General features: G+C 36.3%; 8 protein-coding genes across 12 annotated transcripts; 4 read left to right on the top strand and 4 right to left on the bottom strand.

The window, feature by feature from the left end:
• Positions 1 to 12,918: 12,918 nt before the first annotated feature.
• Positions 12,919 to 18,883, top strand: LOC104212332 (sm-like protein LSM1B). Of its 5 annotated transcripts, none has more exons than XM_009761553.2 (6): positions 12,925 to 13,078; positions 13,720 to 13,788; positions 13,909 to 14,024; positions 14,524 to 14,586; positions 15,043 to 15,116; positions 18,488 to 18,881. In XM_009761553.2, coding segments are annotated over exons 1-6 (387 nt in total). In that variant the 5' UTR covers positions 12,925 to 13,014; the 3' UTR covers positions 18,489 to 18,881. The 5 variants fall into 5 exon arrangements, with proteins under 5 accessions (XP_009759853.1, XP_009759855.1, XP_009759854.1 ...); XM_009761552.2 differs by lacking the exon at positions 18,488 to 18,881 and adding an exon at positions 15,219 to 15,482; XM_009761551.2 differs by lacking the exon at positions 18,488 to 18,881 and having other exon boundaries at positions 12,919 to 13,078; positions 15,043 to 15,482.
• Positions 18,884 to 22,737: 3,854 nt separating this feature from the next.
• LOC104212331 (uncharacterized) lies at positions 22,738 to 33,797 on the bottom strand. The gene is made up of 3 exons (XM_009761550.2): positions 33,429 to 33,797; positions 31,544 to 31,665; positions 22,738 to 23,255 (listed from the first exon to the last, which is right to left on the bottom strand). The coding sequence occupies exons 1-3, from the start codon at positions 33,568 to 33,570 to the stop codon at positions 22,932 to 22,934; spliced, it is 588 nt and encodes a 195-aa protein (XP_009759852.1). The 5' UTR covers positions 33,571 to 33,797; the 3' UTR covers positions 22,738 to 22,931.
• Positions 33,798 to 35,867: 2,070 nt separating this feature from the next.
• On the bottom strand, positions 35,868 to 38,396 carry LOC104212329 (pollen receptor-like kinase 3). The gene is made up of 2 exons (XM_009761549.2): positions 36,981 to 38,396; positions 35,868 to 36,524 (listed from the first exon to the last, which is right to left on the bottom strand). Exons 1-2 carry the CDS (start codon positions 38,311 to 38,313, stop codon positions 35,953 to 35,955), a joined length of 1,905 nt encoding a protein of 634 aa, XP_009759851.1. The 5' UTR covers positions 38,314 to 38,396; the 3' UTR covers positions 35,868 to 35,952.
• Positions 38,397 to 39,305: 909 nt separating this feature from the next.
• Positions 39,306 to 41,943, bottom strand: LOC104212328 (photosystem I chlorophyll a/b-binding protein 6, chloroplastic). The gene is made up of 5 exons (XM_009761548.2): positions 41,807 to 41,943; positions 41,130 to 41,294; positions 41,004 to 41,041; positions 39,775 to 40,289; positions 39,306 to 39,474 (listed from the first exon to the last, which is right to left on the bottom strand). The coding sequence occupies exons 1-5, from the start codon at positions 41,851 to 41,853 to the stop codon at positions 39,457 to 39,459; spliced, it is 783 nt and encodes a 260-aa protein (XP_009759850.1). The 5' UTR covers positions 41,854 to 41,943; the 3' UTR covers positions 39,306 to 39,456.
• Positions 41,944 to 47,109: 5,166 nt separating this feature from the next.
• On the top strand, positions 47,110 to 54,989 carry LOC104212327 (probable polygalacturonase). The gene is made up of 5 exons (XM_009761547.2): positions 47,110 to 47,767; positions 51,560 to 51,680; positions 52,367 to 52,615; positions 53,136 to 53,289; positions 53,861 to 54,989. The coding sequence occupies exons 1-5, from the start codon at positions 47,339 to 47,341 to the stop codon at positions 54,384 to 54,386; spliced, it is 1,479 nt and encodes a 492-aa protein (XP_009759849.1). The 5' UTR covers positions 47,110 to 47,338; the 3' UTR covers positions 54,387 to 54,989.
• A 16,758-nt stretch (positions 54,990 to 71,747) lies between these two features.
• LOC104212326 (protein TIFY 10A) lies at positions 71,748 to 73,873 on the top strand. The gene is made up of 2 exons (XM_009761546.2): positions 71,748 to 72,005; positions 72,993 to 73,873. The coding sequence occupies exons 1-2, from the start codon at positions 71,852 to 71,854 to the stop codon at positions 73,556 to 73,558; spliced, it is 720 nt and encodes a 239-aa protein (XP_009759848.1). The 5' UTR covers positions 71,748 to 71,851; the 3' UTR covers positions 73,559 to 73,873.
• A 6,672-nt stretch (positions 73,874 to 80,545) lies between these two features.
• LOC104212325 (oligouridylate-binding protein 1) lies at positions 80,546 to 89,645 on the bottom strand. The gene is made up of 12 exons (XM_009761545.2): positions 89,356 to 89,645; positions 86,452 to 86,513; positions 85,307 to 85,409; positions 83,810 to 83,886; positions 83,674 to 83,735; positions 83,496 to 83,583; positions 83,317 to 83,392; positions 83,142 to 83,172; positions 82,443 to 82,559; positions 82,014 to 82,102; positions 81,622 to 81,795; positions 80,546 to 81,013 (listed from the first exon to the last, which is right to left on the bottom strand). The coding sequence occupies exons 1-12, from the start codon at positions 89,443 to 89,445 to the stop codon at positions 80,762 to 80,764; spliced, it is 1,221 nt and encodes a 406-aa protein (XP_009759847.1). The 5' UTR covers positions 89,446 to 89,645; the 3' UTR covers positions 80,546 to 80,761.
• A 23,269-nt stretch (positions 89,646 to 112,914) lies between these two features.
• LOC138870283 (uncharacterized) lies at positions 112,915 to 113,319 on the top strand. The gene has a single exon (XM_070148078.1). The coding sequence runs from the start codon at positions 112,915 to 112,917 to the stop codon at positions 113,317 to 113,319; it is 405 nt and encodes a 134-aa protein (XP_070004179.1).
• The last annotated feature ends 30,860 nt before the right edge of the window (positions 113,320 to 144,179 follow it).

Genomic DNA, 144,179 nt, shown 5'->3' on the forward strand with positions numbered 1-144,179 from the left:
TATTTAAAATCTGCCTCAAATACAAAAGAAAGCTAGAGATGAAATATGGCAACTAATCCCTTAACTTATTTGTTCATTCTACAAATTACATATTTAACTACATGGAATCAGTAATTGACAACGACAAACTATAGTTTGAAAACCAACAGTTCCAGTTAAATACAAGATTACCCCATGCATTCCAGTTGAGTTATAAAATTAAACTATATAAATACTTATCACATATCTTATTAAACTATAGATACAACACTAATTCATCAAAACACCCTAGCATTTCATTTCACTTTCACATCTCACAGCCACATCAGTATTGATTCGAAAGTGTACCTGGAAATGGCAATACAAGAAGATGAAAGAGCAGTCAGCGACAGTAATAACACGGCAAGACAACAGCAACCCAACAGCAGCAATTCAAACCAGATTCGAGGCCCGGGAAAATTTGAAGAAAACCAAACAAGTTCAATAGAACAACCCCAAAAGTTTGTAAAAGACTAAACAACAACCAACATCACCACAAACAGACTCAACCACGCGTGTATTAAACCCAAAAATAAACTCGTAGACTACTTTGTTTTGGTTTTCTCTTTTTAAACTCTTCAGCACTCTCTTAATGTTCAGAAAATCTTTTTTTTGTCCAGCCTCCCTTTATTTATAGCCAAACTTCAAACACTTAAATTAAATCTCACCATCTTCTACCCATCCCCCTTTAACTTCCCACTACTTAATGTTTTGTCCCCCACTATATTAAACAAATATATTAGTTTCCACTAACACATATCTTTTCTTTATTTAATTCCCTTATTCCCCACTACCGCATGTTTTGTCCCCCACTATATTAAACAATGTATTAATTCCCACCATTATGTCTTTTCCCCCACTACGTATTATTTTATGTATTATTTTAATATATTAGCGCTTAGTGGACAGAACACTCAAATTAATCAATTACTAAAACTTAAAATCCCGAAAATGCCCCTGAAAATACTGCAATTTACCATTCTACCCCTATCCCTTTCAATCTGTACCAAAACCATATCAGCTATAACTAATTCACCTAATCAATCAATCAAATTACAGCAGCTATAACCAAATCAAGCCTGACAATTGACAACTAATAATCAAACTCTGCATAATAAACTCGCCAAACAAACTCCTAATCGACAACGTTCATGAATTAACAACAAAGTCAGATTCATATCCGAACAAACTCATCAGAATAAACAAATAGATTTAAATCACTAAACTCGATCATCAGTTGACCTCAAACTAAATCAAACAACATCATAACCAAGATGAATGATTCAAACTAAATCAAAAACTAAGGACCAGCACATAAACACTTGACATTAAATCACTTGATGAAAAACTAACGAACTTCAAACAAAGATGAACACGAATTATCTCTAATACAAACAAAAACCTGGGTTCGAATTCAAACCAACCCATCGGAACACAAACACAATCATAGAAAGAAGAAAGGGAGCGGAAGATGAATTCACTGAACGAAAACTAAAAGAAAAGAGAATAGAAACCTACTAGTTTGAAGTCCGGGTTCGAATGGCAACCTCGATTTACTGCCACCATACTGATAGATGCTGTAATAGTGTATCCAATGGTAACTCCGACGAGGTTAGCATATTGTGCAAGTCCACATAGTGTTACCTTCATACCTTCTAAGTGAACAACGTCCATGTAAGTGTAGTTTCTCTTGCCGTAGATGGGGCCGGGAGAACGGTAACAGTCGGCAAGAAGTGTAGAAGTGAAGTATGTAATGAAAGAAAAAGCAAAAAGAACAGCAGGACCAGCCACCCATCCTAACTGAGCTATAGCCCATGCTAAAGAAAGCACTCCTGAACCAATTACAACAGTGATAATATGTGCACTTGCCGTTAGTAACGTCCCAGTTCTTTTCTCACGCCCATCATCATCAAAGTTTTTTTTTCTTTTTTTTTTTGAACATCTCCGCTTTTGAGTTCTATTGATACGTACATGGTGTTCTTCTGAAATTCGGGTGTCATTTTTAGCGCGCGTGTGTGTGTGTGTTTGTGTTATGGAGTTACTGGTCGTGAGGGTGTTGAAGACGAAGCTCAGTTTTGGAGAGGGACATGGTCATGGTGGAGCTGGAAATGAGCTGACTAGTTGAAGACGAAGACGAAGAAACAACAACCATGGTTGTTGGTCGTTCATGGTAGAGCTGGGATGGTCGTGGTAGACGCAAATGGTGGTGAGGGGGCAGCCATGGGACGTGAGGGGGAGGGCAGAAGCAGCGAGGGAAGCCATGGATGGCGAGGTCGTTTGGAGCTGGAGTTGGAGAAGTAGAAGAAGATGAAGGAGCAATTAACACAATTAAATAGCAATTACGATAAAATCACACAATTTGAACATTAAATGCTAAAAATACAACGTACATTATTTTTATGATTTTTTTATTCTTGTAAAACAAACTTAATTGCTCCTAATTGTAAAATGCAAATGCGACATATTTTTGTATTTTTTTATTAATTTAACAAATAAACATGCACGGACAAATACAAATAATTATCAAAAAAAAATGCCACGAAAATTCTCTAAATTGCACACAAAAGGAAAATTGTTTTATTTTGAATTTTTGGGAGTAATTCTCATATAGGGAAAAAATCACGTGCTTACAGATATAATGACCAAGAAAAAAATGATGGCAAATGCTATGAGTGTGGAAGATTTGGGCATGTTCAAGCTGAATGTCCTGATCTAAAAAGAAAAGATTCCAGATACTTCAACAAGAACAAATCATTTGGAAGCTGGAGTGATGAAGACAGTTTAGAACATGACGAGATAGTGAATCTTTGCTTCATGACAATTTTGGAAAACGACATTAACAAACTCTCAGGGTGTTGGACAGATGAGGACACTTCAGACGATGAATGCAAAGATGAAAATGAGAACTGTTTCATGGCACGAGGTGAAACAAGCGAGGTAAGATCTTATAACTGTGAAAGGTGTAATGAATTGCAGGATATTCTTGACCTTACATTGAAAGAGTTTCAAAAAATGATGAATGAACTAAAGAGACTCAACAAAAAAGTAAAAGACTGGAAACTCAAGCATGAAGTATGTGAAATTGAAAATGAAGTACTTCAAGAAGAGTTTGAGGAATTGTAAATGCAACTCAATGGCATGCGCAAATCCACCAATCATCGTTCTGTCAGGTCAAACCAAGTGACTTACAAGTCAACTAGAGAAGGACCAGCCAGAACAGAGTCCACTAGTACTAACACTAATGAAAGATCCAAAAAATGGATAAGGAATTACATGTCACTACTGTAATAAAAGTGGACATAAATATTCCTTTTGTCGATTTTGTAAATCAAATATTTCAGGATGGATTTGGAATCTCAAAAACAATCTTGAGCCGAGTAATACTAACCAACCAGGACCCAAACAAGCTTGGGTACCTAAAAGAAAGTAATAACTATGTTTTGTAGGAACACCACAAGAGTAGTCGCAAAGGAAAATAGTACTTAGATAGTGTGTGTTCAGTCACATGACCGGTGACAAAAACCTATTTAAGGAAGTTACAAAAATAGACGGAGGAAGTGTCAAGTTCGGTGATGACTCAAAAGGAAAAATAGTCGGTACCGGAACAGTTTCTTTCAATATTAATTGTGATATCACTGAGGTTTATCTTATTGATGGACTTAACTACAATCTGCTGAGTATAAGTCAGCTATGTGTCTCAAGTATGAAGTAAAGTTCAAGAAAGCAGGTTGTGCTATTGAAGATGAGACAAGTAAAATAATCTTCCAAGGTAAAAGGTATGGAAATGTCTATATTCTTGATAGATTTGAAAATATATATGCCCATATTTGTTTAACATCCATATCTAATGATCCATAGTTATGGCATAAGAAACTTGGTCATGCAAGCATGCATTTGGTAGAAAAACTTTTCAAGCATGATTTAGTTATTGGTTTGCCTAAACTCAATTTCTCTAGAAATCATATATGTGATGCTTGTCAAATTGGAAAAAAAAAACTAGAAACTCTTTCAAAAACAAGGATATTGGATCTACTTCTAAGCCTTTGCAATTGCTCCATATGGACTTATTTGAACCTACTAGAACTGCTAGCATAGGAGAGAAATGATATGCTTTTGTTATTGTTGATGATTACTCACACTTTACTTGGGTAATTTTCTTATCTCATAAAGATGAAGATTTGAAAAAATTTAAGATATTCTGTAAGAAGGTTGAAAGAGAAAAGGGGTATCTTATAACAATAATCCAAAGTGATCATGGAGGAGAATTTGAAAGCAGAGCATTTGAAGATTTCTGTAATGATCAAGGATACACCCACAGCTTCTCTACCCCAAGATCACCCCAACAGAATGGAGACGTTGAGCGAAAAAATAGGACCTTGCAAGATATGGCAAGAACTATGATACTAGAATATTCGTTACCAAATCACTTCTGGGCAGAAGGAGTAAGTACTGCATGTCACATTCTCAACCGATGTCTCATAAGGCCCATTTTGAAGAAGACTCCTTATGAATTGTGGAAAGGTAAATGACTCAATATTAGTTACTTTCATCCGTTTGGAAGCAAGTGTTTCATTCACAATAACGGTAAAGACAATCTTGGAAAATTCGATATAAGAATTGACAGAGGTATTTTTCTGGGTTATTCATTAAATAGTAGATCCTTTAGAGTCTATAATAAAAACAAATTGTGTGGAAGAATCAATTTATGTTATATTGGATGAGAATAACACTTCGGCCAAGAAAGGAATTATTGCAAAAGTGATGAAGATCAAGCTCAAGAAATTCAGGAGGCAAGTAAATCTCATGAGTCGACTAATAAATCTGATGGTGTGATAGAGTCAACTAATGAGATCAGCAACAGTCAACCAGAATCTCCGAATGAGTCAACTACTCATACAGTTTGTCCAAATGAATGTGAACTTGAATATCCTCAAAAATTCATCATAGGAGATCCAAGCGAAGGAATGAAAACCAGGGGAGCTCTCAAGAAGAAAGCAAACATAGCACTGATTTCTCAGATTGAGCCAAAGAAAATAGAGGAAGCTCTGAAAGACTCAAGCTGGTTGCAAGCAATGCAGGAAGATCTAGACCAATTCGACAAAAATCAAGTATGGAAACTAATGCCCAAGCCTGAAAATGCTCCCGTAATTGGAACAAAATGGGTTTTCAGAAATAAGCTGAATGAGGATAGAAAAGTTGTGAGAAACAAATCCATATTAGTTGCTCAAGGATACTCACAACAAGAAGGAGTCGACTTTGACGAAACCTTTTCTCTAGTAGCTCGACTGGAATCTATATGAATTCTTCTTGCATATGCATCATTTAAAAGATTCAGGCTATTTCAGATGGATGTTAAAAGTGCCTTTTTGAATGGTTTTATTGAAGATGAAGTATACGTGAAACAACCTCCTGGATTTGTAGATTCAAAGTTTCCCTACCATGTGTATAAACTGACCAAAGCGTTGTATGGACTGAAACAAGCTCCACGGGCATTGTATGAAAGACTTAGCTTATTTCTTATTGATCGCGATTTACAAGAGGTAAAGTAGACACTGTCCTGTTTATTAAAAGATCATCAGAAGGTAATCTCATTATTCAAATTTACGTTGAAGATATTATTTTTGGTAGTGCTAGTTCTCTTCTGTGCAAAGAATTTTCAAATCTTATGCAAAGTGAGTTCGAAATGAGTATGATGGGAGAGCTAACGTTCTTTCTTGGACTCCAAATTCAACAATCTGAAGAAGGAACATTCATATGTCAGACAAAATATACAAAGGAGTTGATTCAAAAGTTCGGTATGAGCAATGCTAAAGCTATTGGCACACCAATGAGTCCTTCAACAAGTCTCAAAAAAGATGAATAGGGAAATCTTGTTGATGAAACTAAGTATCATGGAATGATTGGCTCACTTCTTTATCTAACGACTAGTCGACCGGATATTATGTTTAGTGTCTGTAAATGTATCAGGTTTCAGTCAGCTCCTAAGGAATCACATATGACTACAGTAAAGAGAATTATTCGATATCTTATTGGAACTGTCTCTCACGGATTATGGTATCCATGATCTAACAATTTTAAACTAGAAGGTTTTTCAGATGCTAATGTTGCAGGTGATAAGGAAGATAAAAGAAGTACCAGTGGGACATGCCAATTACCTTGAAAGGCACTGATATCTTGGAACAGTAAAAAGAAAGAATCAGTCCCATTATCCACAATTGAGGCTGAGTATATCGCCATTGGACAATGTTGTGCACAATTACTATGGATGTCTCATCAATTGGGTGACTATGAATTATTCTGTAAACTCATTCCAATTTTTTGTGATAACTCTAGTGCTATATGTCTCTCTAAAAATCTTGTGCATCATTCTAGGGCAAAGCATATAGACATCAAGCATCATTTTATTACAGATCATGTTCTTAAGGGAAATATAGAACTATCTTTTGTTCGAACTACTGATCAATTAGCGGATATCTTTACTAAGCCATTACTAGAGGAAAGATTTTGCTTTTTAAGAGAATTACTTGGTATTATTTGAATTAATCATTAATATTAGGACCTATGTGTTACTATTACATTTTTGTATGCCTAATGTTCAAAGTTTGCTGTTTTTTTCTAATCATTAATTGCGCCTCCAAATTCCCTCTCTTTTCCTCTCCTTTTACATCAGTTACAGAGTTCAAAGAAGGAAAACCAATCATCACGTCTGTTCAACTGACATTCTTTTTTGTACTAACCGTCAGAAACCCTTCTTTTAATACCTGAAAACCCTTTTCAGTCCCCCATCGCCTAGAAACACTCTCCAAAAAATTTTCTCTCACCTAAAGCTCTTCCATGGCCAAACACTCAAAAAATTCTTCTGCTTCTACCAGAAAGAGTACTCGCTCTAGAACAAAACCCCCATCTCAACCTCCAGAACAAGTAGACCTATGGTCCGACCATTCGAATGGTTTTGCCTCCCTTCAGACGGGCCTCTCAGATCATTCTCATACTTTAGGAGAAAAAGCCATGGGAAAAAGTCCTATGGAAGAACCCCCTGAAACCTTTACTCCAAAGAAGTCGAAAATAGATTTCTCTAATTCTTTAGAATCTGGCCTAAATTTCTGGGATTCTCCAAACAGGGATTTTTTCATTGCTTTGAAAGACAAGCCAATTTCTCATGGGAGGGTAGTCGACCTTGATGACATGGAAGCCCTAAATTGTAAGGTAAAAGATCTGTTTGTTCATCAGGGCCGGTCCTAATTCTTTTCTGTTCCCCCTCCTAAAGTCGATGAACCCCTAGTGAAAATGTTTATGCAAATCTTCGCTCTAGTAAGTCTGATAAGCTGGAATCCTCAGTGTTGGGGAAGCGCATTGTTCTTGATTGTGCCATGTTTGATTCAATTTTCCAGTGTAAGTGTTCTAATTTTCCCATGCTTTTCAAAAATTCTTGGCCTGATGATTTTGAAATCACTTTTGATCAAGCAAAACGATGTATTGTTGAGTGTCCATCTGAATCTCTCCCAAACTAGTTAGGTCCAAGTGATGTTAGCTTTGAAACTCGTGTTCTAGCCCACATTGTTGCAACTACTCTGCTTCCTCGTACTGGCTCTTTCTCCACCTTCTCTCAAAGAGATACCTTTCTTTTATATTGCCTGGTGACAAAACTCAAGATCAAACTGTCCTCCTAGGTCATCAACTTTATGATTGAAAGTGCTAATGGTCCCACCAGTCTGCCTTATGGCATGGCCATCACTCACATTCTGGAAGCTCATTTATTTCCATCTCTGAATATCCCTTCATCTCTGTTTCAAAATCTTACAATTCCAGAGCGTTTGCAAGTATGGGTATATGTGTGTGAAGGGCTCATGGGTTAAGAAACAAGAAGGTGAGGTTAAACATGCTCAACCTGATCCAAAATCCAAACCCTATGTTTCCCATCATAGTTGCAATGTCCCTAACCTTGTTGAGACACTAGTTGCCATTGACAATCAACTGTCTACCATCAAAGATCTTCTTACGGCTACTCAATACACTGTTGGAGATATTCATGCAATCTCCAAAGAAACAGGGTCTGATATTTCAAAGATAAGAGTTGCAGTTCTTAGAGTTTGGGAAAATGCAGTCAAGGCATTCAAGGAGGTACACAACAGGCTTGATGGAATGACTGTCTCAGTCAATGCCAGTTTTTATCAACTGAAGGAGGCGATTTTCAACACTCTTACTTATTTCTTGCATCGTTAATGTGGAAGTTTTAGACAATATTTTTTGATGTGCTGTTTTGGACTGGATAACCAGTCGTTGGATGATTTTTTTTTTTGTTTTGTTTGTGCTGTTTAGACAATATGTTTTGTTCTGCCATAAATCTGCAAGCATATCATGCTATAAATCATGTTTTAGTATTTGTGTGTTGTTATATTATCCCCTCTTTGATGATGCCCAAAAGAGGGAGAAAGGATATATGTATATTCGTGCAGGTACATCTATTGCAAGGGAAGTTGACTATAGATACTACAGGAGAAGCTGACTAAAAGAAGTTCCAACTACACCTCTTGAGGGGGAGTCAGAGATCCTGTAGAAGCAGTCGACTAAAGGAAGTAGTCTCGACAGCACCTATTGAGAGGGAGTCAACTGCACTCATTGAGGGGGAGTAAAATATAGTGAAGTCAACTAATATTTATATATATTTTTTGTCATCACCAAAAAGGGGGAGATCGTTGGGTTTTAGTTTTAATGATGAAAAATAATATATTTGCTTTTGGTATAGGAACTCAAGAAAAGCATCCAAGATCGACAAAATCAAAAGGAAGGAATCAATCAAACAACTAAAGATCCGACAAGGAAGTCAATCAGAGATTGATTGAAGCGGAAAAGAAGCATTGAAGATCTTCCAAGATGATCAATCAAGATGCTATTACTGGAAGGACCAAAAATCAAGGAGAAAATCTGGCGCTATCAAGACCTGTGGAAGGAAAGCTATTAAAGTCATCTCATCAAGCAAGAGCAATGGCAAATAACCTTTTTCTTGGAAAGAATCAATCTCTTTCCAAGGATCAAATCTCTAGGGTTGACAAATCTCTTCAGCAACGCCTCCTACAAAGTATTTATACACATCCTTAAGCCTTAGACAAATATTGATCGAACCAAATACCCTCTCTTTGTTCTACTGCAAACAAACATTGTAGCTCTATTAGATTTGCTGCGTAACAAGTTAGAGAAGAAAGAGAGAAAAATACTGGTGAGGCGTTGTATCAAAAAGAAAAGAGTGATATAGAAACTGAGCCATTGGTGTAAACCACACCATTCACGTTGTACTCGAGAAACTTATTCACTGAAAGAGAACTCCCTTGCAACCCAAGGGGACTGGACTAGGATTCACATTGAATCCGAACCAATATAAAAATTCTGGTATCTTAAATTCCTGAACTTTATTTCTTCATCTTAAATTTTGCTCTTATTATTATCTCGTTATTACATCTAGTCGACTAATTAGAAAACTAGTCAACTTGTAGTGATTAAAATATAAAAATAAACAATTCACTCCCCCCCTCTTGTACTTTCACGAGGTATCGCCTCGTAGTCCCAAAAGTAAAATAGCTCACAGTCTTTCCTTATATCACTGCGGGAGCCTTTATTTTTTTGTTTTGAAAATTATTTTTCCGAAATAGCATCCCGCGTTTTACCCCACCTTATCACACCGTATGAATTCTAGTAGTTCACCTACTAGCCACGCGTTTCAAGCCCATCTTATCTCACCGTATACGTTTCAACACCAGAGCTTTTACCACCGCATGCGTATCAATAATCACAACGACACGGCGGAAACCTCGTGCAAATAATAACAACCGCACGGCAGAAACCTCGTGCAACAATAACAACCGCACGGATGAAACCTCGTGCAACAATAACCACAACACGACATAAACCTCGTGCAACAACCAATTAATCACCTCAACAATAATCACGAAAACCAAAACATAACAATTGAAACAATGATATTTCAAGGAGAGGAATTTCAAGAAAAGAATCCCATAGTTAAATAATGAATACGAAATCAAGGAAGTAGGTAATTCAACTAAGCATGTTGTACAAGTTGCAAATAAGAGATAAGACACGTAGACATGTGAAATTAAGCTAAACATGATGACTACACATGCTAAAGTAACTCAATTAAGGCAGTAAAAGGAAACTACTTAGCAAAAATTGAATTTTCAACATTTAACATGTGTATGCACTCGTCACCTCGCGTACACGGCCTTCACATATTGCCAATTACTATAACAGTACCAAATCCTAAGGGAAATTTCCCTCACACAAGGTTAGACAAGTCACTTACCTCAAACCAAGCTCAATCAATCAATAAATAGGTTTTTCCCTCGATTTTTTGACTCCGAACTGCTCAAATCTAGCCAAAAACAATTACATATTATAAATATAACTATAATAAACTAATCTAAATAATGAAATTATGATTTTAGCAAAGAATTGGAAAATCGTCCCAAAAAATTAACCCAGGCCCGCATCTCGAAACCCGACCAAAATAACAAAAATCGAACCCCCATTCGATATCGAGTCCAACCATACAAGAATTATCCAAATCCGACATTATTTCGTCTTTCAAAACTCAAGAATTTGGTCTAAGAACTTTACACCCTTTCCCCCCAACTTTTCAACCCAAATCCTTAATTAGATGAAGAAATCGAAGATAGATTAGTGAAAATTAATAAATAAAAAAATGAGTTAGGAAATCTTACCCCAACAATCCCTCTAAAAATCTCCCAAAATATCGCCTAAATCCGAACTCTCAAGTCCAAATGGTAAAAAATGACATAAACCCTCGATTTTGAAATTTTAATCTGTTGTCTGGTTAATTACACTACACGATCGCGGAAATTCCCATGCGATCGCGTAGAACAAAATAAGCTGCCCAACAAAATGACCTTCATCAACGTGGTATACCCGCCGTGAACGCGGAAAGGACTTTTCCCAAAGCCACGCGACGCGACCGCATAGAGTAAAGCATCCAGTCATCCACTGCCCAGGTCCTCCCCTCTTTACTGCGAACGTGGCAACTGCCACGCGTTCGCGATTCAATGACCCATGCAAGCTTCATGATCGTGTATGACTTCACGTGATCGCATAGAACAAAATCACGACTGTCAAATCTCAGTGCTTCACGATCACATCCCCTCTTCCGCGATCGCATAAGAGGAAACTAGAACTGGGAGAACCAGAATTTCGGCAACTCCAAAATGATCCCAAATGCATCGAACAAGGTCCGAATCACCCCTGAGGCCCCTGGGACCTCAACAATTTATACCAACAAGTCCTAAATCATCATAAGAACTTAGTTGAGCCTTCAAATCACATCAGACAACGATAAAACCACGAATTGCGCATCAACTCAAGCCTAATGAACTTTTGAACTTCTAACTTCTACATTCGATGCTGAACCCTATCAAATCATATCCGATTGATCTCAAATTTTGCACACAAGTCACATTTGACATTACGGACCTGCTCCAACTTCTGGAATCGGAATTCGACCCCGATATCAAAAGTCCACTCTCGATCAAACTTTCCAAAAATCTTCCCAACTTTCGACAATTAATGCCGAAATGACCTACAAACCTCCAAATCAACATCTAGACATGCTCCTAAGACCAAAATCACCATACGGAGCTATTGGAACCAACGAAACTCCATTCCGGAGTCGTCTTGACACAAGTCAAACTACAGTCAACTCCTACGACTTTAATTTTAATTTAGGGACCATGTGTCCCATTCCACTCCGAAACTCTCCCGAACCCGACACCAAGCACCCCGGCAAGTCAAGTAACCACAAAATGAGACAGAGGGAGCAATAAATATGGATCGGGGCTAATACTCTCAAAACGACCGCTGAGTCGTTACAATATTTTATGTGGAAATGACACCAGGTAGCCACTTTTTAGCATGTTGTTTGGAATATATCTACAGTTTATAATGTATTTAAAGATTAGTCAATCCACTCAAACTTCAGGACACGACATCCAAAAGTCTCAAGGTTCCAAACTTCAGGACATCGTGCCCTAAAGTTCAAAATTGTGCCCAAAAATTCGCATCTTATGTCCTGAATTTTAAATTAACTATCAGAAATATAAGATAGTTAGTCTTGAATTTCAAATTAGCAGCTCAAAAACTTAGGACACTAAGTCCCGAATTCCAAATTAGCAGCTTAAATATGACGATAGAAAAATTCAGGATAGTCCCAACGTTTGGACAAATAGACTAATCTTTAAATGCAATGTAAATTATAAAATATATTTTAAATAGCAGTCTTGAAAGTGGCTACTGGTGCGCTTCTCCCATATTTTATTCGTTCTTTCTTATTCTCTCCATTTGCACTATGTGAAAGTGTCTTGAATTTTCAATATAATATACACTGCTCACAAACTAAACTAAACTGACTAAAATCTGTGTCTGGATTTTACTTTGTCTATAAGTAAAGTGTCATGTTTTGTGCGGTGATAGTGTATACTTTTTTTATATATCAATTATAATTAACTTATAATAATAAATAACTCCTCATACCAACCGTAATATGATCAACCTATAAAATATAGGATTAAACGTATTATATATATATATATATATATATATAAAAACTAATTAAATTCATAAGTAAAACACTAGTGCTCTATGTAATGTAGCATCCTACAAGGATTTAGTGTTAGGAAAATGTCAAGGAGAGAATCATTGGAAAATTGGGAATGAGGAGAAAAAGATGGTATCCCTTTTTCTGCAAAGCCACCGTCCAAAAAGGTTCACCAAACACTTACACCACTTGAAAAAAACCCAACTAAATCTTATCTTAAAGTAAATGACTTTTTTCTCTAATAAATATATAGTATATATATAGTTTATAATAATGTCATTTCCAGGTACTCCACACTCCCCATCTTACTTTCTACACTTAGTTTGAATGGTTTTAAGGTTGAAGTGAAGATTGCTTCAGATAATAGAAACTGAGTTTCCATGTCTTGGTCAGACTCATCAGATCACAACTTATTCTCTTCTAGCCTTGCAAGCTATCTTGATAGTATGAAACCTTTTCTTTCTCCCTCTCATCCTTTTCTCCTTTCTGTAATTTATCATGTGTCTGTTAATACTGTTGGATTGTTGAAGAATTAATTTCAACATGAAATAATGCAGCATAATTCATCCTGGTTTGCCATGCACAGTGGCGGATTTATTGGCGGAGCCAAGAATTTTTAACAAGGGAATTCAAAGAAAGACAAAAGTACTCCATCTAGAAGTTTTCTTTATGTTGAAGACTTAAAAGGATTACAGTCAAACCACTTTATAACAGCCTGTCTGTTCCGATATTTTTTGGCTGCTATAGTGAAGTATGTTATAGAGAACATATTTCCTAACATAACATGAAGAATGGTTGGCATTTATAGTGAAATGTTGTTATAGAGGATGACTGTTATACAGAGATCTGACTGTATATATATCTAAAAAAGTTATTTTTACCCTTATATTACTGGATTGATATGTCGTTCAACTGAATTCATTGCTTTCGGAATATGTATATGTATGCAAAATAAAAAAAATTGTATACATATATACAATATAGCATTCTTGTGAACCGACTGACTCTAGATTTTAAATTCGTCTCTGGACATGCATACTGATTTTCCATGGTCTTTATACGAGTGAATGACGTGTTTTTGATAGGAAAGATTCTAATATTACTGCGAGATGGCAGAAAACTCTTGGGAACGTTACGTTCTTTCGATCAATATGGTAATTCTATGTTATTAAGCTTCAGTATTCTAGCTATTTATTTCTATTGTAATTTTTTTTTCTTAGTCACGCTTTATTTTGATATTTAATTAATTTGTCCTCTTTAATGTTTTTGAATAGCAAATATAGTATTGGAAGGTACCTCTGAAAGAGTAATGGTTGGAAATCTCTATTGCGACATACCTTTGGGTCTCTATGTCATTCGTGGGGAGAATGTTGTGCTGATCGGAGAACGGGTAATAATAGTTAATACACTAGAGTTTATCTTCTAATTTTTACACGACTCATCACTAAAAAATCTACTATCATATACTAACAAATATTATTCGCTAATTTTTAAATTACGTATTGTCTCTTACACTGTCAATATATATAATTAGTCTACTTGTGTCTTGAGGTGGAATACTCTCTTCATGCAGTCTCTTATGTGTGTATATTGAGTCAGGGTCAGAGGCAGAAGCCGAGCTACGGGTTCGGCTGAATTAGTAGCTTTTGTTCATACAGTATATTTGCGTTAAGAAATTCATTAAATATGTATAAATATTAAATTTAGAATCCAATTTTTAGCACTTGAAGTCAGTCATTCTAAAATCTAAAATCCATAAGGTAGAAATCCTGACTCCGCCTCTGCCTCTGTATCGAGTACCATAACAAAGGCAGATTAACACAAATCACACCTTTTGTCTCATAGTATATGTTTTTAAATCTTGTTAATGGTTAGTAGTGATGGTGTAGGAGTCTGCCGAGGAGGAGCTTTCGCCACACATGACTTGTGTGTCCGCAGCAGAAATCAAAAGGGTATGACATATTAACACATACTCCGCATTGTGGCCATAAAGTAATATGTCATTAAGGGTAAACCAAAAAGTTTAAGTTAAATTATTTTTACATATAGAGGAATTATTTTTTCTAAAATAGATTGTCTCCATGTGACCTATAGATTATAGATTCGAGCCGTGGAAGCAATTATTAAGGCTTGCATTAGGATAGGTTGTCTACATCACATCCCTTGAGGCGTGTCCCTTCCACCCAACCTGCATGAATGTAGGATATGTCGTGCACTAGACTCTCCCTTTTATTCTTTCTGAAATAGATTCAAAACTAAAAAGAGTGCCAAATAAAATAGGGTATAAAGACGGAGTATTTCCTTATACAGCTAGTTGTGTAGCAGCCGGCTCCTCTTATGAACTTGGTTTCATAGCATTTTGTAGTCTTTACCTTCTATTAAAATTTTATTTTTTTTGTCACATGCAGGCTGAAAAGGCAGACAATGCAGCAGAACTTAAGGGTTCCATGAGAAAGAGAATGGAATTTCTTGACTTTGACTAGTATGTATTATTATATTAATGGTTGTTTCCCTCTCTTCTAGGCCTTTGATGAAGTTGAGCTGATATAGTGGCGTTCTCTTCCAATCGCGTATTCTATCTCAGGACAAACTATCTCTAGATGGGCAAAGTGAAAAGTAGGATTGGCACATCACTCTATTCCAATAAAAAAAAACGCTGTCATCCATGAGATCGGGTATCACTCTATATATTTTGCATGGGGTGGATCAGATGTAGTTAAGGATATGAATCCAATAATTTTGGCTCAGATTCTACATATGTATTTAAAAAATTCACTAAAAAATACAGTAAATCAAATGAATTGTAGTGAAATTTTGAAATAAAATTCATTATATTTAAATCTTGAAACAGCCTCTTGATTTTGCAAGGGCAGAAACTTTTGGTCCTCTAAAGTTTAATGGTGGAACGATGAGGATGCAATGTACGTTGGAGAGGAGAAAAGGCGTGCGTAAAGACTAAAGAGGACAGAAAAAAGAGGCAGATAGATCTAGTGGAGCAAAAATAGGTAGAGTGGGACTAGGGGCGGATTTAGAGTAGTAGCGTCAGGTTTATCTGAACTTATAACTTTCGACGTGAAGCATAAATTTATGTATAAAAATTCATTAAAATTTCAACAAAGGGTAGATCTGAACTTATAAGTTTAAAAATATAATGTGTTCAATGCTAAAATGATTAAAAATTGAAACCTTAAAGTTTATATCATGGATCCGCCTTGAGACTTATTGGTTGGTCGAGAACATAGGGGAGGATTCAAAATTTTAAATTAATGTATATTGTATCACTGCACCAACTATTCTTTTTATGAGGGTAAATTTTGTATAAATATTATACAATTTTTTAAAAATATATCAACATATACAATTTGGTTGCTTAATAAAAAGTTTAACCTATATCTAAATTCTAAGGTAACCTCCATAAAAAGTGAGATCATTATCAATGTATATAAGTTAAATTTTTTTGTAAAAAAAAAAAATATACCTGCTACATCGTATGACACCCCTTGCATAAGGCTGTTTCCGATTTTCCGTCACCAATTAACCCTAAACTAGCAGAAATAAAATGACATAGCTAATATAGTAGCTTAAGAGTACGTCCATCTTAAAAATGTCGCTTAACTAAAATAACTAATTGGTAAGATGTATGTCGAATTAATTCTAGTATTATTTCATCTTTGATTCTCTTCGTTGTAATAAATAAATAAATAAAAAAAAATAAAAAAAAAATAAAAAGAATCTCTAGTGGTTGACTAAAGGCAAAAGGTTGAATTTCCACTCTCTGATCTTAGGTACTAGTCAATAACAACTTGGTTAAGGAGATTAACCTAGAAATTATTAGCTTAATATAGTTGTACCTAAGGCTATTTAATTTGTACTGTTCTAGAAGGTGTACATAAGTTGTTAGTAAATAGTTGAGAGTAATAGGTCGGTTAGTTTATTCTATAGAGTGTACTGTACATTTCATTTTAATCAATTAAGAAATGATCGAGCTGAACTTTCTCTCTCTATCTCTTCTCCTCTTCTTCTCTCTTCATCTCTGATCTCGATCTTCATGTGAAGCTCAAACATGGAAGACCTAGGGCTTGATTTTAACATGGTATCAGAGTCCGGCTCCATGCAATTCTGACAGTCGAGCTCTAGTATCCTATTAATTTTTTCAATCTCTAATTTTCCCTAATTTTTTTCGTTTTTTTTCTGAAATTGTTCACTACTTGTGAAATCTTCAAAATTCATCATTTTTTTGCTGAAATGGCCATCGATACTCCTGATACGAATGTTGGATCATCACATGCAAACACCCAAACACTCGATTGCAATCATCCGTTATATGTACATCCTTCGGACACGCCAGGTATCTCATTTGTGCCAGAGTTACTAATTGAAATAGAAAATTATTCGAAATGGAGTAAGTCTATAATAATGTTACTATTAATGAAGAATAAACTAGATTTTATAGATGGAACATGTACTAAAGAACAGTATGCGAAATATATTTTTAGATTAAGGTAATGGGAACGGTGTAATGCCATAGTCCAATCATGGATAAGAAGTTCAGTACTACCAGAACTTAGAAGAGGAATTGTGTACTCTTCAGATGCGCAAAAGGTGTGGAAATCCATGAAGGATAGATTTGATAAGGTGAATGCCACAAAAAATTATCATATGAACAAGGAATAAGTTCCTTGACACAAGGAATCTCTAGTGTATCTGTGTACTTTTCTAGGTTGAATGATCTATGGGATGAATTTGAGTAGATTATCCCTTTTCCTGGTTATGATTGTAAGAAGTCCAGATAATTTGTTGTGTTCTTACACCAGTAGAAACTTATGAAGTTTCTAATGGGACTAAATGAGACTTATGCACCACAAAGAAGTCAGATATGATGATGCACTCAACACCAACACTTAATCAAGCATATTTCATGATCATTTAAGAGGAAAGTCAGAGAATGAGTAGTGGATCTTCTACACATAATGGGATTCTAGGTGGTGCACTGTAGCCAGTGATGAAGCCAGAAAATTCAATAAGGATGTTCAAAATTTGGACACCCTTTGCTAGTGGGCTAAACAAGGGTGTTCAAAGTCTATTTTCAATCAATAACAAGTAATATTTTACCTTATACGTAGTATAATTTTTCGGCGAAGGGTGGTTAGTTGACCACTCTTGGGCCAAAATAGCTTCTCCTCTGCCTGTAGGTATAGACAGCAATGCACTTGTAACTGTCAATGCTTCCAACATGAGACTTAGGAGGAACAATATATTGTTATGTGATTACTGCAAGATGAAAGAACATACGAAGGATGCTTGCTATAAACTGAATGGACATCCACTAAGTTTTAAGTTCAATAACAATAAGAGGAGAGGAATATAAGACAATAGTGGACCTATGGCTCATAATGTGAATGTCGGGGATGAGTTTCAAAATGTAGGAAATACATATGTTGTGCAAAATGTTCCAACTGTTCCAACTGTGTAGGCTTTCACTCCAGAACAGTATCAGCAGATTCTCAAGCTCTTAAGTAAAGAACTTCAGCCAGCAGAAGTTGCTAACATGGTAGGTAAATTACTAACTGAACATAGCTATTGGATTATTGATTCTGGTGCTTCAAATCACATGGTATCATCCTTGAATCTCTTGTCAAGTATCACCCAAATACCTGAGCCTAAATCTTCCTCAGTGCATCTGCCTAATGGTAATAGTACCAAAATTACTCACATTGGTTCTTGTAATCTATTTAACTCATAAACCATTCATGGTGTACTCTATATACCTGAATTCAAATATAATCTGTTGTCTATATACACTAAAGAGTTAAATAGTTCTATCAACTTTTATCCTGATTTTTTATCTTTCAGGACCTCTCTAGTGGCATGGTGAAGGGGATTGGTAGACTCAGAGGAGGGCTCTACATCTTCAATCCTTCAGCATCTGCTACTACCTCTTCTTCCTCCAACTGTATGACAGTCTCACATCAACAAAGTTCAAGCTTCCAGTGGCATCAAAGACTGGGCAGTGCCCTTATGACAGTCTTACAAACTATACCTGAAATAAATAAGTACTTGTTTAAGCCATCTACTTGTAATTGCCCTGTTTGTCCTCTTGCTAGGCAAGTTAGATTGCAATTTTCCATTAGTACTTCTAAGTTTGTTTGCTCTTTTGAACTAGTCCATATGGATGTTTGGGGACCCTATAGAGTATATACTTACAATGGCTTCAAATACTTCCTAACTCTTGTTGATGACTATACTAGAATGACATGGACTTTTCTCTTGAGACTAAAGAGTGATGTGTATGTTGTTTTAAAAGATTTCCTTCAACTTGTAGAAAACCAATTTGGTACTATTGTCAAATGTGTCATGTCAGAAAATAACAACAACAATGACGATCCAATAAAATTTCACTAGTGGGATCTGGGGAGGGTAGTGTGTATGCAGACCTTACCCCTATCCTGAAGGAGTAGAGAGGTTGTTTCTGAAAGACCCTTGACTCAAGAAGACAAAAAGAGACAATATCAGTACCGCCAACAGAAACCATAAGAAAAATAACATCATGAAAATGAAAAATTAGATTCAAGTGTCAGATCAGACAATGGACATGAATTTTTTAACACTCTTTCTTTCAATTTCTTCAAGTCGGAAGGAATAATTCATCAAAGAAGTTGTGTGCACATTCCACAATAGAATGGAGTTGTGGAGAGAAAACACATACACCTTCTTGAAATAGGAAGAGTCTTAAGATTTCAAGCCAACACACCTTTAAAATTCTGGGGTGATTACATTCTAACAGCAGCATACATCATTAATAGACTTCCTAGTTCTGTTCTACAAGGAAAATCTCCATATAAGATGTTCCATGGAAAAACCCCTTCTTTTTACCACATTAGAACAATGGGGTGACTTTGCTATGCCACAAAGACTAAGTTCCATGATAAATTCAATCCTAAATCTATTCTTGGAGTCTTCATGGGGTATGGACCAACACAAAAGGGATATAAAGTATATGATATTGCTTCTAACAAATTCATGATTAGTAGGGATGTTGTCTTCAAAGAAGGAATCTTTCCTTTCCGACATCTTAAACACGGTTTCTTAGTTATTCCTTATCCAAATCCTAGTTATCTTGTCTCAGATATCTTTCCTCCTTCCAATATAGCACCAGACACTTCTACCCATATTGAACCGGAAGTCACTGCACTTGACCCTTCAAATGAATCAGCAGACTCGCCTGCTACTTTCTCTAATTCCCCTGTTAGCTCTCCTATTTTTCCTACTCGTTCTTCCCTTTCTGCTCCTTCTTTGTCTACTGATTCATGTCTGCTGATTCATCATCTGACGCTCATGTTGTATCCCCAAACACAGGTGTTGTCCTAGTTACCAATCTCACAAAAGTCAGGAAGTCAGGTAGGGTCTCTAAACCTCCTATATGGCTGACCGACTATGTGCATCCTCCCCTGCCTTCTACTTCTGCCTCGACTTCATCTCTTTATCCTATACATCAGTTCATTTCCTATTCTCATCTTTCTCCTACCTAGCTTCTTTTTCTTATGACACTGAACCAACCTCCTTTTCCCAAGCTGTTAAAGATGACAGGGGGATCAAGGCTATGAAACTTGAGATTGAAGCATTAGAACAAAACAACACTTGGGAAGTAGTGAATTTGCCTCCTGACAAAGTCCATATATGGTGTAAATGGGTGTACAAAATTAAGTACAATGTTGATGGCAAAGTGAAAAGATTTAAGTCCAGACCGGTAGCAAAGGGCTATACCAGCAGGAAGGGATTGACTTTCATGACACTTTCTCACCTGTGCTCAAAATGACCACAATAAGGACTGTTATAACGGTTGTTGCACTCAGAAAGTGGCCAATCTACCAAATAGATGTACATAATGCATTTTTAAATGGTGACTTACATGAAGAGGTTTACATGACTATATCTCAGAGATTTGGTAGACAGGGGGAGCATAGGGTATGTAGACTACTCAAATACCTCTATGGCTTGAAGCAAGCTTCTAGGCAGTGGAATTTGAAGCTAACACAAGCACTTCTCATGTTTGGTTTTCATCAAAGCAGACATGATTACTCTTTGTTTACTAAAACAACTAATGGAAAGTTTGTTCTCATATTTGTCTATGTAGATGACTTACTTATTACAAGTAATGATCAAGAAGATATTAATACATCAAAAGCAGCTTTGCATCAGAACTTCAAACTGAAAGATCTTGGAGAGTTGAGATACTTTCTAGGAATCGAAATTGCTATATCAGCAAAAGGCATTTTTATGTCTCAAAGGAAGTATGCTTTGGAGATAATCTTAGAGGCGGGACTCTCAGGATCAAAACCCAAGAAGACTCCAATGGAACAAAACTTAAAACTTATAAGCACAGAATTTGATAAGATTGTGAATGAGAACACTGATGACAGTGTCTTGGAGGACAGAAGTCTTTTTCAAATACTGGTTGGTAAGCTTCTGTATTTTACAATCACAAGACCTGATATTGCATATGTAGTACAAAGTCTAAGCCAATTTATACATGCTCCAAAAAAGTCTCATTATAATGTTGCATTATATGTTGTGAGGTACATCAAGGATCAGCCTGGACTTGGACTTCTCATGTCAAGCAATAGCGCAGAGAGAGTTCAGGGATTCTGTAATTCAGGTTGGGGATCATGTCCCATGTCTAGGAAGTCAATTACAAGGTTTTGTATCAAGTTGGGGAGTTCTCTCATATCATGGAAGGCAAAAAGCAGGCTACTATCTCGAGGAGCTTAGCTGAAGCTGAGTACAGAAGTATGGCACATACAGTGGCAAAGTTGACATGGTTGAATGGTTTACTGAAGGAACTAACAGTAGATATTAAAGAGCCTATGGAGTTATATTGTGATAACAAAGCTGCCTTACGAATTGCTGCAAATCTCATCTACCATGAAAGAACAAAACACACAAAAATTGATTGTCATTTCATAAGGGAGAAGATTCAAGATGGGTTAATCAAGATCGCGCACATAGGAAGTAATGAGCAACCAGCTGACATTTTGACAAAGGCTTTGGGACACCAACAGCACGCGGTTCTGGTATCCAAGTTGGGAATGAAAAACATTTTCCATTCTCAACTTGAGGGGAATATAGAACTTATTAGCTTAATATAGTTGTACATAAGGCTATTTAATTAGTATTGTTCTAGAAGGTATACATAAGTTGTTAGTAGATACTTGAGAGTAATAGGTTGGTTAGTTTGTTATATAGGGTGTACAACACATTTTATTTTAATCAGTAAAGAAATGAGCTGAACGTTCTCTCTCTATCTCTTCTCCTCTTCTTCTCTTTTCATCTCTGATCTCGATCTTCATGAGAAGCTCAAACATAAAAGACCTAGGGCTTGATTTTAACATTAACAAAGTATTTCGGGTCTTAAATAGGAAACTCTATAGATTCTATAATTTAATGTTCCTCAAAATAGTGATAATCTTCAACAACATGCGTGGAACTAATAGAAAACTATGTTTAGTGCAACGTCCAAATTTTACTCGATATCATTAAAATAAAATTAAAAAGTATTATCTTTTCTTTACATCTAAAGTATTTTATTGATCTTGAGTTATGGAAAACATCAAGGATAAAAACTGAAGAAAATAGTTATGAAAAAGGGTAAAAATGGGTGTCAGTTGATTTTGATTTTTATGATGACATCAATTAAAATAGGGAAAAGGTCCAAAGTTTGTTCCCGAACCATGCGAAATGGTTCAGATATGCGAAATGGATAATTAGCATCTCAACACTTTGATTAGCACCTGGGACTGCCACGTGTTCCCACGTAGTCAACTATTATTAGAGGGCAATATCTAAACCCTTTCTTAAAATTTAGCGGCAAATTTAGACCTTTTCCCTTTTATTTTTCCTTACTCTCACTATCATTTATTTATCGCTGATTGTCAAAATATGCCTTGTTTCTTCCTACTTCTATTGTGGATTTTGGGGTACGTACCCTGCATTTCTGCAAAAAGTTGTTTCCACAGTTCAAATCCGTGACCTCTTGGTCACATAGTAGCAACTTTACCAATTATGCCAAGGCTTCCCTTACCCGTTAACAATGCTTAAAAAGGAAATTATTCAACTAAATAGCACACTGATCATCTTTTATTGACACTCAGATCAAACTACACACCAATAGCTTGAATACTAAGATGAGACAGGAAATGAGCAACTGTTTCCAAGGCCCAGGTTGCCCAAATATGATGGAGACAATATAAGTACAGATCTTTTAAAGAAACTAGCGAAAGAAACAAAAGACTAAGCCTGTTCACTCGGGGAAGGTGAGCAAAGAGACGAGGGATTCATGAGCAGGAAAACGCGAAACGAGCTCAGAACGTTTCGCCAGTTCAAAATCATCAAACTGGAATGCTGGAGCACAGGTGCATCCAACTAAAGAGAAGTGCTTCTCACCATCCCTGGCAGGCGCTTTTGTTACTTTCATGTCAGCAGAAATGCTGAAGTCCCTCGTGGGAAATGCGCCAAACCATACGTTTGGAGGTACTGTATATTGCACCAGTTGATCATCTGCAAGCGGATCAGGTCCGATGCAAGTTAACTTCACCTTGCCATCAGTCTCATTTAGTTCCATCACCTGAAAACACAGACAGTGTCATCACTGTGTGCTAGCTTGTAAAACTATATTATTTCTAGGAAAATATTAGTGAACAAGCAATGCATACTCTTAACAGGGAATAAAAAATGTTTCTATTATCCGGTTATGAATATCAAAAATAAGAAACAAGAGTTCCAGACCAGATATGATAACTAGATGCTGAGGCGGATCCAACCTTTAAACTTGATGGGTTCAACCTTTAAAAATCCTGGCAGTAAACTCATTGTATTTTTTAAATTATGGATTCAAATTTTTACTGAATATTTTGTACTTTTTCACACACACACATACATATATATATCCTCTGGGGGCAGGCAGTGGATTCTCCTCCTATTGGAAGTGTTGATCTTGAAGTCTTACAGAGCATGTTTAACTGTCACAGCTGATAGATCAAACTTCCATCCGACTGTGATCAATAGGGCCCTAGACATCCTTAAACGTGATCCTACTTTGAGAAGAATTTCAACTCAAAATAAATGGAACAAGAAAACAATCTCCTGTTCAATGATATTTATTCTCTCTTGGCTTGGTATAGTATTCACACAGTTTTAACAAAGTGTTTTTCTCATAGTAAATGCAACATACATAAAACAATATTCTAGGCAATCAAGGAATAAATTTCAAAAACATACGGTGGCGAAACGACAATCCTCATCTAGAGGCCAACACTGCTAGCCTTAAAGCCAAAAAGGACAAAATATTTAGTGATACTAACCCCGGTATAAAATATGGATTTGTATGTATCCCGTATATCGTTATGGATAATAGCTAATGGTTTAACAAATTTTATACCAAAATAGTGGGATGAACTATCTCATAGAAGATGGGATAGCTAATCTCATGTGATATCCCTATTTATCCACATGGTAATCAAACGATATTACTAACATTGTGGTTTAATTTTATGGGTAGTAATAAATTATAAAAGTTACTGAAGTTGCCCAAATGTCGTAAATTATTCTATAGTTTCCAAATGAAAATTAGAAAAAGTGATTTTCACAATTTTCACGAAAAATCAAAATTTTACTAAGTGAAATTTTAACTATCCACTCCAAACTACTTTTTTTCAGATTTCACTTTTTTATGTAAAACAACCACTAAGTAACCATAAAAGTGCAGTCAAATAATTATAGTTGCACCAAGTTGGGTACAGTGATTTCCATCTTCTGTTTTCTTTTCACCTTTCTTGGCTTCTACAAAGGGAGATCAACATTAATCACTCAATAAATAGAAAAAATGACTTTTCGGATGAAAGCTTCGACATCCCCAAAATTAAAAGAGATTAATGAACCAGTCGTTTGGAAATTCTTGTATACATTTCCCATGAAAACATTTTACTCTTTCCAGAATAAACCAAATATTTTTCTCGAAAAATTATTAAAATGAGAGGAAAAAATTAAGTAATTTATTTATCTAACCGATTAAGGAGAGTACAATCTTTACTTCTATACATTGACGTGGTCATTTAGAAGTGACCACCTAAATAAATCATAAATAGTGGAACTAAATACCTGAAAAATAACAGCTTAAATTACTACACATGTAACCACAATATTAATTTACGAACTGTTGTGGTTATTTATTACTAATGTAATTTACGATCTACAGCATGTTGAATTCAATAAACAATAACTTATGTTCAAGTTTTGAGATAACTAAAGTGTTACGATTGTGTCGAATAATGGTAACTACAACATTAGTTTATGATGTACTAGCAGCCTTCAGTAACATATTATTCAAATGGCAAATACTGCAGCAAATTTTATAGTGGAGTAACAAAATATCCCCACACGACAAACTTTTACTCTTCCCAGAATGAAAGCAAAGGGGTTGATTTGACACATTTTCCCATGGTAAAATATCTTTTTAGTCCATCGTAAATTGTAATGTCCCATTAAGGCGTTGACGATCTCGACATGCAATTACGAATGCTTTGATTGATGTAATAATTACTCTCTCTTAACATTACTTAGAACCACAAATTGAGGTAACGCCACCAAAATTTTGAAACTCAGCCATTAGGGTTTACAAAGGCGGTAAAAAAAAGGTATGGAACAGCATATTACACTCTTTCCTTTAGATGAAACATCGTTTATTTCATTCAATCCAAGATACTAGTAATATCTTATGATTACATACCCTGTATCTTTTAGAAATTGTCCTTATACTCTTCTTGAATGGCTATAATTGTTTGCAGTTGGCACAAACTTCTTCTTGGACATAAAATCGTAAGGATAACAAATTATGTAGTAGCAATTCTCTCTAGTATGACCTTTTTATGTGATGACGATCACATTGCAGTATAAGTCCTCTTTTTAGGTTTCAAATTGCTTCCTTCGGCAGTGTATATTGCCATTGGCAACTCTTAAACTTTGATGTCCTCCTTGCGAGTAAGATCTATCTTAAACTTTCGAGGGCATGGTTGTATGAGTTATTAAGTCCCATAAGGAACTGAAATGGCCTCTGAGACTGAAAATGCTTAAGAAACCGTGTAGATTTTACCGTTTTTCAAAAAAAAAAGTGTCATGTAAGTCCAGAAAGATGCTATGGACAAGCCTGTTCGGAAAATGGGGGTATATGTTTAAGTTTGTATTATCAGTTAAACAAGCGTTGATTTAAAGGTATTATGACATTTTTAAAGTAATTGATCCCTAACCTCTCTGATTTTCTTGGCATCATCCGTTAAACAAACGTTGATTTAAAGGCATCAAGACGTGTTTCAAGTAGTCGATCCCCAAACTTTCTGGTTTTGCAGATACCATGGCCTCATCATCAAACAAACCAGGGACACATCAAACTAGAGAAAACATTCCCCTTCCGGCCAGGCAAGTACCTTCAGAGTGGGAAATGAATATCGAAGAGTTAAAGCACTGAGATAAAGTCGAGGCTGCCTATCGCTCAACTATCAACAACTTAACTGCCAAACGTGATGATGCAAAGACTACACTGATAGAGAGCATAATGAAAGGAAACTGTGTTATCTACTTTAAAATTCAGGTCTGTCTGTAGCTCGACGAGGCTTTAAAGTGTCGAATGTTAGTTTTAGATTTAGCCTACCGCCAAGGACAGCGTTTGGTGGATAGGGACTGAATTATTCAAGTCATGTACAATCCAAATGTCAGGAACTGCAAAATATGTCGTGCGGCCCCGCATGGATTGTCATAACCAAAATGGTACCACCTATTGACTTTTACTAAGTCTAAGCAAAAAAGGGCGGTACACTACACAAACACCTAAACTGATCCAAACATCACTGCTAGATAAGTTTGTCATTTTCCGATCCATGACCCTCGTTAGAGGACTCCGACTGAGTTCCCCGTTGTGACTCTGGAGGTGTGTCACCTCTGAGAATGCATCGCATTTGATACATGTCAATAGCAATCGTTTCCAGAATTTGCTCAATAGAAAGAGTGTGACAATCCATGTGGGGCCGCACGACATATTTTGCAGTTTTATGATTGTACTTGACTTAGTGCGGTCCCTATCCACCAAACGATGTCCTCGGCGGTAGGCTAAATCTACAGCTAGCATTTGACACTTCAAAGCCTCATTGAGCTGCAGATGGACCTGAATTTCAGAATAGATACCACAGTTTCCTTTCATCATGCTCTCTACAAACTGGTTTGTTTGATGATGAAGCCATAGTATCTGCAAAGCCAGAAAGTTTAGGGATCGACTACTTTAAACACGTTTAGATGCCTTTAAATCAACATTTGTTTAAAAGATCATACTAGAAAAATCAGAAAGGTTAGGGATCAACTACTTTAAACACGTCCTGATATCTTTAAATCAACGTTTGTTTAACAAATAATACAAACCAAAATCTAAACATATGCCCCCGCCCCCCCCCCCCCCCAATTTTCCAAAACGGACGGGGCTTGTCCATAGCATCTTTCTAGACTAACATGATACCCTTAACACACTTTTTTTTTTTGGAAAACAGTGAAATCTACATTGTTCCTGAAACATTTTCAGTCTCAGAGGCAATTTCAATTCCTCATAGGACTAAATGACTCATACAGCCATGCCCCTAGAAGACAACCTAGAGCCTGTTTGGCCAAGCTTCTGGGAGGCCAAAATTACTTTTTGTCAAAAAAGTACTTTTTGAAAAATTTAAAGTGTTTGGCCAAAATAAAAAAGTACTTTTGATTAGTAACATAGGCAGTTTTTTGTTTTTGGGAAGAAACTACAAATTCTAGTTCCAAGAAGCAGAAGCAGAAAATTAATTTGTTCAAGACAAAAATAACCTTACAACAAAGTTATATTTTCCAAATTATCCCTCATTAATTTAACATTTTTCTTTTCCTTTTCTATTTTCTTTTTATTTCTACTATACCTTTCTTTTCTTTATTATTTTAATCAAACTTCTATTCTTTTTCTCCTATTCCTAAGAGTAGATCTTAAATTTATATTGAATTATGTATTTAGACATAATTAAACTATCATATAAACAATAAGTAATCCGAACACTCAATGTTATTGCTTGGAATAACTATATCTTATATTGATTGGAATTTTTAATTTATAATTTTATTTTACATTTTATATTTTAATTGAATTATTTTATGATGAATATTTAAATTTATTTTTCTTTTCTAAATAATAGTAATTGCAAATTGAACATTTACTGTCCTCTTTCGTAATTTGATACTTAAAAGTACTTTTTTAAAAGATTGGTCAAACACAATGAGCTTCAAAAAGCATTACTCAACCAAATTGGCCAAACACAAACTGCTATTTTGCAAAAGTACTTTTTCAAAATAAGCAGCTTTTGGCAGCTTGGGCAAACGGACTCTTACTAGCGGTGACGACATCAAAGTCTAAGAGTTGCCAATGATAATATACACAGTTAAAGGAAGCAATTGAAAACCTAAAAAGAGGACATATGCTGCAATGTGATCACCATCATATAAAAAAAGTCATACAAGGGAGAATTGCTACTAAATAATTTGTTATACTTCAGATTTTAAGTCCAAGAAGAAGTTTGTGTCAACTGCAAACAATGTGGTCATCAAAAAGAGTACTGGGACAATCAATCTCAAAGAGATACAGGGCAAGCAATCATAAGACATTACTAATGTTCATGAATTGAATGAAATAAATGATGTTTTACATGAAGGAAAGAGTGTAATATGTTGTTCAATACCTTTTTTACCGCTTTTGTAAAACGGTTGAAATTCAAATTTTGGGTAGTGTTACCTAAATTTGTTCTGATTAACATTAAGAGAGTAATTACTACAACAATCAAAGCGTTTGTAATTGGAGGTCTTGTAAGAAACTCCAAAAATTTAGTTACCTACTTACCTCGTAGCTTTACATGCCAAACTGCCAAGATCGTGAGCGTCTTAAAGAGACACCACAATTTACAGTGGACTAAAAAGATATTTACCATGGGAAAATATGTCAAATTAACCCATCTACTTTCATTCTGGGAAGAGTAAAAGTTTGTCATGGGAAAATGTAAAATTTGTTACTCCACTATAAAATTTTGTTATGCAAAGAGTAAAAGTTTTTCATGTAGGTATATTTTGTTACTCCACTATAAAATTTTCAGCATTATTTGCCATTTTAATAATGCGTTATTGAAGGCTGCTAATATATCGTAAATTAATGTTGTAGTTACCATCATTTGACACAAAAACGTTATATTTTAATTAGCTCAAAATATGAATATAAGTTATTGTTTATTGAATTCAGCAGGCCGTAGATCGTAAATTACTATTGTAGTTACCTGTAGTAATAAGTAACCATAGCAATTCGTAAATTAATGTTATGATTAGATGTATAGTAATTTAAGCTGTTATTTTTCAGGTAATTAGTTCCATTGTTTATGATTTATTTAGGTTACCATATTTAAAGGACCACATCACTGCATAAAAGCAGAAGTAAAACTCATACTCGTACTCTCCTTTAATTGGCTAGATAAATAAATTACTTAACACCTTAATTTTTTTTCTAATTTTAATAGTTTTTCGAGAAAAATATCTGATTCATTCTGGGAAGAGTAAAACTTTGTCATGTGGAAATGTAAAAAGAATTTTCAAACGACTGGTTCATTAATCTCTTTTAATTTGGAATATCGAAATTGTCATCCGAAAAAGTAACTCCTATTTATTGAGTGATTGATATTGATTTCGCTTTGCAGAAGCCAAGAAAAGTGAAAAGAAATACACAAAAGTGAAATCATTGTACCCAACTTGGTGCAATTATAATTATTTGACTGCAATTTTATGGTTATTTTGTGGGTATTTTACATAAATAATAAAAAAAAAGTAAAATTTGAAAAAAAAACATAGTTTGGAGTGGAACGTGAAAGTTTCACTTAGTACAAATTTTGAATTTCTGTGAGTGGAAAGTGAAAATTCGGAGTGAAAATTGTGAAAACTGGTGAAAACCATTTTTTCTAATTTTCATATGGAAACTACAGCAGTAATTTACCACATTTTGCCAACTTCAGTAACTTTTGTATATTATTTCCCATATAACTAAGCATTATAAGTGTTAGTAATATTGTTTGGTTACCAAGTAGGATAAACAAGGATATCCCATGGGATTAGCCATACCATATGAGATAGCTCATCCTACTATTTTGGTATAAAATTTATCCCACCATTAGCCATTACCCATAATCAAATATGGAATAAATACAAACCCATATTTTATGCTAGAATTAGGATCACTAAATATTTCATTTTGGTATTTTTGGGTTTAAGGCGAGGAATGTTGGCCTTCAGATAAGGATTGTCGTTTTGCCACAGTATCTTTTTGGAATTCACACCTTTATTGCCTAGAATTTAGTTATTATGTATCTTGCATCCTAGAAAAATTGTTGTGGGATTAAATCTTCGAAAAATGCTTCATTCAACTGATCGTTCGATCTTCCAAAACAAAAGTCTGCATCTTTGGACCATGGTTATTAGACCTATCCAGAGAGGGTGTGGGTGTTTAGGAAGGAAGTTGTTGTTTAGAGCCTCTATTGGGTGTGTATAAACGGATTGTTATGATATCCAGAATTAAATCTTGAAATTAATAATTTCATCGGGAGATTCTAATGAAATCATAGTCCTTGCATAATGGATTGTTAACGGAATATCTGTCTTCAATCCGGTTTAGCTTTTTTCCTTGTTGTTCATATATACTCGAGGGACAATTTCCATTGATGGGTAAATCAGGCACTAACTTTCATTGTTCTTATCTAATTGAGAAAATCACAAATACTGGAATGGCAAACAACCAAAAAAGAGAAGAACATACTTATCTTCAAATAATTTTACTAATTATCTAACTGAAACCCTGCAAGAAATAATTCCATAGCAAGTATTATGAGAAAAACACTTTGCTGAAAGTGTGTGAGTATTACACCAAGCCAAGAGAGAGAAAATATCATTGACAAGGAAATTGTTTCCATTTATTTCAAGTTGAAATTCTTCTCAAAAAAAATTTGCACAATATTCTTAATCCAATATGTTTTGAGTCTACCATCCTCTAGATTTACTAGAAATTAATTAACTCATCAGAAGTAAGACGATTTTTTGCTCAAACCTCAGTTTTAGTTAAGCTGATAATTATATCATTCAATCACATTTGCTCAATTAAAAGTAGGATAAACCAATCCCTAAAGGTAGGGTCATGTTTAAGGATGTCTAGGGCCCTACTAACCACTGTCAGATGCAAGTTTGATCTGCCAGCGGTGACCTTTAACACGCTCTGTAAGACTTCAAGATCAAGACTTCCAACAGGAGGAGAATTCACTGCCTTCCCCCAGAGAGAGAGAGAGAGAGTGTATATATATATATATATATATATATAATCCGTGTTAGGAATATGGGTTCATATGAACCCATAGCCGAAAGGCTACATCAAATCCACCATTTTTGAGATGTGGCCAAGTGGTGTTCAATCAAGGTGAGATGATGAGGCATGGAAAGAAAAAGCTATGTTTGAATTGCAATGAACTGCAGTTGGAATTTGTTTTATGTCATACGGTCCCTTGCTGGCCAGTCATAAGTCTAGTATGTCATTTACTATTCAGAGCAGCCAAATGGCAGAAACTGCCTGAAAATGAAATATGATGACCCTTAGTCCCTTACAGTTCTTTAAAGTTTGCTTAACACTTGTGTTTGAGTCATGCCAGCCAAATCATTTCCAGTTTACACATTAACACAAAGCCAGATACTAAATATACAGAACGATGCAGAAAACAGGTCTAACACAAAGATGATATGGACCACAAGAAAGATCATTCACTATAGTGTATGAGTAGTTACCGTAAGTGGCTCTCCCATGTAAAAATGCCATGTTTCTGAACATGGTATCCGATGAAGGTGAGACGAACTTCCAGAAGGCACCAAGAAGTAAATGCATGTACTGATAGGTCGATCAACCTTAACTGCAAAGGCGTAATCAGAAAGATCAGGAAGAAACAAACCAATTTGAGAAATTTCAACCAGTATTCTTTGTTATGAGGTAAATGATACTCATATTACACTTGAGAAACTAGTCAGAACTTAAGAACAGAAAACAGAATTCCATCATCTTGACGAAATATTTTAAGTGCTCAAGACAATGGAATGCTCCAATTAGAGGCAGAACACCACGAGCATTGAAGTTGAAGGAGTCACCAAAATTTACTCCAGTTCTTAACACGTTTTTGCAAGTTAACTTTTTCGATAAAAGGTCAGTGTACCTTCTTTTTTGCGAGTTAACCAACTGATTTTTTTTTTTTTAGAAAAGGTCAGTGCACCAGTGAAGTGGACATGCTTTGTTATTGTCTCGTGGATACAGAACACTTTAATCAAATCTTCATTGAGGAGAAAAATCTGTCTAGTGCTCCCAATAATTTATCAAAAGAAACAGCTGCCATTTATTAAACTTCTGAATGGAGTTGAATTCAATAATACATCCAGTATGCAGAATGGCTCAAATCATTCGCAAAACTATCTTTCTTGTCCAAGTTTATACACTTAAAAGATCAAGTTGCTATTCTTGTTCTCCAAACCAAAATTTCTCCACTACTTTTGCTTAGTGTAGAAATTCAAGAGGCTTGTCATATCGATGAAAGCTATTTGCATTCAATTCCATAGCAGTCTCACAAATGAGAGGGAAAGTGTGTATAAGGTGTTTCAAGCCTTAATCTTTTGTGTCCTACATTCATATTTTTTCCAGTAGGTTCGACAATGTATAGATCGTCAAGGCGATCCGAAAGTGCATCGAGTAATTCATACAGAGCCATCGAACCGGCCCAACCAGCAACCAGAGTTGTATGCATTATATGAACAGAAAGCAACCGACCGGGGATCATTCAATATAACCCTATCTGTAAAGGCGTTCGACTCAATATTCTTGAAGGAATTCTTTAGCTACATGTGACCTCCACACATGATTTTACCTTCCTCCCTCTTTTTCCTTTGTGCATTGAGTTCCATGGAATCGTTATCCGTTGGTGGAGAAAATGGAGAAAGATTTAGATCTAGAGATTTATAGGTCTTTCGAGACAACTTACTTCCATATGGTTTTAGTTTACGTCGTCCCCTTTTAATACCTTCACTCACCATGGCTTCACACCTACGGATCTCAAGCGACCTTCTCTCATTTTAACCTCAATCGTATGCTACTAAAACCATCTTCGACACTTGCAATTAAACTGCATAGTAAAACCCCATAACATCGGAAACAAGCTCTCTACATTTACAAGGTAGGGGTAAGGTCTGTCTATACACTACCCTCCCCGAACCCACTTGTGGGACCACACTATTTATGTTGTTGTTGTTGTTGTGGTAGAACCCTGTAACATTGGAAACAACATTTCAACCTTCACAAGGTAGTAGTAAGATATGCGTACACAATATCGTACCCAGACCCAATTTGTGGGACCGCACTGGTTATGTTGGTGGTGGTGTTGTAGTAAAACCCCATAACCTATATATCCCAAAAAGCCACACGTGGAAGAGAAACAGACAAAGATCCAAAAATCCCATGAGCAGCTTAATTGGAAGGATCAAGATAGATGATAGTTACAAAGATTCAAGACCCACAAATAAAAAACTAAAGAACTTTATACAGAAAGACCCAAAAAAATCAAAAAGTAAAGAACTTTATACAGAACGAACCACAAATCAAAAAAGTAAAGAACTTTATAAATAAAAGACTTACAAGTAGGTGGAAGGTGAGATGTGGAGAGAATAACAGAGAAGTCTCTGAATGTTTCAGAGTAAAATCCGCCTTCTGGGTGTGGCTTCAAGTTTAGCTTTGCTACAATTTTGGAAGCTGTTGGCTCAGTTGAATCTGAAGCCATCTTTTTTCTCAGGGTTTACTGTGGAGCTGGTCTGTGTAACATGTCTACTTCCTCTTGCTGGTTGTTGGAAATTATCAATGCCCTTTTAATTAAATATAACAAATTCTATTGACTAACATGATAAAGAGATAATTGAAACTTTTTCCAAGAAAATGACAAAAATGATCCTTTATCTAGAGGTCTAATCTACAATAATCCCGTAATTATAAGTTATAACCCTAAATTTGCTAAAAGTGAATACGTTTGATCTCTATCAACTATTTAACACATTCGTTCGATTAAGCAAAACTACATACATAGTCAAATAGGATCAGTTAAATGTGTCGCTTTGGACCAAGCCCACACGATTTTCCCCCAAAGGCCACGCACCATTAATAAATCCATACACCGTATATATGTAAGTTTTTAATTTTTTCAGTCACCAATGTGGAACTTTGTTCGCACACGCAACAATCTTACCCTCGAACAGCAAACCAGTTCCACGTGGCCCATTACCACGGGTTAATTTTTGAGATTCATTGTGTGTCACCTTCATCGTTAGAGTATTTTTGGCACCAAAACATGTAACTATATTCTTTTCGTGTGCGCGTCTCCAAACTCGTAAGAGTAAGCCAATCGAGCCTCGCACTATCATTTTGCCATCACATGTACGCCACTCATAGCACATAGTCATCACTAATAACTCGGGCAACTAGTGTCTCAACCAAGTTTAGGTAAGATACTTATCTCACGCAAGCTAAATTAATACTCTAGAAATCCTTTCCCGAGCGAATCGACCTCCGAAAGGCTCAAATCTAGACAAAAACAATAAAGCTCCGATCTTTATCAAAAGTCAACCAAAAAGTCAACCCGGCCCACACCCCAGAACCCGACCAAAAGTCACAAATCCAAACACCCATTTGAATACGAGTCCAATCATACAAGTTTCATCCAATTTTGACTCGTCCCGCTGAACCTGGACTCTGATACCATTTATTAGGCTAAACCAACTCAAAGATACTCTTAACGTGGTGTGATATTGTTAGCTTTGGACCAAACCCGCACAGTTTTCCCCAAAAGGCCTCACATCATTAAGAGATTTCTATATCTTATATGTAGACTCTTAATCTTTTCGGCTACCAATATGAGGCTTTGTTCGTACGTCCAACAAAATGAAATGGAAGGAGTACATTTAGACTTCTTATGTTGTTTAGGAGTTAAGAAGAACTAGACTAACTTATAAATTTAAATTAATAAATAGAAAGAGATGCATTACATATCGTGCCTTTCATGTATATATGCTACTGAATGCTTCACTTCAGTTTTAGAGTTCAAAGCTAGAGATCATCTTGTGACTAACACCTAACGCTCTCCTGATTGGAGCATGTAAGATAGTATGTAATGTTCGCAGTGGCGTATGCAGCATTTTGCGTAAATAGCATCGGCCTATAATCACAATTCTGCTTGTAAGTAGGTTCGATGTAGTGATTTTTAAAATTTACTTTCTGTACCAAATTGCGATATATTATGTATTATTTTCAAGCAGTGTCCCCCTTCTGCATATGTAACTATTAATCTTTTAGAAAATTATCATTTACTCATGCATATATAAGGAAAACTATTTGCGAAGCCGTGTCAGAAGACACCTCTTACTAAAGGATGTCTCTGTCACTAATTAAATATATGGGAAGTCGAAAGGTTATATTCAAAATCTATGTCGAAATTGATCAGTGCAGAGATAATCACACCGTTGCTGCAAGTTTGGATAAGATATTCTTATCTAAGCCTGAGATCTAAGTCTCATTTTTAACTAAAAGAAAACCATAATATACAATAAACCAGAAGATGTACTATTAGAAGAACTTATTACTTAAATGAATAGCTATTTGCTTAATCGATGAACATGCAAAATCAAGGCAACTTCATGCATAAATATCATGTTTTTGGCTATTTAGATGTCTCATTTTTGGTTCTTGTAGAAAGTAAAGTCCTCTTGTTTGGCCACATAGCTTTGCATTCACCAAAGGGAATGTCAAATGAACCTCACTCCACTTTATCTGTCTTCATTTTTCCTCTAAGTTGAAAGAGTAATGCAACATTTGTTTGAAATAAGCCCTTCTCAATCCTCCACTACTTAGTCATTTAGCACTTTTTGACTAATCTTTGAGTGCTCTTCCATTTTTGTACATTCTTTATATACATATTGTATGTATGTATGACCCTACTACCAAGTAGGTGGCGAAGAATAAATCGATAGATGTGTAGAGTTTGACTGAGATAAAACAGAATCAAAGGGCTAGGAGCTCTGGCCGACAACGAAACTAAGTGTAACCTTCACAATGGTCTTACTTCTTTTTTTGGCCTCCTGATCTAACCTATCACCTTTTGGAAATTTCATGTCCATCAAATTAAACTTATCTCTTCTATCCTCCTTGATGCTTCTTTCATGTCAATCCTTTTTTCCGGATCGCTTACAGTACAAGCAGCTCCTACATGTAGTAGCTTCACCATTTGTTCAATGGAATCTGTTGCATTTGCTATCTCTTGGTCAATCAATTCTGATTCTCTATTGTCAGCTATTGCTGATTGCACCCATTGAACAACGTCGGTTCCACCTTTTTGATTGTTGAGATATTGGGAAGGGAATTTGCCTGTAAGGATCTCGAGTATTATGATTCCAAGACAATAGACATCACTTTTTGGAGAGATTTGTTGATTTTGTATGGCTTCTGGGGATTTATATGCGAAAAGGCATTGAACGGTTTGTGTGTTGTTGATTAGCGGATAAAAGGCGTAATCTGAGAGAAGTGGTTCATATTTTTCAGTTAGTAGAATGTTGCTTGACTTAAGGTTCCCATGAGGCACCACATATGATGCAAATTCAGAATGAAGAAAATTCATTCCACTAGCAACTCCGTGGATGATTCTTAGGCGCGTCGGCCAATTTAGCTCAGCGTGTGATATCCCTCGATCACCTGAAAAGTACGTGTGAAATTTCAAAATTAGGATAGTTAACATAAAGAACAAAGTGTATACCAGGGGAAGATGCAGGTATAGATTCCTAAGCTCATCTGAACCCTGTACTTTCGACTCAAAACATAAATTTATGTGTAAAATTCACTAAGCTTCCGCTATGTGCAGGGTCCGAGGAAGGGCTGGACCGCAAAGGTCTATTGTACGCAACCTTACCCTTCATTTCTGCAAGAAACTATTTCCACGGCTCGAACCCGTGACCTCCTGGTCACATGGCAGTAACTCTACCAGCTACGCGAAGGCTCTCCTTCAAATCCACTAAAATTTCAATAAATAGTATATATGAACTCGTAACGTCAAAATATTTATAGTCATGCAAATGTCAAAAAATAAGTTGCAAACCTTAAAGATTGAAATAGATGAATTGAAATGGGAGCTGAAAAAAAATATTGTCATACCATGTAATAGATACAATAGGCTGCCTTTGGGAACATACTCAGATACCAACAACTTCTCCTCTTTTCTATAATGATATGCCAATAACTGCAATATATTCCTGTGCCTTAACTTGCTAATTTTCCTGATCTCTGTATCAAAGACATCTCTATTCATTTTATTCATCTCTCTCAACCTCTTCACCACAACAGACAGTCCATTGACCATTTTTGCCTTATAAGCTGATCCTAACACGCCGTTTCCAAGGACTTCAGCAGCTGCCTTCATCAAATCAGGCAATCCGAACGTACCTTTTTCCTCGTTTACCAACACGAGATCGCCCGTGGCCTTACCCCTCTGTGATCCAGCTCCCCTTCGCAATGATTCATGCACCGAATCACCCCCCTTGCTATGAATGCTCGTGCTCTTCCTATTCGAGCTTGAAACATGCAACCCCTCATCAAGATTCTCTTTTCCAAGCTTGTCGAAGTGATCTTCCTTGCGCTTGGCCTTAAAAAGAATCGTTATCAACAGAAGACTAACTACTAAACCAAGAATTATCCATTTCATTTTGGACATTGGTGCTCTTTGAAAAGTATTATTCTCTTTTTCCTTGTTGCAGTCCTTCCCTAATTGTTTCCCACATAATTCATTATTCCCTTTAAAGGGATCTGAACCAAATTTTGACATGCTTTGAGGAATTTCACCTTGTAATTTATTGTTTGATAGATCAATAGATGTTAAACTTGCCTGTGAAAATGATGGAATAGGACCTGAAAATTCATTACTTTCAAGATGAAGTTCCATCAAATATTTCAAGTTAGCCAAAGATTCAGGAATTGGTCCTGAAAATTTGTTTCTTGAAAACCAAATTTTTTTAAGAGACCCCATTTTAGAGAAGAAATCTTTAGGAATCTCTCCTGAAAATTGGTTTCCATCTATATAAATAGATTTAAGAGCACCAAGGAAGAAAAATTCAGGAATCGTTCCGGAAAATGAATTATTTGCAAGTTCAAGAACTCTCAGGCCTGGAAGTGCAATCAATGGATCAACATCAATTTCCCCTGAAAGGCCAGCTTCACCTAAAAGAAGGCCTTCGACCGTGTTCCCTTCGCATTGAACACGAGTCCATTTCTTGTTCTTGTCACAAGGATTTGATCCCTTATGCCAAGTTGAATCTAAAGCTGTTGTATTTTTTAATGATTCTTTGAACTTTATCAATGCCTCATCCTCTGAAATGGAGAAAGAAAATGGTGTATTAGATAGAAAAATGAGGAAGAAAATGGAGATGTAAAAAAGAAGGTGTTTTTTGGGAGAGATTGCTAGAGGAGGAAGGAAGAGGGGAACAGCGGCCATGTTTGTTACTAGACATGACACCTTCCCCTAAAGAAACAATCAGCCGCTGTCCAGAGAGTTTGGATTTCTTTGTTTCTTTTCTTGGAAGGTGTATGCTGATTTTCTTGATTGGTTTGTTTGTTTTTGGACAATGGAATGATGATGTGTCATGGTGTGTGATTTGGGGGGTGGGTGGGTGGGTGGTTGACGTGGATGTTGTAATTATGACAAAAGATTAGTGTTAAAGGGGGAGGTTAGAGGACAAACAATATTGTTTTAGAGAACAGATTTCGGAATTGGTGAATCTTGAATTGACATTGTCTATGGTAGTAGAGGCTTTTGCGCTTGACTTATTAGGCAGATTAAACTTTTCACCCCATATTCTTGGAATGATTTTTTTCTTTTTTGATAATGTTGGCCAGAGGCAAACCTATGTACAGGGAAGAGGGGTCACCCGACGCCGTTAAACTTGCAAAAATTCTAGATATATATGTGTGTATATGTTGAAAACGGTTATATATTTTGCCAAGAATCCTTATGATCAAAAGTCCGATGGGGCACTGGTTGACCAGTCCGCTCATGTGAACTCACACTTTTAAATCATGAGTTCGCCTCTGATGCTGGCGACCTCCCACTATTACAACTATCTTTTTGGGATTTGAATGTTAGTTTTCAATGGTTTTCACTCACTTCATTGACCGCTAGGCCACATCCTTTGAGTGCCAAATGTCTACGAATGATTTCTACCATAGTTTCAAGCTATGGTATTAAACTTCAGAAATTCAAATAATTCTCCATAATTGTTCCTTATGTATATAGTAATTCTGGCATTGTATTAACTTCTTTGTTAGGCATTACTACATTGAAGTCTTAGTTTTTCCTCCCAATTTGAACTGTGTTAGTTTCAGATTTTAGATTTAAGGATCTGTAGTTGCATCTCACTGAATCTTGGACATCCATTCATTGAGTTCTGGATCCAGAACTAGAACAGAAATCAGTACAAGGTCAGAAAATTTAAAGAAACCGCGATTATGTCAAGAATGATATCTCATTTACATGAATGCATTAACATAAAGAAGAATTTCTTGGTACAATGTAGTCATTTGTAATTGTTGGTGCAAGTATCTTCAACTCTGAATCTCTTCTATCTTGAATATAATACCATCATTGGGATCCAAAAGCCTGCAAAGATAAACAAGATGAATATTAAAAAGATGAACAAATCACATAAATTTCTATAACATCTTTCTTGAAAATTGTCTAGATGATGGTAGAAGGGAAGCCTCGGAGCAACAGTAAGGTTGTCTCCTTGTGACCTATAGGTCACGGGTTCGAGCCGTGGAAGCAGCCAGTAATGCTTGCATTAGGATAGGCTGTCTATATCACACCCCTTGAGGTGCGGCCCTTTCCCCGATCCTGTGTGAACGCAGGATGTCTCGTGCATCGGGCTACCCTTTGTCAAGATGATGATAATTTATGTACCGCGAATATGTTGTTATGTCCAGGATCAGCAAGATGTGACATTAAATTCTCAATAGGTCCTTGTCCAGTATAAACAGCCTGAAAACAAAATCCAACAAAAGCTAACATAGCGAGTCGACCATTCTTGATCTCCTTAGTTCTCAAAACCATAACAGGTTCAGGAGATCCTCTTCCCCACATAAAAGGATCAAACCATAATCCACCAGGATATCCAACATCTGGTTTTGGTTTCTTCTTGTGAGGTACTTTTAGTTCAATATCAACACATCCTGGATTGATTATATCGGCCCATCTTCGGCCTTCGGCCCATCCCATTAAGACTAGTTGCACAACAAATAAAGTTGTGGAATCTGCAAAATACTCTCTTTCACCAGCATCATACCATGAAAAGTTGTCAATGAATCCAAGACTTTCTAACCATTCTGGAATTAGAATTCCAGCTACTGCTAACATTGCCCATCTGCTGTGCATTAGCTCAGCTTGAGCAAACCATTTTAATGTTTCTGGATCAGACCCTGAAAAAGAGACCATTGCTTAATTAAAAAAATCCAATTGATAGTCATTAAAGAATATAAACGAAACGATACGGTCTACCAATGAGACAAGAGGGGTTGCTCTGATGGTAAGCAACCCCCACTTCTAACCGAGAGGTTGTGAGTTCGAGTCTCCCCAAGAGCAAGGTGGGAAGTTCTTGGAGGGAAGGATGCCGGGGTCTATTTGGAAACAGTCTTTCTACCCTAGGGTAGGGGTAAGGTCTGCGTACACACTACCCTCCCCAGACCCCACTAAGTGGGATTATACTGGGTTGTTGTTGTTGTTGTTGTTGATACGGTCTACCAATGACCAGCCCGGGCGACCGTTTACCAAAAACACAGGTCTTTGCAAAGTCCTAAGACCGTGTACCAAAAGGTCAAGAAAGTTGAGTGACCTAATGACTATATTGCTCGGACTCTCCAAAAATATTGTCGTGTGCGTGTCATATCCTCCAAAAGTAATGCACTTTTAGAAGATCCAACTTGGGTACGGCAGCATTTTTGGAGAGTCTACGCAACATCGTCTCATGATAAGGGAGCCAGTAACCAAGGCCCCAATGAACGGCAACTCAACTGTAACTATAATAGTTAGGTAGTGAAATTCCTTGTTGGATCAGTTCCAACCCGAACTGAAACTTGAATCTAAACTAAGATCTTCCTCATTTTCTCAAAAAAAGTGACATTTATGCTGTGTACCTAATCCCAGTGGGTCAAAGCCAAAATCTCCAGGAAGGCTGCAATTTAAGAATAAGAAAACAAATCATAAATCTGTAAAATCACCAATCAGAAATAATAAAATAAAAAATAAAAAAATTATGTAACCTGCCATCAAGCCATTCAGGAGGTGAACTTCCAGGAAACCATAATGGCCTATCTGGAGGGAGTGGTTCACAAACACTTGATACCTCTTTTCCAGCATTCAATCTACTTCTTCTAGGTAATAAACATGTTGTGAATTTCCCTGGCAAATTTTTTGTAGGTAACTCCCTGAATCAAGATAAAATTAGAATCTGTTGAGACGTAATATAATTAAGTAATTAAAAGTGTGTTATGTCTAATAGTTTAAGCATTCATATGAGATGGTCGCATAATTTAATATGATAATCGACGCCCAGAGAGCAAAAAGCATTTCCACGTGAGGCGGCGCGTTGAGACATAATATAATTGTGTAATAAAAAGTATATTTTCTATAATAGTTTATGCTTTTAGATACAATGATTGCACCATTTAAGAGAATCATCGAATTACTTAGAAATATAATTATAGAATATCGAAGTAGAGCCTTAGAGCAACAGTCTAGTTGTCTCCGTATGACCAATAGGTCATGGGTTCGACGCGGGGAATCAGCCGTTGATGCTTGCATCAGGTAGCCTGCCTACATCACACCCATTGGGCAGGCTACCTGATGAATACGGGCTGCTTTGTGCGTCGATTTGCCCTTTTAAAATTACAGAATACCATATGCTCAAGAACTAAATTTGTAATTCAGCGTTACTGACCTGATTGGGATGCTAGAAAATGCAGTGGAATGAATGGCTAGAGCCATGAAAAAATGGACTAAACAAAGGCACTATGTAATTTGAAAGGAGAAATGTGTAATGTTTTTGGGCAGTCTGTTTATTAGGACAATAAAGCTTATCTTCATAGAATGTGAAATGGATGATGAAGCATACCACAGCAACACAAAAATGGACCAATCAGAGTTAGAAGTTTAGTTTTTGTCTTTGTTAGGATATGCAGCTACAGATAGAAGCACAAACATTCTTAAGGGTTGTTATTTAGATATTAGCCGCGGCTTATTTTGTCTTGAAATTTTGAATTAAAAATTTTAATTTCAGGACAATTTAGAAAAATGTGTGTCCCGAAAAATTAAACTGAAAAATTGAAATTCATGACGCATTGGCTAATTCCTAAATAGCAGTCTTTTAGAGTGGCTACCTGCAGTCATTTCTACTGTTCCATTGGCTATCTACTGGAAAAAAAATTGGGAAGCTTTTTCCTTGAGAAATTAATACGTAACAAAAGAGTTCAGAATCTCTTTTCTATTTATTTTTACAATTTAAAAACTAATTGTTTGTACTTTTTTTAAAATAAATAATTATTTCGAGGAAATATAAGAGAAAACAACAGCTATATTATTGTTGATTTTTCTGTAGTACAAACAGAAAATTTTCTTACTACAAGTCTAACTTAATTTAACCTTTTGAAAAGAAATCACACCAATAGAATATTCTATAAATTAAATCAAATTATCAAGAGAATGTAAATTGACGGTGACTTAATAATAATATATTATAGCATGTTTAATATTTTGCTATATTGACGTAAAGCACTTAAATATAAATCTTACCTGTCTTCGACCTTTTTAGCAAAATTAAAATTGTCTCCTATTTTTACCACCATTTTCTCACATATATTAATGAGCCTTGCTAGGAACTCCATCATAAATGTAGTGGAATTTATAAAATGAATGATTTGCATAATCGATTCTCACGTTGAGAAATTAAAAGTAAATTTGATTTTTAAAATATTCACGAGTATTGATGTGATATTCAAATTCGGAGAGTTGAAAGGGACAACTCTTTTTAATAACAGAAAAATAAAGCATATCATTTATCAAGATTTAACCTGAGTTTAGGAAAAATGTTCACTAATAAACTAGAGTTAAAATATTCTTCTCTTAGTTTTCACTCTTTCCTTTGTCTAACTATTATTCCGACGTGTACGTATAAAATAAATTGAATAGGTCATAATGTCATATTTATCTCACATTTGTAACGAATTAGGTATTTTAACGAAAATTACTAGAAAAAGCAACTTGGCTTTAAAAGGGAAAAATAGGTTAGCTAATTAAATTTCTTACCAAAAACTAAACAAGAAGCAAATCCAATAGCCACCTGGTTTACGTTTAAACTAGAGTTTTTGCGTCTTGAGAAGGTAGAGTGTACGCAGACTTTACCCCTACCTTTAAGCAGGCAAATAGGTTATTTCCGGTCGACCCTCGGCTCGGGACTTTAATAAACTCACAAAAAGAAAATCTTTTTTTTTGTTTCACACTCGGTGTCTGATATTTGCTTTGATTTTTCCATTATGTTAGTATCACTTGTCAAGCTTAACCTTTGATTTTCTTCCGTTAGTTTTGCTATTCCTAGAGCTCGACCATGTGACCACTGATTAAGATAAAATGATAATATTCATCCCACCATAATTCTCAATAGGGATTCTTTCGCTATTTAGAGAGCTCTAGCCTGTGACCTTTGATTAAAATAGAGGGATCATATTCATCCTACCACAGTCCTCGATAGGAATCATTCTATTATTTCGAGAGCTTTAATCCGTGACCTCTGATTAAGATAGAGGGATCATATTCATCGCACCACAGTCCTCGATAGCAATCCTTCTGCTATATTTAGAGTTCGAACCCGTAACCTCTGACTAAGATAGAGGAATCACATTCATCTCCCCACAATCCTCGATAAGAATCCTTCTTTCTTCAAGCACGTTACTTGAAACTTCAAAGACTATAAGAGGTAATATTTACGGACAAGTCAATTTATAAGGTGGAGAAATTTTTTGAAGAGTCCACTTAATTAAGCCTTTAAGGTAACGTTATTTGGTAGTTAAATTGATTATTTACATATATTTAACTCTTATAATTAATAGAAAGCAAAATTTGCACAATGATGTAGACTCAGTCATTCAGGGTGTCTACTATTTATATAATTTATTGAACTGTCATTTTAATAAAGTTTCTTTAACTACGAAATTGCTAAGAACAACAGTTTGTTGACAAAAAATTCATACCATTAGAGTGATGGTATTGTATTGTCTATTTTCCTATGATTGACAAATGCATATCACACTTCACTCATTTTCTTTAACGAAACTATTGGTGTAGTCTAATGGAGTAATTAAGATTTTGACTTGTAACTTTAATTTTCTTGTAATAACAATGTTAGTTTTCTCTTATTTAGTTACTCCTATTTAACATATAGTATGTTAGGGATATAGTATATATGCCGTAGATCCAAATTCATATTTGATGATTGAACATATTTTTGTGAACGTTATTTGATATAAAAATTATGGCACTCTTTTATCATAGTTATTATTAATTGTTTGATTAATTTGATAAGGTCCTTGATTAAATTTTGAGATTTGTCATCGTGATAGAGATCATGATAATGAGAGCAAAATCTCTTACAATTTAATCTAAATTTGTTCTTGATCGTAGGATTATTAATTTAGACATTAGTAATCCGGTTAGATCAATATTTATGTGATTGTCTTTATGGAATAAAGATTAGTTGATCTCATTAACTGAATCACATAGATAGATGATGCATATAGAGATATGATCATTGAACCGACTCATTATATAATTCCTAATGGTTAGAATTACCATAAACTGTCAATAGGATATTCTCTTGAAGAATGTGACGTAGGAGTTTCCTTTGTCCTGAGATCGTCATAGTAATTGACAAGTTATTTGTTGTGCTTTAATACTAGACACTTATGGCCCTAGGGCGATAGTTGAAAGGATATTGAGTACGATTGAATACTTGTAGAATTAGTGATTGATCAAGATGGAATCTGTCAACTCTTGTATTGAGTTTAAGCTCCATGTTGTCATGAATTATAAACGACCAAATTAAGACCTTGGCCAGGGCAATTGAATGAAAGAAGAAAAGAGTTTCTCAGGTCATTCAATGGTCGATTATATTGGACATGAACACATAGTTGGTCGCCTATTATGATTTGACAGTTGAACCATATCCTAGGGTGATCCAGAGCTATAAGGACAGAAGGAATTACTACATTATTCTTCTACTGGTTCTTGAGAGTAAATTGTATACTTCATGTTATCCGGTCGTTAAGGAGTGTTGCTAGACGCCACCCTTGATTAGTATATTGATGTGATCAATTTACTACCGGTTTAGTATTGAACCTATGGAGTCGCACACTAACGAGTGGTCTGATCTTTGCTAAAGGATTAATTAACTTATTATTTGATAATTAAATTAAGGAATTTAATTAATCAAATAAATTTAGTTATTAGTCCAAATGAAATATTATTATATTCTTTGCTAGCACAAAGGGTATGATTAATATTGTGAACAAATTAAAGTTTTCTATTTGGAATAGAAAATTAAATTATATCTCTTGGTTAAAATATATATGTGATATATATAATTAACACTTATTTTATATAAAAGATGTTATATAAAATATTAATAAGAAATTACAAGAAATTATTTCTTGTTCTACTAACATTGAGTTGAGATTTTTGAGAAAAATTTCAACACAATATTTTTCGTTCAATTTGTTCGCGGGCTTTGTTGATCAAAGAGTTGATAGCAAGGATTGGTCTCGGTGTGGATACGCATAGAATCTTCGCACTATCGAATAATTTGAAACGAGATTTTCTTCACCAGATACGTCTTAGATCCGATCTATTGACATGTAAATAAATTTTAAACACGAAAAGATCTACCTAGGATTGTTATTGTCTTCCGCTGCGTGTTACGAACACCTATATACAATCCTTCGTAGTATACATTACATTGTAAATATTTTTGTTCCGATATCAAAGTAATTTAACTAGTTGTAGCAAGTTGAGTGGTTTATTTTTTAGATAAAGATATTCTAGTTTAACTTATTACTGGCAGTTACATAATTCTTTTTATTTATTTTCTACTCGATATTCGATATTTATATTTAGTGGCAGAGACAGGATTTCTATTAACGGGGTTTAAAAAAGAAAAAGTTTAAAAAATTAAAAGAGACTATGGCCAGTGGAAATTGAACCAACAACCTCATAAAGATTTTGAACGCTCTTAACTAGTGAGTTATGTTTTGGCGTTATGCTAAGGAGATTCAATATATAATATACAGAGGTGAAAAACGGATTTAATTTTGCTTTATATGTACAATATAATTTTTCGGTGAAGGGTGAACCCTCTTTCGTCCCCCTAAATCCGCCCTGGCCCATATTGGGACTCGACTAGATCCAGATTCGCACCGAGATGTCCCACATTGAAGGTAGAACGCTTCCTAACAAAAGCGACTTCCATACCCATGGCTCAAAGCCGAGATCTCTGGTTAACAATTTGTTTAGATGGTTGTTACATGTTATATTGTATCATACTTTAATTATGATAAGCCTTTCTATCCCGAAAAGTTAGGGGTAAGGTCTGCGTACATTCTATCTTTCCCAAACCCCACTAGTGGGATGATTACTGGGTTGATGATGTTGTTGTTGTACCTTAATTATGTTGTTTGTTTTTATTGTTATTTAAATTTTAATGTATCGTATCGTTAAATCTATAATTCTATTTTATCTTTTACCCTACCTTTTTATATAATAATTTACCTCGTACCTTATTTTTTTTCTTTGTAATATTGTAAGTTTATTTTTCATATTATTGGCGCATGACATCACGAAATGACGACAAACAATATAATTTATCCAAACATTATATATATTAAAACGATATAGTACAATACAATATAATATAATACGATACATAACAACCATCGGAACAAGCTACGAGAATGAATGAGTACTTACTATTACACAACCACCCTCGTTGGTTTTATAAAGATTTTTATTAGGTAATCTTTAGTGTTCGGAATTATAAAATCTTTAAATTAACTTAAATTATTATTCTGTAGATTTATTTATGATAACCATAGTGAAAAGATTAAGCAAAATCCCAAATGGATCAAGCTAAGTGATACCACGTTCAACGCAAAACCTTTGTTTGGGTAAACACCCTCTTAATCAAACTAATTAACCATCAAAATTTCAAAACTATGGCTTCTGCATCTTTCTTCATCCTTTGAATTTACTCATTCCACTATACCTATCCCCATCTACCCTACCCAAGTACCCAACCATCCCACTGATCCTGACCACTACACTTCACCTTCCCCATTCTTTCAACCTAATTAATATTACACTTAGCACATTGTTCTTTAATAAAACAAGATTGAGATCCCAACATAGAACTGGGTCTGTTTTTTTGGACATGGTGGAGACGGTAACGACACCGTTTTGGTGGCGGTGTACACAATTCCACCACCCGCGTCGATGGTTACCGGCAGTTTTCATAACCCACAAAGCCATTATCACTGCGCTATGGATCGCCTTTTTAATAACCCTTTTCTGGTGGCAGATGGATTCTACTACTACCGGAATCTTGATTTTCCGGCGAGTTTTTCCGGCGAGGCAGCTGCCGAAGCTCCGGCATGTGGCGTTTAACTTGACGGACTTTGGTGGGGTTGGTGATGGTGTTACTGTAAATACAGCAGCTTTTGAGAAGGCAGTATTAGCAATTTCTAGAAAAGGTGGAGGGCAGCTAAATGTGCCACCTGGTTATTGGCTAACGGCGCCGTTTAATCTTACTAGCCATATGACTCTGTTCCTTGCTGAAGGTGCTGTTATATTGGGTGTTGATGTAAGTTTTTTACAGTTTTGTTAATATGTTAGTGTTAAAAGTTCTAATCTTGCTCAGCGAGCTCAGAAGTTACTTTTGTTTAAGTTATATACATTGACAGTTTAAATTAATGTAATTTAACCTATTATAGCAGGTTACCATTTATTCTAGGTTAGCAATTAATGCTATTAAATAGAATTGCCCGCAATTACTTTTTAGGTGACCTAATTGTGTAAATATTTTTTACATCGTCTATATCTCTGTTCCTTACTGAAGTGCTGTTATATTTGGTGTTGATGTAAGTTTTAATAGTTTTCTTAATCTGTCAACATTTAAAATTTGTAATCTTGCCAACTAAGCCTGATATTTAAACGGAGAAGGGTAGTGGGGCGGGCCCATTATGCCCGAGGTTCGAAGGTTACTGTTGGTTCTAAGGGTTGGCGGCTTGGCGCCAAACGGATTTCTGTCATAAAAAATAGTTTAATCTTGCTCAATGAACTCAGAAAGTTACTTTCTTGATGTTTGATTGTTCACCTCATTGTTCCCGTTCCTGTAATTGTATATCATTTCCTCTCTGATTGTTTGGTTGGCTTTGCTTAGACCTGTGATATCCATATTGTGCTTATTGCTTAGTGTTTACTTATGGAAGTCTTATTATTTATTGATGGAGTTGTTTTTTTTGTGGGTGGAGTGGGGTGGGGGGGTTAAGTCTGATTTGGTTTATACTGATAGTCGAGCTAGATTTAGGTGATTTGAGTTATTGGATTGATGAGAAGTGAGAGATGATGTTGTATCTGTCAATTTTCTGTAGTTGATGCATCTCATAATTTGTGTTAGAGGTTAGTGCAGTTTCTTGCGATGATGATGGATGAGAATTTCATTTGTAGTATTCTCGATCGATCATGCCCGGACTTTTCTGTCATGATCCACCTCCCGACATTCATCTACTGCTTCCATAGAAATTCTAAGTTTCTGAGTTAAAGGTTTTTGCATTCACTCATATATATGTCTTAAATTGATAATGCAATCCAACTTTGCCTTCAATAATATCAAGTTGTTTAGCACCTTTCTTGATTTGCTCCTTAATTTCTTTCCTCTTTGTTGAGGACTGGCCTGTTGTGTAGTTTCTTTTTGACAGTCACAGTCTTCAACTTTTAATCCCAATCTATCCCTCAATTCTTTTGGCGATCACTGGTGCTTGTGGATAGGCATATGAACTATTAAATGTTTTTGTTCTAATTATCGCCTTTGCAAACAGACAGTTTCTGGTTGTAATACGTGGCATAAGCGGGAGAGTGAAGGAAGAAAAAATTGTTTTAATCTTGCTTGAAACTTAGTTTCACAAGGTAAAACCTTACATTGGGGGCTAACTTGAATAAATCTTGAAGTTCAATTATTAAATATTAAATGCCAAGGGAGATTTTTCTTAATAAAATGTTGTTAAAGTACAAAACTGCAAACACCTATATTTCTAGGAAAAGAAGTGTTTAAACCCCTAATCCCTGTCCAAATTCCATATTGAATTTTATTTGTTGATTTTAAACACCAACGGAAATATTTGTACTAACTAAAGGTATTTAATACAAAGCTGCTAACACCTCAATCAATTAATATGCCTCAATCGCAAACCGCGCATACCTACAAAGATAAAGTAAGAGTCTTATAGCCGCTAGGATTCAAATTAGATGAGTTTCCTAAATCCCTCGGGAAGCATGACATAAAAGAAGTCAATTTTGGACTAGAGATCTGTAGCATGAAAAGTTGCTTGCGCGTAGTGCCTCACTTGTAATTGTTAACTTCTTTCCTAACTATGTTTCGACCTTATCCCTGACATTTCATCTGCATTCTTTATGGTTGTTGTCGACATGGACCTATGGCCTCTTTCTTTGATTTTTAGTTATATTCACCTCTTTTAATAGTCATTTAATTCACTGAACTACTAGCTGCTTATTCTCTTTCAATGTCGATGCTATGGAGTTTTTATGATGTAGCTTCTACATATAATTGCATATGATCATGCAATTACTTTGCACTTTTGTCAATTGGCGATGTGAATGTAAACTACAACAAGTCAACAACTACTGCTCCTCAATGCAAAGTAAAATAGTGGCGTTGACATATGAATCCTAACTATTCATGTTGCTCTACTTGGACCCGTTTCATTTCAATATTCTATAGACTCTGAGGTTCTCTTCATTTTCTCCTACCATACAAGTTTCTAAACATACTAAAAGGACTCTTAGCAACACTATACCTATGTAAGAATAGCATCACGACTGAGCCTTAAGCCCAACTAGTAAACGGGCCTATATGAATCTTTTGCTTTAATTATGTCCTATTTTTCGCTAAATTTGCATAGATTTTGAGAGCTTGTAGGCTTTTCATTATAGCTTCCTTGTAATTTTAGGTTTATCTCCTCCCTTATTAATACCTCAAATCCTTATGGTATCACACTTACAGACTGGTGTATTTGGAGGACTGTAAGGGACATGGCCATAACATCTCAAGTGATCTTATCTTAATGCTAAGTGCACCTTCTGTCAGATGTGATCATTTTTTATGCTGTCTAATCTTGTATGACTGGACATCCATCTTAACATCATTTTGCAACGCTCATCTTGTGGATATTTTCACCTTAGATACTCAGTATTCACTCTCATATAACAATTTTAGATTTACGAATTGTTCTTTAGAACTTGGTTTTCACTTTTTTCGGCATCATCCTATTGCATTACATTCCAGTAGAACTCTTCCATTTCGACCATCCTATTTTAATTCTGTGTTACATCTACTTTTATCATATGGTTCTCCTAGAACATAGAGCCTATCTATCTTCCTTTCTCAACTTTTGTCAGCATGGCTTTACGATCTAAAATTCTGAAGCCTTACTCATAACCTGGAGGTTGTTGTACATTAAATATCTAAATGCCTGGCTGTTATATCATGCACCCTTTCTTATTATTCAGATTTGAACAAAACGTTGGTTTGTCTTTCCTCTGAACATCTGGTGCAGTCTGCTAGGAGTGAGAGCCTTGAGAATACTCTCCTAAGGTTGCTATGCCCATATGTGATAAAGCCGCATGATGCCTGCAAAATTCTGTAGTTAATTCATCATCTTTTAAGTATGCTGACACTAACGAATTCATGCAAATATAAGTGATTTCAAGTGCAAATCATTTCAGGGGACAAGACAAATTCCGAAAACAATTGTTCTGTTTTCTGAAAACATCCTTCTAGTGCATACTAATCTAACTCTTCCACAACCAAAACCAAACGCATCATTCAAAAGAAAAAGTAAAACAAGACTAAACCAAAACCAAACAGTTTTCTAATCGAATTGCCGAGTATGTGTCTGTGTATGTGTCTGCTGGTCATGATATGGAGGTACATTAGAATAGCCCAGGTCGTTGTTGGACACCTTTGTGTACAAACTAAGAATTCTTTGCAAAACAATTGGCAGGCCCACTAGTTTAACTTAAGAATTATCCGTTTACTTATAAGTTCCGTCTTCCGGACCGTGTGGTGTAGGGAACCTTTTTGTGCGGAAACAGTTTTGCCTGCAAAGTTCAGTTTGGGCTGCTAGTTATAATTTCCAAAAGGAAAGTGAAACGACATTTTGTCATTACATTGGCATTTTCCAGCGAAAATATTTCTCTCAAAGTGCTGTTTTCTTGACGATCAAATAACTTGATAACTTCTCATCTGAAACATGAGTATACCTCTTCTAACTGAAGCTGTTTTCTCTCTCTTTTTATTAGAGAATTAACAGAAGCTATTTTGTGTATGAGATTCTATTTGTATTTGTGGACACAGGACGAGAAGTACTGGACTCTCATGCCTCCCTTACCTTCATATGGATATGGAAGAGAGCATCGTGGACCGCGTTATGGAAGTTTAATCCACGGCCAAAATCTCAAAGATGTTGTAATCACAGGTCAGCCTTTTGATTCTTACTTCCGTTTTGAATTTTCCACTCACCCTGAGATTCACTAGAACAGCAAGTATTTTAAAATTAAAAGCCCTTGCTTTTTAAGTGTTTAGAGCTGTCTTACTTCATCAAAAGAAAAAACTGTCGTTTTTGCTGAAGATTGAATTTATCTGCTTTTCGGTCTTATATTCTGTTAGTTAAGTGATGCAAATAATTGAGAACGTTCATGTGGCTAGTCCATGTATGTTTTCATAGTCATAGTTTTTCTCAGGGGGGCGTCAGTACTGCTGCTTAGTCTACAGATGCGCCATCTGCACTGCTAAATAGATTTATTATTATTAACTATCATCTTTTATATGAAGGGAACTTGGCGGAGAAAGTGATAATCCAAAATTTTCTTGGTGCATAAATATAAAGTGCTATTTTCTTATTGATTCCATCTTCCTAAAAAATTCAGAGATATTTGGCACGCAAAACTTAACGACTTTATTCATAGTTGCTTAATTGATTCTTCCTACAGACATTCATCGATATTCTATTTCAGATGTGCTACATGTTTCTAAAAGGCAATTTGTAGCTACTACATGCTCTAAATAACTTAAGCAGTTTCTAGATTGAAGTATTCTGAATGTTTGTGCAAGTATAAAGGAACTAATTTGATCTGATTATGAATATGTTGTTCCCGGTAACAGGGCATAATGGTACCATTAATGGGCAGGGTCAAGCATGGTGGAAGAAATTCCGGCAGAAGCTTCTTAACCATACCAGAGGACCGCTCGTGCAGATCATGTGGTCTACTGACATACTAATCTCAAATATAACTTTACAAAACTCTCCCTTTTGGACGCTCCATCCATACGACTGCAAGAACGTAACGATCAGGAATGTCACAATCCTGGCACCCATTGCTGGGGCTCCAAATACTGATGGTATAGATCCAGGTGAGTCTTCAATAGGTTCAGTGTTTTTATAAATAGATCTTGGGCTTGTAGCTTTACATTGAGGGATTTCTAAAAAATTTGAATTTAACAGTTTTTTTTTTTTTTTTTTTTTGATCTGGTTAAGTCATCTGCGGAAACAATGAGATTTTAGGCTCAACTTGTATGAACTTTTGTTACATAGACTTCTGGTTCTTTAATCAAATCAACAAGAAGGGAAATCTATCAGAAAATTACTTGTATTACTTGATGGATGTGGTGCTGGTTTTTTGGACTTTGATTTAGAAGTTTCAAAGCAATTATAGCTCAAGTTTTGACATATTAATTTGCTAAAAAAATCAGTCATATGTGAATATTTTTTAGCAAAGTATAATTTTTGTCTAGGTTTGTACTGAAATTGCAATGCTTCTGATACTGACATCAGTCTAAAGACTCTAATATGCATTCTGTACTTTTTCATTGCTTACTTTCTGTTGATGGACACTCAGTATAGGCTCTTGATATGTTTTAATGGAGTCAACAGATTCTTGTGAAGATGTGTTGATAGAGAACTGTTACATCAGTGTTGGTGATGACGGCATTGCCATAAAGAGTGGATGGGATCAGTATGGAATTGCTTATGGACGGCCTTCTAAGAATATACTCATCCGAAACCTTGTTATTCGTTCCAATGTCAGGTGAGGTCCCTATATAGGCATAATGCACTTAGATTTCTTTTGCACAGATTGGTCGTCTCTGACATCTTTATATTTTCTTGCATCTGAATCATGATTTGTGCACATGTTCATCGAGTATTGACAGTTGACCTGCTGGTCAGCCACTTGATGGTTTGAAGAGGCACAACTTTTTTTGGTTAATGATCGTTTTAGTAAAGCCCCACAACTAATTTTAGGCTGAAGTTTAGTTGATGGATCGATTGACTGATTGATACCATTTTAGTAAAGTATCTAGCAGCAGTTCACAATAGAAACTAGTTTAGTTTAACGCCCTTATGTGGCATGCTATGCCTTATATATTAAACTAGGGACGAACCGAGTGCCGGAGCCACATGTATCCAAGGGTGTCAATTGACACCCTTTCGCCGAGAAATTACACTGTGTAGCTTGGTAAAAAATTCTTTTTTATGTATATATACTATATATTGACTCCCATTGCCTTCTTCGTGGTTTTACTTCTTCATATTTTGACACCCTTTAATGAAAATTCTGGCTCCGCCACTGGACTAACCCTGGCTGAATTACATGGCAGCGCTGGTGTATCAATAGGGAGTGAGATGTCCGGCGGAGTGTCAAATGTCACTGTGGAAAATGTCCTTATCTGGAACTCGAGACGTGCTGTACGCATCAAAACAGCGCCTGGAAGAGGAGGATATGTTCGAGATATAACGTACAGGAACTTGACATTTGAGAATGTTAGGGTGGGAATCGTCATCAAAACAGATTACAACGAACATGCAGACGAGAGGTTCGACCCCAAAGCTGTCCCTGTACTGAAGGACATAAGCTACACATCAATCCACGGTGAGGGAGTTCGTGTGCCTGTTCAAATCCACGGGAGTAAAGAAATCCCTGTGAAGAACGTTACTTTCAGAGATATGTCAGTCGGGCTATCATACAAGAAGAAGCATATATTCCAGTGTGCTTTCGTTCAAGGTCGTGTTATTGGTACTATCTTCCCCGCCCCTTGTGAGAACCTCGATCTATATGACGAGCAAGGACATCTGATCAGACGTTCTGATTCTCAAAATGCGACAGACATAGATTATGACATTTGAAATGGTTCCATATCCATTTTCCATGGTCAAATTTCTCCCACTGCTCCTCACTTCAGTTAACTACCATTGCCTTTCTTTTTTCTGAATACATATTTGTCCCCTGCATTATACATACAGAAAGAAGTCTGTTAATGTATTCAAATCCACAGATCCAATGTAAAGAACAGCTCCTTTGTCACTGTACAGAATCTTAGTTCCATAAAGATAATTCTTAACATCTTTTGTTTTTTTGGTTTCCCACCCGGGTGTCCAGTACCCGCTCTGGGGCCCGACTAAATCTGGATTCGCGCCGTGAAGTCCCACGTTGGAGGTAAAGCGCTTCCTAACAAAGGCGACTTCATACCCAGCGCTCGAACCTGATATCTCTGGTTAAGGATGAAGGAGTACTTACCAATCCGCCACAACTCTTGTTGGTGTTTTTAACATCTTTGTGGTAATATTAGTTTGGCTATTATTAAGTCAGTAGAGAGCAATGTTTTTCTTAGGAGTAACCAAGATTATGAACAAAGTTGAAATTATAAATTTCTTATTTTCTGGTATTTTCACCATTGTTATCAACAGTTTTAAAGCTATATTGGTTTCTCTACTACCTTTCGTTTCCCACTTTTAGCCCAGTGCTCAGTTTTATTTATGTTTCAAATTTTCTTGCAAACGTTTTTGCATATATTATTTGAAGAATCAAAAGGCTGGTCTTTTTACTACATCCCATACGAATTATTTTCTATTTTTATTGTATTTACTTAAAAGATCCTTAAAATTGTTGTTCTAATTTTGAACTTTTTGGCAGTCTATAAATGATTTAAAAAAATTATATAAAAACAGAAAAATATGCATGATTTCTGTTTTTGCCCACAACATGTACCATTTGGCCATATATGAGCTGGATCATTGTCTATAAATTATTATTCTTTCAACAACTTTTCTTCCTTTTCCTTCTTCTTTGAAGCTACATTTATCGCAAGATTTTCAGATATAAGACTAATCTGGTTATTAAAATATTGTGTCCCATTCCCACAAACAAAATAAAGAAAACATACTATTTATCTTTTTGTAACTTAATGTCATTTTCTTCCAATCAGATTATAATATCAAGAAAGGATGAGTATCTATCAAATTTTAACCATCATAATTCCTGTCTTCAGCTGTTAAACTCAACTTTCATTTTCTATATGCCAGTTTTCTGAACTAGCAAGATAACTGGCCTGCTCTCTTTACCAAGTAGTTTGATCAATTTTTGGAGCTAAATTTAAAAAATAATTTTACATCTTAAATTATAATTTTTAATATTCAAAACTTACATTGAAAGTACAATAATTTTCAGTTTCGGTCGTATTAAAATGGTAAAAGGACCGATTTATAAAAATTTGTAGTTCAATTTAGTTTGACACTGGTCAGAAAGTGAAAAATGATTACATGGTTATACATCAGATAATTAAAAGGTAAGTCTCAAACTAAAAACTCTTATAAACAGAAGTTATTAAATTTATGTGTATTGAACTATTCAAGTTGCATTCCAATTTATTTATAGCTAATAAAGCAATTGAAATGGACTATCTAGTGAACTAGTTACTAGGGGAATTCTTCCAATTTAAATATATAAATTTTTTATCGCTATTTTGTATTGAAATAATTATTGGATAATGCCGAGTAATAGCTGATGAATGCCATACCATTAAAAACTAATTCCACGTAGCTAAGCGTGGAGATTTAAAACTGAGAAGGTCAAGTAAGGAGTCCGAAACAGAAGCATGGTGGAAGTAGCCTAAAAGGAAGGAAACACAATCTTATAACAATGAAAATTAAAAATAAATACATGTTATCCATGTGTTAGGGAAGAAAGTTAGTAGGTAGCTCAGCGTGTCTATTTTTTATGCCAGTAGTAATAGTAGTATTAGTCTTATATTTTCCTATCCGCCAAAAATCTATTACCATATGTTATTTTTTCGCTCCGGTTTTCGTATCTTATCTTTGTTATTGTTACTGTCTTTTTTTCATCTTTCCTTGAGCCAAAGGTCTATCGGAAACAATCTCTATCTTCATTAAGCAAGAATAAGGTCTGCGTACACACTATCCTCATTAGACTCCACTTTATGGGATTATATTGGTTTTTTGTTATTGTTATTGTTGTTGTTGTTATTGTACATATTTTCCATCTGGTATCTGAAACTCATTATTCAAACTAATTCGAATTTATGTCGAGTATCATCTATTAAAAGGGAAGCACTCCTACGAGGAGTTTGTCCATTGCTAAAGTTCAAACTCGAGATCTCTAATTAAATATAAAAGGATCGCATCCGTATCACTCACCACACTCTTAAGTGAAATATTTATTTATATAAATTCACATCAATGGACACAAATTAGTAGTCAACAAAATGATACTCTATAGTTACAGGATTAAAAATTTAATGAGCAAAAAATCCACTCTATTCCACCCTAAATCTATTTTTAAAAAGGAAGTATGACCATTGCACAAAGAGGACATGAATCATCTGAAAGTTTAAAAAGAATAGAGATGTAGAGGTTCTTTTGAAAGGTCATTGTTTCAAGATGTTTCTAGGAAATATCCCCAAAATGTACAACACTATTCCAGACAAGGGGTGGATCTAGAAGCCGACATGCGAATTCGGCTGAATTCAGTAGTTTTAGCTCAGACTCTGTTTATAAATTAAGAAATTTATTAAAATATTTACAAAAATTAAATTCAGAACTCAGTTAGTAAAATCTGATATCGGTATTATAAAATTTAAAACGCATAAAATTTAAATTCTGACTCCGCCTCTTCAGGATTCGACAACTTACATTTATTTAAAAGGAGAAATATTCAAATGTTTTATGCAATGAGTCACCGATTCTGACTTTGTATGAAATGCCTCGTTCAACATGTGCTTACACTGTATATATCTATAGATAGCACTCCTATTTATGATTCCTTTTCCTGTTTCAATTTCCCCTTCTTCTGTTTTTTCTTTTGCTCATTCAACACGTACAAGCAAGCTCAATTCCAGCTCAACATTAATATTCAATATTATCATTATTATAATAGTAATTATTATTGTTAATTCAAGATCAAGAGTTGATCCAAACATGGTATAAGGAACAACAATTACTATTAATATTTTCTCTACTAAGGGCACGTCGCAAGCAGGGGCGTATCTAGCACTATAACTACGAGTTCAACTGAACTCATAACTTTTGAGGTGGAACATAAATTTATGTTATTTAGCTTTGAAAATATGATGGGTTTAATGCTAAAAACCTTAAATACTGAACCCATAAAATTTAAATCTTGGATCCCGCCTCCGCTTACGGGTTCGGGCGAACTTAGTAGTTTTTGTGCAAATATTGTATTTATCTTGTAAAATTCATAGAATATGTACAAATTATTGTTTTAGAACCAAGTAACTTAAAAGAACTAAAATCCTGAACCCATAAGCTTCAAATCCTAGCTCCGCTTCCGATCGCAAGGGACTAAGTAAGGAGACACATTTTATGTTCAATAATTCTATTTAGTACAATATAAGACGAAGCCCTTTCTTATTTCATTCGTTTACTGCAGAACAAATTCTTTATTACTGATTTTTTTTGGTTGATCGCATCTAACACCTAAAGGGATAAATTCTTAAATAGTTATAATAATAATAATATTAAATATTTATACTATTAACAGAAAACTGTTAGTGATATACTGGATAATAATAATAATAATAATAAATAATTAAATAACATAAGGAGTACAAGTTGGTGGTGGTGGCTATATAACATATTTAAAAACTAGGAAAAATGATATTGTATAGCCGCTCTTAAAATAATAGCCAATATATATATATTTATAAATTTACAAATTTATACACTTTTTCGGCCCTCGAATATAAGTAGTTTCTGGCGGGGCTAAAAGTGATAATACCCCTTTTTTTCAAAGTAGGGAAAATTGACAATGTATAGCGAGCCGCTCTCAAAATAATAGCTGAAAATGTATATTTTTTATATATATATATACTTTCTGTATGTTATATACAAAAATTATTCAAATTTTATGCACTTTTTTGGCTACCAAATATAAATAATTTCTGGCACAGGCTAAAAGTGATAATACCCCTTTAAACTATTAATTAAACTATATATATTAAGCTTAAAAACATTGAATAAGCCACAATAGCTATAGGTTTTTAGATAAGGGTTTATATTTAAGTCATATGTGGAAAAAATAAGGAAGGTTCGAAAATAAACAAGACCCACTCAACAACACGTTATTATCATTTATCCATCAAAGGACGCAAAGAAAGAATTGGAGTCAACAATTTTGTTTTTATTTTAGAGTCAACTAATTTGAGTGGATGAACTCATATAACTCATATTCGACGTGAATTGCCATTAATTAAGAGATTATATTTACTTAGTCAAACACGTGAGTGGATTTATTATATACATAAAATTTAGAAAACTTGAACTTTCAAGTTTTACATGTTGCTGACTAATTAAACGATAACACATCACAGAGATAGGCATTAGCGAGGTAGAACTTTTAGCAACACGATTTAATATTTATCATATATATAAAACAAAATCTTAATCTTATATATGCAATGTGATTTTTCGGTGAAGGGTATTTCGATTAACCCCTTTTCGCCCCTCGAGCTCTATTCCTGCCCTTTGGTATTAGAGGCGGATCTAGAATTTCTAGTACATAAGAATGCACTACTAAAAAAAAATTAATATATTAAGTGAAAACCGAGCCCTATTACTCTTGGTAAATAGCTCAATGTTGAATCAAGTGCACCATTCAATTTTCTTAAAACATGAGTGTCAACGATTAATATTATACCAATTTTAGAAAATACGTATATAAAATATATAATTTTATGAATAGACCATTGGTTCACTTGTCCTATAATCCCCCTATAAACCCGCCCCTGCCTGGTATTTCGTAGGAGTATTAAATTTAAACCTCGAGTGCAAATTTGGAGTTGAGCCGACGGAAGCGGGAGTTGAAGTGAGGCTTGACTCTCAAGTCATTCCCAAGAGGGGTAGTTTCAAGTACCTTGGATCGGTTATTCAGGGGATCGGGGAGATTGACGAGGATGTCACACACCGTATAGGGGTGGGGTGGATGAAGTGGAGGTTAGCGTCGGGAGTCTTGTGTGACAAGAAAGTGCCACCGTTACTAAAAGGTAAGTTTTATAGAGCAGTGGTTAGGCCTGCCATGTTATATGGAACTGAATGTTGGCCGGTAAAGAACTCACACATCCAGAAGATGAAAGTAGCAGAGATGAGGATGTTGAGGTGGATGTGCGGGCATACAAGGATGGATAAGATTAGGAATGAAGATATTCGAGAGAAGGTGGGTGTGGCCCCCATGGAGGACAAGATGCGGGAAGTAAGACTCAGATGGTTCGGGCACATTCAGAGGAGGAGCACTGATGCACCGGTGAGGAGGTGTGAGCGACTGGCTGTAGTGGGCACGCGGAGAGGTAGAGGGCGACCTAAGAAGTATTGGGGAGAGGTGATCAGACAGGACATGGCGCGACTTAGGATTACTGAGGACATGGCCCTTGACAGGGAATTATGGAGGTCGAGCATTAAAGTTGTAGGTTAGGGGAAAGTTGTGAATATTTCTACAACACAATAGAGTGAGACTAGCCAGTTAGGAGTTAGACTAAGAATGTCATTGGTCGGCTATTGATGCAGGGCTTTACCTGCTAGTTTTACTATACCAGCCATCTATTTCGTATTTCGTATTCTGTATTTCATATCTCTTATATTGTTGTTATTTTATTATGCATTTTTATAGCACTAATATATCGGCTCCTATTGCTTTTTTGAGTCGAGGGTCTCCTGGAAACAGCCTCTCTACCCTTCGGGGTAGGGGTAAGGTCTGCGTACATATTATCCTCCCCAGACCCCACTTTTGGGATTATACTGGGTCGGTGTTGTTGTTGTTGTACATTATGTGTTTATATAAATTTTTCAGAATGTTAAAATGGTATGTCGTCACGACCATGTGGCCTTCATCGTACTCATGTCCGGGGCGAAGCTACATGTCTTAAAGGGGTTAACTAGCTATCTTTCGTCAGAAATATATCAACATTGTGTTTATAAATAAAATATTAGATCTTAAAGATATATAATATGTATTGAATTTTATCGAAGAATTTTTCTTCACTTCTTTCAAGTTTGAATATTTTTGGAAATTTTTTTATCTTCACCACTATTAATGTGCCTTATGTTTTCTGCGATCATATTGTGTAATGTCTTGTCAAATAAAACTAAACTACTTGCTCCCTCTGTTTCAATTTATGTGATCTTGTTTGACTTGACATGAAATTTAAGAAAAAATAAGGACTTTTAAAATTTATGGTGCTAAACAAGTTAAAAAGGGGCTCAGAGTATTTGTGTGATTATAAAAGCTTCTCATTCAGGATAGAATTGTAAGTTTAAGCTAAATCGTTACCAATACATAAAGAGATCATTTTTTTTAACGGACCAAAAAGTAAATAGGTTTATATAGACAGAAATTTTAACTTCTCGGTTAAATCCATATAAAGTGAAATGAAAGGTCATAATATCGTACTTTTTTTGGTATTTTATGTTATTTAGCTTTGTACAAAGACGTGACTGGGAACTAGCTACCATCAGTCAGTAGTCACTCATCACAAAATCCTTCTAAGAAAGGGCCGAATCCAATGCCCATTCTGTACTGTCCTCTATCTATATGTCACGTGCAAATAGGTGAAACTTTAATTGGAGTCCGGAACTAAAATGTGGTTCTTTTGGACAAGTAACACCTTTATAAGTGTAAAAAAATGATACTTTTATATATAGCGCCCAAATACTGGGCGCTATACATTAACGTTAACTGTATCGTTAATGTATAGCGCTCAGTATTTGGGCGTTATATATAAAAAGCTGACACTAACAGGTATAACGCCCAAAAACCCGGCGCTATACATATTTTTTAAAAATCGAGTCGTCTTCCTCAAGACGATGATTCTGCTTTTTCTTCCTCAATATTTTACATATTCTTCTTCTTGGTCCCCCACTCCCATACCCGCTGCCCCATCATTTAAAAAAAAAAAAATTTGGGTCCCCCGTCACATAAAAGGTGAAGAACGTAGGTCCCACATTCGAGTAGAGCTTCGTATTATTGTTGATTCACACTTCCGGAGTCAAAATTTCAATCTATTTGCTTTCCGAAAATTCTAAATCGAGGTATTTCGGTTTATTTTAAGTTGAAACTTTTATAATAATGCATATTATTTGATTTGTATGTGTTCTATTTCGGTTTATGTTTTTTTCGAAACTAATGTTAAATTTATCCGGATTTAATATTAGTGTTTTATAAAAAAATATAAATTTGTCAAATAAATTTGTTTGTTAATATCCTAATTTATATATATGTGTTTTCATGCCGTTTTGTGCTTTATTTGCAATTAAATTTATTTGTTGTTTATGCTTAGTTTAGATTATTTTTTAGCGTAGTAAAATCTAGACCTTTTTAGAGTAGTAAAATGTAGATTCTTTTAGCGTAGTAAAATTTAGAGTCTTGTAGCGTAGTAAAAAGAGTCTGGGTGCAGTTGTATGCAAAAGGGTCTAAAGCGTTGACATTTTGCCTTTCCGGAGGACGAGACTGTAGTGTCTGGGTCCAGTTGTATGCAGTTGGTCCCCATTAGAGACCACCTGGAGCAGAACCACCATACTATCACCGACGAGTCAGCGGAGGTGGATGTACAACGATATACGAGGCTGTTGTTGCTCCTTCTGCTTGGGAGGGTCTTGTTTCCGAACACTTCGGGGAACCTAGTGAGCCTCCATTTTTTGCATCATATTGACCGGTTCGAGGATACAACCATCTACAGCTGGGGTGGTGCTGTCATCTCATATTTGTACAGGCAGATGTGTCGGGCTTGCATCGGCACACAAAGAGACGTTGGTGGCTTTCTGCCGCTTCTACAGGTGACAACATATTCAAATAATATGTCCATTAGTTCAATTCTACCTATTTATAGTTAATCTTATACTTTACGTCAATTTTGTATGTTAGGTTTGGGCCTGGGAGCGATTTCTGCAGTTTCAGCCACCTCTACCACAGCTACCGGCTAATGTAGAAATTCCGCATCTCCCTCTAGCCTGTAGGTGGGTTATGCACCGTACTCTTGCACGAGAGTATGATGCCCATCATAATCTCCCCCTCTGCAGGGATGTGTTGGATCTGTTGGAGGACGCACAGGTAAATATCTAACTAAACTTACCTGTTATAGATTAACTTAGTGTTGCACATACTAATAGTTTGTGTTCTTATTTGATAGTTCATCTGGACGTCGTACAACGATGAGGTAATAGGTACCCTGCCCGTTCGGCCGACATATTTGGAGGGCTTCTGTCCCGCTCATATGCCTCGATATTGTCGAGCATCATGCCTCCGAGCGGGTATTTCGTCAGTTTGGCCTGCCGCAGCCTATACCGAGTCCGCCTACATGGCTTGCTTTACATTATGAGAGGGATGATCGGTCCATGGCGGACGACACATTTATGGCATGGCTTGACGAGCAATTGGGTACTTGGGACAGGCGAGGGGACTTGACCCCACCTCTGCAACACTTTCTTATTCAACGTTATATGGCATGACATCGCACTGTTTCCTGACTTTTTATCGGGAACCCAGTTCATCAGGCATACGGTCGGTACATCCCATACGCCGGGAGACACGAGGCCCTGGTATGTTTTATGTTATTATTAATTATATACCTGTAATTTAATGCCAAATATGTAGTTTATATTTTTTACTTTGTGCAGGCGATTGGATTGCATACCGTCTATCATATGGGGCAGTAGATGCAGAGTCATGTCCACGATCCTGTGGCCATGCAAGAGTATAGTCGTCGATTCATGGATGTGGCTGCCCAGACACTGCAGCGAGCCCGATCGGATCAGCGTTTGGCACACGAGGCTGATTATATGGACCCAGCGCAGTACCAGCGAGGTCGTGGTATCCCACGAGCCGGACGTGCCCGACGAGCTGGTGGTACCGGACGACGTGGTCGTGGGCGGAGAGGAGGTGGTCCCCAGCAAGGGGTCGTTGAGGCTCCTGCTGATGATGTTGCTGCTGATATGGCAAGTGGCATGCATGAGACGGACATGCCGTCTTACAGCCTTGGAATTTATCGCACTCCAGTGCCATCGCAGGTGACCTCATCGGGTCAATTATTGATCATGGCTTGGATATTCAAGGAGTGAATTGGGGTAGATACTTCCCTGGCCCGTCTACCACTGATGAGGAGTGACCGACCCAAGATTTTTATAGTGGGCGCCGACTGAGTTATGGCTCCACATCACATGCGCAGGTATGAGTTTATTAGTATTGAATTTGAATTTGTTTTAACTGTAACCTATTTATTTTCTTTAACTTTATTAATTTCCTTTTTAAGGCTTCATGCGATGCTGCGACAGATGACTACATTCAGGATCCAGACACGATGATGGTAAGACAATATAAATTGTTGTGAATTGTTATGTAGTTTTCTATATTAAGTTTCATGTTATTATGTAGCCTTCTACTGGACCTGACATCACCACCGATACATGTCATCCTACGCCGCATCCGACTATAAGGAAACGACTTGATGATGATGATCCTGATAGTGCACCCGGGCGGGAGGGGATGCAGCTCAGGCCAGCGGCTGCATTAAGACACACCGAATGCGGGACACATTGATTCGGCCTTCCTTTTTTTTTATTTGGTGTAAATAATATTTTTGTATACATTAACAACAAGATTTAATCAAATATTCCCATTACTTTTTTTAGTTCCCCATTCGTTTGATAGTTTCATATAACAACACAAGCACTGAAACTTAACTTCCACTTCAATTAAAATAAAATTTAGTACAACAAACAAGAAAAACATTACTACAGCACAAACACAAACATAGCAGACCAACATAATAAAAATACAAGAAATATGAAAAATACACTAAACACATAACGTACTATCTAATGGCGCTATATTTTGCATGTTAAATATCATGATGTTGACAAGACAACTTTATGTCAGCTGGTCAGTTTTTTCAGTTCAACAAGACAACACACACATAATGTAGTGTTCAACCACGCTAAATACATAATGTACTATCTAATGGCGCTATATTTTGCGTGTTAAATATCATGATGTTGACAAGACAACTTTATGTCAGCTGATCAGCTTTTTCAGTTTGACAAAACAACACACACAAAACTGTATATTTAACCGCGCTAAATATACAGATAATTTTATTAAAATATTATTTAAATAGGTAAAATGGGAAAGTACAAATCATAATTAACAAGCATAATTTTATTTCATAAATCTTGCAACGTAGACATAACAACTAATTATTACAACATCAACTCATGGGTAGTTAGGTACACTAGAAGAACACCCACCGCGAGCTTGATTAGTTTTGCCACCCAAACCAGCTGAAGGATATTTACGACGGTCGTGTCATGTTTGCGAGCATATACCACATTTGCGCGCATAAACGGTATCACTAACATCCATTTGGTTCCGTATACACGTTCTCTTCTGCACTTCTATTTTACGCAAATAGGACTTGTTACACACCATTTTAAATGGTTCCGAAGGCCAATAATGCTTAGCACCCACTGGCTGCAACTGACCACTATATGTGTTTAGGTACTTGGAGACACTATATTGTTGATCAACATAGTTGGTCTCCGCATAACCAACACGTTAAAAACACTTGATGGCATGTGAGAAAGACATGTGGTAGATGGACCATTTCCCACAGGAGCATAATCTTGCTGATTCATTTATAGTATGTACATTATTACCCCGATTATTATGGATAGCGGTGCGAACTTCAAAAACACCTCTTTCGTTATCATACTGCAAAAATGAATGCCAATGTGCTCGCCGTCTGTATTTCTCAAATCTCTGCATCGGCACTGGCATAAATTTAACACCCCTTTACATCAATTCTGTTGCAACTGCAGACCGTTCAACAAACCTCTCCGCCATCTGCTTGAACGACATCCGCACCATGGCTGTGACGGGCATTCCTCTTGCCGACTTCAATAACCCGTTGAAGGACTCTGACACGTTTGTAGTAAGAATTCCCCATCGTCTGCCACCATCCGCATGCAAAGTCCACTTTTTCGGGTGATGTCGCATTAATCAACAATAGGCTGTCTCGTCTTCTTGCCTGATAGAATCCATATGCCTCCGGAATTTATGCTGGTGGTGGTTTGTTGCTGCCATCCACATCAAATCATGTAGATCCTTGTTGGGATGTGCCTTTTGGAAATTGGCCTTAAAATGCCTCACACAGTAACAGTGGTATGCATAAGGTTCTTGCCATGCAGACAAGTTCTCCACAGAACTTAATATACCACCGTGCCGATCAGATATTAGACAAATACCCGAACGCTGTTTGACAACGTGCTCTTTCAGGTAGTTCAAAAATAGCGTCCACGTCTCTGTGCTTTCATTGGCACAAACAACAAAAGCTAGAGGAAATATCTGTCCATTAGCATCCACTGCCACAACTATCAATAGCTTGATATCGTACTTTCCATAGACATGAGTTCCGTCTATGGATATTACGGGTCGGCAATGCGAAAACTCATCAATTGCTGGCTTAAACGCCTAGAACACGTAATTGAATATGTATTCTGGTGTTCCCGGACTCCGCTCAAGCTTCCATTCAACAACTGTCCCAGGGTTAAAGTGTTCCAGTGCGGCCATGTACTTTGGCAGAGATGCAAATGACTTATCCCAATTACCGTAGACAATTTCAAACGCTCGTTTGCGCCCGAGAAATGCCTTTCTTTTCGTAATGGTATGGCCATATTCCTAGTGGACTGATGTAATGCACTCTTTGATTTTATACCTTATGGACGCTTCGAAATGCGGAATAAGTACAAGAGAAATCAAGTCAATATCCAAGTTGAAGTGATTCCCGTTGAATATGTCCATTTCGTATGTGTGGGCGGGAATGTATTTACCAACTTTCCACATACCTGTCTTCTTCTTGGTCGCACGCAACATCCAATTACATGGCCAAAACCACCTGTGGCAAACAGCCTTGTATACCATCAGACTTGACTCTCATACCTGCATCTCACGACACTCTTTTACGTTGTGCATTTTACAAGCCCTGCTTACGCGCGCTTTATCAGGAAAAGCATCCCCTTTGCAAGCACCGTTGGTCTAGACTCATCCCACATTGTTGTCTGAATTTTATCAAAATCCCTTGTGAGAGCTTCCACATCCGGAACGATTGGCAAGTTATCAATGTAAGGAATCCCCCTTAAATGAAACGACACTTCGGATTCGTACACTCTTCGTCTATGTGGGTCTCTCTGCAAATCAGGTCCTTCCTACTCATCCTGCGCATCACCATCCTCACGAGGAAAGGGCGTCTCGTCTCCGAATTCATCGGCATTGTTATCGTAATCACTGTTCTATTCCTCACTCTGTGCATCCGCCAGATCCCGATGTAATACGTCGTTTTCGGGCAATTGAGTGAGTACGGGTGGTTCAGCTTGCTCGTTTTCACTGCACAACCAACATAAATATAAGCTACTGAATTAATAAATGCTTTCCATATGGCTATATCACTTAACTTACAAGTCGTAATGTGATGAAATTCCATGATGGACGTTTTCAATTAGGTGATGACTACCGGATGGGCCACTTGTGAAATTCATATCCGGCCGGTACCCCCTATTAAATATATGAGCGTTAATACAAATTCAATATACCAAAAATATACATAATTAACACAAATGAAAATTGAAGTTTACCACTCGTCTTGTGAATTATGGAAAGCAGGGTATAAATTATTTTCTCGCTGCTCATTCGCCGGCGGTGATAAGTTTAAATCAAGGAAAACTCTTTCATCCGGAACCTGACCGGCAAAAACTGCTTCAGAATAACCACCCGATGATTGGGGGTTATCTCTACTACGCACAACCTCGTTTTTTGGAACGTCTTCGACCTTCACGTACATCTCCAACATTGTGATTACAAGAAATTTCCGGCATTCATCCGGAGTCCTTAGAAAATCACTCAAAGTTTCATCATCGTCGATGTAAACTCCGAGTAAAAAACAACCGCTTGCGGAGTGACGGAATACGGATATCTTCCGGTTACTTTAAGTATCACTGAACGTTTCCTCACACTCATTTTTTGCATAACAACGATATCAATTTATCGTACTCCATCGTAAGTGGCAATTTAACATGACACTGAGCAGGTAAACTGTAGCCCACAGAGTTATTCTTCATCACAACCTCACCCCTCCAATATAATGAAACTCTTATTCTACGCTCTTCAGATATAATAAAAAAATGCTGGAGTTTAACAACTATAAACGTTTCAACAAGAGTATGGAAATGGCTAACCGGGAAATTTCTACGATATACACCTTTTGAATGAATTTCTATACAATCCTAACCTCTTTATATAGGAAATTCTAGGCTGAATTTTTTTTTATATATATAGCGCCCAAAAAGTGGGCACTATACGCTTTTGAATTATTGAAGTCAGGAATTATTGGTGGGGCCACGAAAAAGGTATATAGCTCCCAAATACTAGACGCTATACATAAAGTTTTATGTATAGCGCCAGGTTTTTGGGCGCTATACCTGTTAGTGTCAGCTTTTTATATATAGCGCTCAAATACTGGGCGCTATACATTAACGGCATAGTTAACGTTAATGTATAGAGCCCAGTATTTGGGCTCTATATATAAAAATGTCATCTTTTTTTTTTTACATCTATTAAGGTGCTACTTGTCCAAAAGAACCACATTTTGGTTCCGGACTCACTTTAATTGATGTCGATTTTAAATTGAATTTTGTTATAAAATAAGGACTGTAAGTAAAGATACGCATAGAGAGAAACTGATATATTATTCGAATTCAAACTGATGTACATAATAAACTGAAATCTCTTCTATTTATAAAAAAAAGGAAGTTGCTGTGTAAGCTGTTACTGCAAGTTGCTGTGTAAGCTGCTACTACAAGCTGCTGTGTAAGCTGCTATTATACCAGATATGGATAATCTTCTATTGAGAGCAATGTTTATCTATAACGGAGTACTGAATGGATAAACTCATTGTATCCAGTATAGATAATCTTCTACTAGGGGTAATGATTATCCATAGCGGAGTACTAAAAGGATAAGCTCATTGTACCTAGTATGGATAATCTTCTACTGGGGATAATGTTTATCCATAACGGAATATCGAAAGGATAAGCTTATTATACCCGATATGAATAACCTTCTACCGGGGGTAATGTTTATCCATAATCGGGTACCGAAGTGATAAACTTCTTCAGGAAGCTTATTTCCAATAGAGTACTAAATAGATAAACATATTTACGGCGAAGTCCCATATGAATAAGTTCTCCAGGAAGTTTATTTATAATGGAGTACTAAATGAACATCCATAATATAATATATTTATAACAAATTTTTATTTTTATGACAATATAACAATAACAATAATAATAAAAAAGAATTAGAGTACGGAAGTCACAACAATAATGAAAAGAAGTACGATAGGAAAACATAAGCACAATAATAATACAAAATAAAATAAAAAATAGTAATAACAACAAAATAATAAGATGACCATAGAGAAAGAAACAACATATAATAATAGAAATCTAAAAATACGAAAACATGAAAATACGTGCTATGCTACTACTACTGGTATAGGTACGAAGAACACTCGGCTACCAGCTACCCTTATGCCTTAATTCTCGACCTGTACACCCTCTTACTAGTAAACTTAGTAGAATACGCTCGACTATCATTAACTTATTTTTATGACAATGATATAAGTAAAAAATATAAACCTTTTTTTATAACGATAGCATCCGAGCTAGGGTTGTGCACGGATCGGATCAGATCGAATTTAGAACATTTCAAATTCTAATTTCGGATTCTAGAAAATGCAATCCGAATCCGATCCGAAATATATCGGATCGGATCGGATTTTAAAGTTTGGATCGGATCGGATTTCGGATCGTATTATTATGCCTCAAAGTTGCAAACTAATATGTATATTTCTTTGTAAAAGGGGCAATACATTAATAAAAATTCATGTTTATGGAATTATGAGAGTACTATGGTAATAGCTTGGAGAAAAATGTAAAGGAAGTACTGACTATCCGATATTAAAGTATAGTATTTATATATACCCTAAAAATTTCGGATTTCGGATCGGATTAAAATATACCAATCCGAATCCGATTCGAAATTTTAATAAACACAATCCGAAATCTGATCCAATCCGAAATCCAAAATTTCGAAATTGAATGAATCGGTTCGAATTTCGGATATCCGATCCGAATGAACATCCCTAATCCGAGCCAATGTGTGCACACAATTAGTTTGCCAAATATCCACCACTTCCTATCAGTACAGATAATAACTAATATTGTCCACAGGATTTGTTTAAAAATTAGGAAAATAGAAAGAAATCATATAGTGTTTTTTTTGTTTATGTTCGAATTTAAAGTCTGGTCTTCAAAATTTGCACTCGCTTCACTAATCAATAGGCCATAGTACATGGATACATGAGATAAAAATATAAATTATCTCTTGTAAAGTAAGTAATAATTTTAAACGTGCCTACTTAAAGTAATTATGAGGTCTTAATGTAAGATGATAACGATGACATCTAAGATTCAAAGATTATGAATTTAAGTCTATAAATACGTGAGCTTAACATGTTTATTGTCTGTTTTGTTTATTGTTTCTTCTATATTTGTTTGTTTCACTTGTTGGTAATGCTAATAATACTAGCATTAATTTCTTCTTTTTAATAATGCTAATAATAATATGTGGGAAGAATTAAAAAGAAAAAGAAAAAGAAAAAGAAAAAGAAAAAGAAACTCAATTTAAAATATCAATAGTTGTAAAGATAGATTTGGTTCCATAAAGTTTTATGAAGCTAAACTAAAAACTAAAATTTTGATGGTAAAAAACTTACTTATATCACGTGTTTACACTAAATTACTTTAATATATTATGGTTAAGTGATAAATTAATGATAAAAATATATATTAAGTAATTATAATTTAGTGATAATCATGTTCGTAAATACATGTGTCATATATTTATTGAGTTGGTATAAATACCCGATACAAATAAGTATTTATTATTTTTTGACATGTTTGAACATGTCCAAAATTATTTGAGTCCAAAATTGAACATTTTTAACGATGATAAATTTGAGTACTTACATTAAAGCCCCATTAGTTTGGCACTAAGTCAATTTGGTACTTTATATTAATTTTAGGTTGAAAGAAAAAATTATATATTTTGAAGAGGAACTTTGGCGTAATTGGTAAATTAAAGTAGTTGTCATGTGATCGGGAAGGTCATGAGTTCGAGCCATGAAAATAGTCTATGGCAGAAATGCAGTGTAAGGTTACGTACACTAGCCTCTTATGGTTCGGCCCTTTCCCAGAAACCATACATAACGGAAGCTTGGTGCACCAGACTGCTTCAAAAAAGTGAATAGTCAATGTTTGGCCATAAAATTTCAAATTTTACTTGAAGTTGAATTTCGGAATTTTTCGAATTTTTGAAAAACTCCAAAGTTTTTCAAAATTTTTACTTCAAATCACTCATAAAAAATTAAAAAACAGCTCTAAATTGTATTCATGTCCAAATACAACTCTAATTTGAAAATATCATTTTCTCTTAAATTTTTTTTTTTTACTTTCTTCCAAAATTTCACATTTCTTATGTCCAAACGGCCACTAAATCACAATAAACTATTAGCTAAAAATTGATTTATCAAAACTAAATTCAAACAAATACTTACATAAACAACTGTTATCCAAATTAAAACCAAAGGACAGAGTAAAAACAATTTATTTATTTTTGCAAGAACAAATATAAAAAGCCAAAAGAAAAAAAAAATGGAAAACTAACGAAATACGAAGGAGGGCAGACGTTGTAAATATAAACAAAACAGAGGGCAATTTACTAGTGACCGAGCAACGCGCAATATACACAGCTGTATCGTTTTTTGAGACGTAAAAGAAAACGTGTTTGAATTATGGATTACCTTTGTTTTTTCTTTGTCCATACTTTAATAATTTCATTTCCCATTTCAAATCAAAACCTTTTTGTATTTGAATTTTGAACCAAACAAACAAAACCACAAACCAGAGTTTTACTACATTAATGTACTGAAAACCCCACGTGTTCCTCGTTCACGCATTAATTCTAACAAATAGGTATAGCCACCCACCCCCCTCTTACCCACCCACCCCACCATTCAACACCCCCCCCCCAATATCTTTTTTTCATATATATATATACACATTGTACTCAAAACAGATTCTTCATCAAATAGTTCCAAATTTATTTCAACTTACAAATATCTTTCTCAAGCTTATTACAGATTCTTGATATATTTAGTTTTTTGCCACCGGAAAACAAAATGGGGTCATCGGAGATTGTAGATTCCGGCAAGGTCACCGGCCAGAAGTCTCAGTTTTCTCAAACTTGTAATCTTTTGAGCCAATTCTTGAAGAAAAAAGGTTCTTTTGGAGATCTCAATAATCTTGGTATCTACCGCAGTTTTGAACCAACTGGTATGTTCTTTAATTTATATCCATTTACTCTTTATCCTCTCCTTAAAAAATTAACTTTAAATCCATAGCTGTTTTCTGTTATCATTTGCTAGATAGGGTGTTAGCTATTACAGACCGAGCTAGAATTTTAAGTTTATGAGTTACGTTCTTGATTATAGAAAAGACTGGTCACTGGGTTCTTAATGAATTATTTATACATTAAAATATAGAGTTTGAGACAAAACTATTAGGTTATGCTGATAGTATGCAGTACACTAGATCCGCCCCCTTTGGCTAGTAATGCCTTTGTGTATCGGTGTTGAACTGAACACGAAATTTGAGAAAAAAAATAAAAAAAATATATTGAAGCTTGTGATTTATAGAGGAGTTAAAGATTTTAAGTTTGTGGGTTTTTGATTATAAAAAAGAAAGCTTATTGGGTTCTGAATAAATTATGTACACATTTTCAGTGAATTTTTTTTTAATGAAATACAGTGTTTGAGCCAAAGCTACTAGATTATGCTGACCACAGTACACTAGATACGCCCATCTTAGCTAGTATTATTACCTCCCCTTAATTTGTGTGTCGATGTTGAACTGAGCACGAAATTTAAGAAAAAATTAAAAAAACTTGAAAACTTGTGAATGTATCGGCAGAGTTCAAATTCCAATTTTATGGGTTCTAAATTTTAGAACGAGAATTTCAAGTGCTATTAAATGGATTCTATATTTAATATTTGTATATTTTTGATGAATTTTTTTAACACAAATATATTGTTCGAATTAAAGGGGCTTCTAGCTCCGCCCTTACTCGTGATGCATAACATGAAATATACATAATTTAGAGTCGAATCATTTCTAAATGTAGAAATGTGCGATTCTTTTTAGGATAGACTAAAAAGAAAAACAGTTATTCTGGTTTCAAGATTTCAGCTCTTTTTTTTATTTAACATTTTAGAAGTTGGAGGAGTTTTTTCTGATGTATTTTTCTCTTATTTCTTGAAACAGGAAACCAAACAACTACAACTACTATGAATTTATTGCCAATGATTGAAAAATCAGGTGATTCAGCTGAGAAAAATTCTCAAAAACCAATGAATCTTTTTCCTCAAGAAGTTATTTCTACTGCAAAATCTGAACCAGAAAAGGCACAAATGACTATATTTTATGGTGGTCAAGTTGTTGTATTTGATGATTTTCCAGCAGATAAAGCAAATGAAATCATGAAATTGGCTACCAAGAAAACCAACAACAAACAGAATTTGGCTAGTAACATATTTTCTTATCCTATGGTAAATAATCAAAAATCAGCTGAATCTGTTACTACCAATTTGACTCAAGAACTTCGTACGCGAATTCACGTGCCAATATCACAATCCTCTGTTGCTGATTTACCAATTGCGAGACGAAATTCACTTACAAGATTTTTGGAGAAAAGAAAAGATAGAATTACTTCAACTGCACCATATCAGATTTACAACAAAAAAATAGCAGATTCTAAGACTGAGGAAAATAAGGCATGGCTTGGATTAGGTGCAAAATTTGTTCCAGTGAAAACTGAGCAGTTCTTTTAGTTATTTTGGTAATACTACTGGTAGACGGGGAGCCTTGCGTAGCTGGTGAAGTTACTGCTATGTGATCACGAAGTCACGGGTGGTCTGGCCCTTTCTCGGACTCCGCACATAGCAGAAGCTTAGTGTACTGGGTTGCCCTTTTTTTCTTTCTAGTAATTGACAAAGTATTTTTCAAGTTTTTTTGTTCTTGGTTTCAAGCTTGATTGAAGCCAATATTATCTAACTAGATCTGATTTACTGTTATTGAGAATTTTTTTGTAATTAAGACTAAAGGATGTTTGTTCAGTATCTTATATGTACTATTTGATTCATCAACTTTCATTGATTTTTGTTATATTGTCATAAGGCAAATTACTTTGTTTTTCCATTTGTATTTTGTGTTTTAGTATTTCTTGTATGGTTCTATTGTTTTTTGATAAAAAGCAATACATGATTTCTTTTCCAAGATTTTGAAGGTATTTGGAAATAATTCATTCCCTTTAAAGGAAGAGCTCCAATTGTAGTTTCTATCATAGACAAGAAAATTATAGAAGTAAAGGAAAAAAAATTAATAAAATAAATATAGCATATACTAGCATTCGACGGTCGACCTAGTGATTAATGAAATGCATGAAAATCATATAGGAGAATAGGGTTCCAGTACTGACAAAATTCTTTAAATAATTTCTAAGATATGAATAAATAGCAGATATTCAGTGAAATATAGTTGAATCCGGCACCGCCTTTGCCTATATATATATACATATAAATAAATAAAAGCATATACAAAAACTAAAACTAAAGATGGTAATGGAAATAATCAAACAAGCCACAATTACAAGTGGGGTAAGGTCAAACATGCCTGCTTGAAATTTTTTAAGATTTTTTTTTATAATGGTTTGTTATGATCTGTAATGTTGTATAATTGGTTTGGTATGACTATCTTGTTGGTCTCCAATAATTGACCAAACACTATTTGAGAAAATTTTGCACGTTTTTTGCTTTGTCCCCCCCCCCCCAACCCCCCAACCCCCCACCCCTGCCAAACTTTCATAATGTTTACAATACCTAAATGTAGTTAGATTTTGGTTTGGCAATCCATCTTCATTCAATTAATGCATCTTTTTTAGACCTAATTTGGAGTCTGCCTATCCATCTTCATTCAATTTATGTTGCCTTAAAGCTAACCCTTCAAAGTGAGATTGAAGTTTACCTATGGTCACCACTAATGGGCGTGGTGAAATAATAAGTATTCTGTCATTTTTAACCAGAATTTTAGGTTTGAGTCCTAAGAATAGAGACGCTTTTAGTACACAACATTTAACGCTCAAAAGTGAATCATTCCAATGCAAATCTGAATTAGTCGGGCACCAAAGAAAATACACCACACTAAGGGGTTGTTTGGTTTGAATACGGCTTATGCCGGGATAAGTTATACCAGGATAAGTTATGCTGGAATTGTTTTTTATCCATTTTTTGGTATGTTGTATTAAATATGACAATTGCATAATTTGTAAGAAAAATGTATAAGTTATATCGGTGCTAATTACCCCACCCTTAAGGTATAAGTTATCCCGGTGTTAATTTTAATCCTGGGATAACTTATACCTGGTTTCCTAACCAAATGAAATATTAAGATAGTATTAAATTTTTATACCACCACTATACCTTCTTATACCTCATACCAAACAACCCCTAAGAGTGAAAAACATCCAAAAAATGAAATATCTACCCATAGTGGAGGAGAAATTATAATAAAAGGGTTGGAAAAAAAAATATAATAATGTTACCGTGGAAAATCAAACCTACGACTTAAAACATTTTTTGAGTTAGTTGCTGCTACTAGGGGTGTTCAAACTGAATTGGAAAATCGCACCAAACCGAGAAATCAAACCAAACTAATTAAAAAACCTGACTAGGTTTGGTTTGACTTGGTTTGGTATTGAGTAAAAAAATCTGAACCAAACCGACATATAAATATATAAATTTTATTTATATTTTTAAGACTTTATAGTGATTTTTCTTTAGAAAATATATAAATATTTGGGATGTATTCCCCTTGAAAGCGTAAATTAACAAAAAAGTATTGTTAGACGAAAAAGAAAATAACTATCATGTGTTACTAAAATAATTTTCCCATTAGATATTTTAATAGATCATATGTTTGTTAATTTTTTCCATATTTACTAAACATATATTCACTTATCAAAGTTTTATCTATAATTTTAACAAAGTAAGATTGAAATAATATTCATGTAATAAAAAAAACCCAAAAACCCGATAAAACCGGACCAATCCAAACCGATATAGTTGGTTTGATTTGGTTTTGATAAAAACCGAACCAACCCGATCCATGTACACCCCTAGCTGCTACATTGAAACTTTTTTATAGCAAGTAGATTTAAAAAAAAATATTCTATTACGCAATATAATTTTTCAAGAAATAATTCAAATATCCTCTTTTAGGTCTATGTAGCTCCGTCCCTAAATTTTATGTAAACGTTATAATTTAACTCCACATAACTTAGGTGTAGGACTCAATTTGACCAAGTTAGGTGTAGGATTCAAATTTGACCAAATCCTTCCCTTAATTTCCCTTGCCTTTCCCCATTCACAAATCACCATTTCTCGCAAAAAAGAAGAAAAATAAAAATAAAAAACTTTAATGTGAAAATTTCTGTTTTATAATTGGAAGGTCCGCTATTACCCCACCTCCTGAATTTAAAAAAAAAATTAAAAAAAGAGATAAAACAAGAGTACAATCCACCGTCATTATGTACCCACAAGGTTTTGATTTGAAAATTAAAACACGGGAAAAGGTTTCAAAAGATGGTGAAAAAGAAAGATATATTAGAAAGTAAAATGAATAAACAAAAGACAAGATGATAGAATAGTACAATTGAGTACAACAACAAAGTGAAATCTCACTAATGAAGTTTCAGGAGGGTAGTGTATACGTAGATCTTACCCCTACTCCGAGATGGTAGAGAGATTATTTTCGAAAGATCCTTGGTTCAAGAAGACGGAAAAAAGACGAAAAAAGGCAAAATGGTACAATTGAGTACATAAATAAATATTACCAGCAAGTGTGATAAGATAAAATAAGATTTTTTCACTTTTAATTAGAGATTTCGAATTTTAAAATGAAGCAATTCTAGGCAGCTAGTGTTTAGATGACTAAATTTAAATTAGTCGAACCAGTAAATTTCAAACCTAGAATACAAAAAATATATACAAATAAAGATAGTCCTCATATTGTATAGAGGATCACGAGAAGGACAGAGGCAAGTGGGTAGGAAAATGTTAGGTTGGGTGGACTTGCATCTTTCCTAAAAAGTAATATTTAAATATGGAAATAAATACGTATTTCTTAGCAAAGAAGACTTTACAATAGTCACGTTTTGTTCCCACCTTACTAAAGGTCTTCTACTAATACTAGATGTCATTGGTCCCGCGCTAGCACGGGTCCAATAATTTATGTTACACTATTTCTAATCCAAAATTTAATTTGTGTTAAACCCGAGTTTATAGTCTCACATCCTGTATAAGATGCTAATATCAAGATTTTGATATAACATTATAAGAATATCTTTTAACTGAAATTATCAGCTATTTGTCTTTTAAATACAAATAAACATGGAAAAACCTTATAAATATTGTATATAGTGTATTATTTATTAGAGCAAGGTTATGAAAAAAGAATATGTTTTTAATTTATTACGATGACATTTACTTGAACATATATTATTTGTCATTGTATAATGCAGACCATACTGTTTGTCATCGCACTTTAGCTAGATTAAAAATATAAATATGTGGAAGTCACATTATCTAAGTAAAACTTGTAACATTTGAAGAAAGTAGTGGACCAAATTAACTATTCACAAAGTTCTTTACAAATGCTTTATTATGCATTTCATATAGCTGTTATATAAAGAGTTTATAGGGTTAAACTTTTCAAAGTAATCATAATAAAAGGTTTACTAAATGAAGCTATATTTCTTTTTCTCTAAAATGATTTGGTTGCTTGAAAAAATAAATCTCACCTGATTTTGATGTAAGTTAACATCTATAACTCTTAATACACTAAATTCCAATCGAAAATATCAATTATCTTCTAATATAATTTTTAAAAATCAATCATCATACAATTTAATTTTGTATATGATTGTTATAACATTTAATTATGAGTATTTTAACAAAGTTAAATACATCATCTAAGTTATATAACAAAATATATTCTTGTTCCTGACTTATTCGTTCAGCTTCTTATTCATAAGTTGAAATTTAAGTACTACAAGGAAAAAAACTAATGAGTCTTTCGCTCAGCTAATATAAGCTAAAAGTGTGATTTATCTTTTACAATAACAAAAATATCTAAATAATAAAATATTTCTTTCGAATTTACTTTTATGCGAAAAATAATATAGTTTGAGTAACCATATCTATATTAATGTAAATATTGTGTTCATATTCAAAAAAAATTTAATATTCTTGATGTGCACACAAACGGGAAAACAAGTGTTCCCTTTTTATTTGAGTAGAAAAGAAATACTTATTTTATTAGTATGAGTAGATAACTTTGAGAATAAGCTACATATATAATATGTTATAACCAGTTAAATTGTATCTTACAGTAAGAATCTACAATCTATATCTACCGGAACTCAATTTAATTAATTCTAAAGTTAAACAATTTAAATACGATTTTTCTTTCAAATAAAATTATATAATTTTAAAATTTCAGCGAGCAGTCATTTTGTGTAATATTAAGTGGCTACATTTGTCCTGAATATTTTCTTTAATTCTACTTAAATTTGTACAACTTTTTTTTACCTAACATATTCCAACTTAGGTTTAACAAAATAAACTTATATGATGAAAGGGGTACACTGGTGTGGCCCGTTAACCTTAAAATTTAATGTGCAAATTAGATTAATCAAAGTAAAAGTATATACAAATAAATAAGTCTACTTTTGTTGTAGTCAACTAAATATTCTTTTTTTGTCTACCAAGTACTATATCATCATTTCCTAGAACACGTGGCAGTCTAATGCATAAAAGAGCGATGATGCATTCAGTTTGTCCAATCAACCGAGCCAAGTAGTCTACAGTGAAAATGTATGGAGCCCACAATGGCAAAAGTGTCTTCATAACCTAAAACTAACAATACAACTACAATACCTACACAAGCTAAACCAATCAAAATAAGTGAATCACCTAAAATTACCAAAGAAGCCCTTGGTCGGCAAGCTGGCATGACGACCTACAGCTGCTTTCAAGGCGCTTCTATATAGTATATAATATATAATAAAATAATAATAAATACTCTCCCTTTTAATAACCAAAAAAAATAGAGTAGTTTATGAATAAAAGAAATGTAGAGAGTTGAAGCATTGATACCCATTATTTGTTGCAAGTCATGACAGCGAAACGTTTTTTTTTGCGTGTGTTTTTAGCTTTGTATTTTTTTTTTTATATTAGGTATTTAAAATTCACTGATTCAACTAATCCGGATTTGAGTCAGGTAAATCCTTTAATGGAGGGTAAATCACTCTTTATCAAAAAGCTTTTCATTTTTAAGGCTCAAAACCAAAGACTCTGCTTAAATGCGAAAGGATTTCAACTAGGAGTGTACAAAGGAAACCGAAAAACCGCATCAATCCGATAATCCGAGTCAAATCGAGAAAAAACATCCAACTATGGATTGGTTTGATTTGGTTTGGTATTGAGGAAAAAACCCCGACCATAATTGGTTTGGTTTGGTTTTAACTAAAGAAAGTCAAACCGAAACCAAACCAATCCGACATTACATATATAGAAATTTTAGATATATTTAATATATAAGTATACCTATTGTGATGTAATTTATAAATATTTCTTATAACTTTCATAATTTTATCTTTTGAGGTATTATTTCAAGGTTGGACTTAGAACTTTTGAATGTTCCAATAAGTTTTATAGTCATTAATATTAGTAAATTAAATAATGCTAACAAAAACCCAAACCAAAATCAAATCAATACTAATGCTAATAAAAGACATTCAATTCAATAATACGAACGGGAATTTATTGAATATCTATTTTTGTTTTGCAGTAATTTAGATAAAAATGCATAACCTATTTTATTTTTTCTTTAGCGTTTAATCATGTAATTAATACTCCTTTATAGTCTACTTATTTTAGCATGACTTAATACTTCTAGATTATGTTTATTTTTATTATGGCTTCTTAATTAGCAATATTTATATTACATAATTTTATTTTCATTATTGTTGAATATTTTAGGATAATGCCATGACACATCATATTTCGTAATATTTTCTTGAAAAATACTTTATATAGTTGTATCTTACTAGGATTAAAGAAATATTTTGAGCACAAGTTATATGTTTTGTTCTACGAAGATTTTACTGGGATAAAAAATCGAGATTAAAAAACCCGAGTTTTATTGGTTTGATCTCTAGATTTAATAACCCGACATAATTGGTTTGATTTGGTAATTATAACATCGGAACCAACCCAACCTATGTACACCCCTACTTGGAATAGGAGGAATACGCGTAATCATCCCCGAGGTAACTCCTGCCCCGAGGCAGGAATCTTTTTGAATTTGACCTTAAAGGTTAAGTTAGTGTACCATGAATGCACAGAAGCTCCAACTAATCCTAAAGTCTCTCATTGCCTAAAACTCTGTTAAAAATCCTCTACTTGAAAGTCGTTGATCTAACCTTATTTTTCTTAATTCAACAGAACCCTATCCCGTCATGTAAAAATAAAAGAGAGCCTTCACCAAAAAACTATTGGAACGAGAACTCATAAAAAACGACCTAAACTAACTACTCACTCTGAAGCTCGAACAAATCCTAAAGTCTCTTACTGCCTAAAACTCTCAAAAATCCTCTACTCGAAAGTTATTGTTGATCTGATCTTATTTTTCTTCTTAGTCTTTCGCTTTTTCAATGATATTTAGAAGGATAAAAAATAAAGAGGAAAAAAGAAAACGAGAAAGGAAAATAGTTGATCACTGCTCATCCAATGAACAGCCATCGGTTTAGCTAATCAACTCTTTACCCTCGAGCAGAATACAAACCATGTAAACCATACATGCTACAGGAAGCTGACAAGCTAATAATAAATAGGAAAAGGAAATGATCCTATAACTTCAAAATGCAGTGAAGTAACAACAAAAGGTGTTTACATGCACGTAGCCTTATTGATTCATTAGAAGTACATTGGTGGTTGAGTTGAAGCAATGCCTCCATAACCACCATCATAAATACCCTGACCAGGAGCGCCGATTCGCTGACCCTGGGGCTGCATGAAAGCCTGAGCACCAGCCATCTTAGCTAAAGCAAGCTGCCTCTGGTATGCTGCAAGATCCATTGCTGAAAGACCGGGGATTTGTCCTATAGCCGGAGGTGGTAGAGGGTTGGAACTGCTTCCTGGTGGAGTTGGCTTGCTTCCCCATGAGCACTGCAGCCGGAAACAGAAAAGTAGCCATTAAATACTTAAGCGGTTACACTAGATTTAAATTTCACCAATATTGCGTTCTGAAAATTCCTCAATAAGCGCAAATTATGATAAAACACATGATTGTTTCCTTTAGGTGTTCGAGAAAGTTTGGCAACTCCCATGCCAAAAATAAAAAGAGCAGTGGAATATGGGCATGGTGAAAGATAAGTCCTTTTCTGAAATTTAGATCTCCTTTGATAGAAGGGAGCATTAGCATAACAAGTAAAGTTGTTGCCATGTGACCTAGGAGCCTAGGTCACGGGTTCGAGCCGTGGAAACAACCTCTCGCAAAATTCGAAGTAAGGCTGCGTATAATAGATCCTTATGGTCTGGGTCCGAAGCACTTCCTCGGACCCCGCGCATAGCAGAAGCTCAGTGCACCGGGCTGCCATTTATTTTTTAGGTATCCTTTGATAACAATCAAATCATTCTTTTGAATATGGATTTTGTGTGTGTGTGTGTGTGTGTGTTGTGGGGGGTGGGGGGTGGGGTTTAAAATAGAGAAAACGCCAGGAATAACTATATAGTCAAGCTGCCAAAAATTCTTATATCCTGACATAACAATGTACCTTAACAGGTTTACCAAAAAGGAGTCTGGCATTCCCCAACTGAATAGCTCGAGCTGCTTCAGCATGGCTGCTGTATCTTACAAAACCAAAACCTTTGTCTCGTTGAATACGGACATCTTCAATAACACCAGCCCCAAGAGCATGAAAATGTCGATGGAGGTCAACTGAAGTAACCTGAAACACAGCTAGAATTCAGAACAAATAGATATTCTAAATAGGATAACAACAAAATAGATTGCTAATAAACTCATCCCAAGTAAGTTTATCTGAATCTCTTTTGTGTGGGGAAAAGGGGGGGGAGGGGGGGGGCGCTCTTCCACCCCTAAAAACTACCTGATGCCACAGGAAAAGAAGCTGAAGCTTTATTGTTTGAAAGTTCAAAAGACACTTACTTCAGGAGCAAGGTTGCCAACGTAAACAGTTGTATACTGGGGATTATTTTCTGGAGCATCTTCGTTGACCACCTTTTCTTGACCATCATCTACATAATGAAAATATAATGACGAGAAGATTGTAAGACAGAGTCAAATTAACCTAATAAAGGAGGATAAGGCAACCACCAAGCATTACTAAGCACATAATGTCACATATATAGCTCAGATCAGTTTGACAAACGGTCTATGTATATAGCACGGAATTCCATAGAATATGCATGTCCTATCTATAACACATGCAACATGAACACCGAAGATGAAATAGAGAAACAGAGAGCATGAAGATGTTTAAAATAGACGAGTGTAGAGTTTAAGACATCAGAAGTTGAGATAGTAAGCTTTAAGAAGACAAGATATAGAAGCCAATAAGCATACAATGAAACCAACCTGATGTTCCACTAGTCAATTCAACAACACTTTTGGCATCTGAATTCTGCTCGCCAACGGCTCCAGCACCTTTTGCTGCCCAGTTGCAGCGGATTTGTCTGCTACCAAGCCACTTCCCTTTTGCAGCGAAAATTTCAAATTAGATAGGAAAGAAAACCAGGGGTCAATTGAATTAACTCTTCCAAAATGATAAATGCAAAGATGGCATGAAGCCGCTAATTAGCCAAGATCGTGCGAATCCTTTTATCCCTAAACAGTTAAGAATTAATTTTTTTTTACCCTATCATCTTTAATTTTTGACATACCTACACCGACCGTACTTTCATTTCTTGAATGCAAACATGGTAGAAATTTAGATTACCACAAGCATGAGAATCAAATGACACTAGATTATAATGGACATTAGAGGAGGTTAGAGGTATGATGGCTAGCTTCCTAAAATGAAAGACCACGGTGCAATAATAAAGTGCACACATAAAGTGAGTGTCCCAGAGCAAAAATAAAGAGATGAGTCTCTCAACATCAAACCAATGAAAGGAATTTAAGTAGGCACAAGTCACAACCAAGTTTTTCCAATAGTAAATGGATGGTAAAGAATACTCTACAAACACCATGTTCTCTAAATTAGATGATATTGTGGACACAAATACAATGGAGTAACAAGACTGGATATTAGTAGACCAAAGAGTTTGTTCTTACCATTCAAGTCATTTATTGCACTCTGGGCCTCCTGCACAAAACATCCGAAAGAAGTACATGACATGATTAAAATGCCAAATAGCAGGCGTTTTCTTGGGTGGTTTTTTTTTTTGTTGTTGGGGGGGTGTAAGATGGGCAATCATTAGCAAAGAATTGTGTTTAGACAGGTTAATACCTGCTGATTACGGAAGGAGACAAATCCAAACCCCCTTGATCGGCCTGTTTTCTGATCCCACATCACTCTTGCATCACTGCAAGAGAAAACATGAATATAGCATTGAGTAATCTTATTTTCTGAATATGAACGCCAGTACATCGTGTACAGGACAAAATACGTCAAGGAATGGAACTTACGAGCAGCTAGTGTAGACTGAAAAGCATGCAAACAATGTGGCATCTGTAACCTCCGGACTAAGATCACCCACAAAAATGTTATAGTGATCTATAAGTGAGAAGAAGCAGATTTAGTTCTTGGTACAATAATGTACAAAGTAACAAAAGGGTTAAAAATGGAGATGTCTAAAATTCATACTTGATGTGTCCTCTCTTTGAGCACTGGCATATGCCCAGTTGACTTTTATAGGCTGTCCAAACCTGCGATTTACAAATTAGGGGAAACCATAGAGCAAATAACGGACTTGAAGCCAGAATTTCGTAAAAGCTCTTACAAGTGCCTTCCATTAAGGGTCACAATCGCAAGGGCAGCTGATCGGCGATCAAAGTAATCCACAAAACCATAGGATGACTGCATTGTAAAAAGATCACCATAAATTACTCTCATACTGACTATTCACACAACCAAAAGGAAAATATTAAACTTTTTTTCAGACTTAGAGATGACCTACTGATTTATAATGTAAAAATCAGTATGCGAATAGGTTGCCTGAATTCCAATAAGGTACACATGGATAAGTTATATACGTATTAAAAATGATCTTTTGGTATTAAAATGGTAAGATTTTAATAACAAAGAACGGTAACATAAAGTCTACAAGAAGGAGATAGTTGATACAAGAACGGCAAAAAAACTAATAGCCCGTTTGGCCAAGCTGCAAAAATCAGCTTATTTTGAGAAGTGCTTTTTCTCAAAAGTGCTTTTCTCAAAAGTACTTTTGGTGAGAAGCAGTTTGTGTTTGGCTAATTAGTTTGAAAAGCACTTCCGAGCAACAATTAGTGTTCGGCCAAGCTTTAAAAAACTGTTTCTAAGTGTATTTTTCTCAAAAGTGCTTCTCAAAAAAGTGCTTTTGGAGAGAAGCTACTTTTTCTGCTTCTCCAAAACTACTTCTGCTTCTCCTCAAAAACACTTTTTTTCCTTCCAGAAGCTTGGCCAAACACCTCAAATTGAAAAAAGCACTTTTGGCCAAAAATAAGCTTGGCCAAACAGGCTATAAAACCATATTCCTTTAGCTATTAGTTATCCTACATTTAATCCCCGAGTTACTGTATAAGCTATAAAACCAAAGAAAAATACAATGCTCATTTAGAGATATCAAACTACTAACGGAGATCAATATTATCTTTTATTGTATAGCCGAACATCTGAAATTGACACGATTTTAGATACTCTTACTATTCCACAACCAAGCACCAACTAGATTATAGAGTTCTATCAAGCTTATACAACAAACAGCCTCTTAGTGTTAAGAATTTCACAGGATCCATGTACTAAACAATATTTGCCTTATTAGAAAATCCAAGTATCAATATGCCATTCCAAAGTCCAAACAAAGATGGGTAGATATTTTCTAGAACTAGATTCAAGGACTGCTATCAAAGACAAACTAGGTAAGGTTTGGTTGGTGATCAGCAACTCTCTTTCCCAAAATATTCCCTTCTTGCTAGATAGGTTTCCTCAGAAACATAAAATCAAGGAATAAGACCAAGAACATCATTATGCACAATTTACCGAAAGAAACACTAATATGCATTCAGACCGAAAATTTTCATATCTACAAGACCTCAAGAGGGATTCAAGAACTTTGGACTCCCATCACAACTTAGACTTACTCCAAGGCGCAATTACCATAAAACAACTATATAATGCCCAATAGGAAGACTTAACTAGTTTAATGACGTAAAAGTCCATAAAAATAATCAATTGTAGTGAGGTGAGATTTTTCAAATTGATTCACATGACTTGTCTAGTAAGTAAAACAAGACCATACCTTGTCCTTTCTTATGAGTTTGCATCCCTCAAGGGGACCAGTGCTTGCGAAAACCTCCTGAAGAAGTGGTTCTGTAACTTGTGGGTGGATGTTTCCCACATACCTATATTGAATCACGTGGAAAATAAAAAGGTTATCAAGGATAATAATAATAATAATAATAATAATAATAATAATAAATCCCTTTTTAGTAGGCAGAAGAGCTGCTTTAGAAATAAAAATCATAGAAGAAATAGACGAAAGAGTAATTATTCCCATGTATGTGAGTGCTTGTATCAATACGGGAAATACACATAAGGGTAGACTGTCAGAATGGCATTTACTGTTACCTAATAGCAACTACTATCTTTATTGATTTGGAATGACAATCAAATAATCTAGCTGTAATTCATCTTAGGGTTTCACCAATTGTTAATGGGTTGTGTTGGAAAAAGACAAGTCTTCTGCTCTTTTGGGGGAGGGGTGATAAAGTGCAAAATATTCCTAGTTACATGAATCTTCAAAGAAGAGTCCCCTGAAATCCCTCTCCACCCTCCCCAATCACTAAAAAGAAAGGAAAGGAAAGAAAGAAAACTGTCACCCCTCTTGGCCAAGCCTCTCCTTCCGTTTTTTTTTCGTTTCTTCTTACAAGAGAAGATGAAGGGGAGCCTTGGAGCAATGGTAAAGCTGTCTCCGTGTGACCTATAGGTCACGGGTTTAAGCCATGGAAACAACCAATAATGCTTGTGTTAGGGTAGGCTGTCAATATCACACTCCTTGGTTGCGGTCCTTCCCCGGACCCTTCGTGCACATAGGATGCTTTGTGCACCGGTTGCCCCCTTTTTCTTACAAGAGAAAACCTAGACTGGAAACAGCTATGCTAGATCAATTAAACTGAAAAAATTGTACTTAAGCACTGAAGTTTACAGACGACGTGTCACTGTTAAATCTATCACTCATAGACACACTTGTAAATGCCAAAAAATGATGAAAAACTCAATTTCTAACTTCACTGGGAAACCTTTTTTTTGATAAGGTAAAAAGTGACTGCGCTAGGAAACCCGATATCATGTACAAGGCAACAAGCAACAACAGGAACAAAAGGTAAACAAGATTAAAAGTTTGATATCAATTATAGTATACAAAATGATGTGTAAGGCACTCACACACTCCTGCAAGTACTTGAATCAAATCCAGGAGGCAGATTTCCACTCAAGATGGGTTCTATCTGTAAATAAATAGTACTAAAATGTCAGAAAATGATAAATAAATAAATATGTGCGGGCTAGATATTCCCCAGTATAGGCAACTAAGAAGAAAATTTTTGATAATAGAATGAACCCCTAACTTTTGCTGCACATCCTCAAGTAAAATTGTACAATAACAATAACAAACCCAATGAAATCCCCCAAGTGGGGTCTAGGAAGTATCGTGTGTACGCAGACCTTACCCCTACCTTGTGAAGGTAGAGAGGTTGTATCCGATAGACCCTCAGCTCAAAAACGGATAAAAAGGAAGCAGTAGTAACAAAAAACAGTGACAATAAGCAAAAAGCAAAAAGGTGATACAAAAACCAAAGCAGAAGAAATAACAGGTAGTAAGAAAAATCTAAGGATAAGAGAATACGAGAATAAGACTACAGGAATGAAAAAGAGATACACTCGACTACACTATCCTTATATCCTAATCCTCGACCTCCACACCCACTTATCAGGAGGTACCTAATCACCTTTCCCCAATACTTCTTAAGCCCACACCTGCCTCTCCTCAGCCCCACAATAGCCAACCTCTCGCACCTGCTCACTGGACCATCTGTGCATCTCCACTTCACATGCCCGTACCATCACAGTTTCACTTCTAGCATCTTGTCCACCACGTTGGTCACTCCCACTTTGTCCGGAATATCTTCATTCCTAATCTTATCCCTCCTACTACACACACATCCATCTCAGCATCTTCGTTTCTGCTACTTCCATTTTCTGGACATGGGAATTCTTAACTGACCAACACTCCGCCTCATACCACATAGTTTGTCTGACCACCACTCTGTAGAACTTACCTTTAAGTCTTTATCACACATTCCTACGCGAGTCTCCATTTCATCCACCCCGCCCCAATACGAAGTGTGACATACTCGTCAATCTCCGTATTACCTACCCCGAGGTGCTTGAAACTTCCTCTCTTAGGAATGACTTGTGTCAAGCCTCACGCCCACATCCACTTCATGAGTCACTGAACTTGCACTCCAAGTATTTTGTTTTGGTCCTGCTCGACTTTAAACCTTTAGACTCTAAGGTTTGTCTCCAATCCTCCAACCTCACATAAACTCCACCTCTCGTCCCGTCAGTTAGTACCATGTTATCAGCAAATAACATGCACCATGGCACCTCCCCTTGAATGTGTTGCGTAAGTACGTCCATCGCAAAGGCTCAAGTAAAATTGTATGAAAACTATTTCAAATAAAGGATCATATGGTTGTTATGCGTGTCCCAAGTTTCAAAACAAATTCTTTCTCTTACTTATCTTACATAAATCATAAAACTATACCTACAAGGAGAACAAGAAAATTTGAACATTTACTAGACCAGCAGTTGATATTAACATGGCAACCCTTGGCAACTGTTTATAAGTTGTAAGGAACAAAATGAACTCCAACTCCTGTTATGCCATATTTCTCTCCAAAACCAAAATGGCTTCCCGAGCATATAATGAAATGAACAAACAAACAAATAGGATCTAGACACAAAATTCAATCTTCAAACAAACTACAAACCAGAAATGAAAATAAAAGCTTGTAGCTTTGATGATATCCAGACTTGTAAACCCAATACATACCAAGAAGACAAATGAGTAACCAAATAAGATACAACAACGCAAAAAGATAGGACCCAGAATAAAAGCTCAATTTTCAACCAAACCACAATCCAGAAATGAACATAAGATACTAGTAGCTTCACTGATATTCAGACTTGTAAGCACAGAACAAGAACTCGATTGGGAAACTAAAACATGAAATTGGAAAAGGAAAAAAAAAAGAAAGAGGGAATAGTCCATCTCAAAAGCTCAATATTCACACAAACTATAATCAGAAATGAAAAATAGAATTCTAGTAGCTCTCTTGACATTTGGATTTGTAGCCTCAACAAATATAAAAAGTCAAAACCTAAAAAGACAAAAACTTTACTGAATTATAACTAGTACAGTACTAGGAAAAATGAAACTTTTGAAAGGGAAAACATAGAAAAATTACATGAGGGACGCAGAACCCAACTTACAATCAAACTACAATCCACTAATGAAAATATAAGCAGCTTTCTTGATATTTGGACAAGAAAACTCCATGCATAAAAGGGCAACCCGGTGCACTAAGCTCCCGCTATGCGCAGGGTCCAAAGAAGAACCGGGCCACAAGGGTCTATTGTATGCACCATTACCCTACATTTTCTGTAAGAGGCTGTTTCGACGACTCCCGCTATGCGCAGGGTCGAATCTGTGACCTCCTGGTCGCGTGGCATTAATTTTACCAGTTAGCCAAGGCTCCCCTTCCAAAACGAGTTATTTGTACATTATGCCCCTTTACAGTTTTAAAAGTAAGAAAATGATATTTTAGATCTCTTATGTAAGACAAATCTTTTAAGTGTAAAAGTAAATATCACTGTGTAAAAAAACAAGTAGGGTCATGCAACTAAAAACAAATTTGTAAAGAGCCACAAAACCAATTGACCTTTCAAAAACCCTACGCATAGTAAGATATTAAAACATCAAAATGACATATTTTTTCTTGGATAATAGGAAAAACTGAAACTTTTGAAAGAATAAAAAAAGAAAAATTACCAAGCAAAATATGAAAACCAAAACAAAAAAAAGGACCCTGACCCACAGTCAAATACTCAATATACAAAAAAATTACAACCCATAAATAAAATTACAATGCTAGTAGCTCTATTAACATGTGAATTTCAACCCCAATAAACATCAAGAAATCAAAACCTAAAAACAAAAAAGACTCATTTTTTATCGAATAGCAGTTAATATAAAACTCTTAAAAGGGTAACAATGGGAAAAATTACCTGAGGGGGTGCTAAGAGACCAGGGTGATAAAGTGATTGTTGCATCAATGCTTGTTGTTGCTGTTGTTTCAGCCTTTGCTGCTGCATCATCTTTCTAAATATGGGGAATTTAAATAGAAAAAAAAAAGATAAAGAAATTGAAGGGGTAATTAGGGTTTTGATTGAAAGAAGAAAAAATGAAAAGAAAAAAAGAAAGAAAAAAAGAAAAAGAAAAGAAACCCTCGAAGGAGAGGGAGAGAGCTGCAAAACAGAAGATGAATGAAAAGAGATGTGGTGTATGCTACCCCCTGGGTTGAGATTAGGTTATTTTATACTAAAAATATGGAGTTCAAACCTTAAAAATAATATTGAATCATATATGACTCTAATTTATAAAAGATAAAATAAGAAATTTACTAATAATATTACTTTCCTCCATTGTTATCTATTTATCTCTTAATATTTTATGAACAATAAAAGATATTTAATGATTTAAATAATATAAATATTTGCAAATTATCTTTATCTTTTTTAAAATATCTCACTAAAGAGTGGGTTTATGAAAAAAGCTAGTATATTGCTTTCTTTTTAAAGCGTTAAATATTTTGAGAACAAATTTAGTGTGTCAAAACAACAAAATAATATGGATCGAAGAAAATATTATTTTAAAATTTAGCCATTGTTGATGATAAATAATAAGTAATGTTAGAACAACTTTTACTATTGCTGAATATAAGTTAAATTACAAACATTAAATTTTGGCACGTACGGTATAGTCCTCCATTTAACAATGGTTTGTGAATTTGTGGTGCCAAAATCAAGGAAAAGGAATAAAAATGAAATTCTCTTGCTTTTGGAAAAAGGAAAACAAAGGAAAGAAATCTTGGGGTCTGTTTGGTAAGTTTCCCAATAATTGTAATTGGTATAATTATTAGGGTGGTAATTACACATCTAGTAATTAGGACGATCTGTTTGTTTGTCATAGCGTAATTACAATGTAATTACAAGCGTGTTGTTTAATTGCACAAGTGTAATTACACAGTTAAATTAAATTTTAAATGAAGTAGTTATCAAAACTTAAAAGTTAATATAATAAATATATGCTTATAAATATATTTTTATAAATATTAATGATATTAGATTTGGTATTTAAGATGCATATTTTTGCTTGAAAATATACTAATTAGTAATCATATATTTATAACTAATAATTGTAAAAATAATTGATACATATTTTTCAACTTAATAATATTTTGTTTAATTATTTATAAAAATTAAAAACATACGCTTTGTAAGAACATCATGGATGCATGTTTGATAAAATAAATTGATATTTATAAATATAATGTCATAACATTATGCAAATATTGACAAAATTAATCTATCAATTCTAACTAAAAAATGAACAACATGCAATATGAATAACAAGCCAATATTATTAAAAATAAGTAAATTGGAACCATAAATATAATCTCATTCAACAATGCATGCCATGTTTGTTAATGATTCATTATTTCTAATATTAGGAGGTGTAGTTTCAAAAATTAGAATAATCATGCAGTTACGCAAAATGAAGAAAACAATACAAATAAGAAATAAAATATACGAGCAATTACATGATATCACGAGAAGTGAAGATAGAGAAATAAAAAACAAATAATGTACAAAAAAAAAATATTTTAAATTAAAAAGAATTTGAAAAGTAAAAATAAAATAAAAAGAAATTAAAATAATGGAAATAAAAAGGTATAAAAATAAATTAAAATAAAAACAAACAGGAAGAAATTAAAAAGTAACATTATAATTACACAGTGTAATTACACCAATTCTCACCTCCCCTCGAGTATTGGAGAGTGTAATTACACATCTCTAATACTCAATTTCATGTTGACCAGATAATTACTTGACTAGACAAACATGCCAAATTGTGTAATTACACGCAATTACACCAAAATCAAATTCTTAGGTGGCTTTCCAAACACGCTCCTGTAAAATTTCTTTATTTTTTATTTCACACTGAATTTCAAGAAGTCCTAACATAATATTGTTACAAGACATCTGATTCAACCAATAATATAATCACTTCAAAATTTGGATAAATTTCTTTTCTTACTAGTAAGTGCCATATTTTCCACGTCGCGGTTGCATTAAACCATTCCTTATTGAAAAAGGGTCGGCCCTGCCCCTAAACTATCAAACTTGGTCTAAAATTGCCTATCATCCACTTATTGGGCCAAATATAATCTTCCCGTTAAGATTTTGGCTCATAACTGCCCTTTTAGTTAACATCTCATACCAGATTAAAAATTAATACTATTTTTAATGACGTGGTATTATCTTATTGGTTGATTTAAAACCCACCCCAAATATGTTCAACCCACCCACTCTACCCAACCCCTCAGACCATCACCCATTAAACTGATCTCTAACCCATCGATGATTTCTAAACGCAGACTCATTTCTTATTTCCCCCAAACTTAATGCGACGATAGCGATGGTGTAGGGTGAAACACCTGGCTGCTCACTGCTATATCTTTTTGAAAGATTCAAGTTGAAGATCAATTTTTAAAGTCTCTTCTCTATTCAAGTAAGATTTTATTGCTTTTGTTGAATAAATAAGGTTAGGGTTTTGGGGAATTTATCATCTAGTGTTACTTTCGAGTTGTGGCGATTTTTGTACTGCTTCTTTTATGCTTTTAATGTTATTGTTTAGTAATTTTGAGATTGCATGTGGTCCCTCTTTGTTTTTTTGGGTCTGTTTTATGGATTTTTTATAGTTGATAGCGATTTAGGGTTCCGATGGGGTCTCATTGTCTCCTCAATCAGTTATTTATTTCTAAGCATTTGTGTTTGTTTTTGTATTTATAGTTGTATGTGGTCCATTAAACTTTATTCTTGTCTGTACTTTATGATATTAAATATTGATAAATTAGACCTTATTTTTCTATTTTAATATGTCTGATGGACCCCTTTCCCATTCTTTTTATGGCTTGTACGTGACTTCAACAAAGAATGATTGAAAAGGTGAACTTGGTCTTGAATTATGGGGGCAGATGAGTCTTGAAACCTCAAATAGTGTACATTAAAAAATTGAATCACTTGTTGTAAGCTTATGATGTGGATTTATTGTCATATATAGACATTTATTCGGAATACATTGAAAAATGTGGATTTAAGAAGGCTGGACAACTTCTAGTAATAAGGCCTTCAGGTAGGTACTTTCTGGTTGAAGGGGATTCAGGAATCAGAACACTACAACAACTCTTAACTAACCAGCTAAGTGTACTTCAATTCGTTGCTATTGATGAGGGAGAAGAACATGTGTCAGCTCCTAGCATAAGTTACCATAATGAACCTCGTAGTGTCACTGTAAATTTGGGACTGATGGTGAATCATGTGAGGAAGAGGAAGCATATGAACATGATTCTAATGATTATGATATTAATCAATTGGATCTCTTTAGTAAGGAAAGGACTAAAGGAGTCAGTGACAACTGGACAAGTATAAAGAGTTAAAAAAGGGTATAAGTTTTGGGGATTTGGCTGAAGCTAAAAGAATTGTGGGGTATTATGCAATTGCTAATGGGAAGGGCTTTAAGGTTAAGAAGAGTGACACTGGTAGAGTTAGATATATATGTGGTGTTGGTCGTCCCTTTGTTTGTTTGATATCTCAGGATAATAGAGTTCAAGGATTTAAAATCAAAACTTTGAAAACAAAGCATACTTGTGAGCCGGTATACAAGAATGGAAGGCCTACTCCCCAAGCTTTAGCACACTATATCCTAAATACAAGGTGAAAGACATGAGGGTGAACCTAGAGGATAAATTCAAACTTAATGTTAGTTATTCAAAGATGAAAAGAGCAAAGAGGCTTGTGCTAGAGAAATTGGAGGGTAGCTTCATTGATGATTATAATAGGATAGAGGCATATGCTCAAGAATTGAGGGACAGTTGTAGGGGTTGTTGGAGGTTGTTTCCACTATCCTTCCAAAAGCAAATCACAGGTGCTGTACTAGGCACATTGATTGGAGCAAAAATTGGAGAGGTATAGAGATGAAAAAGTTAATGTGGTGGTATGCTTAGAGTACTTATGAAGAAGAATTCAAGGATCAACTGAAGACTCTAGGTGATATTCATGAAAATGTTGCTAGGGAACTATTACACCACCCTCTCAAAATTGGTATAGGGATTACTTTGACACTACATGCAAGAACCAGATGGTTGAAAATAACTTTACCGAATCATTCAACAAAAAAATTCTTGAAGCAAGAAATAAACCTATAATCAAAATGTTTGAAGACATTAGATTAAAGGTAATTTTTTTCCTTCTATTAATTTTTTTATAACTGTTTATCACTATTTTGGCTATGATCTTCCTTTTTATGGTAGGTTATGAATTTGTTGAAGAACCACGAGGAGGAATATAGGAATTGGAGAGAAGAAATTAGCCCATATGTTATGGAGCTTTACAATGATTATAGAGTGGTTGCATTAGAGTGTAAAGTTGCCTTTAATGGAGATTATGGATATGAAGTGGTTGAAGGTAAATATAAGCATACATTAAACCTTGAATTGAAGAAGTGTACTTGCAGGAAATGGACTTTGACAGGAATACCATGTCCTCATGCTATCAAAGCTTTAATGCACGATAAACAAGATCCATTAAACGAGGTGTATTGGTGGTATTTAAAGGAAGCTTATATGTTGGCGTATATGCATAAGTGTCACAACCCAAAACTAACCCATGTCATGATGGCGCCTATCGTGGTACTAGGCAAGCCGACACATTACCAACACAAATCGATATTTTCATTTCAAAGATAGTTCCAAAACTATTTAATATAAAACCTTCATAAAAGAGTTCAAATCAAAATAAAAGTGCAGAAAAGAAAGCCCGACATCGGGGTGTCACTAGTCAGGAGCATCTACTACAACCGTCTGATAATATCAAGACTAACATAGTCTAAAAATAACTGAATACAACTAAGGGAAGATAAAGAGGGAGGAAAGCAGGGTTGCGATCGCCAGACAAATACCTTGCTAACTCCGATGGATATGCATCCGAACAATCAACACTCGCTACCGCGTCTAGAAATGCCTGGATCTGCACACAAGGTGTGAGGAGTAATGTGAGTACGCTAACTCAGTAAGTAACCAAAGTAAATAAAGGTTGAGCAGTAGTGACGATCAATAAAGCATGTAAAAATCATATCATGAAATCTCTAGTAAAAATGCAACAGGCTTTAAAAGCAGAGTTTGAATCAAATCATTATGTTTAAACTCAGTTCCAATAAAACCATTTGAAGATATTTTTCAAGCTCCCAAACAGAGGCTCAATGCAATAGTGAGCAAAATGATGGAATCATAAATAGCCCCTCGGGCAAAACAACACTCATATGCAGCCCCTCGAGCAAACTCACAATCACTCGTATACATCCCCCCGGGCATAGCTCACAATTACTCGTATACAGCCCCCCGGGCATACCTCACCTTCACTCATATACAACCCTTTGGGCAAAACATCACTCAGTAGGTACTTGCGCTCACTGGGAATGTGCAGACTCCGAAGGGGATCTTTCAGCCCAAGTGCTATAACAAGTCACCTCGTGGCATAAATCAATCAGGTTATCGGCCTCACTCAATCATGAATCGGTAACAACATGCTGCGGCGTGTAGCCCGATCCCATAGATATCCTCACAAATCAGGCCCTCGGCCTCACTCAGTCATAAACCTCTCAAGCCGCTCGGGCTCTCAATATAATAGGGTACTCAGCCCAAAACAATATTTGTATGCATCAAAACAGAGTAATAAAGACTGAGTTATGAAACCAATAAGTATAACATGACTAAGTATAGATTTTCAATCGAAAAAAGTGAGAGGATAGTAAGAAAAAGGCCCCTCGGGGTCCAAACAACTATGGTACAAGGCCTAAATATGGCATTCAGCCCAATTTACAGAAACTCTTTCTAAAACACATAAGTATCATATAGTTTCAACCAAATACACAACTTTATAGTTGCTACAGGACGAACCAAGTCACAATACCTAATGGTGCACGCCTACACGCCTATTACCTAGCGTTTGCTTCACTTGAAAATAGTAAAACGATACAAAATACGAGGTTTCATACCCTCAGGACTAGATTTACAATCGTTACTTACCTCAAACAAGCCAATTCCAATACCGAACAACCCAAACGATGCTCCAAAAATGCCATCTCGAGCGTTCCGAGCTCCGAACGGCTCAAAACTAACCAAAAGTAACTCAAATACATTAAACAATGCTAAATGAACCAATCCTAATCGAAAAAGGTTGAATCTTTAATCAAAAGCCCAAAATCGGCCAAAAAACCCAACCCGGGCCCGAATCTCGGAACCCGACAAAACTCATAGAAATCCAACAACTCATTCAATTAGGAGTCCAACCATACTAGTTTCATTAATTCCGACTCCGAATCGATGTTCAAAACTTAAAAATTCACTTTATGAAACTTTAGGCAAAACCCCCAAATTTAACTTTGAAATCATTAATCAAATGCCAAAAACGAAGATGGATTCATGAAATATAATCAAAACTAAGTAGAAGCACTTACCTCAATCCATATGGTGAAAATCACCTCCAAAATTGCCCAAAGAGCTCCCCAACTCAAAATATGACCAAATGAACAAACCCTTGTTTTATATATTTTTCCTCCCAGCTATTTTGCCTCGTTTCTCATGCCAAATGATCCCCTAACTCCCTTTTGATACCTCCAATGGATTTCTTGTGAAATTAAATTTTAGTCAATTTAGGCTCTTGAATCACTCCATTTGATCTTATATTGAAGGAGATATGTTGGTTTCAATATTTGAAAATAGTGCAGTTTTTTAAATACGAATTTAGTGGCAATTTCATAATTAATCTGAAAAATCTGGCAACCCAATTCTTAGTAAAATGACCATAAAATCCTCATACGATGTCCAAATTTGACGATTCTTTTTTATATGGCTCCATAATTATGATACAGATCTAATGCTTCAATAAAAATAAAAATCGGAGCTCATTTGCTTAATGTAGTACCATTTATGCTTGAAAAATGACGTCGAAACATAAAAAACGAGCGCAACACAACCCAAACCTATCCGTAACTCATCCGAGCCCCTCGGGACCCTATTCAAACATACCAATAAGTCCCATATCATAACACGGACCTACTCGATAGCTCAAAACACACATAACAACATTCAAACGATGAATCTCACCTCAATTCAAAATCAATGAACTTGAAACTTCAAACTTTCACAACCGATACCGAAACCTATCAAATCACGCCCGATTGACCTCAAATTTTACACACAAGTCACATTTTACATTATAGACTTGCTCCAACTTTCGGAATCTGAATCCGATCCCGATATTAAAAAGTCCATTTCTGGTCAAACTTTTCAAAATTCCAACTTTCGCTATTTCAAGCCAAATTCTACTACGGACCTCCAAATCACAATCTGGACGCGCTCCAAAGTCCAAAATCACCCAACGGAGCTAACGGAACCATTAGAAATCCAATCTGGGGTCAAATTCTAAAAAGTCAAACCTTTCAAATTTAAAGCTTCTAGCTGAGAATCATTCTTCCAAATCAATTCTGAATAACCTGAAAACCAAAACTGATGATTCACATAAGTCATAATACTTCATACAAAGCTACTCATAGCCTCAAACAACCGAGCGAAGTGCAAATGCTCAAAACGACCAGTCGGGTCGTTACATCCTCCCCCACTTAAACATTCGTTTGTCCTCGAACGTGCCAGGAGTTGTTCCAAAAGCCATCAAATCGCCATGTAACTTCACTATGCACATACCCGGGGGTGATCCCACGTCACCCTATCCTATATAGGTCTGATAACACAACATGACTGAAATTTCTTAATCTAACCTAGTCTATAAGTCTTAGGGCCCAATTTCCAACATCCGAAATTTTTTATAAGATCAGAACCTCACATCTACACACTATATATGTCCGAACAAGCTGTATCAAACCATATCCGTAATCCAAGATGTAATCTCATGATAAACCACATAACTGAAACACTCATGGCGATAACTCCTAATCACAGTAGCTGCTCAAAACAACCCAATACCGGTAATACACCTCTTAACAAATAAAGCCTCGTTCTAACACTTTCATATACTGCCAATGATGAAAGAAACATGCAGAAACTCATAACCATTCGTCAGATCAACAAGTCATGGAGCTTTCTCTTATCCGATAGGAATTATAGCAGATTTCTAACTCGACTTCCGATATTATCCTTCCAACCATGCTGTAACCAATTCTGATAGTATTCATTCTAGGTCCAATGACCTCATCTCATCTAACACGACCACTCTGATGACATGGCACATCAATACAATCCAAAGCCATAACTTGTGCAATTCGTGCACCCAATAGCAACACCCCAAATGTACTCAAATCATGAAAAAAATGACTCAAACGAGAGGACTGTCCCGCAAGCTTAACAAGTACTGCCACAACAAAATACTGAAAATCCATCACACACCATAGGACTATCACACGAATCTAACACAAAGGTTCATACCTCAACATAATTTTTCTGCAATGCATGCCCCATCGAAACACTAATCCATGGCATATACCTCAAGCCACCTTGCTCAAAATCAATAACCACGGACAATTCGACATCAAATACTCAAAGTGCATTACCATAACCATGGAGAAGCAAATGACATAATGCCACACAAAACCCGAAAGAGCATAACTAATACGCTATCCACCAAGCAATATCCAATACTCTTCCCACTTAAATTCCGCTAGAAGACCCAATAGAACTGCACCATATGTGCATATAACCAACAAATCATAACCCCTCGTAACATAGAAGAGTAACTCATAGATCACTGCAGAACACAAATAAGCTTAACAACAATCGAATGGCACATCCCTCAACAATAGCAGTTTGAAGTCAACAAATCTGATCCGGTGCAGAACACACATCCATATTAGGCCTACCAATGAACCCCAAATCAATTCTGGTCACCCACAACCGATAAATAACCCCCCGAAAGTCCATAGTGACTGAATCACAATACACACTACCCTCTGACTAACCTTAGCTATATTTTCACAGTTCACAACCACGAAATAATCTACTCACGAGAACTCCCAACCTCCAAATCCATAGAACACACGAATCACCATATTTGATCCCAACTTCACCGACCGAATATCTGACGCATCTCTCATACACGATCATCCCACGAGGAATGCTTCTCTGATTTTTCCATGCCACATCACAAAATCTTAGTATCAAATTAGATGAGTACCATAATACCGATGGAGTATCCATAAATCAAAGCACATTGGCCCCTTCTAAATTGTATATTCTCATCAATCCACACCAAATAGTAATATCATTCACCTAGGCATCTGAAATTGCTTATACTGCCTAAGGATACCTTGTGACCCTGCTCATGCAAATCTCAATCTCACACAACACACCGCATGTACCATGCCATCGTATGAAAAGTATGAAAATCTCATCATCCACTCCGAGTCATAGTAAACTACATACTCAACCAGTTAGAAACCTTCCATTTGATCTCATCCAGGAGAAAATCCCTATTCGCAACATGTTCCACACACCAGTAGAAAATATACACCTCGAACCATGGTAGAACCAATGAGAACTCTCTGAATCCCATTTGCACAAAACCCAACTGTCAAAACTGAATCCTTCTAACCCAACCAAGATACGCAGGTCACCAAAACTCAAGAGCATTGCCATGAAACACCTGTAGAAACCATTACCTCATAAACACCCAAAGAACTAATCATACCCATTACCATGTCGATCTAACCAACTACTAAGTTGTCCTATCTATCCGAGTTCCTTCTGAATTACATTCACATTGATACTTCTCCTCGCCATAATACCTCAATTCTCAACCCAAACTCACCGCACGAGACCCTAACATAAACCACACTGCCCTAAGGCTCATAAGTCGTTGAATGCTCTCTTAAGCACCCCAAGAGTACCACAACTAAGATATCGACTCCGAAGAGACCTTTTGTGAATTTCAAGTTGTTCATCTTAATTTGCTGATACTGAAATATAGAATCCACAACGATGTAGAAATACTATGAGCCTCGACACCATCCAATGTAACTCTCAGCTTCTAGCCACATATAAACCCGCAAAAATTCTCAATTGCTATATATAAATGTTGAATTCATTAGAACCGTTCTCGAGAGTTATCCACTCTGCTCAAATCTCAATTCGACTGATCAAACAGGCCGATCGACCTGTGCCCCATTAGCACTCCAACACCCAAGGATGTAACCCCACCTTAATGCAACCAGATAAATTTCTGCTCCACGCACATTACATCTTTCGCCAATAACAACTCAAATCATTCCATGATTCTCATATACTCATAAAACCTAATACAACTCGTATCCAGAAATTCCCTTTACTCAAGTCATCCTTGATCTCAACCTTTGCAAGTCATAACTGATTCACTAGTATACCTTAAATTGAAACTAATACGACACTTAGCCATGCAATCAACTTATTAATAGCAGACTCCCTCACTTGGCTCAAAGTCATAGATCAAAACACACAAAAACTCACAATGCCCATACTCTATTACTACCATAATACCATAGTGAGATTTAACTAAATCATTCATAAGCTCATGCAACACAAACCATCTAGTATTTTAAATCATCTGCAAATCTCGCATTCGCCCTCGTAATAGTCAAGCCCACTCTCATAAGTGATCCAAACTCAAATTGCAATACATATATTTATCTGGTAAAAGAGGACTCCCAACAAACAACATAGGGATCACACAAACCTCAGAACACCCCGCAAGAGATAACCCACCTACTTAGCCTCACACTGGTATTTCTCTATACTCATCCATAATCATAATTATTATGCAATCACTTAATTCTCCTGAGTCTGAACTCACAACACAACATGAAGATCTACCTCACTCCACAACTAAACTACATGAGAGGTCCTTTAACACACCCATAACTCGAGGCCATACGCCAACTTAAAATAGAATTCAAACACCCAATAGTCCTTGCTACATCTCCAGCAAACTCTTTTTGTCACATTCGAACAATCTGAACACATCTTGCAATCAAATCATACTCACCCCATAGTCATCCAGTCATAAATCCCACCAATAAGGACACAAATGGACATATAAGTCCCAAATGCACGTGTTCACACAATCGAAATCTCAGTACTCAAGCCACAGACAAAACCCAGCCTCAAGTCCTCTAGACTGGACCATCATCAACATGCCAAAATCACATCTCGCACCTCAATCATAGAATCACAAGCCGTTGATGCCCAGTTGATACCGAGCGCTCATGCGCACATACGAATGCGTGGAAGGAATTGAAGGAGTTACGCTTCAAGCTGAATCAATGTCGCACGATAAGGATTCAAGAATGTAGAATTTCCTAAAGGTTTTGCAGCCTCTCGAAGATAAGTACAGACGTCTCCGTACCGATCTGCAAGACACTACTAAACCCGCTCATGACTTGTGAGACCTATGTAACCTAGGCTTTGATACCAACTTGTCACGACCCAAAACTAACCCCTGTCGTGATGGCGCCTATCGTGGTACTAGGCAAGCCAACACATTACCAACAAAAATCGATATTTTCATTTCAAAGATAGTTCCAAAACTATTTAATATAAAACCTTCATAAAAGAGTTCAACAATATCAAGACTAACATAGTCTGGAAATAACTGAATACAACTAAGGGAAGATAAAGAGGGAGGAAAGCAGGGTTGCGATCGCCAGGCAGCTACCTTGCTAACTCCGATGGATCTGCATTTCTGAACAATCAACACTCGCTACCACGTCTAGAAATGCCTGGATCTGCACACAAGGTGCGAGGAGTAACGTGAGTACGCCAACTCAATAAGAGACCAAAGTAAATAAAGGCTGAGCAGTAGTGACGAGCAATAAAACATTTAAAGTTCATATCATGAAATCTCAGTCAAAATACAACAAGCTTTAAAACCAGAGTTTGAATCAAATCATTTTGCTTAAACTCAGTTCTAGTAAAATCATTTAAAAATATTTTTAGCAGTTCTCAAACAGAGGCTCAATGCAATAGTGAGCAAAATGATAGAATCATAAACAAACCATCGGGCAAACATCATTTATATACAACCCCTCGGGCAAACCTCACAGTCACTTGTATATAGCCCCCTCGGGCATACCTCACCATCACTCATATACAACCCCTTGGGAAAAACATCACTCAGTAGGTATCTGCGCTCACTAGGGGTGTGCAGACTCTGGAGGGGCTCCTTCAGCCCAAGCGATACAACAAGCCACCTCGTGGCATAAATTAATCAGGTCCTCGACCTCACTCAATCATGAATCAGTAACAACATGATGTGGCGTGCAGCTCGATCCCATAGATATCCTCACAAATCAGGCCCTCGGCCTCACAGGGTACTCAACCCAAAACAATACTTGTATGCATCAAAAGAGATTAATAAAGACTGAGTTATGAAATCAATAAGTATAACATGAAAGAGTATGCATTTTCAATCAAAAACAGTGAGAGGATAGTAAGAAAAAGGCCATTCAAGGTCCAAACAGCTCTGGCACAAGGCCCAAACATGGCGTTCAACCCAATTTACAGAAACTCTTTCCAAAACACATAAGTATCATATAGTTTCAACCAAATATGCAACTTTATAGTTGCTACAGGACGGACCAAGTCACAATACCCAACAATGCACGCCCACACTCCCGTCACCTAGCATGTGTGTCATCTGAAAATAGTAAAACGATACGAAATACGGGGTTTCATACCCTCAGGACTAGATTTGCAATTGTTACTTACCTCAAACAAGCCAATTCCAATACCGAGCAAACCAAGTGGTGCTCTAAAAATGCTATCTCACGCGTTTCGACCTCCGAACGGCTTGAAACTAACCAAAAACAACTCAAATACATCAAACAATGCTAAAGGAACCAATCCCAATTGAAAAGGTCGAATCTTTAATCAAAAGCCCAAAATCGGCCAAAAGCCCAACCTGGGTCCGTATCTCAGAACCCGACAAAACTCTTAAAATCTGACAACTCATTCAATTAGGAGTCCAATCATACTAGTTTCATCCAATCCCGACTCCGAATCGATGTTCAAAACTTAAAAATTCACTTTATGATACTTTAGGCAAAACCCCTAAATTTCACTTTGAAATTATCAATCAAATGCCAAAAACGAAGACGAATTCATAAAATATAACCAAAATCGAATAGAGAACACTTACCCCAATCCATATGGTGAAAATCTCCTCCAAAATCGCCCAAATTCGAGCTCCCCAACTTAAAATATGACCAAATGGACAAACCCTTATTTTATATATTTTTTCTGCGAGCTATTCTGCCTCGTTTCTTATGCCAAACGATTCCGAAACTCGCTTTTGATGCCTCCAATGGATTTCTTGTAATATTTTAGTCAAGTTAGGTTCTTGAATCACTCTATTTTACCTTATATTGAAAGAGATATGTTGGTTTCAATATTTGAAAATAGTGCAGATTTTTAAATACGAATTCAGTGGCAATTTCGTTATTAATCTGAAAAATCTAGCAACCCATTTCTTAGTAAAATGACTATAAAATCCTCATATGATGTCCAAATTTAGCGATTCTTTTTTATATGACTCCGTAATTACGATACAGATCTAATGCTTCAATAAAAATAGAAATCGGAGTTCATTTGCTTAATTTAATACCATTTATGCTTGAAAAACGACGTCGAAACATCAAAAACGAGCGCAACACAACCCAAACCTATCTGAAACTCACCCGAGCCTCTCGGAACCCTGTTTGAACATACCAAAAAGTCCCATATCATAACACGGACCTATTCGAGGCCTCAAAACACACATAACAATATTGAAACACCGAATCACACCTCAATTCAAAATCAATGAACTTCAAACTTCAAACTTCCACAACCGATGCCGAAATCTATCAAATCACGTCCGATTGACCTCAAATTTTACACACAAGTCACATTTTACATTATGGGCCTGCTCTAATTTCCGAAATCAGAATTCGACCCCGATGTCAAAAAGTCCACTCTCGGTCAAACTTTCCAAAATTCCAACTTTCGCTATTTCAATCCAAATTCTACTACGGACCTCCAAATCACAATCCAGACATGCTCCTAAGACCAAAATCACCCAACGGAGCTAATGGAACCATCAAAAATCCAATCCGAGGTTAAATTTTAAAAAGTCAAAACTTAGTCAAACCTTTCAAATTTAAAGCTTCTAGTTGAGAATCATTCTTCCAAATCAATTCCAAATAACCTGAAAACCAAAACCGACGATTCAAATAAGTCATAATACTTCATACGGAGCTACTCATGCCCTCAAAAAACTGAGCGAAGTACAAATTCTCAAAACGACCGGTCAGATCGTTACAATAAGTTACAGCCAGTGCGGGGGAAGAAATTTTGGAAAGTTGAGCCAGAACATGCAATGAAGCCACCAAAAATACATAAAATGGTGGGTAGACCAAAGGTAAAGAGAAAAAGAGAAAAGGATGAGTCTAGGAAGAGGGAGGGGGTCTGGTCAGCTTCAAGAAAGGGACTTGTAATGACATGTGGGTTCTGTGGTACAACAGGCCACAATAGAAGAAAATGCCCTTTGGTAATAGTCTTTTTCACATATTTTCTTATCCTGCAAAAAAAATTACTTTATAATATTTTAATGAACAACTCTTGCAAGTTAATGGTGAAGGAGCTTCCCAAACAATACAAGATGTGCCCTTAACGGCACCCCAAGATAATCAAAATTCAGAATTTGATTTCATCCCTACTCGTGGAGTGAGTCAATTTCATGGACCTTCAAACATAGCTCAAGGGAAGATATCTGTTGAACCTTCAACAATAGTTGATGATAAATATGAAGGCGAAGATGAAAATAAAGATGAAGAGCTGGATGTGATGCCTAAGGTAATATATGAAGCTAAGACTAGGCCTGAACAAAGAAAGTTGCATCAAGAATCTGTTGGTACTAGGAAGATTGGCTTCAAAGGAGATATAGATGGTGTTAACGTGCCTGCCAATCTGCCTTATTCACCAAAGAAGCTCACTTGAAAGGCACATCAGGTATGTCCGCAAACTAGTTGGTAGCAAAAAAGGAAAAAAGAAATTAGAAAGCTGAAGACCAAAAAGGCCAAGCATTAGAGTAGTTTGTGTAGTTCAATGTTTTGTGTAATGACTATTATGTGATTGATTCAGATCTTGTCTTTTGTTGTTTAACTGGTGAATTTGTTGTGTTCTGCTGAGTAGTTTGTTCTGCTGATTCAGGCCAAGCATTAGAGTAGTTTGTTCTGCAGACCTTGTTTTTTGTAATATTGTCCGTAACTTCTTTGACACAAAAAAGTTATTAATCATGCCCATTACATACTGCTCAAATTTGATCAGTTAACCATTCCTCCAATAGTTAAGGTTTCTATTGTATGTGTATAGATTCTTTGGTATGTATAAGATTTCTATGAATCGATTTTTTTTGTTTCAGTTTTTGTTAAGCACGTAACAGAAGATTTCACCAAATTAGATATTCCATTGTGCTTCTTTGGTTCATTAAATTAACATCATTTTCCAGAGTGTTTCTTTGGGTTTTAAAGTTGTAAAGAAAGAATGTTGGGATACAAATTCCAGTTTTTCTAGTGTGATTCTTTGGTTTGAAGTTTTTCCTTTAACTGAGTGTACAAAATTCTGCAAGCATGATTATTCCTTTAAAGTTTTTTCTTTGACCAAGCATCGTTATTACAATGAACCTACAACAAAATTCTACAGATTTTTTTCATTTGACAATCAAAACAACCAATCTAAACAACTAAATCTACAGATTTCCTTCATTCACCAACCGAAACAACTAATCTAAACAACTAAAATCTTCATATTTCCTTCATTTTACAATCAAAACAACCAGTTTAAACAACTAATATTTACAGATTTTCATCATTAATACAACCAGAACATCATATCTAAACACTAACTAATTCACATAAAAGAAACATTAAATACGTAGATATGTTGGAATTTTTCACCATCAATGCAAAACATTAGAGGTCATCAACTTCAATACATCATTCTGCCACCTACAAAAACAACAAAAATAGCCCATGACCATATCGCAAGTCCTTTCCATCGCTTCAATTTCTGCTCCAAGTTTGAAACTTTCTCTTCCAATGATACGCAAATCTGCAGCTTTACTCCCAATCATATCATCCACTGTCTTTCTCAGCTTGTTCCTTTCTAGACGAATGGTATTCAATGAATTTTTTTGCTTATGGATAAACATTGACACATGAGGTAAAAGTTCTTTATCGCGCCATTCCCAATATCGACAATCATTAGTCTCATAATGAAAACATTTATAGAATCTACGACCGCCATTCTAGTAGTAAATTAGTTGGCAATTAATTCACAATAACATGTACGGTTCTCACTTTGGTCACTAGAAGAAACAAAAGAAGATTTAGACATTTTAAAGCTAATAAAATAAGATGAAGAAGATCTAAGAACTCTGATTTTCAGATTTAGGAGAGGGAAGAATAAAAAGAACCCTAATTTACAAAGAGGGGAGTATCAATCGTATTTTATGAGGATGGGAGTATGGGTTTAGAAATTATCGATGGGTTAGAGAGTTTAATGACTAATGGTCTCATAGGTAGGGCAAAATGTGTGGGTTGGACATATTTGGGGTGAATTTTAAATCAACCAATAGGATAATGCCACTTTATTAAAAATAATATTAATTTTTAATCTGATATGGGCTGTTAACTAAAAGGGCAGTTGTGAGCCAAAATCTTAATGGGAAAGTTATATTTAGCCAAATAGGTGGATGGAGAGAAATTTTAGACCAAATCTGATAGTTCAGGGGCAGGGCTGACCCTTTTTCGCTTCTTATTTTTACCTAAAAGAGAAAATAGAAAATTGAAGTAACAAGAATACTACACTCAATTACTTAAGAAGAAAAAAAGTTACATTGACATTGAAGATTGAAAAACGGACGGAAGTTGGGAAATAATATACATTACATTAAAATGGAATCATATTCCTAGAAGAGATACTCACTCCGTCTCATATTATCTATCATATTTCTCTTTTACATGTCTCTTAAAAAATATTAAATAGGTTTTTTTTGACTATTTTACCCTTATTTATATTTTAAGATATAATTACTCTTCATTTATTACTTACTCATAATTAAGGTATTTCTAATCTTCAAGAATAATTAATATTGACCCTTCGGGGTTGCCCAGTTGGTTTGGAGGGTGGTCATCTATATGGATAACCTAGGATCGAGTCCCCCCCCAATGCCTTCTGGGTTGGGCTTGTCGCACAGGGCTTGCCTAGTGCGGTTTACATCGCCTATGTGGTTTGCAAGCTATTACACAGGGGGAGGTTTAACCAGTTTGCACAAAGTGCTGACCCAAAGGACAGAGGCTGTGGCAGAGGTTGTAACGATTGCGGATTTCCCCTCTTACAAAAAAAAAAGAACAATTAATATTAAGGGTAGAACCTGCATGTGTATCAAAAGTACATCAAATATGTATATATATATATATATTAAATTTTGAACCCACTAAATCAAATGGATTGTAGTAGAATATCAAACTCAAGTCACATAAAGTTTAAATCTTGAATTCACTTCTTAGTGGATCTAAAATTACGCTAAACAATAAACTGGCCTTGCCATATTTGTGATGACCCGATAAGTCATCTGGAGTTTTAAACCCTAATTCTATGTTTTGAAACCTCAAATACCTCACTTTATACTTCCTTGACTTGCGCGCGCAGTCTGGATTTTTTCCGAAAGGTTTTTATGTTAAAAATTGATAAAGTATAAAGTTTTGCCTTAAAATCTATTTGAGTTGATTTCGGTTAGCATTTTGAGCAAACGAACTCAGATCCATATTTTAATGGTCTGAGTGGATCCGTATTGTGATTTGGGACCTGGGCGTATGCCCAAAATCGAATTCAGAGGTCCCTAACTCGAGTTATCATATTTTGTTGAAAGTTTGAAGTTTAAAGGTTTAATGAATTTCAAGGTTTGACCAATATTTGACTTTATTGATAGTGGGGCTGTATTTTGGTTCTGAAACTCAGTATAGGTCCATTACTATATTTATGACTTGTCTGCCAAATTTGGTGAGAAACGGAGTTAGTTTGACATAATTCGGACGCCAGGTTGTTCAAATAGAAGTTCTTAAGTTGCATTGAAAGTTTTATTTGATTTGATGTCCAATTCATAGTTCTAGGCATTATTTTGGTGATTTGATCGTGCGATGAAGTTTGTATGATATTTTTGGACTTGTGTGCATGTTTGGTTTGGAGTCCGAGGGTTTGGTGAGTTTCGGATTGGCCACAGAGTGAGTTTGGACTTAGAAACAATGCAGGTGTTCATCTGTTTTGGTGTAGGTCTCTGACCTCGCAATTACGAGGTCAGTGTTCGCAATTATGAAGGTCCCAATCTCCTATATTGGTTGCAGTTGCAAAGAAAATCTTCGCGAAGAGGGGTGGGTCAGCCAAGGTTCGTATTTGCGATCAAAAGGGTCGCAATTGCGGAGGACCACAGTTCGTATTTGCGAACAAATCATCGCAAATGCGATGATAGCAGAGGTGTGAAGGCTTCGCGATTGCCATGGCTTTTTCGCATTTACGGGGTTCACAATTTGGTTCAGAATTGCGAACCCCAGGTCACAATTGCGACATCTGTTCCTGGTCAAAAGTTGAGTTAAACAGGATTTCTCCCATTCTTTAAAAATTTCAAACCTAGAGAACCCTAGAGGTGATTTTCCCAAGAGCCCTTCTTCCCCAATTTATTGGTAAGTGATCCTAACCTATTTTCTTTCAATCTTCCACTATATTTCATAAGATTTCAACCTAAAATCTAGGATTTTCATGGTGGAAATTGGGGATTTGGTAGAATTAGGGATTTTTGTAAAATTAGAATTTAGACCTCAAATTAAGGTCGAATTTCGAAACAAATTACATAACCGGGCTCGGGGTGAATGGGTAATCCGGTTTTAGTTTGAATTTTGGTTTTGGACCAAGCGGGCTCGGAGGTTGACTTTTGTGACCTTTTCAATAATGACCTTAATTGAACCTTTTTTATTCGTGGATTATTTCTAAGGCTTATTTTGAATTATTTGGTTGATAAATTACTAGATTTGGTTGGTTCGCAGGCTTGTTCAAAAGGCAAAGCCGTGGTTGAGCTTTGAGTTAATTTTTGGAGTGAGGCAAGTGTCGTGGTTAACCTTGACTTGAGGGATTAGGACTTGTTTGACTATTTGCTACATGTTTAAATGTTGGGTACAACGTATATGTGAGATGACGAGTTCTTATGCATTGTTGTTGGGTTAAACATGCGGGTAAGACTTGTTTCTTATAATTTACTCCTTCTTTGATTATGATATCCATGCTTAGGCTAGTTTATTACTAGATTGATCATTCTTTCCGCATTTACAGCTATTTGTGATAATTGAGTATTGTTTCTTGAAGTTGAGGTTGGTATTATGGAACCGTTGTTGACGTAAGGTTTGTTCTTGCTTATTTTATCTCCCAAATTATTATATGTTCATTAATACATAGTAAGGGAGAGTATTAAAGCACGAAGGGTGATGTCGTGCTGATTGTTGTTGGAATTATTGATTTATACATAGTGAGGAAGAGAGTTAAAGCACGAATGATAATAATGTATTGTATTTGAGAGTTAAAGCATGAAGGGTGATTCCATGCCATATCTATTTTGTATGATGAAATTTAGAGTAAAAGTGCGAAGGGTGATACCGTGCCGTATTTATCATTTTATGGAGAGATTCAGAGTAAAAGCAAGAAGGGTGATGCCATGCCATTATTACTGTTTCATGGTAAGGCTAAGAGTAAAAACACGAAGGGTGATGCCGTGCAGTTTCTATTCAATATTTTATCTGTCTCTTTGGTAAAAGGTTTAACTACTTCTTCATGTTGTCATTTCCTGTTGTAGTACTGTATCTTGTACCCCTTTTTGCATGTCCCCTCCTAATGTCCTTGTATATGTTAATTCTCTATTTGCTGTTATGTTGTACGTGTATCTTCATCTGTACAGGTTTAATTACATGGGTGTACTGTCATAGCCTCGTCACTACCTTATCGAGGTTAGGCTCGACACTTACGGAGTATATTGGGTCAGTTGTACTCATACTACACTCTGCACTTCTTGTGCAGATTTTGGTACTGCTCCCAGTTGTTCGTGAGGCGCATCAGCTTGAATTAGCTCATTTGGAGACTCGAGGTAGATCTGCTGACGTTCGTAGACCTTGAAGACCCCTTCCATTTTCCCTATTTACTGTTCTTTTCATTCGAGACAGTTATACTTTATTTCAAACCTTGTTTGTAAAGACTCTAGAAGCTTGTGTACTTATGACTCTAGATCTGGGTTGTACTTAGATATTATTGGTTATTATGTCGCTTCGTACTTTATTTTAGTTCATTTCGGTTTAATGGGTGTTACTTATGGAATTGATTAAAATTGGTTCAAAGATTCTTTAACGTTGGCTTGCATAGCTAGTGAAATGCTAGGCGCCATCATGGTCCCGAAGGTGAAAAATTCGGGTCGTGACAAGTTGGTATCAGAGCATTAGGTTGCCTAGGTCTCACGAGTCACGAGCAGGCTTACTAGAGTCTGGAGGATCGATTCGGAGATGTCTGTACTTATCTTCTAGAAGCTATGAAATTTAGGAACAAATTTCACTTCTATTCTTCTCTGTCGTGCAATTTTATTCTCCCATTGATGATTGAACTCTTCTACTTTTGTTCTCTTGCAGATGAGGAGAACACATACTGCATCTTCAGCTGGACAACAATTGGAGCCCCTAGTGGCAACTCTTACTAGGGGTAGAGGATGAGGCCGAGGTCGCGCAAGAGGCCGAGGCAGAGGCAAAGCTCAGCCTAGAGCTCGAGTAGCACCACCAGCAGTGGAGCCTCAGGTGGATTTTTATGAGGAGGTTCCAGTTCAGACTGTCCCTATTGGACCAGCTCAGGTCCCGGAGGGGTTCATCGCCACCCCAGTGCTTCAAGAAGCTCTAGTCCGTTTGGTGGGCCTTATGGAGAGTGTGGCCCAGGCCGGTACATTTTCTATGGCACCAACTATTTCTCAGGTTGGGGGAGGAGCACAGACTCCCACTACTCACACTTTGGAGTAGATGGCTCCCTAGTATTAAACACTAGCAGCCCCGCCAATTGGGGTAGTTCAGCCGGTTGTTGCGGCACAGGCCAGTGATGGACCCGCCATGTCTTCTAAGGGCTTATTGAGATTGCACAAGTTTACAAAGTTCTTCCCAATTCACTTCAGTGGTGCACCTTCTTAGAACCCACATAATTATCTTGACCGCTTCCATGAGGTGCTGCAGAACATGGGTATAGTTAAGATCAATGGGGTCGATTTTGCTGTATTTCAGATGACAGGTTTCGCCAAGAGGTGGTGGAGAGGTTATATGTTGACCAGACCAGCTGGGTCTCCTGCTCTTACTTGGAACTAGTTCTCTCAGTTATTCCTAGAGAAGTTCCTCCCTATTATACTGAGAGAGGATTACCGCAGGTAGTTTGAGCGTCTCTAGCAGGGCAGTATATTAGTCACTTAGTATGAGACTCGTTTTGTGGATCTAGCCCGTCATACTCTTCTTCTGCTTCCTACTAAGAGAGAGAGGGTGAGGAGGTTTATTGATGGACTCACTCACCCTATCAAGATACAGATAGCCAAGAAGACTGGGGGTGAGATTTCTTTTCATACGACTGCTAATGTCGCCAGGCAGATCGGGATGGTTCTTTCACATGAGAGAGGGCATAGGTCTGATAAGGGGCGTCGTCATTCCGATGGTTTCAGTGATGCCTCATCTGGAGGCAGGGGTACCTTTGGTAGAGGCCATCCTCCTAGGCCATTTCATTCAGCGCTCCAGGCATCCCACAGTGTTTCAAGTGGTCGCGACCCACATATGTCTCATTCCGACCAGCAAGCCTACAATGCACCACCAGCTCCTATTAGTACACCTCTACTCAAGAGTTTTCAAGGTGGTTACTCAGGTCGACAGAGTCAATTTTAGGGTCAACAATCACAATAGCTGAGGTCCTGTTATACTTGTTGTGATCCGAAATACATTGCTAGATTTTGCCTACGGTCATCGGGCAACTCAAGTAGTAGGGTTCTCGTGCTATGATCCTGGCACCGATTGCTTCATCGCTCGTCCAGCCAGCTAGAGATAGGGGTCAGGCAGCTAGAGGTGGATGTTAGTCCATTAGAGGTGGAAGTTAGGCCACTAGAGGTGGAGGCCAGCTAGCTAAAGGCCATCCTAGAGATGTAGTTCAGAGTAGAGGGGCCCCACCCCGATGTTATGCTTTCCCAGCTAGGCCTAGGGGTGGGCATAAAATTCGAAAAATCGAATTTCGAACCGAACCAAATTAATTTGGTATTTCGGTTTCGTTTTTTTCGGTATTTCGGTACAAAAATTTTGGTATTTCAATATTTTGGTATTTCGGTACGGTATACGGTATTGGGTTTTTGATATTTCAGTATTTCGGTACCGAAATAGTTTAGTATTACCGTGCTTCCTAGTCCTTCACTGGCCAGAACAATGGTGAAATTAAGAAACTTATTTTGTTAGCTTTAGATCAAATCCAATGAGAAGGTAAATGCCACAATGAGAAAGGTTGCAGAAAGTAAGACTCAAAGTTAATTCCATTACCATATTGTGTATATAAACATTATACAGTATCATACATCATATTTTCTAACTTTTGTTTCAACAGAAAAATAAACAAGAGGGGTAGGCAGTAGAAAAGAAACCGTTTAAAGAGAAGTGGAGTATTTCCAGCGGCTAGTTTCACCCGCTTGTTACCAGTTCAGACACAAGAGTTGGCACTCAGTAAAAGCTCATGGGAAAATTACCATTAAAACAAGCTTTAAATCTGCCCAACTAACAGGATTATGAGATAGAAATGTGAAAACCTAGTAAGACTATTGTAACTAGTAATTACAGCCACTACTTATCACGTTAGATAGGGATGGTGCAATACCGAAACCATACCGAAATCGTACCGAACCAAACAACAAAATACCGAATCGTACCGAACTAGTTTGGTATGGTATTTGGTATGCATAATTGATATACCGAATACCGAAATATCGAACCATAATTCATAAATACCGTACCGAAATACCGAACGCCCACCCCTAGATAGGCCCGAGGCTGAGTCATCTGACGTTATTATCATAGGTATTGTTCTAGTTTGCCATAGAGATGCTTCAGTTCTATTTGATTTGTGCTCTATTTATTCCTATGTGTCATCCTATTTTGCTTCATATTTGGTTGTGCCTCGTGATTCTTTGAGTGCTACTATGTATGTGTCCATACCTGTGGGAGATTTCATTATTGTAAATCGTGTCTATTGTTCGTGTGTGGTTATTATTGGGAGTCTTGAGACTAGTGTAGATCTCCTACTTCTCGATATGGTAGATTTTGATGTCATATTGGGTATGGATTGGTTGTCACCTTATCATGCCATATTGGATTGTCACGCCAAGGCAGTGACCTTAGCCTTGCTAGGGTTGCCTCAATTAGAATGGAGGGATACTCTTGGCCATTCTACTGGAAGGGTTATCTCTTATGTGAAGGCTCAGCATATGGTCGAGAAGGGTTGTATAACTTATTTGGCTTATGTTCGCGATTCTAGTATAAGGGTTCCTTCCATGGATTCAATACCAATTGTTCGTGAGTTTTCAGAGATGTTTCCTGCAGATCTGTCGGGGATACCACCCGACAAAGATATTAACTTCTGTATTGATTTGGTTCCTGGCTCTCAGCCCGTTTCTATTCCACCATACCGTATGGTCCTGTCAGAGTTGAAGGAATTGAAGGAACAATTGCAAGATTTACTTTGATAAGGGCTTCATTAGACCTAGTGTCTCGCCTTGGGGTGCACCTGTGTTGTTTGTGAAGAAGAAAGATGGATCGATAAAGATGTGCATAGATTATCGACAGTTGAACAAAGTCACCATAAAGAACAAGTATCCACTGCTGAGGATTGATGGCTTATTTGATCAGATTCAAGGTGCCAAGGTGTTTTCGAAGATTTATTTGAGGTCTGGCTACCATCAGTTGAGGATTAGGGCATCCGATGTCCGTAAGACAACTTTTTAGACTCGGTATGGGCATTATAAGTTTCTTGTAATGTCATTTGGGTTGACAAATGCCCCAACAATATTTATGGATTTGATGAACTGGATGTTCATGCCCTATTTGGATTCCTTTGTGATTGTGTTTATTGATGATATCTTAATCTACTCCCGCAGTCGGGAGGAGCACGAGCAATATCTTCGAATTGTATTTCAGATTCTGAGAGGTAGCCAGTTAAATACCAAGTTTTCAAAGTGCGAGTGTTGGTTAGACTCAGTCGCTTTCTTGGGGCATGTCGTATCGGCAGAGGGCATTCAGGTGGATCCTAAGAAGATTGAGATAGTTCAGAACTGGCCTAGACCTACTTCAACTATGGAGATCTGGAGTTTCTTGGGTTTGGCGGGATATTACCATCGGTTTATGGAGGGTTTTCATCTATAACAGCCCCATTGACCAGGTTAACCCAGAAGTGTGCCCTATTCAGATAGTCATACGAGTGTGAGGCGAGCTTTTAGAAGCTTAAGACTGCCTTGACCATGGCGCTAGTGTTGGTACTGCCCACAGGTTCAAGATCTTACATGGTGTATTGTGATGCATCTCATGTTGGGCTCGGTACAATATTGATGCAGGATGGCAGGGTGATTGCATATGCGTCGCGGCAGTTGAAGGTTTATGATAAGAATTACCATGTTCATGACTTAGAGTTGGCAACCATTGTTCATGCGTTGAAGATTTGGAGGCGCTATCTTTATAGTGTGTCGTGCGAGGTATTCACGGATCATCGAAGTCTACAATATTTGTTCAAACAAAAGGATCTCAATTTAAGGTAGTGGAGGTGATTAGAGCTATTAAAAGGCTATGATATCACCATCTTGTATCATCCCGGGAAGGCTAATATAGTGGCCGATGCCTTAAGTAGAAAGGCAGTGGGTATGGGCAGCCTTGCGTATATTCCAGTCGGTGAGAGACCGCTTGCATTAGATGTTCAGGCTTTGGCCAATCAGTTCGTGAGGTTGGATATTTCAGAGCCTAGTCGTGTTCTAGCTTGTACAGTCGCTCGGTCTTCCTTGTTTGAGCACATCAAAGAGCGAAAGTATGATGACCCTCATTTGTTTGTCCTTAGGGCATAGTGCCGCACGATGGTGCCAAGCAGGTTACTATTGGAGAAGATGAATTTTTGAGGTTGCAGGGTCGTATTTGTGTGCCCAATATAAATGGACTTTGTCAGTTAATTCTTGAGGAGGCCCATAGTTCCCAATATTCTATTCATCCGGGTGTAGCCAAGATGTATCAGGACTTGTGGCAGCATTATTAGTGGAGAAGGATGAAGAAAGATATAGTTGCATATGTAGCTCAGTGTCTAAATTGTCCGCAAGTAAAGTATGAGAATCAGAGGCCTGGTGGTTTGCTTCAGAAGTTAGAGATTCCTGAGTGGAAGTGGGAGCGTATCACTATAGATTTTGTTGTTGGACTCCCACGGACTCAGAGGAAGTTGGATGCGGTAGTCATTATGGGCAGACTGACCAAGTCAGCGTATTTCATTCCTATAGTAGTTACCTATTCTTCAGAGCGGTTGGCTGAGATCTACATCTGCAAGATCGTTCGTCTTCATGGTGTGCCCATGTCTATAATTTTTGATCGAGGTACGCGGTTCACCTCACACTTCTGGGGGGCAGAACAACGTGAGTTAGGCACACATGTTGAGATGAGCACAACATTTCATCCTCAGATGGACGGATAGTCCGAGCGCACTATTCATATATTGGAGGATATGCTTCGCGCTTGTGTTATAGATTTAGAGGGTTCTTGCCTTTTTGGGATCAGTTCTTTCCACTTGCGGAGTTTGCCTACAACAACAACTACCAGTCAAGCATTCAGATGGCTCCCTGGTCTCATCCAAATTCACACCTCAAATCAAGGTTATTAAACGGTCGATTGCAATAGTAATACCCAACAAAGAGTCGGGGTCAAATACCAAAGGGAGGTGTACGTGAGATTTAAGAGTATATATATTGTAGTGTATGCGTTTGGATTATCTCAATTTATACTTCCACAGCTTGGTGTTGGTTCTATGCGTATTTTAAATTAAGATTGTAAAGTAAAGAAATGAAACTAGAAAATTATTTTTGTTGTTTTTCAAGTTTTGTAAAAGCCTAGGGCTATGACCATTACCTAGGTGTTTGCCTAATGGGATATAAGCCTTAATGCATGTTTTGTTGATCAGGGTGTATTATAACTATCAACACTCAATTACCCATTCAATACCTCTCGGTCAGAGAGTGACTTTGCCCAATTTGGCTTTCTCAAGTCCAAATGGGTGTTGCACAAAATGGTTGATAAAAGCTCAAGTCGGGTTATTACTATCTCTAGGTTGAACCCTTTAATTGGGATTATCAATCTCTCGATTGACCCAATTTCTTGTTAGCCAAGTTTTTCTAGACTAAATCTCTCTTTCTCAAGTAGAGACTAAGTCAAATAGGCATGAACTAATGTTTGCAACCATTAATTCCACAAATTAAAGCATGAAGGCTAAATAATAAACACCCAACCATAAACAAATACTAAATCAAACACCCATAAGGTTTACCCGCTAGGTTTGGGTCACAACCCTAGTAAAAATCTAGCTACTCATGCTTGAAATTGAAGATATAGAAGAAGAACTGATAATTAAACTCATATTGTAAAATCAAAATGATAAAACCTATTATAAAATAACCCAAAATATGAAAAACTACTAAAAGAAGTAAAGAAAAACGACTACCGTAGCTGTTCATGTCAAAAGTTAACCTAAAAATGTGAAACTCGTCTATTTATACAAGGCTAGAAATTTCAGACAAAAATACCCCTCGAGAGGTTATGTTGCCGCACAATTCCATGTGCGGTCCGCATAATTCTTCAACTTGTCGGGAACTGAAAGTTTGCGGCCGCATAATTCTTATCCGCAGTCGTATGGCCCTCTTTCTGTGGTCCGCATATTTGTAACTGCGGCCCCATCTTTCTCTTATGTGGTCCGCATAATTACATCTGCGACCACACAATCCTTGTGCGGTTCGCACTTTTGATGAATTTGGAATGCATACTCTCTAAACTTTGCTCTTGGCCTATCTTTTGTGGCCACACAATTTATGTGCGGACCACACTTTGCAACTTTTCCTGCTGGCCTTTCCTTCATACTTTGCAGCCGCAGATGATATTTTGTGGTTCGCATTTTTGAGCTTCTGTGCCTTTTGTGTCCTTGAGTTCAGATTACTCCTTCTTGAGTTGGATTTCATATCGGGAGTTCACCTTCTAATATTCCTACAATTACGCACATTTCATTTGTTTTCGGGAACAAAATTAAATGCTCTTAGACTAAAACAAAAGCTAAAAGGCGCTAATAAGTAGTCAAAATCCCCACTAATGAACTCCCCCAAACTTAAGTCTTTGCTTGTCCTCAAGCAAATAAAATTGAGTTAAAGGACATTATAGCCAGCCAAGGTGAATCATTCACACCTCAGTTAGGACCAACAATTACTCACACCACTCATGCATTATTGACAAGGCAACGAGTTAAACATTTATGCAAGTAGGCATGTGATTTTTGACCCTCCCCAAGATTTTACATATTTTAGCCTTTAAATACTTAGTTTAGGTCTAATATATGTATTTTGACTAATTTTGACTCTTTTACATTATCTTTATCACAAAATTGAAAAAATACAAAAAAATAGTTCCATATTACTCTATTTAATTCACGCATTAGGTATTTTAGAAAGGTATATGTTGCTTTGAACCTATTTTATTTTAATATAATCTTTGAAAATACCAAAAATAGTTTGAACTTTAATTTTTAGTTCTATTTTAAATATAATAGTTTATTATAATAATCTTAACTTTAATTTTAGTTTTACTTGTATCTTCATATAAATATTTTTAGAAGTAAATTAATTTTTTAGCCTTTTCTTAGCCCAATTCTATAGAAATTTTAGTCCAAGTTGAATTCTTGCAAGGAGAACCCAATTCCCAAGCCCAAATTCATAACCCATTAAAAACCCCTATACCCTCTTTTCTTCTTCAGACCTGAAGGACAAAACCTCTAACCTTAGACCCATGGAAAAGCCCAAGTGATCCTCTCTAGCTAACACACACGAACAGTGAGACCTCTTCCGTCGTCACTCTCTCTTCATAAGAGAGACTCAGCGGCAACGAGCAAAGAAAACAGAGAAAGGGAGCAACGGCCGAAAAAATTTCCAAGGCCCTAGCCTTTTCACGACCATGCTGTCATCTTCCAACCCGGCGACACCAGCCTCAAATAGCAGCAAAGCTAGCTGCAAAACAGATCCAAGAACGACTCTGAAACATCTCTGAAATCAGCCACGAGAATCAACCAAAAACCAGCCATCTTCTCCACCATCTTAAACACCTTGAAGCCTCCATTAAATATCAGTGAAAATCAGTCTAAAAAGCAGAAAAAACAGCCCAAAAAACAGCAGAAAACCTCCATCAAACAGCTTCGAAAACAGTCTCGAAACACCCCAGAAATAGCCTTGTCTCCATCGTAATTATACCATCTCCAACCAGCTCCTTTTCCTTCAACAAACAGCTGCAAAACCATCTTGAAATCAGCCCCAACCCAGCTAAAGAATAATCCCAAACACCATTAGAATTACCCGACGAAGTAACTATTTCAGTTTCTTCCGAGATTCGCAACACTACGATATTTCTGGCGAGGTATCCCGTTCGAGGTTTTCCGATCAAGCTCAAGTCCCTGCTCATGTTCATACGTTGTTGCTATAATTGAAGAGAGATCTACTCATTGAGGTCAATTTCTCACCATTTTTTGGTTTATTGTATTTAATGGATCATGCCTAATCTTATTCTACATGTTTATGTGGTGATATAAGTTTAACGTGCATTTGTGAATTTATGTTTGGTTGTTTGATTCTTTGCATCTGATTATCGTTAGTTTGAACTAATTTTCCCTTTTGTTTTTGTTGATTAAAAAAAATAGAGAGATATAATGAAAGAGAAGTCAGGCAACGATGATTAGTTGAAAATGTATCGTGGGAAATTGAAATGCTAAAGAAAGTAATTTGGACTAAAGAAGAAACGTTTATCGCTTATTAGAAGCACATTTAAGGTTGTTAACACATGAACAAGAATTGAATTTTAATTTTATTTAGTTATATTTTATTTTGGGTTATTTTTATTGTTCGCTAGCCGCACATTTAGGCCGATCACTTGGGTAGGCAAGCTTCAGGATTTTTGTTAGTATCGAGGCGAGAGGTCATTCCCTTAGTTAAATTTATCCGGGGAATGCCCCGAAGGATTTGTATATATTTTATCCGGAGAATGCCCCGAAGTATTTGTATTTGGAGGCCGAAAGTAGAACTCGTAGTATTTTATTTTATTTTTATTTTTATTTTTATTTTTTTATTAGGTGGGGACGACCCTGAGCCTCGTGTGTGTTTATTTTGCTTTTTCGTGTTTATTTTTACCTTAATTTGAATATTCTAAAAGCCAACTAGATCGAGTACGCAACCGTGGCTTTCACAGGACTTGGGGAGTGCCTAACACCTTCTCCCCGAGTCAAATGAACCCCCTTACTCGAATCTCTGGTGCAGACTTAGTCTTGGAGTCCAAAGTGTTTAAAAAGGAAAAATCATTTTTATAAAACGGTGACCTGACACACCAAAATCAAATGTCGGGTGGCAACTCTGAAAACCCTTTTGAACACAATTTTGTCACTTTCGAATTTGAAAACCCTTTTGAGCTTTACAAATCCTTTTATTATTTTTAAGAGGGTTAGTGAGGTTTGTAAAAAAAGGGGTGTGACATCTCTGACGACTCTGCTGGGGACTTGCAGGTTCGGGCTGATACTTGATCTTGTTGGCTTTTAGGATATTCGGTTGAGGTGTTTGTTTTCTTTAGTTGCTTTGTTTATTTAGTTTGTTTTTCTTATTTCCTATTTTGTTGCTTATTTGTTTATTGCTTTTCCTTATGTGTTTACCGTTATATAACTGTCATCATTTGCATAACCATGGGTCTTCCTTTTGCAACAAGTCTCAGAGTACGCGTCGCGTGCACGAATTGTTTGTTGAGTCACACTTAATTTAGGAGGGGGGCCGTCGGACGTATGTAGTGGGTGGAAAGCTTGAGCAGTCATCATCGACCATACGCTCCCCCGAATTGCCTTGTTAGTGAACCCCAAACTTAGGTCAGCCTTTAGGTCATTCTTATTTGCATCATGTCATCTGGACCTAGTAGGGCTCGGTCCTAGGCACCGTGTCCCTTTGTAGGAAGCCTATCCAAATTTTGTCAAAAATGGGCTCGTGGCCCAAAAAGACATTCAATCATCCCTTTGTGATACATGTTGCATCTTTGAGGGTAAAAAGGTTATTTGGCGGACCAATGATAGTTGAGGGCAAATGAAAAAGAAAAGAGGGTGAAGTATAGAAATGAAGCAAGTAGGGCCCACTCGCATTTTTCTTTCATAGTTTTCCAAAAATCAAAAAATGAAAATGAAAAAAAATGAAAAATCCAAAAAGATTTTACACTTTCCCATTATTTTCCAAAAAAGAAAAGAAAAAAAAAATCCAAAAAGATTTTACACTTTCCCATCATTTTCCAAAAATTCAAAAGAAAAAAATAGAAAAAGAAAATCCAAAAAGATTTTACATTTTCCATCATTTTTTTCAAAAAGACAAATAATATGTAGTTTTGTTTTCAAATTAGATGCATTTTTAAAATTCTATCCAATATCTAATCTTCCCGAACTACGCGAACCTGATTCTCATCTTTAGGGACTTGATACGTAGGCAGCCCACATAGGGACCAGTCTTCCTAGTGTCTTAGGTTCTTGGCTTCACGGGGTCTTAGCCAAATCTTGCATGTCTAGCCACTTTTGGCCACATCGGCTATTCTTGCAAAATGGGGTTATTTTTGCAAAAGTGGTTCAATTACCCATGTCTTAGGATCTTAAATCCACAACTAGGTTTCATATTACTTTATGGTCCCTCCTTTTTGAGTTTGCATCTTTAGCCACTTCGGGCCATATCAGCCGTTTTTGCAAAATTGATCATTTTTGCAAATTAATTTTGGGCCATGATTATTGGGAGTTCGAATCCATATAAGCCTTAGTGAGGTATGTCCATGTCTTTGAGGTCATCTTTGTTGATTTTGCGCTAATAGCCACATTTTGGCCACGTAGGTTATTTTGCAAAAATAGCCTTAATCATGCCTTGCATGTGTCCAATAGAAGGTGTCGTGGCGTCACATGTGTCTCGAGTCACTAACTATATTTGATCTTATTTTTTCCATTCAGGTATGGTGCAATTTGCTAGAGTTTGAGCATGACAAATACCCCAAGACCATTTTAGTCAAGACCATTGCATGCACGAGCTGCTTGAGGAAACTTTTATGTTTTGAGTCTGTCGTTTATTTTGTCTTTTAATTATTAGTCTTGTACAGTAGTATCGAGTCTGTCAGTCTAGTTAAGATTGTCGAGTCTTTCATTATCGTACTATCTGTTTTGTATTTGAAAAACCAATAAATGAAAAATCCAAAAAGATTTTTATTTTTAGTTTATTCGTCCATTACTTTTTCCAGAACTACGCTTGATCTGATTCATGAGGGACATGATACGTAGGCAGCCTACATAGGGTTTGATCGAATCATCATTAAAAAAATGATGAAGTGTGGGACGCGAGAAATGAAAGGAAAGAAAGAGCGATAATAAGAAAGAAAGGAGAGGGAAAGAAATGAAAAATCAAGCGGTGTTAGAAAGGAAAATGAAGAAGGAAATGGGTCAGGAAGAGTGAAATAGGGATGATGCCATATGACCTTCGTACCCTCGAAGCCATTCTAGAACCGTTAACTGTGACTAGGGGCATTGCATGCAATGTGATATTTCTATCAGATAAATGCCCTAACGCTAACATATTGACTTTGTTTTGCTCCTCTTTGTTACTTTCATTGTTATCATAACAGAGGGCGGTTAGTTTGTGGCACTTTGGCAATTCGCCCATACAACACAAGGTCAAAGAGCAAGGTAGCCATGGCTAGCAAAGAAACAGACATTGGAGTTGTAGACCCACCAAGGGAGATTGTAGAATCAGAATCGGAACTGAAAGAGGAGGTCAGAAGGTTGAAACATCAGATGACGGAAATGTATCAGGCCTGGTTTAAGGGACTTCATCCACCTTCACTCCCCACTAACTACACTGAAAATCCTATAACTATCCCGCTACTATCACAAGCCCAGGTTCCTACCACTGTCGACTTTTCCCCTCAACATGCACCGATCTTTAACCCTTACCACAATTACCCTGGCACTTCCTCCCAAATTTTCCATGCTCTACCAGCCAAAACAACCTCATACCCTGCTCCGACATCTTCTCCTATTTTTGTAGCCCTCCACTAGCTACTCTTCCTCGATCCTCTAGCGAGACTGTGTTCAAAGTCCCCGATGCCCAAGGAAAGAGACCCAAGGAAAGTTTTAGGGAGTTTTGGTTCAGATGGAATGAACAAGTTGCTCGGGTCAGTTCTCCGATTGATAGAAAAGATGTTGTTGAGCCCCACCAACGACATGATCTAGTGGGCATTCCTGCTAAACACTTTCAGCCTCAATACCGACCCCATGAATATCCTCATACTCCAGATAATCCTCACCAATGCTACTTTCCTCCACAAAATCTGTCGCTCCCTCACCTCACCACACACCAGAGCCGCCATTCCGCCTTAGAATCAGTCGTCATCGTCACCCTGCACCAGGCGACCCCATTTCTAGTGAACTTGACACCCAAAAACAAACATGGCTGCTTCTTCTTCTTAACTTTAGAAACCAACTCCAAATTATTTACAACACACTTTAATTAGAAGTCATTCACTGTCAGCTTGGGTCGTAGCGGGAAATATCAGATTTTAGCTTCTCCTACTGATTTTCGATTTTGACATAATGGAATCCGATGGAATTTGTTTGAGGTCGCGTTCAAATTCCAATCCATTTTCGGTTCCGCCGCCATATCGAAGTTCTTATCAATTGTTCGTTAAATAGTGTATTTTGGAACTCTGCTCTTTTTCTCAAGGTCCATTTCTCGCTTCCTCTCTTTTTTTTTCTCGCTTCCTCTCTTGGATTTTTATTTTTCTATCTTTGTGTGACTATCTGATTTGTTTAAACATGTGTATGATTTCTCTTAATTTTTGTTTGTTTGAGCTTGATTGAATGAATGTTTAAAAAAGTGTTTTGCTATCTTTGTACTCAACTTTGGATATTCTTGTGTTAGTGTTCGAAGTAAGATGTTTAAAAATAGAAAATTAAGAACAAAAAATTGATTGTGGTAGAGAACTGAAATGAAAATGGTTTGAGCTTTGGATAATGTTTTATTCCTTTCTTTTATTTTATTTCATTTCATTAATTTGATCGATAGGAGCATGCTAGGCCGTCAATTCTTGAGTAGGCAATCTTAGGATTTTTCATTTGCTTTTGGTTTTGAAGTGAGAGGTTGTCCCTTAGATAAATTCATCCGGGGAATGCCCCGTGGACTTTGTAAATATTTTAACCCGGGGAATGCCCCGAAGTAAATGTAAATAGAGTCGTGGCATCATCAATGGAGGCGTAGTATAAGCTAGGAAGACTTACTTTATTTTGTTTTATTTTTCTTTTATTAGGAAGGGACGACCTCGAACCTTTTGGATATTTATTTTCCTTTGTGTGTTTTACCTCAATTTGAATATTCTAAAAGCCGATTAGATCAAGTATGCAACTGTATTAGTTACGAGACTTAGGGAGTGCCTAACACCTTCTCCTTGAGTCAAATGAACCCCCTTACCCAAATCTCTGGTGCGGACTTAGTTTGGAGTCCAAAGTGTTTTAAAAGGAAAATTATTTTTAAAAAATGCTGACCCGGCACACCGAAATCAATGTCAGGTGACGACTCTGAGTTATTTCCTTTTGAACACAATTTTGTCACTTTTTAATTAAAAACCCTTTTGAGCTTCAAAAATCTTTTTTATTTATTTAAGAGGGTTAAGTGAGGTTTGTAAAAAAAGGGGTGTGATATCTCTGGCGACTCTGCTGGGGATTTGCAGGTTCGAGATGATACTTAATCTTGTTGGCTTTTAGGATATTCGATTGAGGTGTTTGATTTCTTTGTTTGCTTTGTTTATCTTATTTCCTTGTTTTGTTGGTTATTTGTTTATCGTTTTTCTTAATGTGTTACTACTTTATAAACTGTCATCATCTGCATAGCCATGGGTCTTCTTTCTGCAACAAGTCTCGGAGTACGCGTCGCGTGCACGAATTCTTTGTTGAGTCACCCTTAATTTAGGGGGGGGGGGCGTCGGACGTATGGAGTGGGTGGAAAGCTTGAGCAGACACCATCGACCATACGCTCCCCCAAATTTCCTTGTTAGTGAACCCCAAACTTAGGTCAGCCTTTAGGTCATTTTTATTTGCATCATGTTATTTAGACCTACCAGGGCTCGGTCCCAGGTACCGTGTTCCTTTGTAGGAGACCTATCCAAATTTTGTAAAAATGGGCCCGTGGCCCAAAAAGACATTCAATCATCCATATGTGTTACATGTTGCATCTTTGAGGGTTAAAAGTTCATTTGGCGGACCGATGTTTTGGAAAGAAGAGTGAAAAATGAAGCAAGTAGGGTCCAATTACTTTTTTCTTTCACAACTTTTTTCAAGAAAAAAAAAACAAAAAAAAAATTTGAAAATGAAAAATTCAAAAGATTTTGCACTTTCCCATTATTTTTCAAAAATCAAAAAAAAAAAATCCAAAAAGATTTTACATTTTCCATCATTTTTCAAAAAGACAAAAAACTATAGTTTTTCCAAATTAGTTGCATTTTTTAAGCTTTCTCCCGTGTCCGATCTTCCCGAACTACGCATACCTGATTCTCGTCTTTCGGGACGGGATATGCAGGCAGACCACATAGGGTTTGATCTTCCTAGTAAGTCTTAGGTTCTTGGCTTTGCGGGGTCTTAGCCAAATCTTGCATGTCTAGCCACTTTTGGCCACATCGACAATTCTTGCAAAATGGGGTCATTTTTGCAAAAGTGGTTCAATAATCCATGTCTTAGGATCTTGAGTCCACAACTAGGTGTTATATTACTTTAAGGTCCGTCCTTTTTGAGTTTTCATCTTTAGCCACTTCTGGTCATATCGGTCGTTTTTGAAAAAATGGGTTATTTTTGCAAATTAATTTTGGGCCATGATTATTGGGAGTTTGAAGCCATATAATCCTTAGTGAGGCATTTTTCATATCTTAGAGGTCAATCTTGTTGAGTTTACACTTCTAGCCACCCTGAGCCACATAGGTCATTTTGCAAAAAAATAGCCTAATTATGCCTTGCATGTGTCCAATAGGAGATTCCATGGTGTATTAAGTCACTGATCTATTTGGTCCTATTTTTCTCATTCAAGTGTGGATCTACTTACCAGGACTCGAGCATGACAGATACCCCAGGACAATTGCATTCAGGAGCTACTTGAGGAGATTGTTTATATTTTGATCCTGTTTTTGAGTCTTTTAGATGGTTTAAGAGTTTGTCTAGTCTTTTGTTATCGTACTTCCTATGATGTATTTGAAAACCAAAAAAATTTATATAAATGAAAAATTCAAAATAAATTTGTTTCTTAATTTATTTTGTCCATTACTTTCAAGAACTACGCTTGATCTGATTCGTGAAGGACATGATACGTAGACAACCTACATAGGGTTCGATCGAAGCATCTTTTAACAAAAAAAAAAAGAGAAAAAGAGAATGAAGTTGTGGGATGTGAGAAATGAGAGGAAAGGAAGGGGGGGGGGGAAGAAATGAGAAACCAAGTGGTGTTAGAAAGGAAAATGAAGAGGGAAATGGGGCAAGAGGAGTGAAATTGGGATGATGCCATATGACCTTCGTACCCTCGAATTCATTCTAGAACCATTAATTGCTGCTAGGGGCATTTCACACAATGTGATATTTCTATATGATAAATGTCCTAACGCTAACATGTTGGCTTTGTTTTGCTCTTTTTTGTTACTTTCATTGTGATCATAACAGAGGGTGGTTAGTTTGTGGCACTTTTCATCTGTACAACACAAGGTCAAAAAGCAAGGAGGCCATGACTAGCAAAGACTTGGATACAATAGTTGTTGACCCCTCGAGGGAGATTGTGGAGTCGGAATCTGAATTGAACGAGGAGTCCAAAGGCTGAAACAACAAATGTTTGAAATATGTCAAGCATGGGCCAATGGTCAAGGACTACCCCTTTCTTATGCTTTCCCAAAGTTTACACCCATCTCGGCTACTACCACTCCGGTTTCATTGTCCGATCAATTCTATCCATCTAGGTTCAGTCTTTATCCCAATTGCACGACTATAACTGGAACTTCTGTTGCACACTCCCAAAGTATTCCATTGACAACCAATCAGACAAACACTATAGTTATGCATGTTTTCACTATCCCACAGTCAGCGGTGGTGCAGAGGAAAACTCATGAGTCACAATTTGCTACCCATCAATAACAATACCACTCTCCTGAGTACCACTCTTACCTATTTGATCTTCCTACAAAGATTGAGAAGCCTGGCCGAAAAATAGCACCGGAAGAAATAACCCAAAGACTGAAAAGCTTGGAACAACAGTTGAAAAACATACAAGGGCTGACAGGTCAGAAGAGTATTGCCTTCAAGGATCTATGTATGTTCCCCGATGTTCGTTTTCCACTTGGTTTCAAGACTCCCAATTTTGAAAAGTATGATGGACATGGAGACCCCATAGCCCACCTGAAAAGGTATTGCAACCACTAAGAGGTGCGGGAGGAAATGAAGAATTACTGATGGCTTATTTTGGGGAAATCCTTACGGGTGTAGCCTCCGAATGGTTCATGGATCAAGACACATCTTGCTGGAATGTCTGGGATGACATGGCCCATGCCTTTGTCAAACAGTTCTAATATAACATTGACATTGCCCCGGACCGTAATTCCCTTTCAAATCTAAAGAAGAAGCCAACTTAAAGTTTTAGGGAATATGCCATTAAATGGAGAGAACAAACAATAGAGTTAAGCCACCCATGGATGACCACGAGCTAATAACTGTCTTCTTTCAGGCTCAAGAGCTCAATTACTTTCAAAACGTAATGTCCGCAGTTGGCAAATCATTCTCGAAAGTAATCAAAATGAGAGAAATGGCCTTAAAATAGGCAAAATTATAAGTCAAGTAGCTCTCAAAGCTGCAACGCAGGCCGTCCAAATTGAATCTGGTAATTTTAGTGGCATGAGTGAGAAGGTTGAAGAAATCATGATGACATCAAGGTCGAGAAGAGGTCCTAGAAGAACATCTCGAAGGTATGACCAACCTCGTTTGTTTTTTGACGATACCCTTAAGAACCCACAATACTCTGTTGCTCCACCACAGTATATTGGCCAACCACCAAGACACCCCGGAAGGTGCGCGCCAGCACCGCAAAATCTCCACTAGCCTCCACAAAATATTCAAGCGCCCCATAACCCACATCCAAGCCAGGGGTATAGAGGTAAACAAAATTTGAAAGATAATTTTACACCAATAGGAGAGTCCTATGCAAGCTTGTTTGAGAAATTAAAGCATTATGACCTGATCGCACCTATTCCTGCGAATCATGTGGACCTGCGTGCAAGAAGCTTTGACCCTTCTAAAAGGTGTGAATACCATTCCAATGCCCAGTGGCACAATGTCGAAAGTTGTCGGGATTTGAAAAGAGAAATAGAAAGAATGATTTAAGCAGGGATAATTGTGATTCAGGACAGTGACGCCTTGAATATCTCATAGAATCCTTTACTTGCACAGGATGATGCACACTTTGTGGGGAGGATGCATGGTGACACGGAGTATAAGAATCCTCTTGGAAACTTGCTGACTGAAGTTAATGATATTGAAATTGGTGAAGGTCCCAGTAATTTTGATGTGCAACCCAGTGGCTAAGATGTAGAGCTTGGTAATTGGAAAGACACACCTTTCTTGGCTAGCCAGGGAGGAGTTTTGGTGGTTTATTTTGTTGTCATTTCTATTTTTGGGTCATTTTAGGGTTGTAATTCGGACATTGTCTTGTGGCTCAAACCCTTCTGCTTCTTATTTTTCCTTGTTTGTTTAGTGGCAATAACTCATCTAGTGTTATCTAGGATTGTTCTAGGATTGTAATCCATGTCTATTTTGCTTGTTTTGTTCAAACCCTTTTCACCATCTATCTAATGCAATCTCCTGTTTTCTGTTAGTTCTAGTTAATTTTTTAGGTCACTTTTCCTTTTATAGTTGTTTTCATCCTGACTCTAATGACATGACATGCACGCATAATTCTCAGCCTGGTCTTGAAAGTTAGTTTAATCATGAAGCAATGACACAGTTTTGAACATGATAAAAAGAGGCATTTGAGGAAACAAGTAAAGATTCATGCATTCTGAGACAACCTGAAGTTTAAATTGAGTGAAACTGGGGCAGTAAGTCTGGGAAATCAAGAGGTTGATAAGAGCATACAATAAGGAAATGTCTCTCAAGCAGTTTGAGGAAAATCAGTCAGTGTTGAAATGCATTATCCCACATCAATATATGATTTAGTCAAATCTGCTTCGAACTGGCAAGGATCATTCATTGGGACAAAGGTGTTGTCCGTCGGTACTTTCTATTTGTGATGATGCCATCAATAGATACTGTGCATGATTTCTTTGCATATCTTCAATTGCACGTTTGTACTTGGCATTTTTAAAGTTTGGTACGACGAAGGCATTTTATTTTGCAACCCAAATACTTTTATCTTTTGCTACCCCTTTTGAGCCTTAATTTGTTTTGTTTCATACCCCTATTTTGGAATCAGAAGTAGAGTTAGGAACTAGAAAAGAAAAAGAAAAGAGAAAAAGAAAAAAGAGGAAAAAGAAAAAAAAAGAGAAAAGGAAAAAAAAATAACTTTGTCTTTTGAACTACGTTTGACCTGATTCTTGTCACCTCAAGATACGTAGGCAGTCTTACGGTTCAGTCACACCAAATAAAATATTTCATAATCCCCTAAAGTCGAGAGTGGTGCAGATGTTCTTAGAAATCCCATCAAAAAAAAATCTAAAAAAAATTCCCCGGACTCCAAAAAAACTGGGGTAGGCATTTTAATTTTAGCCAAAAGATCAGATTCCAAAAATTGTAATTTTGAACCCTTTCATCTTAAATTATTTTGAGCCTTCATGCCACCCTTTATTTCCAACCCCGTCCGAAAGCCTACATTACGGTCCAAAGAAAGACCTTCCAACCAATCTTTGAGGATGACAAATCAAGTGTGTAGTAAAAGTATGATCTTCTTATATCATGGGTAATACCTTGTTCTCAGCACAAAGAGGAAAAATAATAAAATGAGAGAGTTTTACCGGTGAAAACCCTCATAATCACCGTAAGGCGACAATGAGTTGAGAAAAAGAGCAAAATGAGATAGGCTTGATGGTGAAACCCCTTCAGGGCACTACAAGTCGACTGAGGATTGTGTATCAGATGAGACAATTGAAGAGGTGAAGCCCAATTTCACAGCGAAAAGGTACAACAAGAATGGAATATTAGACCTGCTTGAGAGATTAGATCACTTAATCCAAAGGTGCATGTCATGGTCATTAAAGTTGGTATCCACATCTGATAAGTTTCTACTTTATAATTTTTTTGTTAGGTATCATCTCTTTCCCTTGTCCCTTATTTTGTTCCTCTTGTTTTGTTTGAGTCCCTTCTTGAGTTGGTTTGGTCAGAACAAGTGAGAAATGACTTCAAAATTTGCTACCAGCTTTCCAATTGCACAAAATGAATTTGACCGGCACATCAAAGTGGCATAAGTCAGGGAAAAGTGGTGTGCGCACTGAGTTAGTAACAATCAACATGCTTTAGGATTATGTGAAATGCAAGGGTTCAGTAAATGTCAACTCATGAGCAAAATGTAACAAATAGAGGATATTGGGATTGAATGGAGCAGAGATGTTTTCTGTGATAAGGGTTGAAAGAAAATGGGTAGTCGATAACAGTCAAGGTCGTCCAAGTTGAAATCAAAGTTATCTTGGCAAGTGTAGAAGAAGCCGCCCTCAAGATCAAGGCCACAAACTAACTACCACATTTAAACTCACAAGTTTTCTTTGTTTGAAACAGGAACAAAATAGTGCAAACAAGTTGGTTCAAAAAAAAGAGAAAAAAAAAGAAGAAAGAAAAAAGAAAAAAAGAAGAAGAGAAGAATCGACAAAGGGAAGTTTCTCAAATCTTTTTCCTTTCATGTCTTGCTAGTGTGCATAAAATGCTGCTATTGCTCTTCACAGTTTTCCTCCTAGGATAAAAAGTCCTAGTCTGATGGATTTTTCTTCCAATAGAAGTCTAAGTCTGACGAATCTTTCTCCTAAGATACAAAAAAGGGACCTAGTCTGATAAACTTTCTCATAGGATCAAAATCTTAGTCTGATGAATCTTTCTCCTAAGATAGAAGACCTAGTCTAATGAATTTTCTCCTAGAATCAAAATCTTAGTCTAATGAATCTTTCTCCTAAGATAACAAAGAGACCTAGTCTGATGAATTTTCTCCTAGGATCAAAAGCTTAGTATAATGAAATTTTCTCCTAAGATAGAAGACCTAGTCTGATGAATCTTTCTCCTAGGATCAAAATCTTAGTCTGATGAATCTTTCTCCTAAGACAAAAAAGAAACCTAGTCTGATGAATTTTCTCCTAGGATCGAAATCATAGTCTGATGAATTTTTCTCCTAAGATAGAAAACCTAGTCTGATGAATCTTTCTCCTAAGATAAGAAACCTAGTCTGATGAATTTTTTCCTAGGAACAGAATCTTAGTATAATGAATCTTTCTCCTAGATAACAAAAAAGGGACCTAGTCTGATGAATTTTCTCCTAGGATCAAACTCTTAGTCTGATGAATTTTTCTCCTAAGATAGAAGACCTAGTCTGATGAACTTTCTATTAGGATCAAAATCTTAGTCTGATGAATCTTTCTCTTAAGATAACAAAAAAGACCTAGTTTGATGAACTTTTCTCCTAGGATCAAAATCTTAGTCTGATGAATCTTTCTCCTAAGATAGAAGACCTAGTCTGATGAACTTTCTCCTAGGATCAAAATCTTAGTCTGATAAATCTTTCTCCTAAGATACTGAAAAAACAGACCTAGTCTGATGAATTTTCTCCTAGGATAGAAATCTTAGTCTGATGAATCTCTCTCCTAAGATAAGAAACCTAGTATGATGAATTTTCTCCTAGGATCGAAATCTTAGTCTAATGAATTTTTCTCCTAAGATAGGAAACCTAGTTCGATGAATTTTCTCCTAGGATCAACGTCTTAGTCTGATGAATCTTTCTCCTAAGATACCAAAAAAAATAATATATACCTAGTCTGATGGATTTTCTCCTAGGATCGAAATCTTAGTCTGATGAATCTTTCTCCTAAGATAAGAGACCTAGTCTGATGAATTTTTTCGTAGGATATAAATCTTAGTGTGATGAATTTTTCTCCTAAGATATAAGACCTAGTTTGATGAATTTTCTCCTAGGATCGACGTCTTAGTCTGATGAATCTTTCTCCTAAGATAACAACAACAAAAAGAAAAAAAAGAGAAAAGGACTTAGTCTGATGAATTTTCTCCTAGGATCGAAATCTTAGTATGATGAATCTTTCTCCTAAGATAGAAGACTTAGTTTGATGAATTTGCTAGTCAAATATTCTTGGTTTTACTCACAGGAGACGCACATCCCAGTCAAGTCTTTAGTTTTACTCTCATTATTGCATCAATAGTATATGTGATTTACAGTTTTGCTAACAACTCACAAATCTTCCTAGTGCAAACTGGGGTAGAAAATTTTGTTTGTTTCGTTGTTTTGATTGCAGTCACCCATCTGGAGAACAAGGGAATTCGTTTCAATTATTTTAAGTTTCAAGTCAGCAGCAGGCGCCCACCTGAAGAACGAGGGAAGCCATTTCATAATTCAATTCAAGTTAGAAGTAGCAGAAGCTCGCAGTAAGAATGTGAGTCGACAATCCGAGATGACCAGTAGAAGTAGTCTCAATCCAGAACAAAAGAAAAAAAGAAGAAAAAAAAAAGAAGAAAAAATAAGAACAAAAAGAGAACCAAAATGCAGCAGCAGAAAAAAAAGATGTGAATTGCTCAAGACATGGTTGAAGTCATGAGCGCTACATGTCCGTCGTGATCCGAAAAGCTGAAGAAGAATGAACTAGCACCTGCAGCGAGCATGCGTCAAGGTTCAAATCTGAAAGTCTGCATGAAGAACCATTCAAGACTCAAGATCAAGCTTCAGAAGACTTATAGATAGGACTTTTGTAACTCATAGATGACAGGCTTAGTTAGTCCTTTTCATTTTTTTTGATTTTGATGTAACAACAGGACCGCGGACTGGAACCTCGACGGAACAACACCTCGATCGGCTCCCCACCTCGGTGTACTCTATCATCTCACTCACCTCTGAACTACACGTAGCCTGATTCCTTTATAACCAAGGATATGTAGGCAACTCATATACCAGGGCTCGGTCACATTCTCTTCCTTTCTCTTAGTTTTCGGCCTCTCTAAATAAGGGTCGGGTCAAAAAATCTGTCTTGTCGTTCTTTGCCTGAAAATACTTCGTATTTCCAATCAAAGAGGGGTAACTATAGACATGTGATTTTTGACCCTCCCCAAGATTTTACATATTTTAGCCTTTAAATACTTAGTTTAGGTCTAATATATGTATTTTGACTAATTTTGACTCTTTTACATTATCTTTATCACAAAATTGAAAAAATAAAAAAAAATAGTTCCATATTACTCTATTTAATTCACGCATTAGGTATTTTAGAAAGTTATATGTTGCTTTGAACCTATTTTATTTTAATATAATCTTTGAAAATACCAAAAATAGTTTGAACTTTAATTTTTAGTTCTATTTTAAATATAATAGTTTATTATAATAATCCCAACTTTAACTTTAGTTTTACTTGTATCTTCATATAAATATTTTTAAAAGTAGATTAAATTTTTAGCCTTTTCTTAGCCCAATTCTATAGAAATTTTAGTCCAAGTTGAATTCTTGCGAAGAGAACCCAATTTCCAAGCCCAAATTCATAACCCATTAAAAACCCTTATACCCTCTTTTCTTCTTCAAACCTGAAGGACAAGACCTCTAACCTTAGACCCATGGAAAACCCCAAGTGATCCTCTCCAGCTAACACACACCAACAGTGAGACTTCCTCCGTCGTCACTCTCTCTTCACAAGAGAGACTCAGTGGCAACGAGCAAAGAAAACGGAGAAAGGGAGCAACGACCGAAAAAATTTCCAAGGCCCCAGGCTTTTCACGCCCATGCTATCATCTTCCAACCCGGCGACACCAACCTCAAACCGCAACAAAGCTAGCTACAAAACAGATCCAAGAACGACTCCGAAACATCTCTGAAATCAGCCACGAGAATCAACCAAAAACGAGTCATCTTCTCCACTATCTTAAACACCTTGAAGCCTCCATTAAATAGCTCCGAAAACAGTCTCGAAACACCACAGAAATAGCCTTGTCTCCGTCGTAATTATACCATCTCCGACCAACACCTTTTCCTCCAACAAACAGCTGCAAAACCATCTTGAAATCAGCCCCAACCCAGCTAAAGAATAATCCCAAACACCATTAGAAACACCCGACGAAGCAACTGTTTCAGTTTTTTCCGAGATTCGCAGCACTACGATATTTCCGGCGAGGTATCCTGTTCGAGGTTTTTCAGTCAAGCTCGAGTCCCTGCTCATGTTCATACGTTGTTGCTATAATTGAAGAGAGATCTACTCATTGAGGTCAATTTGTCACCATTTTTTTTGTTTCTTATATTTAATAGATCATGCCTAATCTTATTCTACATGTTTATGTGGTGATATAAAACGTGCATTTGTGAATTTACGTTTGGTTGTTTGATTCTTTGCATCTGATTCTCGTTAGTTTGAACTAATTTTCCCTTTTGTTATTGTTGATTGAAAAAATGGAGAGATATAACGAAAGAGAAGTCAGGCAATGATGATTAGTTGAAAATGTATCGTGGGGAATTGAAATGCTAAAGAAAGCAATTTGGACTAAAGAAAGAAACGTTTATCACTTTCATTATTTCCTTTTGATTATTAGAAGCACATTTAAGGTTGTTAACACATGAACAAGAATTGAATTTTCATTTTATTTAGTTCTATTTTATTTTGGGTTATTTTTATTGTCCGCTAGCTGCATATTTAGGCCGATCACTTGGGTAGGCAAGCTTTAGGATTTTTGTTAGTATCGAGGCGAGAGGTCGTTCCCTTAGTTAAATTTATCCGGGGAATGCCCCGAAGGATTTGTATATATTTTATCCCGGGTATGCCCTGAAGTATTTGTATTTGGAGGCCGAAAGTAGAACTCGCAGTACTTTATTTTTATTTTTATTTTTATTTTTATTTTTATTTTTATTTTTTATTAGGTGGGGACGACCCCGAGACTCGTGTGTGTTTATTTTGATTTTCCGTGTTTATTTTTACCTTAATTTGAATATTCTAAAAGCCAACTAGATCGAGTACGCAACCGTGGTTTTCACGGGACTTGGGGAGTGCCTAACACCTTCTCCCCGAGTCAAATAAATTCTCTTACCCGAATCTTTCGTGCAGACTTAGTTTTGGAGTCCAAAGTGTTTAAAAAGGAAAAATTATTTTTATAAAATGGTGACTGACACACCGAAATCAAATGTTAGGTAGCGACTCTGAAAACCCTTTTGAACATAATTTTGTCACTTTCGAATTTGAAAACCCTTTTGAGCTTTACAAATTCTTTTATTATTTTTAAGAGGGTTAGTGAGGTTTGTAAAAAAAAGGGTGTGACAATGCACATATATCTCTAATGTGACATTCGAGTATCAAGAGTTGCCTTAGCTCATCAAGGACTTCCGCTCTATCTTGTAGGTCATGGTGAATCCCAAACTCCTCCTCCTCTACTTTCCATATTCCAAGCTCACATAGGAATTTATCACTCAGTTCAAATTTATGAAAGGTTCACTCATCTCTCTCAAGAGAATGTCACAAGTACTACTTCTGGTACCAGAAGCTTGCCCCTCATGTAAATCACCACTAATGTAGTTCACTCGACTTGAAAACAAGTAGGACTTCTTTCGGGATGTAATGAAGGCTTTTGGATTAGGGATTGATACAATATGGACAAGTGATTAAACCTTCCTTAAGCACTCCATCTTTCAATTCTCGGCTCACACTTTACCGATTCCTTGAGGCACTTTCTTTTCCTCGGGGGACTAGAGAGACTTAACATCACTCTCTATTGATTATTTCATTCATGTTTTTCCATGTTTGAGATCATTTCCTTCCCTTGAATCCCTTAAACTCTTTCATATATTCACTTTTTGCATTCTTCTTTTCGTTCTTTTCTTTTCTTTGACTTTTGTTCTCGTCATTTCTTTTTCTATTTTTGTGCCTTAATACCTTTCTTTGATTTCCTCGTATCTCCCCCAAACTTACATTTTTAGCCAATTGTTTCACATGAGTGTTAAGGAAATCTCGAGTGCCAAGAGAGGGTTATAGAACGGTTAAAGGCTTAACATGGTTTTTAAATTAGAAAGGTTAAAGGCTCGAAGGGGTTGACTAGGGATGACATTATTGGTAGACAATAGAAAACTCAAAAGGGCCAAGAAAAGCCTACAATTACTTCTCAAGCCAAGCAAAACTTATGATTTCGCCTTAAAACATGTTCGGGGCAAGTTCTAGACCTTCGCACAAGTACTAGGACTAGCAATAAAGCATCTCACCCCTCACGTAACTAGATTTCTAAAGAGGATAGAGTTGAGGGCCCACAACGATCACATTCAAGATTGTAGATCACAATAGTCCAATTAGACCACTCGATGGTATCAAAGTCAACACAAGAGTCACAAAGTCACTAACTAGAGCTATTTCCTTTTAAAAATCTTGTCTCTAACCATAAGCACGTAGTTAAATATGTTGGTACCAAATGAAGCATGTTTGACTCTTCGAGTTTGACTTAATCAGGTCTTTTTATTCATTATTACTACTATTACTATCTAGACATCAAAGATGGACTCAATCCCTTGAGAAGGTTGTCACGCCATCCATCATTGGGAAGAGTCACCTGGTTCACACAAAAACTACCTTTGGAAAGAACCATGACATTAAGAAAACCAAAGGCTTATTGTCCACTAAACATAAAAAGAGGCTACTAAATCAAAAAGAAGCTACTAAATTAAAAATTAACAAATAAGAAAATAAAATAAAGAAGCTACAAAGCAAACTACTGAAAGCGTAACGAATATACATAATGAGAGAGAAAAAGTAAATCAAATAAACTCCACCCCCTCCCGAATAAAAATAAACATTGTCCACAATGCTTAACAAAATATGATTAATGACGGTAAGAGTGAAGAAGACTCCCTATGTCGCCTTGGACATCTCTGTGCCCACAGCAGTGTCACCACCCTCAGTCTCCTCTAATTAGATCTCATCATCCTCAGCTCTGGGAGTAACTGGGATGGTGAATATCTGGCGCATCACCTCAGCAGTGTCGGCAACCAGGTCTATCTCCTCAAACAGGCCAGTTGGTGCCACTAGGACTGATGGTGTTGCTGGTGCTGTCAAAGCTGAATCCATCAGCCTGTCAAAGGGAAGATCTCTAGTTGCTTCAATCTTTGTCATCTCTCTCCTAAGCTTGTCAACTAATTTCTTAGAAGCCTAGGACTTTCGCCTTTTCTTGACTTCCTTTTTTTAATATTAAATAGACTTTCCATTTCATCAAAAAATTATCTTTACAAAGCTAGGTTGATGCAAACCATCGTCCTCCTAATTACGAATACAAAATTTAACTATACTAGTTATACTTCTAACAAAATTGAGCCATTATTCTAGCCTAAGGGTAATGATTCAAGCCTTGCAATTTTAACTGCCATTTGCTTTTTGATCTCCCTTGTATGTGCATGTGTATTGCAATTTTCCTACAGATCACGTTAGTCTCATAGTTATATTTGTTGAATCTGATTGAGTTCCTTTCACGCCAAATACAATATATTACCATGGCAAAAGCTGAGATGGTGATTGCTGCTATACCAGTTTTCCTCTTGGTTAGGGTGCTTACCTAGTCTACCTCAGTTTGCCAGTTGTCTATTCTTCTGTTATGGCCCAGCCAGTTCAGCATTCTTCTCCATAGTATGCTGGTGCAAGAGCATTCAAAAGATAAATGACTAAATGTTTCAATGCTACGTGCACAGAAAGTACAATCCAATGGTACTTGGATCACAAATTTCTGCAGTTGATCCACAGTAGCTAGCCTCTGATGCATAGCCAGCCACAAGTGGAATTTGAACCTAGGATGAATCTGTGAGTGTGTTGATACCCAATTTTTCCCTCATATATTTTGAAATACATATATACTTTCAAATAGTGCATGAGTATCAACTAGTATGTTTTCATAATTTTAGAAGGATTTTAATTATTTTATTCTAGCATTTTATTATCCAAATAATTACTAATTGCCTCACAAACGATTTTATGATAATTTTATTGCTTAATTTTATTATTTTATATTTATACTAAGCTTTAATTATTTCATGAATTGTCATATGTACATGTTAGAGTTAACATTGCAATAACAGCCCCATGTGTGCATAATTACCTTATTTTACAAAAAAATAACCTTTTGTATTTTTATAATATTAAGTAATTATTTAAATCATTTTCATGCATAAAAATAATTTTTATCATTTAATTAACTATTTTCACAAATTATTTTATTAATTAATTGTGTATTTAACAAATAGCCTCTTTAATTTTTGTTTAATTTCGGACCTAGCCCAAAACTACCCTAGCCCATTAAAATATAATCCATAACCCAATATCCAAATAACCCGCCCCAACCCGAATCCAGGCGTTGATCTCAGAAGATCAACGGTCCAGGATTCATTTCCTTTTTTATTAACAAAACGACCCCCAAACCCTACCCATTCTCAAATACCACCGCCCCCAAATCCCTACCTCCTCTCTTCTCTCTCAACCTCTCCCTAACCCTAGCCCGTCGTCACCTGAACTCCCCTTCAATTCATGGGGTTTCTCTTCGATCTTAGGCCCTATCCGACCTCTTATCCCTATTGGTTGTTCGATCTCTTTGTTATTTGATGGAATCTCAAGGGGATTTAAACAGATTTGGTTCAAATCCCTCAATCTTCTGATGAATCAATCTACCTGATTTCTGGGTTTCATTTGTTCTGACCAACCCATAAATGGTCTCTGACTTATTTCTTACCTTATTAAATCTCATTTCTGTCCGCTAATTGATTTCGTATGAGATTTTTCCAAATTTAAGGGGTCTTTCCGGATCCTATCGTGTTAATTGATTGAGTTTAGCCTTAATTAACTGATTGAATGATTTGCATACCTTATCTGTGAGCTCTTAATTTCCTTTACCTTATTTGTTCTACTCTGCTGAATGTTATATAACCTCACCATTCTGATTTTTTAAAACACACGAACATACACACTCAGACTCAAACATCTATACTCACAAGCACACACTGATACACACTTACACAATTTCAGTTTCTTTGATTTATTACATTGCCTAGCCGGCTGAAAGCCAAGGCTAGACTCTTGGATTTCATTCATCTTCACCTTCCTGTTTACTGCCTCTTAACTGGTATGCCTCTATTTCTGTTATCATGTTCTCTTCTATATGGTATATAGTTAGACTTTAACATGATTCAGTTTGCCCTATATTTTCCCGTTTATTCTTGTCTTAACTAGTATGTCTCAATTCCTGTTACCATGTTCTATTCTATATGCTATGTAGTCAGTCTATTATAGACCTCAACATGTTTCTCTTTGATTCAGGATTTCTTGGTACTTCTTTCTAGACTAGAGAGCTTTTGGTTCTTGCTATCATGTGCTATATGCTTGTTTGGTTAGTTATTTCAAACTCCAGCATGATTTTGTTCAATATATGTCTATATGAGTCCACCTAGTGATAGTTAATAAACTAAGTTATATGAAACCCTGTCTAAATTAGTTGTATGTTCCCTGTTCTGAACATGGCTGGATACTGCAAGTATGTAATGTGGCTAACTCTATCTGTTAATTCAAGTGTCCTTGCCTTGTGATCACTGATATAAGCATTCAGTGTAAACAAATATCAATCTTCCTGAATCATATGCTGAGTATGGATTCTGTTTGTACAACTTTGTTTGCAACCCTGTAGCATGAATCTATTTACTTCTAAAACTAAACTGTTTTCTAAAACTGTCCCCTTTACCTTCTATGTACCGGGTTTCAAATTGCTACTCTTAGTCCTTTAGGTTCCTACCACCCCCAGTGTGAGCACTACCTATGGTCCCTAAGACTCCTTTGAACTTTGACACATTGGGGCTGGTTTTCCAACCCTGTAAGAATTCTGTGTTGAATACATGGCTCTAGTGTGAGCATTTTCCAGCTGTGTTGGGAACTTTGACACACTAGAAACATGGTTTAATGTGCTATGAATGGATCCCTGCTACTGTTTCAAGACTGTTATGCTGAAGGTCTGTCACTCAAGTTTATATTGCGCCGCTGAGGCTCCTATAATATAATAATTCTTATTGTATAATTTATTCATTTTGGCTTGAATAATCTCTATAACAAATAGATATGGGGTTATTAGTACAAGCTGGGGGGGGGTCTATTCTCATATCTCTTATTGAAATTGGGTAGAAATCTTATCTATAGGACTTAACTATGTTTGATTGCACTATGTGGATACTGTGTTGTGTTTGGAGATCCTTCCTATAGGATTTTATGATCTTTTGACTTTGTGCTGCACATTTGCATATTATAAATCCTGCTATATGACTTTACGTCTAATTCTGCACATTAGAAATCATGTTTATAGGATCTGCACGTATTTTCAATTCAATGTGCATTAGTAACCATGTCTATAGGATCTTGTCTGTTTGAATAACCATTTTCCTTACAATGTGCTTAAAGAATTCTGTCTACGTATGAGTAATAGAGATCCTGCCTATAAGAACTAAAGTCACCTAGATACCATGCCTATAGGAAATAAGATAATCAATTCCGTATATAGTTATCATGCCTATAGGAAATATCAGTTTCTGCATTTAGAAATCATGCCTATAGGATTTCAAAAAATCAGTTGCATTTAAACATCATGCCTATTGGGTTAAAATCAGTTTTTGCATTTAGAAATCATGACTATAGGATTTTAAAACCCGGTTAAGCACTTAGAAAGCATGCGTGTAGGATTTAAAGATAAAAATCTACCTGTTAAAATCAGCAATTGGTTCACAACATAGATACCATGTCTATAGGGTTCTGTTCGATTATCACTTAGGCAAGCTTGTAGGATAATCAAAATTCTGGGTCTAAAACCCTGTCTGCTTAACGTATGCCCAGATTCAGAGTATTAACCAAATCAGTAGGCAAATTGATAGGTACTCGTCTGCTCGCTTCAAGACTGCTGTATATTCTATTTTTGTGCTCATTTAGATATCCTGCCTATAGGATCCTAAAATCATTTAAAGTTGTTTGTTTGAACAACGTGCATTTGTTTGTCTATTTGTGAAAGTTAACATGAGCCCACTTAATTGTTTCCTTATGTGATAGTCCTATTTGACTTTTGTTTGCCGCTTAGTTTTCTCCTTTTAAATAACATAGGTGAGTCTAGATCCGCCTTAAATAGAGGCCCTAAACACCTCCAGGGCCAGAGGTAAGGGATGAGTAATGCACACATAGGATACGTACTAGATGTTATTAGAACGCTTAGGTAAAAATCAAAAGGAGTGTAATTGAATAGTAAAAGGAAATGATGACATGTGCGTTAATGCTATTTGTAGCACCCCAACTTGGGGACGATTACCAAGTATTGCACAGAAGTGATTCTATAGGCTAAAAAACTTAGGACCCCTTTCACTCCTTATTTTAAAAGTAATATCTATTTGTTTATCTGTTTATAAGACTAATTCGCTTAAATTGAGTTTGGCCAGGACCCACCACTGTGGACCTCGAGGGGTGCCTAACACCTTCCCCTCAAGGTAATTTCGAGCCCTTACCCAATCTCTGATGATGTAAACTAGTACACAAGTTAATTGTTCTAGGTGCCCTAACACACCTTAATCCGTTAGGTGACGATTCTTCAAATCTCATACCCAATTTCCAAAAGGAAAGGAGTTGTCCCAAAATATCAAAACTCGGACTCCGTGAGGAAAAAAGGGCGCGACAGGGTGCATATGAATACTCTTCCAACCAACCTTTGGAAGTTGAGGTAGCAGTTGAGTATATGCCTTCTTTATATGAAATCTGCCCTCAGTCTCCATTGGTTTTAGCTTGGCATTAAGGTCGGCTTGCAATGTGTTCATCTGCATCAATACTTGCTTTGCATATATAATCTTCCTAACCACCCTAGTAGATGTCTTAGGTGTAGCCATAATGTCTATATCTCTCTGCTTTGTGTAGTAGCAGTGTGTCCATTTGATCCAGAGTGAATCCTTTTTCTTTGCCAATGCCCATAATTGCTTTAAGATTGCTGCTTTATTCCATAGTCCCATGTTGATAATGTTTAAGCCCCCAGCAGCCTTTGGTTGGAAAACTTTGTCCTATACTATTAGTGTTTTCCTAGATGTAGCACGTGTACCAGTCCACATATATGTTCTACAGATAGTTTCAATCATCTTCATAATCCTCTTGGGCAGTAGGAAGCTTTGAGCCCAATAAGTCTACATACCAAAGATCACAGACTTGATTAACTGTATCCTTCCTGAATAGGATAACATTTTTGCTGACCAGTAGTTTACTCTTTCTGTGATCTTCTCCACCAATGGTAGGCACTGCTGTATGTTTAGCTTCTTGCCAAACAAGGGAACTCCCAAGTATTTGAATGGTAGGGCTCCCTCTGCATATCTTAGTAAGCTTATCAATGTGTCTTTAAGATCCTTGTGAACACCAGCAATGTAAATAGAACTTTTTTCTGCATTCACCTGTAGAACAGATGCACCAGAAAATCATTGAAAGGTTTCCTTCATTATGGTAAGTGAATTAATATCTGCATTGTAGAACATGGGTAAGTTATTAGCAAAACAGATATGTGTCACTACTAGCCTTTTGCATCGTGGGTGGTACTTGAATTCTTTGATCGTGGGCAGCTGGTTCATCTCCATTTGCAGGTACTCCATTGCAATTACAAAGATATATCGTGACATTAGGTCTCCTTGCCTGATTCCTCTCTTAGCCTGGAATGGTTTGGTAAGGCCTCCATCGAAAACCAATGAATAAGACACTATGGTTACACATTCCATGACCCAATGGATAAATTTTTGAGGAAATCCAAGGTCTGCTAACATACACCTGAGAAAATGCAGTCCAAGGAGTCATATACCTTCCTAATATCCATCTTCAGCACACATCTAGGGGATATACCTTTTCTATTATAGCCTTTAAAGATAAAAATCTGCCTGTTAAAATTAGCAATTGGTTCACAGCTTAGATACCATGCCTACAGGGTTCTGTCCGATTATCACTTAGGCAAGCTTGTAGGATAATCAAAATTCTAGGTCTAAAACTAGAGTATTAACCAAATCAGTAGGCAAATTGATAGGTATTTGTCTGCTCACTTCAAAATTGCTGTATATTCTGTTTTTGTGATCATTTAGATATCCTACCTATAGGATCCAAAAATCATTTAAAGTTGTTTGTTTGAACAACGTGCATTTGTTTGTCTATTTGTGGAGGTTAACATGAGCCTACTTAATTGCTTCCTTATGTGATAGTCCTATTTGACTTTTGTTTGTCGCTTAGTTTTCTCTTTTTAAACAACATAGGTGAGTCTAGAACCGCCTTAAATAGAGGCCCTAAACACCTCCAAGGCCAGAGGTAAGGGGTGGGTAGTGCACGCATAGGGTACGTACTGATGTTATTAGAATGCTTAGGTAATAATCAAAAGGGGAGGGTAATTAGGTAGTAAAAGGAAATGATGACATGTGCGCTAATGTTATGTGTAGCACACTAACTTGGGGACAATTACCAAGTATTGCACAAAAGTGATCCTACAGGCTAAAAAACCTAGGACCCCTGTTAATCCTTGTTTTAAAAGTAATATCTTTTTATTTATGTGATAATAAGACTAATTCGCTTAAATTGAGTTTGGCCGGGACCTACCATTGTGGACCTCGAGAGGTGCCTAACACCTTCCCTCAAGATAATTTCGAGCCCTTACCCAATCTCTGGTGATGTAAACTAGTACACAAGTTAATTGTTCTAGGTTCCCTAACATACCTTAATCCGTTAGGTGACGACTCTTCAAATCTCATACCCAATTCCCAAAAGGAAAGGAGTTGTCTCAAAATGTCGAAATCCGGACTCTGCGAGGAAAAAAGGGGCACGACAGCATTACGACTCTGCTGGGGATATTATAGGCTCTTACCATAACGAACTTGCTTTTTGTGAATTAGTCTTAAGCATGTTTTATTCTGCTAATACGTCTGCACCCTTTCCCCTTCCCCCGTTATTTGGATTTAATATCCTATTTTTCAAGCATTTATGATTTCCTTTATTAGAGAAACAGAATTGTCTCCTTATTTTCTTTCTTAAACATCTTTCAATTATTAAATACTGCATTTATCATTTTTAACGTGCAAATACGTGACAACATGCCATTTATTGTTGCATAAATCATGCTCGACATCATATTCCACTCGTGCGTAATCAATCCTATAGCAACGCTTGATGAGTGTTTGCGCCCTTCCTATATAACACCCTTTAAATTTGGAAAGGTGTATTTGCGGTAAAACTAGTCGATCAGCGGTGCAGTCGACGGTTCTGTGCCTTTCCCCCTCAAGTTGTCCACTTGATAGTACCAGTCTAGACCTCTCTAGAAACCTTACTCTGGTTAATTTTACATGCATCATGGTCAAACCTAGCTGGGCTAATATATTATCCACATAATAACCCTTTAAGACAAGCCTCACCCAAAAGTTCATCGGGTTTTCCATAATCTCAACGGACACAACCACGATTGTGTGCCTTAATTTTGGAGAAATAAGTGCCAATATGCTAATCATTGTTGTATAAATAGTCGGATCTGGAGGGGGAATGGGCCTAACCATATTTGTTTTGTAGAAAATGAGACACTAAGTCTCCAGGTTCGGCATGGTTTGTAACATACCATCATTGTTGCTAGATTAGTGGGAGGATCTTCCGTCAAGTGATAAAAATCATGTGAAAAGGGTCTTGGGAAATTTTCCTTCTTTATTGGACCTCCAGCCGAACAACATGTTAATCGAAGCTGCCACAATATTTTGGGACAAAGAAAGAGCCATGATTCGCTTTGGAAACATAGAAATGACCCCTCTCTTGGAAGAAATAGGGGGATTCGCTGGGCTGCCTTGGGATAGTCCTGGTTTATTGGTGCTGAAAAATCGCTTTACTAGGGGGTTTCTGAAGATGATGGTATTAAAGAAGAATGATGACTTGGAGTGCTTGAAGAATTCCTACATATCTTTCGACTTCCACTATGAACGATACGGTCACAACAGATCTTATCGTATTTTTGATGACGAATTCTCCATCACTTCCTTGGGTTGGATTCACCACAGGATTTTTGTGTTCA

The sequence above is a fragment of the Nicotiana sylvestris genome, chromosome 6 (assembly GCF_000393655.2).
Source record: "Nicotiana sylvestris chromosome 6, ASM39365v2, whole genome shotgun sequence".
In the NCBI taxonomy this organism is placed as follows: domain Eukaryota; kingdom Viridiplantae; phylum Streptophyta; class Magnoliopsida; order Solanales; family Solanaceae; genus Nicotiana; species Nicotiana sylvestris.

Excerpts from the sequence above, each read along its gene's own strand:
- LOC104212332 (XM_009761551.2), top strand. The coding sequence starts at position 13,015 with ATGTCTTGGTCAGACTCATCAGATCACAACTTATTCTCTTCTAGCCTT. Across the intron at positions 13,789-13,908 it reads ACGTTCTTTCGATCAATATG|CAAATATAGTATTGGAAGGT; the intron begins GTAATTCTATGT and ends GTTTTTGAATAG. Across the intron at positions 14,587-15,042 it reads CCGCAGCAGAAATCAAAAGG|GCTGAAAAGGCAGACAATGC; the intron begins GTATGACATATT and ends TGTCACATGCAG.
- LOC104212331 (XM_009761550.2), bottom strand. The coding sequence starts at position 33,570 with ATGGCTTCAGATTCAACTGAGCCAACAGCTTCCAAAATTGTAGCAAAG. Across the intron at positions 31,666-33,428 it reads ATCTCACCTTCCACCTACTT|TTAAGGTTGATCGACCTATC; the intron begins GTAAGTCTTTTA and ends ACGCCTTTGCAG. Across the intron at positions 23,256-31,543 it reads ACATGGGAGAGCCACTTACG|GTGATGGAACTAAATGAGAC; the intron begins GTAACTACTCAT and ends CTGTGTTTTCAG.
- LOC104212329 (XM_009761549.2), bottom strand. The coding sequence starts at position 38,313 with ATGGCCGCTGTTCCCCTCTTCCTTCCTCCTCTAGCAATCTCTCCCAAA. Across the intron at positions 36,525-36,980 it reads CCTATTGTATCTATTACATG|GTGATCGAGGGATATCACAC; the intron begins GTATGACAATAT and ends CGTACTTTTCAG.
- LOC104212328 (XM_009761548.2), bottom strand. The coding sequence starts at position 41,853 with ATGGCTCTAGCCATTCATTCCACTGCATTTTCTAGCATCCCAATCAG. Across the intron at positions 41,042-41,129 it reads CCTGAATGGCTTGATGGCAG|CCTTCCTGGAGATTTTGGCT; the intron begins GTTACATAATTT and ends CTTAAATTGCAG. Across the intron at positions 40,290-41,003 it reads CTTTGACCCACTGGGATTAG|GGTCTGATCCAGAAACATTA; the intron begins GTACACAGCATA and ends TCTCTTTTTCAG.
- LOC104212327 (XM_009761547.2), top strand. The coding sequence starts at position 47,339 with ATGGTGGAGACGGTAACGACACCGTTTTGGTGGCGGTGTACACAATTC. Across the intron at positions 47,768-51,559 it reads CTGTTATATTGGGTGTTGAT|GACGAGAAGTACTGGACTCT; the intron begins GTAAGTTTTTTA and ends TTGTGGACACAG. Across the intron at positions 51,681-52,366 it reads CAAAGATGTTGTAATCACAG|GGCATAATGGTACCATTAAT; the intron begins GTCAGCCTTTTG and ends TCCCGGTAACAG.
- LOC104212326 (XM_009761546.2), top strand. The coding sequence starts at position 71,852 with ATGGGGTCATCGGAGATTGTAGATTCCGGCAAGGTCACCGGCCAGAAG. Across the intron at positions 72,006-72,992 it reads CCGCAGTTTTGAACCAACTG|GAAACCAAACAACTACAACT; the intron begins GTATGTTCTTTA and ends TTCTTGAAACAG.
- LOC104212325 (XM_009761545.2), bottom strand. The coding sequence starts at position 89,445 with ATGATGCAGCAGCAAAGGCTGAAACAACAGCAACAACAAGCATTGATG. Across the intron at positions 85,410-86,451 it reads TCAAGTACTTGCAGGAGTGT|GTATGTGGGAAACATCCACC; the intron begins GTGAGTGCCTTA and ends GATTCAATATAG. Across the intron at positions 82,103-82,442 it reads ATTGACTAGTGGAACATCAG|ATGATGGTCAAGAAAAGGTG; the intron begins GTTGGTTTCATT and ends TTCATTATGTAG.
- LOC138870283 (XM_070148078.1), top strand. The coding sequence starts at position 112,915 with ATGGATTGGTTGTCACCTTATCATGCCATATTGGATTGTCACGCCAAG.